General features: G+C 38.9%; 4 protein-coding genes across 10 annotated transcripts; 3 read left to right on the top strand and 1 right to left on the bottom strand.

Annotated features, from left to right (window-relative positions):
- Positions 1–23,951: 23,951 nt before the first annotated feature.
- NNT (nicotinamide nucleotide transhydrogenase) lies at positions 23,952–77,238 on the bottom strand. 4 transcript variants are annotated; one of them, XM_072858863.1, is made up of 22 exons: positions 77,044–77,238; positions 75,461–75,658; positions 66,559–66,788; positions 65,150–65,367; positions 63,789–63,876; positions 62,913–63,001; positions 61,036–61,223; positions 60,119–60,252; positions 58,110–58,301; positions 56,797–56,950; positions 55,728–55,889; positions 54,824–54,934; positions 53,856–54,001; positions 52,654–52,849; positions 51,759–51,992; positions 49,733–49,893; positions 48,792–48,971; positions 43,703–43,862; positions 42,221–42,302; positions 28,651–28,769; positions 27,553–27,668; positions 23,952–26,158 (listed from the first exon to the last, which is right to left on the bottom strand). In XM_072858863.1, the coding sequence occupies exons 2-22, from the start codon at positions 75,609–75,611 to the stop codon at positions 26,009–26,011; spliced, it is 3,261 nt and encodes a 1,086-aa protein (XP_072714964.1). In that variant the 5' UTR covers positions 75,612–75,658; positions 77,044–77,238; the 3' UTR covers positions 23,952–26,008. The 4 variants fall into 4 exon arrangements, with proteins under 4 accessions (XP_072714964.1, XP_072714965.1, XP_072714967.1 ...); XM_072858864.1 differs by lacking the exon at positions 77,044–77,238 and adding an exon at positions 76,757–76,892; XM_072858866.1 differs by lacking the exon at positions 77,044–77,238 and adding an exon at positions 76,761–76,874.
- A 2,225-nt stretch (positions 77,239–79,463) lies between these two features.
- On the top strand, positions 79,464–104,089 carry PAIP1 (poly(A) binding protein interacting protein 1). Its single transcript, XM_072858861.1, has 11 exons — positions 79,464–79,840; positions 81,055–81,236; positions 86,645–86,833; positions 90,554–90,666; positions 93,121–93,232; positions 95,191–95,316; positions 98,741–98,847; positions 100,276–100,393; positions 100,528–100,582; positions 101,186–101,279; positions 103,442–104,089. The coding sequence occupies exons 1-11, from the start codon at positions 79,609–79,611 to the stop codon at positions 103,533–103,535; spliced, it is 1,422 nt and encodes a 473-aa protein (XP_072714962.1). The 5' UTR covers positions 79,464–79,608; the 3' UTR covers positions 103,536–104,089.
- A 4,339-nt stretch (positions 104,090–108,428) lies between these two features.
- Positions 108,429–123,953, top strand: C4H5orf34 (chromosome 4 C5orf34 homolog). The gene is given in 13 exon segments (XM_072860279.1): positions 108,429–108,736; positions 109,188–109,277; positions 113,063–113,257; positions 113,259–113,710; positions 114,313–114,414; positions 115,741–115,864; positions 117,553–117,644; positions 117,865–117,934; positions 118,239–118,409; positions 120,680–120,768; positions 121,528–121,620; positions 122,436–122,476; positions 123,262–123,953. Coding segments are annotated over 13 exon segments (1,908 nt in total). The 5' UTR covers positions 108,429–108,541; the 3' UTR covers positions 123,456–123,953.
- A 274-nt stretch (positions 123,954–124,227) lies between these two features.
- On the top strand, positions 124,228–142,411 carry TMEM267 (transmembrane protein 267). 4 transcript variants are annotated; one of them, XM_072860147.1, is made up of 4 exons: positions 124,228–124,327; positions 127,283–127,430; positions 129,442–129,829; positions 141,003–142,411. In XM_072860147.1, exons 3-4 carry the CDS (start codon positions 129,506–129,508, stop codon positions 141,336–141,338), a joined length of 660 nt encoding a protein of 219 aa, XP_072716248.1. In that variant the 5' UTR covers positions 124,228–124,327; positions 127,283–127,430; positions 129,442–129,505; the 3' UTR covers positions 141,339–142,411. The 4 variants fall into 4 exon arrangements, with proteins under 4 accessions (XP_072716248.1, XP_072716250.1, XP_072716251.1 ...); XM_072860149.1 differs by having other exon boundaries at positions 127,283–127,467; XM_072860148.1 differs by having other exon boundaries at positions 124,240–124,327; positions 127,223–127,430.
- The last annotated feature ends 1,768 nt before the right edge of the window (positions 142,412–144,179 follow it).

Below are 144,179 nucleotides of genomic sequence, written 5' to 3'. Positions count from 1 at the left end.
AGCTTCACAACCAGCTTACACAATGTCTACCATATGATGCTGTGGTAAGGACGAGGGTAGCGTGGACCCAAAGCATTCTGCCACACCACTGTGTCTCCCAAAAACCTGGCAGCTGAACTTGGGCATGTGACCAGACACTCCCTCGCTCATACTGAGAAACAAGAAGTCGCATGAAAAACTGAGCACGAGGCCAGGAAAGCTATGACAAAAATTGGCTTGCGGATTGCCAGTAGGTTTGACTACAACCTCTCCTCGGAAGTTTCCTAACGTGCCCTACCCTACTTAGCCTGTCAGATTTGGCAAGATCCCAAAAGAAGGTGGTATGGCCATAGATAGTCTCCATTTTAAGGTCTAGTCAAGTGATACTAGTTTCTTCACAAGCAGATTTGGACTAGAGACGTAATCCAGTCTTGCAAACACTTTGAACTAATGTTTGCAAGAAGACAAACATCTCCATGTTAATCCCAGAAACAATAACAACAAGAAAATGCCTTTGTCAGTTGTTTCCAAATGTTTTTTTGACCTCTTAGTCCTGGAGATGATGAATTTCAGATGGATGTACTGGATGCCAAATATATTAACTCAAATAATCGGTGCCCTGGGGGACTCGCCTCTCTGGGAGACTGAATTCATCAGTAGAATGTGCTGCAGGACCTGATTTTGGCACACATTGAAATCATTGGCACACACATGAAATCAAGCCCAGGGGAAAGAATATTAGAATTCACCTTAAATATTTTATGGACTACGTTCATGGTTATATGTTATTTTTCTGGCTACAGTACTGCTGTCATAGGATTTAAGGAATGCTTTGTGCCCTCTTTCTTCTGAAAGGAATGAAAAGTGGGTGAGAAACCATGTTTCTCACTAGGACAAGCTACTGAAGAGACAGTACCTCTGCTGGAGAGATAAATGGATCTGTCTGTCCACCTGCATTTATGGGGAAACTCTGCAGTGTAATATGCTGGGGTATGTTAAGTCTCCACCATCTGCAAAGAAGCAGCTCCAGCTCATGTCAGTGGTGAAATAAGGCCCAGAAGAGCAAGGAAAAGATATATCGTAGTTTCTCAGAGAGGAGGATTTGGGCAGAGCAGGGAGAAGACAGGCCACTAAGGAACAGATCTCCATTTAACACACTTCTCTGCTAAAGCATTGTGCACGTTATTTTCTGGGGCATAACAAAACTTCCCATTTGGTGTTTTTCCAGACAGTACTGATAAATTGTTCTTGCCCACAGAAGATTTCCCTGATTAGGAAGAGTCCTCAGTTCAGCCTTGCTAGATGCTTTGGTTATATTCACAACAGGCCCAGGACTGTTTGCTGGCCCTGAGGCCAACCGGCCATGCACAGAGCACACTGCTTGCATCCCCTTCCCTGTCCACCCATGAAACCAGGGTAGCAGCATCCAAACCAACTCCTGGGAATGGCCCCTGGATGATCTGAGTCACAGCCAGGTCTTGTCAGTGAAAGTACCAGTTGGTTTGGGCCACAGCCAGGAACTACGTGAGCAGTTTTACTAATATAGCTATATATCTTACTAATATAGCTATAGTCACTTAGACCAAACTTGGATCAAATGAATGCAAACAAGATCTACTTAAGACCTCAATGCTTATGAGAACAGTACTGCCCCCCTTAGAGTGAGATTAAAAAAATCCCCCTAACCATCCTATAAGGTAGGACCACAGGAATGGACTGTCTTTTAAACTTTTTTCTGAGTTTGAAGCAAAATTCCTTCCAGATTATTTTGTTTCTAACAGCAAGAGAAATATACAATTTTAAGACTCAAGTTTTTACATTCACAGAAATGAAAGGTTATGGGCATCATAAATTTTATGACATTAAAACTTATAAACCTGTTCTCATATTGAGTGCAGATTGTGCCCAAGTGCCAAGTATACATTCTAATGAATATTTGTATAAAATCAGTTATTTCAGCAGATATGAATTATCAACATTTGAGAGTTGTGAGTTAATTTTTATTTGTAAGGGTATGTTCAGTAAAATTCACAGAAATAAGATGTGATTTACTGGAGACTGCAGATTGACAGCTTTAAACAACTGCTTTCATTGCAGAGATTCTGTAAAGAAACTAATCAACAATTGTCTGAAACTTGAAAACCACACATTATTAATTTTAAACTTTATACAGAAAAGTTAAATGGTACATAGAGCAAGTAATATATTTAAATTAAACCCCTGACGTTACAACTTCTCAGAACACACCTCCATTACTAATTTTTATATGAAGTTATCAGAATATTTAAATTAGTATTTGTTATTATTTGTCAAGTGTCAACAACCCATTTTGCATTATGCAAAATAAAACTTGAAGACAATCCACTCCCCAAGGAGACGTCAGTCAAAATGTTGGATATTCTCATGCTACATAGATTCTTACAGAGAACCAGATCATGTAAGCAGATGCAGCAAATATCAGTGTTTTACTGAAAGAACATGCACACAGAAAGTTGATTTACCTCCAGAGAACAGACTTCATTTAGGGGTTATAACCACAGAGAAGAAATGGTATGAATTTAAAGCTTTCTAACTTGAGTTTTCCAATTTTTAGCAGACTTTTCATTGGCAGCATGAGCACATGTTTCAGTTCTACATCCATCCTAAACCTGGATGGCTCATCAGCCTGGGACAGCTAAGGCAATCTATAGGTAAGAGTACAAATGGGAGCATTGTATTCACTTACCTTTGCTTCCAGCAGCTTGTTGGCCACTTGCATGCTGATGCCATTCATTCCTGCCTCTCACAGAAAAACTGTCTTTGACCCTCCAACCCTTGACATCCTACCTAGAGAATAAATTAAATGGTGTTCAAAAGAGATTCAATTAAATACTCTTAACTTTAGTGTGAGTTCTCCTCTAGCCTGCTGGAGGAATATGCCAGTTGGCTACTGGAAAGAGATGAGTATCCAGACTGCATGTGCTAGCTGTCTCAACCAGTGCCATGGCTTTAGAGAAAACTATTCTCAAAGACTGTCCCTAGAAAATGGTTTCTTTTCATTAAAAAGTTATTACAGCTCAAACCATATGACCAAATTTATGTAAACAATTGGTTCCTATGTCTCGGTATAAATTTAAGATTATACTGTCCTTCATTCATGACAATAGTTCTACTGAGGAATACATCAATTTTGTACAGAAATCTAACATCAATTCTTGCCTCAGTTTAGAAAATACACAATTTAGTTGTTATTGTGACCTGCTCAGTTCCCAAATACTATGGACAATACAAGAAAAATCCTCATCTTTTCAGAACCCACAGTTATTTGCATTCTTACATATTGCATATGTTTACATATTTATAATTTTTGTCTTTTTTCCTTTCAACATTCTTTACCATCCTCTTCTCATTATCTGTTCCCATACCTTCTCTGTTCTCCTCAGCTGAGTAAGTGCTAAGCTTTCTTTTTTTTTTTGTGCTGTGCTCCTTTCTAGTAACAGTATAAACAGGCTCCCAGTTTTACTTTAATTGAATGAGGTTAACCACATTTGAAATAGCCAATATCCCAAAACATGAATGAGTTCACTGCCAGCAATCTTAATTTAATACCTGTGAGCTAAAGACTTTAGTTTCAACCTCTTGATGTTGGACCACATTCAACTTCAACACAGGTTTAATCTTTTGCTTTAGTTGCAAGATGACTCTTGCCAATTGTTGCATTTCAGTACAAAATAAACCCATTTTATTGCATTCTTTCCAACTGCCCTTGAAGGGAGAAATCCTGCAAAGACCATTCTGTCCTGTGATGCATTCTGGTAGTACTTTCTTTACAGAAGTTACATCCAAACCTTCTATGTCAATACTTCAGATTTCAACAACAGTCATCATCCATGATGATGATAAAATACACAGGGTTCTTGGCAGACTGCAAAATGTTCCATAAGAGAAGATACAGCTCCACAGCTTCCTTACTCTAGCCAGTTCTGGTTTATATCTACCTGACATTCTTTATTTGCATGCGCGCTCTTTTATACATTGTTTAAATATACAGGAAGGTTGCTGCTTTTGTAGCAGTATAAATATACAACCTAGAGTAGGTAATCTCAGCCTCAGTTCATTATTCAGTTGCATACACTGGATTAGCATAGGATTTCAGTTCAGCAACTGAGGAGTCAAGCAGCATTTTACAAAGAACTTTTTATCCTGCTTTTATGATGATTCATAAATGAAAGAAGGAAAGTAAAATGAAGCCTTAAGAAAGACATTAAGTAGTGTTTCAAGACTTTGATTGAATACATAGTTCATTCAAAATGGTAAAATTTTACTCAAAGGGTACTTTTATTTCTAATGCTCCAGTTAGGTTTTAAGGGGTTTTTGGCTTTCTTCCATTGTCAGGAAGTATTTTTTCCAAAATCATCATTTATTAGAGCAGTAAGTCTTTAAAAAGTACAAAGACAGGCAAAGAGGTGAACACCATATTATTTTTAAAAAGTCTTCTAAGGAATAAAGGAAAGGTAATTCAGCCTCTATCATCATGCCTGGATCTGCATTCCTTCCTCACAAACAGCATTATTGATCTCTGTGTCATTCCTCCCAAAAGAACTACTTAGGTGCCTTGGAAGCCCTCTCATTATGTAACATGCCATAACATTGAAAACATGTAGGGGAATAGCTGCATCATTATGCAATATACAGTATAGTCCATGAATCAGGGCTCCCTTGCGATGGCCAGTGCTTCACAACAGTTTGTTTTAGTGTCTCCTGTAGTATCTCTCTGCTGGTAACTAAATATTTTAGAAGAGTTTATACTGACTCCAGGGACAGCTGTTGAGGAGAAAATTCCTTATTTCAAGCCAAATATGGAGTTCATGGCTTAGCTCAGGAATTGGACAGTATCCAAGAATTTGTTAGGTTTTCTTCCCCTTTGCTCTGAATTGTCCAACATCCCCCTGCCTCTCCCTCCTCCAAAACCCCCTCTACAATAATAAAATTTAAAGCGTATCCAGAGTGCTTACTATATGCTGACATTTTCTTAAAGGGATGGTGTCAGGATAGCTTAGGCCTAAATTCTGGATTTAATAAAAACTTTTTAAACAAAAATGTAAAGTTAATACAAAATTTAAGATTATTTTTAACTGTCTCAGCAAAAAGAGCAGTTCGTATTTTAAGAGACCCCTAATGTTGTTGCATTTCTAAGAAATGTCTCACTATATAGAAGCTAGTAAGTGAAACCGAATAGATTTTTAAAAAGTCCAATGCACTAGCCTGCTCTCACTGTCTAAGCAGAGAAAAATGCAAGGAAAAAAAACCCTAAAATATTTTTGGAATTTTCATTTTTAATGCTTTATCTTTATATTAATCACACACCATACAGTTATTAGTTTTTATTACAGCACTTACAACCTGGTAACCAATATTCCTTTAAAGGAAAATATATGCCTTTGTTCTAACACTTAAGTTGCAATTGGTAATGAAAACAATAATATATCTTCCATTTCCACTAGCCAAAGGTCTATCTGTTATGATTGGTCATAGGAAAAGTAAATACATCAAGAGTATTAAAATACAGGAAGTACTGACCAAATTCTTCTCCAGTAAAAAAGGAAATATGTTTATAAAATGACACATATTTTTGTTACAGGAAAGATTTCCATTTGAGCTTACTGTATAAAACCTGTTGTCATGGTTTAACCCCAGCCAGCAACTAATCCCCACCCAGCCGCTTGCTCACTCCCCCCCCAGCAGGATGGGGGAGAGAATCAGAAGGGTATAAGTGAGAAAACTTGTGGGCTGAGATAAAAACAGTTTAATGATTGAAATAAAATATAATAATAATAATAATAAATTGTAATGAAAAGGAAAATAACAAAGAGAGAGAAATAAAACCCAAGAAAGACAAGTGATGCAAATGAAAACAATTGCTCACCACCAACCGACCGATGCCCAGGCAGTCCCCGAGCAGCAGCCCCCCCCCAACCTCCCCCCTAGTTTTATTGCTGAGCATGACGCCATATGGTATGGAATAGCCCTTTGGTCAGTTGGGGTCAGCTGTCCCAGCTGTGTCCCCTCCCAGCTTCTTGTGCACCCCCAGCCTCCTCGCTGGTGGGGTGGGGTGAGGAGCAGAAAAGGCCTTGACTCTGTGTAAGCACTGCTCAGCAGTAACTAAAGCATCCCTGTGTTATCAACACTGTTTTCAGCACAAATCCAAAACATAGCCCCATACCAGCTACTGTGAAGAAAATCAACTCTGTCCCAGCCAAAACCAGCATGCCTGTGTTGCACATTTAATTTCTGTCTATTTTTAGCTTGCTTTTAAGATGTAGGACAGCATAAGAAAGTTACAAATTCCACGAGGTGTTTAGAAAATGCAGCTTATCAAGATAATATTACTCTCCACAGCTAACATCTATGTTTTCTGTGAATGACATCTGTCACATAAATAATGTCACAAGTCTTTTGTGAATGACATAATACATCAGTTCCAATAGAAGAAGAACTTGCTAGCAAGAAAAAATAGTTTTTCAATAAAATAAGATACTATCAAGAGTAAAAGCAAATCAGTAACTGCTAACCTCCAAGGCATGGGTGCCTCAAAGCAAATAATGCTTAATCCTAGTGATATGCAAAGTATTTTAAGGATTTGCAATTGGGAATATCTGAGCAGTTATGAGTTTTAAAAAAATGTTTATTGGGTTTTATTGAGAATTCTTGGTGGAGACGATGCACCTGTGGTATATGTTAGTCCAACAATAACAGCTTTATTGCAACCACTCATCATGGCCAGAGAGCTCTGCCCCTGAAAGGACAGGTAGCAGGGGAGGCCCGAGGTGCTTTCCTCGGTCATGTGCTGCAGCCTCAGAAACTGCCTTCAGCCACCTACTGCAACCATCCAAATTGGCAGGGGGGCTCTGTTCCTCCATGAGGAAATGAACATAGGCCCTTTAGGCAACCAGCAGTGATAAACAAACCTGCTGCCCAGAGCTCTGCACAGTGAGGTATTAAAGAAGAATCGTTGCAGAGCTATAGGGTCCTAGTGCAAGGCACCCATGGAGGACATAGTGTAAGGAAGCCCTCTCCACTGCTGCACCACACACTGAGTTACCTTGGGCAAATGGCTACAGCTTAGATCTTCAAGGAAGATTTTTATGGCACTAAATCCAGCCTACCTCTGGATAGATTTATACTTACAGGCACCTGTATGTATACTTAAAAGTACTTAAAAAGTTAAAGTCTGACTTCCAGACTGATGTTTCTCTAGCCAGGTCCCTTGAGAAACTTTCCCCTTTCTCGGGGCTTGCCTTATAGATACTTATCTGTGCAGAATCAGTTTGGGATATCTCCAGACACAGCCAGCAGAAGCAATAAATGGGATTACAGCACTACACTTACCAAAGAAGAGGATCCAATTCCCTCCTCCCTACTCAAACTTGTCCACCACTTTTAGAAAAGTCTGTGCCTGTTACTGTTAAAGAATCAAGATTAATTAAAAATAGAAAAAAATGATAAGACTTTAAGTCCATGGTTTAGGGAATTCCTTGGAGACAAGTTTTAGTCCTCTGAGGAAGCAGATGTCTCCTCATGGCTTACAGCCTCTGCTTCCAGAGCCTGTGCTCTAAGGAGTAGGTTATTTTATACAGGCTATTTGGGGGCACTGTGTGTGCCAATCCTGTTTAAAAAAAAGCATCTGTATAACTGTATTTCTGGAGGAATCCAGTGCTTTCATTGGGCCCCAGGGGTTAAGCATTCTGGAAGAATTCCCAGTGGACTTGCATCCCAGGGCAACCAGGCATCACGCAGCCCAGGCTCAACACCCTCATAAGGAGATAGGTGTTGATTTTCACATTGATTTAAAAAAATAGATAAGCTCAGATTTTTATATCAAAAAGTCAGTCTCTCATGAAATTAGGCACTTTAGTATTAGGTAGCAGCTAAATGGGGTTACTTAGGTTTTGGCTTGGACTGCTTTTGAATTTGGTTTGCTGTTGCTAGTTCTTCATCTCTAAATGAGGGACAACAGAAGAAAAAGTCCAGACCAGGTGTTGAGAGAATTAGCAACACCTTCAGCTGTTAGGGTAGAGGATGCTCCATAACTCTGCATCCATCCCTTCCTCCACATCTTCCTGGCAATCCTTGGATATGCCACCAAGCTAAAGGGATCTACAGAAGAGGCATTATAATCTCTGTTTAGAAGGAGCTGGTGGGGTTTTTTTCAACTGGGGGGTGGACAGGCTTTAAAAAAGATTTTATTTAAATCATTAATTGGTACGCAGTAACAGAATTCTTGGTACAACAAATGTCAGGAGACTTGCTTTAAGCATAATAGGCATCTCAACATTGTTAGATGGGGACCCAAAAGAAGGAAAATATAGTCAAGGCTGAACGTGTTTCACAGATCAGATAGTTCCACATTTGCATCAAGCCCGAGCTCCTAATTCCTGTTCTGGTCTGCCCTTCTAACACTGATGTGGTAAAACTTTCTTTTTTCTGACAAAACTTGCAGCACTCCTGTTTAGCAGAGTACTTTTCATAACACCTACAGGTTATCACCTACTAGTGCTTTGGCTTGTATAAGCATGGGGCTATGATAAAAAGGTCACAGCTTACACATGAGGGAAAGGAAAAACATGTAAGTGTTACTGCAGTTTTTCTAAAGTGGAGTCCTGGAAAAATTCATGTAAACTGTGCATAGCTGTAATGTTTCTTCAGAAGGAATTATTATGGTGCAAGAATTGTCTTGGCAGATAAACAGAACATATTTGCCCAGTGTGTAAATAACTTTTTCTTCTGCAAAACCTCAAGTGAATAAATAACTTTTTGAAAGGCAAAAAGACTCCATCTCTTTACCTTTTGTACAGAGGCACATACCTGTTCCTTTAAAAAAAAAAAAAAAGGCAAATTTTTAATTCTATCTTTTTACCTCAGTGGTTTCAGCACAAGTTTCAAATGTCAAACCAAAGACTATTGCTCATGAAAAGAAACCTGTTGGCATAAGTGACTCTCCTATTGAGGTCACATTCTAGAGTTCAAAGTGTGGTAAAATTGATAGGTTTTTTCCCCCTATTTTCCTAAGAGATTAGTCATATAAATATTTTCTAATTACAAAAAACACTACACATGACTTCGCCTATTGAAATGCATTCGTTTGAGTGTCTATTATGCAGTTTCACTAGATGGAATGCCTCCTTTCCAAAACTGTGTGCAAATGGGTCCTTCCCTATTGGCTGACCTGGGGAGGAATGAAACCTCTCCAAACCATTGCAGCTATCCTGAAAGAAATTCCTCTTGAGCTCAAACCACAGGAGGTCTGTGCTTCTGGAGATGCAGCATGCAAATCTAGTGTTACATGCTGTTCAGCCATGGACTATCTGTACGCAGTAGCACGTTGGCCATGTTAACATTGTATATGAATGCCAGGCTGAAGCTCTCAGCTGTACCTGCTCTGTTGAGTCCAGAGTCATAAAGGTTTTCTGTTGGAAAGGGGTCGTTCATACAAACAACACAGAGTTGATGCCAAAACCTGCCTCACTGGAGGGAGAAGAGTGGGGAGAAGAGAACTCTGCTCAGCTGGGGCAAGAAGATACTCTTACACTAAGCCATGGTCATCTCACCAACTTGGATCATTTTAGGACTCAGACAGCAGATGCTCCAATTCCAGACACAGATTCCACACACCACACCCCCCCAATTTAATGATGAGTGTATCAGGACATGGAACTCAGGGCCCTCCTGGGTTTTAGCATGGAACAAAAATGTACCCACTGTTACACCATGAGTCATTTTGCTGCTTGCCAGAACTCAGTGAAAGAGAGTGATGTTTTCTTGCCTATTTTTCTTTGGACAAAATTACTTCTATCTACACTATTTCACCTGGATTTTTTCTCTCTACTTATTTTGTGAGTTGTCAGTGGCAGGACTGTTTCATTATTTGCTGTATAAGAAAGGAAAAAACGGTTTGTATTTATAGCCTACCAGGAGCTTAAAGTATACCGGCACACAAATTTTCAAAAGAATGAACAAAACAAAGCCTAAATGAGTTTTTCTACCATTTTTAGATAATTTTGACACTCAGCAGGTTGGAACTACTTAGTCTTTTCTCATGATTCACAAGTAGATCCACCATACACTTTAAAGGAATTAATTACTATATCGCCCTGCAGAACCCTAATGCATGCATTATTCATTCCGCCTCAGCTTGTTTGAAATGTTTGCATGAAGAGGAACTCTAGTAGGTACTGTTTCATTTAATCACTTACAGTGCCTGCAACCTGACTGCAGTAAAATTTACAGCACTGGGCTCTTGTATGATTAATATACTACTGCCCTAAGAATCTGCTATATTTTTGGTACTATTACACACGTGGGTTTCTGTTAGATACCACTCTTCATTACTTCACATATCATGAATTTAAAGGTAGCAAATGTTTCCTTAAAGTATGCTTTTAATCTTATATATCAGACATAGGAGACATTCTATGAAATTTGTAGAAGAGCTCCTTTGGAAGAAGTTGATACAATTTGAGCTAAGCAAGAAACCTAAGATTAATCTGCTCATGTCTACTCATCTGTAATTTAGATCTAGATAAGCCCCCAAAACAAAAAGACCCATAGGACTCCTAGACAAGTAAATGAATAAAAACACCCAGCAAGGTCTCCCTCAGTTATCAGGCAAAGCAAGGGAGAGGTGGAAACTCCACAACACACTAACCCTGACACCTTCTCTTTGCTCTTCCTCTTGGAATTCCTCATCATGGGAAGTAGAAAGTGGCACAAAAAACACAAAACAAAACTACTTGAAATGGCTTGCTTGTGGTAGAATCTGCACTGCTCAGACAACAGAAGGCAAATGGGGAAACAGGACGTGAAGCCATAATACATGCCACTGTCTACCTAGAGCAGCCCTCTAACCTCCTCCTCAAATGTGAAACAAAACACCAGTCAAATACTAGTGGAGGCACAATAGAAAGCGATGAACTGTGAGTACAGCTTCTTCTGAAAACTGGGATGGAGACCTAGCACATGAAAGCTTACCTCCATGAACAGACATGGTGGAAACAGCTGTCTCCTTCCTTATCTGAATGCTGTTGGGAACATTTGAAATTTCATGGTATAGCTGTTACTAGAAAAAAATGTTGTAAAAGTGCACAACAATAAGTTAAAGGTGAATTTTTTATTTCTTTGCATTTTTCCTTTCCTCACATGTGTGTGATTACAAAAGCTCCACTCAAATTTTTAATTAAAATATTCAGCACCAGAAAGGAGCTATATTTCACAAGACAAACTGCTTCAGCTCTTGTAATCTGTAGCACAGTCCTTTAGGGCATCATTTACCAAATTTGACCAATATGTTTAACTGTTAAAACAAAATCAGCAAAGGTTTGTATTATACACTGCTTGAATTGTATGTAATTAAGAGTAAACAAGCTCAGTCGTCTCCATTGGTATCTAATATGGTTTTATAATAAGCAGACAGAGGCAGCCTTTGCTGTTGGGAAATTAATACTATATAGAGTAATGAAAAACTGGGACTGAAAACTTCACTGTAGAGTTTTAAGATACAACAGAACTGAACAGACAAAGCTTTTTTATAAAAGATGTGATCAAAAGCCAGACATGAAAACATTCGGATTGACTAAAAGACCCTTGGAAAGAGACCATTATTTAATGAAAAAGCCTGTAGAGCTGCTAACCAGCAACCACCTGAGACCCTACCATGCAGTGACCCTTACTTGAGTTTTAATAGCAGATGACATCAGATGACGAAAACTAGAAGGGAAAAAAAGACTATTTCAGTTTTAAACACACTAATGAGATATTACTGTAAACACTAAAAACTTTTCCAGAGCACTAAATAAACCTTTAAGATAGCAATTTACCATAAATAGGTGAAACTTAATAAAAATGTACAAATACAAATATATTAAAAATGTATCAATGTACCCTGCAAAGACACTATCACTTAACTGTTTATGTCATAAGTTTCAGGGGAATGACAAGTAGGAGCAAAATTGTTAACAATAATTGCTGGTTTTTAGATTGGATCCACACTTGAACTTCTATTCTTCAAAGTCAAATGCACAGAATTTTGTAAGATATAACAACATGTATCTTCATTTAGAACAAAAAGTTTTGGTTAGAAATAAAAATCAGAGCTGATTTTTTACTGGATTATTTTTATACTTTTTTTGTTCCCCCAGATGATGGGGGGGCAGTTCTGTTGGGGGGGGGGGGGGTGTTGCAAGAATGCTGTAGCACTTCAGAACAACTCAATACACATGGGAAAAACCTGCTCAACCTGAAGTCATTAGAAGTAGACCTCACTTCATTAAGGACAAGATGTCATTCGACATCCTAAATACCAGTAAAATTTTGAGAGCTGACAACTAGACAGGAAGCATTTCAGCAGAAAAGGACATTCTGACACTACAGGAAGTCTGTGTTATTAATATTGTAAAGATGACAAGAATATTAAGCTCACGAATTAGGGGATATATGGGTTTTTTATATAGCTTATATTATGCATTTTATATATTTTTTATTTATTTTACATATTTTCTTATATTTTGTTAATATATTTAGAACATATATTAATATATTTAGAACATTATTTACATTTTATTATTTTACATACTTGCTAGAAAGATTAAAATTTAGCCAGGAACAGAAAAGTGATGGGACAGTGTGCTCTGGCTGAGGGTTACCTGTATATGCATTGACTCATAAGTGAAAAAGACTTACCACAGTTCTTTGTGGCTTAGTCAAGAGGAGAGACTTCTTCCTTTTATTCCAGCCTTTTGATAATGTTGTCAGATGCTGCAATTGGGACTGACATGACAGGCTGTACACTAGGCACAATTCTGTTTGCACAACACATGACCAGATCAAGTCTAACTACATATGTCGATCCACCGGACAATTAGAATTTGACTGGCGTTGATGTTGCCCATACTTTTTTTCAAGCTGTTCCTTAGCTAGATATTCTGCAGTGACTGGTCACCAACTCAAGAAGAGAATACTTCCTCTTGGGTTTTGTTCCTTTCTATCTTTTCTCTTTTTTTTTTTTTTTGGCTGCATCCTACCTTTTTCTGTCTTTGATGTATCTTTCTCTATACCCACATTTTTGTCTTTAAGACAAGCCTACAAATGCACAGAAGATCAAAAGCACTGTTGTGAAAATCACATTTCTGTTGACTCAAATTCATGGTGCAAGTCAATGCTAATGCTACAGAAGGGATGGAGATCAGCACGGTAGTGGCAGAAGTAGGACCCTCCTGATGGCTGTCTCATGGTTACACATTATAGGAAAAGCCAACATCTAAACCCCGCTTAAGAAGCATTGTAGGGTAACATAGGCAAAAATCAGTACAAGCATCTTGCACTCCAAGGTAACAAGATGTCACTTCAAATTAACCTCTCTTTGATTTTCAGATTAAAAAGTGCAAGACAGAGAAAGAAAAATTCTGCTGCCTGTACTCACCTAGGCACCATTTCCATGTTCACAACAGACACCCGAACTATTTTCTCTGATGCCAGACTATTAACTTCTTACATATATTTATGTGAAAAAAGTGACATCCAGTGGCTGGTACAGTCAATTACTATTCAACTCTCAAGCCAGGTGCTCCAGCATCTGTATCTTTCTCCCTCCCTTCTGCTCCCTGCTTACTCCAAGCGCCCATAGCAAGTCAACCAGCTTTTCTGTCTGAAGGGAACTGCTTCAGGACCCTCACTGAAAAAAATCACAAGGGAGAATTGACACAAGAATTAGGGAAGTAGACAGGAAGCCCAGATCACATTTAAATGAGGATTTTGACGTTCAGGTTTGTAGTGACATTTGATCACAAAGCCATTTATGTTGAAGTTAGTTTTAATCCTCAAAAAAGCAAAACAAAACTTTATTTCCTAAAGGTACTCCAACGAAATTTGCTACCTATCTTCAATATACATCAAATAAAATGCTGCATAGAATACTCTCAAAAAGCACACATTAACAGCTGAATTGAGTAGGCACATTTAGAAATTGTTTCTGAAAAATCCCAGCAAGACTCTGCTAGGACTGGGAAAGGGAACACAGAAGGAGCGTTAGACATTTTGCCTAGGTAATATTGTTACAAATATCTGATATCCAAAGGTACTTTCATACTTATAAACTACATTCAACCTCATTTTTATGAGCTCAAAAATCACACATTTCCATACTAACTGGCTTGGCATAGATGTTACATAAAGACCTAGGAAATCATCTCCTTAATCTGTTTTTACTGAACACTTCTCACAATAACATCACATAGGCAGAATTTATACACCACAGAAGATGGGGCTGGGCAGATCTCCAACCTGGGCATGCTGGAATGATTCCAAGAAAGTGAGAGATCTCCTATAACAGTCTCAAGCGTAAGGCCCAGTCGCAGCATCTGGGACTTACCAGACCTTACTGTTGTTCTTACAATTGATATCGGTACTAACTGAAAAAGAACACAAGCACAGAAAAGAAGCTAGGGTCCCATCAAAAGGTAGGACTGACCATTTGTGTCATAGGAAAAGCTGCTAGAATTAATATATTACATGATTATCAAATAAGCTTTAGGATAGCAGGCATTTATTTTATTTCATTACCAATGAGCAAGACAGACTGGAATCCAGTTAAGTAATAAGAGAATGCAATAAACTATGTGATTCTGTAACAGACTGAAGTATTTTTGTTAATTTTAAAGAAATATTTGATTAAAATATTCAAATCAAGTACCCTGGTCTCAAATACATCAAACAGTAGAAAAAAACAATACAGTATTTTAAAAACTTTGCCTTTTTTTTCTACCTTGAAATATCCTCTATACCTGTTCACCATGCATGAACAACTTCCTATATTTGCTGTAGCTTACTTACAGTAAGAGGTTTCATTTTTTTGCTCTGTTAATAGTAACATGCATTCTATTTTAAATTCTTACCTAAGAATTTTCAAGATTTTAGGATTTAAGATTAGAAGGTTAACAACCATTGCTGCCAAAGAAAAATAGGCAAAGTCATATAAGAATAAATGCCAGAAAAACACACCAGATAGCTTTAATACCACATTAATATTTAATAATTTTAGATCCCATAGCAATAAGAAATGTTAGAAGGTACAGGTTTGCCTGACATACCACAGAAAACAAGCTTTGTAAGAAATAATGTAAGACCAAATGATATAGCTGGGAAAAGAACCAGACAAGCTTTCAGGCTGACACACCCTTTGAGGCTGAGTACAAGGCCATTTCCGACTAGAAGAAGAAAATGAGGTCTGAAAAATGTGTCTATTCTTTTCCCAACTACATCAGTTGCCTAATAAAAGATGTCAACTCTCCCTTTCATTTTTAGTCTGTTATGACAACAACAGGCCACCACACAATAGCAACAACCAACTCGCAAAAAAGGTCCTTTTCAGAAGACGATGTCATAGCTGCTCCATTACACATTCTGCACAAGGATTATTGCTCAGTGGTAATGGAAACACATGCTAAGCCATAGAGAGCTAACTTTGACATTTCTGGAACAGGAAATCTCTAAATGCGTAACCAGGCAGCAGTGTAGATAAAAATCATAGATGTTCGAGCAAAAACGTGTTCATAGGGATAAATATTAGCTGAAACCTACATTTTGGCAACTCACATTTACATACACCAATACACATACAAACAGCCTTACCTCCACTGTTTGGACCTCAACAGCATTTATTCCTACATGATTTTAATAAATTATGGCAACACATTAGCATTAGAAGATATGCTTTTTTTGTGGCAACTCATATTCCACATCCTGAACCCTTATGTAGTGCTTGAGGTTACAAAGATCTTAACTCCTCTTGTAAAGCAGAGGTATTGCCTTCACAGGGCAGTCATGAGGCAAACTAGGACTCTCCTCTTCAGAGTACCAAACCTTCCCTGGGACACAAAGGTCTGAATCATACTGTTCTTTAAGGGGCTTCCTTTTCAACCATCCCCTATTTTGGACTCAAAAAAATCTTTACTACACAAGAAATACAATCCAGTAAGGGGATAATGGTTTGTTTTATCTATACTTGAATCAGAAAACATGAATTTCATATTTCATAGATAAAAATCTCAACATTTACATGTCTTAAATTCCTCTATTTTGACAGCTTGTGAATACTGACATAAATTACAAATAATTCCTATTAGGAGCACTCAAATTTGTGGATACAGCATCAGATGCAGGCTAGATAAAGTATCTTCTTGCATTTTCATTTTGATGAAAATTTAATATACAAAACCTAAAATTTTCACACACACACACAGAAAAAAGCTGCTTTAGATGCCCAGCTCCTACTTGTCTCTGTTCCCTTCCTATTATCTTTGCATTCAACATAATTTAATACTTGCAAACCATGGTAATTTTTTTTCGTGTTTCCATTCCTATTAATCATGGCCACCCCCTCCAACATAAAATGCAGACAATTAAGAAAATAACCAAAACTAATTTTTATTCACAAAATGAACCCGATAAGTTATACTGCAAGTTCATCAGAGTAATTCCCAAACCAATTACAAGTATTCTTAAAAGTAAAAGCCATGAGGGAAGCAATTTTTTGAGCTAAATAGACAAAAGGGAGTTGATATTAACTCTGCTTGGAAATGGAAAAATATTAATGAATTTAAACTCTGGCAAAATGCTTCAGTATTCCCTGCAAAGAACATAAGTCTTCAGGCATGGTAAATAATGTCAGACTGATCAAAACCTGAGCTACTTCCCTGTCCTAACCTAATATATTATTAGGTAAGTCTGGCCGAGAGTCAAATCAGTATATTTTGAAGATAAAATAAAAAAGATACTGGTTGAAAACTAAGGCTCAAATACTGACTTTTGCACCTCACCAACATGCTTTTTTTGAGGGGGGGGAAAAGCATTGCCTGTAGGAACAATTCTAACAAAACATCTTCTCAAAGACATATCTTCCAAATACTAGAACTTATTTCTGAATTAAAGAGACAAGTAGGCTAAAATGCTTTTACAGCTATTTGCAGTGAGAAGTTATCTTATTCATGGAAGGAATTGGTATGGGTTTATTGAAAACTAATGGGAGAATATTGCCTAACAAAACACAAAATCAACATGGGAGAAGTCTGGAGACTATATGTGTTCCAGGTTCTGGTTGGTAAAAGATCCAGCTTTCTTCTTTTTTCTTTTTAAGAGCTGATAACTTTAAAGACAATTATTTTGAGAAGAGTGTATGCACAGAAACAATGTGTTGCTAAGGCTACTACTTATTTTATTTTAAATATGGTTGTTGTTTGTAAGCCATTGTACATTTTCTGAGATGGAAGGATATCACATCCGTTCAAACACTGAGATTTAACTGTTCAGCCCAAAGCCACAGAGCTGGTCCCTGAATAGAGTGAAACAGAATCGATCATTACAGAAACCAAACTCACCCCCTCTTGAAAATTTCCTCATTGCTCATATAATCAACAGAGGACATAAAGCTTCAGATGCCTCCTTCTTGTCCAGAGGGGTACACTGCAATTCATCAGGGAGACCAACCTGCAGGACAACCAATGCAAGTCTTTTTACCTCAAACATTACACCATTTGTTAAACTGAGTTCTGAACTGTATTTTGGTCTTCGCTGTCACCTCAGCTTTACCCCAGCATTGTTTTGCTCAACCTTTTATTAAAATCCATTTTAATAATTCCGGTTTAATCTAAGGAATTGCAACATGTGTCTAACATGAGGAATACGGTAATCTCAAGGTAATACACTAGGGTATGTTTCCAAACTAAAACTGAAGTTTCTCATTCATATCATCTCCCATTCAGGCCATATTCACTCAGATTTTTAATGAACATAAGGAATTTACAGCTACTTTAAAGTAGCTTATGAGCAGGTTTATGTTTGAAAAGAAGTGTTAGAAAGGGCAGTAGAATAACATTTTAGGACCAACCACAATGATCAGTCTACAGTAGAGATGGGAAGCTGCCTCTCTTTTCTAGCTTTCTCTCTTTTCTAGTTATAGATACAGGACAATAAGGTGGAGCTACTGTATGGTTTCCTGTAAGATCAACTCCACAAAAAAAAATGCAAAGGTGACCATCTCCTTCAGAGGACAACAGAAATTAGATCCCTCAGCAGGAGTTTGCATTTAAATACCAAATACCATAACAACTTCACACAAACCAAAAAAGGAACAAGTAGGTAAAAAGGCAACAGATACCTACTCTTGCTCCATCACCCTGCAGAAAAAAATGATTCTGAGGTCTATAGACAAAATTCAGCAGCTTCATGGATAACTTTAACACTGTTCACAGATCTAATTGACCAGGTAGGAAGAGTGGTTTATGACATCTCTGGAAGTTTAAGAAAAAGATGTCAATGTTACACCAGGAATATAACATGAAAATTATAGCAATACTTAGCACATTGCACTACGCTGATTACACTTCTCTGGTTTTAAAATTCAAATATAATTAGATCATCTCATATTATATGGTTCACTAAACTAACATTCAGTGGATATGTTTGGGGACAGAATGCTGATGAAAAATAAGGACTGTTGATGTGCCTATAAATTAAAGGAGAGCCAACTTCCTGTGTTGTATCCGCACATTAACAAATCCACCATAAAACACTTGAAAACTTAAGTCCATTATAGCATGACCTATGATAACAATGAATGAGCTTCTGAGAATGTAAAATCAGAAAACCAAATGGTTTTTCCTATCCACATCTGTAATATTTTAATAGGGAGAATGGGCAACTGCTAGTTATTACTGCATGAGACAGCTTTAACATCTGCTTGATCTTTTTATGTTCACTAGCTGTTAGCTTCCATTCTGCTAGGGATTTTTTAAATTAGGGGTTAGACTGACCATGTAATAGAATAACTTAATTTCATGCTGTGCTAGAGTTCAACCACGCTCTTCTTTCAGAAGACACTTCTTACTGAGTGTGAAAGCTCCTCAGCCCTTTTGTCCTCCAGTTCTTTTGTTGCTCCCTTGCTTTAATAGGAAAAGGTTTGGATAATAAGCAGTTTTATGGGTTTTGTCAACAAGGGACAGGAAAAGAAGGTCAAGAGACACATAGGAACTTTTCCTGGTCTTTCACCTAATTGCAAAACATCACACTGTTAGTAAATGTCATATTCAGCACATATAACAGAAGTGCATCATGTATAATCTTATTTTCAAAGCTATATTTACACGTGAAGTAAAGGTCTGATCTTTGCAGCATGACTACTGTACTTCTGACGTACAATTTCTTCCACATCTTGTCTGGCCCATTTCAATCCTATTTTCAAAACTTGTAACAGACATATTTTATACCTCTTGTTCACATAATGTCCAAGACAGCTCTAGTTGGTAAATAAGGTTTAATAGTTATTTTCTATACCCTTGTCTAACTAGAACTGCTTTGCAGAAGTACAATCTACAGCGTTGAAAAAAAGTGTCAAGAGGTATGAATTTAAAAATTAGCAATGTAGAATTCAGAGAGCCATTTCTCTATCAGACAAGTAAAACTGGGTATTAATTTATACTTTATATGTGCTGTGCAGAAAATTGGACTGCAGAGTGCCAGGTTTCAGAGTGATGTACAGGGCTACATGCAGTCTTAGAGTATATAGGGAAAAACAAGATTGATCAACTGTCATTAAGGGAAGAACACAAACTATCTATGCATATGTTCAGTTGAAGAGTATGATCCCCCTCATTCTCAGGGAAAATCTGTCTCCAGGCAAAAGTGAAATAGAGAAAGCAGAATAGTTAAGTCATGTTTCCTCTAACATTTTTTTTCCTTCACTCTCTTCTCATTAGCTAACGTTTCTCATTATCTTCGCAACTGGAGAAAAAGTTCTTACCTTAGAAGTCATTATGATGATTGCCCTGGAATAAGGGCTATAAATTAGTATCTTAATTTCTCAAGTAATACCTTAAATTAATGTTTTAGGACTGTTTTTGCTACTTCAAAACATCACCTTTTGGGAACTTGGAGCTTCAAGTATTACTAAGCCCATTTATGAAAATGTGCAAGTACATATCTTCCTCTCAGAAAGAACTATGTATCACATTAGACTAACACAGTTAACGTAATATATCCTCTGGGCAGCTACGGAGCAGTTGGATTATGTAAATCATTACCATTTTTTATTTATTTATTTATTTTAAACCACCCCACACTAGTGATATTGCAGGTCTCATGAAATGAGTATTTGAACTGCACTGCTTAGGTACAGAAGAGAGCGCCCAGATCTCTCAGTATTCAAATTCCTTCCTGTAAAGTTTTCCTGCAGAATTTGAAAGCTTACACAAAAGCATACATGTGTCAGTGGAGCAAAAAGCTCTTTTGTTTTGGGGTGTTTTTTGTAAATTTAAAGTTAACTTATTACAAATAATTAAGCCCTAGAATGGAACAAAGTGAATTACACCCTCTAATCTCTCTCTCATGCTCTGGACATCTGGCAACCTACCTTAACAGTTGTGCTGGTTTTGGCTGGGATAGAGTTAATTTTTGTCATAGTAGCTAGTATGGGGCTATGTTTTGGATTTGTGCTGAAAACAGTGTTGATAACACAGGGATGTTTTAGTTGTTGCTAAGTGGTGTTTACACTGGTCAAGGACTTTTCAGCTTCCCATGCTCTGCCAGGTGCACAAGAAGTTGGGAGGGGGCACAGCTGGGACAGCTGAGCCAAACTGCCCAAAGGGCTATTCCATACCACATGACGTCATGCTCAGCATATAAAGCTGGGGAAAGAAGAAGGAAGGGGGGGGGATGTTCGGAGTGATGGCGTTTGTCTTCCCAAGTAACCGTTATGCGTGATAGAGCCCTGCTTTCCTGGAGACAGCTGAACACCTGCCTGCCCATGGGAAGGAGTGAATGAATTCCTTGTTTTGCTTTGCTTGCACGCACAGCTTTTGCTTTACCTGTTGAACTGTCTTTATCTCAACCCACGAGTTTTCTCACTTTTACTCTTCTGATTCTCTCCCCCATCCCACTGGGTGGGGAGTGAGCGAGCGGCTGTGTGGGGCTTAGTTGCCAGCTGGGGTTAAACCACAACAGCAGTTATTTTGGCACAATAGAGAAAAACCTGCTGAGGATATGAAATCCACCCCTATATGTTTGAGGGTGTTTACTGTGGACTACCTCTAACCTGGTCCTGCAGACTGAATGTTCATTCACAGCTCTAATGCATCTTCTAGCTTAGTTTCAAAAGAATACAAATTTGTGTGCTCCAAGACTGTTCCGCAATAGAAACCAATACATCGCAAGTGGGGGAGAACGACAACAGCCACCCCATCCAAAAAACCACACCCCTGTGATTCACTCCAAAAGCCAACTTCTTATTCAAACTAAAATGCAAAAGTAGGTTCAGTCCCCAATTTCCCCTACGTGAATGGACCAGAATTACATGCTTGCTACAAGGAACTGACATAACAGGATGTATGACTCACTAGATTATGATATGGTTTCTAAAACTCCAGGCTAAAGCAAGAGTTTGAGAAACTGACTGACAGATTAATAGATCACATAACTGCAAACTCGTTATTTTGTAATCAGTTAAATTCCCCTACTTATAAAAAGCTACAAAACCAATTTACCAGCACAAAACAAAACTTCATACTTTTCAGGACAGAAAGTAAACAGTATATTTGCTAGAAACAGCAGCTTTTACAAAGTTAGAATTTAATTTCTGATCTGAGTAATAAGTCACTGGCTCAAGAAGGGCAAGGGGGAAGACAAGGAAACAATAGGCCACATAGCCTAACCTTGACCCTGGGAAAGTTACATAGCCAACTCTCTTGGGGACTTCATGAAAGACAAGGCGACTAGGAACAGGCAGCATGATTTTACACAGGTAAATCATGCCTGACCAACCTGACTGCCTTCTACAGTGAGCCAGCTGACCCTGTGGACACAGGAAGAGCAATAGATGTTGCATACCTTGATTTTAGCAAGGCCTTTGACAAGGTTTCCCACAGTTTCCAGTCACGTTTAGTGACATATAGTTTGCACAGGTGGAATATTGACTAGATGGAAAACTAGCTGGTCCACCAGACTCAAATGGTTGTGACTGCAGTATAAAGTCCAGCTAATGGTGAGGTACCAGTAGCATTCGTGAGGGGATCAGTACTGAAATCAACACTGTCTTTATTACTGACCTGGACAACGGGAAGGAAAGCACTCTCACCAAGTTCACAGATTTTAGCAAATTGGAGGAACAAATGATATACTGGAGGGCATGACTGTCAGAGGGACCTCAGCAGACTAAAGAAACAGGTTGACAGGAATCTCATTAAGTTCTAAGGCAAATGCAAAGCCCATTACTCAGGACAGAATAACCCCATACAACAGTACAAAGTGGGGGCTGACTAGCTAGAAAACAGCTCTGCAGAACAGGTCAAGATGGTCCCACTGGACAAGTTGAACACAAATCAGCAGCACAACCTTGCAGCAAAGGCCAACTGCGTATTGGGCTGCATCAGTAAGCACACAGACAGCAGGTAAGGGAAATTATGACTCCCCTACACTTTTTACTTGTGAGACTGTGTCTGGATTAGCGTGTCCAGTACAACAAAACATTGACATAGTGAAGTGAGTCAAACTGGGAGCCATCATTGACACATGACATACAAGGAGAAATGGAAAGAACTGGGTTTGTCAGCCTTAGAAGGATAAGGAAGCATCTTCTTGTTGCTTTCCATGAGACAGTGGAGAAAACAGACTCTTTTCTGAGGGGCACAGTAACAGGATTAGGCTAGGTAATACACACAAGTTGCAGCAAAGGAAATTCCAATTAGATATCAAAAAAATTTTGTTCACAATGGGAAGAATCAAACACTGGAACAGGGGGAACAGAGAGGCTGTGGAATCTCCAACCAGGAGACATTCAAATCAAAGCCTGGAGCAATCTGATCAAACTGGATCTGTTTTGAGCAGGGGGTTGGACCAAATTATCTCTAGAGGATCCTTCCAACCTAAATTCCTCTGTAACTTTAATAATGCAACAACTATTAAAAACAAATTTTTTTTTTTTTAATCATGTCTCGAGGCCATGGACACACACTGCAAACTGGAAGAGTTCCACCAGCTGAACAGAAATTAGCATCTTCCATCCTCTCCTTTTGTTCCTGCTGCACTGCTTTGCCATGATCTGATCAGAACAGATTTTCATAGCCTGCTTGAGGCAGGCTAGAGTAAATACCTCTTGGGTGATAAGCAGCTGGAGACAGGAGAGAGAGAGTAAAATCTTCAAACTAGCAGTCAGATCCACAAAAGGCTATGGCTTTACCATTTGTCAGACTACAAATCCATATACTGTGGGTATATGCTCCCCAGGTGGGCTACTCAACCAAGAGGAAAGAGAGGTTACCTCATGAATCAACACCAGGCTACAGCCTCTAAGAGAAGCCTCAAGTCTCAGCTTGACCAAAGCTTGAAGAAAACATGAGTTGCATGTCAGACTTGTGCAACTATACAATTGAACAGACTATCAGATGGCTAACATTATTCATTTATCATTCACTTTGAAGGTAGAAACTGAAATCATCATAACAATCAACTTGACCACCTCGTAGAACAAAATAACTAAGAACTGAAGCAAACTTATATGGTATCAGGCTCAATGGGATAGGATTCATCTCATACCTCAGCCAATGGAAAATAAAGCATTCAGCCAAGTTAAAAAAGAAAGCCTGAAGAACTACGTCAAAAAGGAAACATATTGGGATTAACTGCTCTCAGCAGTTGTCTAATCCTCTTCATTTACTAGAGGAGCTCATATAAAAGTTGCTAAGGTCAGGTGATATCAGTCATACCTAGAATGAATGTTTTAGAGAACCATTCAAATTAAAGAAGAAAAGAAATATGCATATTTCACTATGATTCCTTTTCACTACATTCTTCAATCTCAACACCCCTTGGTGGCATTTTGATCTTCTAACTCCCAAAAAGAATGTCAGACTACTTATCTACTCAGGAAATACAACAGGAGAGAAAAGAGACAGTGATCAATAAGGAAAAATAATCGACTTTTTATTAGCACTTCAACAATTACCTGGTGTTCCATGGTAAAGCACAGTTTTAAAGATAACACTGGTACCTCTGATCTAACATAACTATATGATTTTTTCCAAATACAAAGAAAAAAATTCCCCCCCTTTTATTTTTTTTAAAGAAAAGCTAAGTCTTATATTAGCTACTTATAAGCAGAGACATGTTGCATACCGCAGTTAGATACTTCACGTTTGACAAGACAAAAAAGAACATTTTAGGATGTTAAATCCTTTCAAATCTCTTTTTTGCTTAGTTGGGAGGGAGAGATAGAGGATTATTTCCCTGTCTTTCCTCTTCTCCCATTTACCTCCTATTTTTTGCAGACCTAAAAGAAAAGTTGAATACAATGAAATCAAGAGGCCATACATGCTACATTCAAATATAGCTGCCGCGATGTTTTAAATTAAAGTTTAATTACAAGTCTTTTCCTGCAGTGTACAACATATTCATGCTTATGTGATAATTTTTATTTCAAATTATATAAACAAGATTTGCAATAAGGGTAGCTTCTTTCACATATTGTTACATTTCTTAATGCATTACCTGTTCCAAGTCTGTGTTTTAAGTGATCTTCACATAAAAACAGAGGTAGCTAAGTGGAAATACTATATTTTATATGAGGTCTCAATACATGGTGTAATAAAAAAAGTTTGTTCTATCAATCAAGACAGATTAATTTCAAGACTTACTTCATAGTAGTTTGGACTTTGTACTTCCTAACACAAGTACAGCTATTTCTATTTAGCCTTTGTCACCATGGACAGTTGCTACATCATTATGGAAACACGATAAATTCATTTTATTAGGCAAATATTTGAGTTCCACTCAAGTACACTTAACATAAAAACAAAACAGCAATCTATGTCATAATTTAATTATTTGCTGAACTTATTATGGGAATTTAACAGTGCTTTTAATTAGATTAGGGAGAAGTCAAATAATCAAAACACTGGATTTTAAGTTTGGTATGTTTCTGTGCTGTCCAAACAATAGCTTATTTAATTAAAAAAATTCTAATAAACTCCAGCATCTTAAATATGTTCAAAAGTACCTTTTCCAGCATCACAAAAATGTTAATTCAGAAAGCATCACTACATTTTAAAGTGGCAAATACAGTTAAAAGTCTAAGTGAACAAAAACTGAAACACTGTGGTCCAAATCCTGTGAAGAGATCAGGTATGCAAGATGTTCTGCCTGTGCAGAACTGGACCATATTTTTCCTCAGACAGTTAAAAAGGCAACTACTGGAAAAGATGGAGAATTTAGCAGCTGCTTCAAAAAGTTAAGCAGTGCAAGTAAGTGTACATTTCCTTGTCAGGCTTGAAGATCACTTGGTAGGTCCCTGAAATCCTGTGTTTTGTTTTACACAAAGTGGACACTACAAAAAAGTGGAATTGTATTTTAAAGAAAAATAACTTTCCTAAAGTGTTCCTGATTCACAACATCCATACAATCTACAAAAGAAACAGTTTATTTTATTTTAGTAGAGATTTAACAGAATATTATGTTTAGAATCTCAAATCATGTAAGCATCTATTTGCATCTACTTGCATCAGTTTGTGATTTTGCTTTAAGTTTTGATGAAATATAGTTGTTTTGTCCATACTGGCCAAAGAACAGCTTTGATGATAAGATAGAATACAATTTTGGCACAGTATTTTTTAGTGAATTTCCATGACAGAAGTACAGACAGTTAGGAGGAAGAAGTCAATAACTACTTAAAGATGACAAAGAGTAATTACTTCCTGCTTCTAACAGCTCAACCTTAACCTTAAAAAGCACATTTTCATTCTTTAATGCATTGCCTCATGGGAGATTTAGTTTGAAGGGCTAATATGCCCATCCTTTCATAAAAGCCTACATCCCTGACTGAACTACATCTCCTAGGAGTCAATGCAGTCTTCCTCCAAATGCCGGCTACATTACAACAGTAAGAGATTCTTCTAACTCCTGTTTTCCATTACCTCTGTGACAAAACTGTAGTCACAATGAGTGGAATATAAATCGGTATTTAGCTTTGATATGATTCCCTGACTTTGGCCTGTAGGGCATCACAAGTCTTCTTAGCATCTCCCAACAACATGGCAGTATTGGGTTTGTAGAAGATTGGATTGTCCACAGCTGCATAACCAACTCCCAAAGATCTCTTCATTACAATGACCTGCATATAAAGAGTTCACATTTGACACAGTGAAAATCAACCATCATTCCCCCTCAAATGAAGACAACACAAAATCAACCTCCACAAATGAAGGGAGAGAAAGAGAGATCCCTGGCCAAAACAGGGTGCTCACTGCTACAAAACTGTATTTCAAATTTTAATAGAGCAGACAAATCGATATTCGGACCAGTTTCAGAAACATTTTATTGTTAAACACAATATTACATGTCAGATGAAGAGACTGTGGACACTACATCTATTCATATGCTTTTACTTTATTCCATGTAATAAAGTCAAAGCAAGAGGGGCACTGATGATTATGACAGTTATATATATATATTTTTATATATATATTATTATAATTATAAACCTATAATTAGGTTTTTGAGGCTCTCATTTTTAAACTATTTTAACCCCATTCCCTGTCAACACCACAATTCAGATGAGCATTCACATCAATACTTGCTGCAACAACGCTCTCCAGTACTTCTCCAGACTATTACTCTGTATTACTTCATACATGGGATTTAAAAAAAAAAAAAAAAACCAAGAAAACCACCCCACAAAAAAAACCCCCACAAAAAACCCCACACAAAAAAACCCCACCCTAAAATAAATTTCAGCCAGTTTTAGCCATTAAATGTCAAAGTAGTTAACCACGGCACCTTCAGCAGAGAAACTGTGAAGCTGTACCAACTTTAAACATGTAAATGTTTACTTCTCAAATTGCAACACGTAGCTACTCACAAAACACTGATACATATATGTGCCTATGACTGAGTGCTTGAATGGCTAACCCACAGAACTGAGGTTACAACTGGGTTCCGAACAAGAGCTCAAAGATCACATCAAGGAAACTCAAGTATATGTACTTTAGATCAGACGATGTTGCTTTCAAAGAGCAAAACTGGCGAGGTAACTAAACTGTCAATTCAATCTGGACAGACTAAGCTCCCTACTCAACCTGGCCACTCATTGTTTGGGGTTTTTTATTTAAGCATATTATTCATTTTTGTATTTCCACCTCAATATTAAAGTTGTCAATCAAATTTCCTATAAACTTTAAAAAAGCAGATATTTGTACAGAAATGTTTCAGGGCCGCAGATGTGAGCAGAACATCATTTATTCTAACCACATTTTTTAGTAAAAGCACTTTCATTGGTCTTTTCTACTGAAGTAATCATTAGTCTCACTAAAGCACCTGCTGACGATTATAAAATCATGAACACTGTATCACACTTGCAAAGTACTGACTGTTTTGTTGGACACCTTGCAGAGAAGCTTCTCATGGAAACCAGAAGAGTAGGAGAATCTTGTTAGCTTATCCTATAAACCATGTTTTTAAAAGCATGCTATCTATAGGTAGGTGCTAACACAAATCTGTTATTCTCACCTGTTTGGACTTCCAGACCTCAAGAACTGGCATTCCAGCTATGATAGAGTTTGGATCTTCCTGAGCTGCTGAATTAACTGTATCATTTGCACCAATTACAAGGACCAAGTCAGTTTCTGCAGCAAGACAAAGAAAAAAAAACTGATGAAAAATTATCTGAAACCCGAACACTGAGGCTGATATACATTTTTGTGTTAAATCCGATCATTAGAAGCAGAAGAACCACTTATGGTAAGTGCTCTACAAATATTTATGGGGACTTCATTCACAAATATTTTACAAACTTATCAAAGCAAGTTATACATGAGAGTCCAAGTGTGCTACCAACTACCCCCAACAAACTGCAAGCATCTAGAACCCCAATTCAAGGGGCTCATTAGGCCCCTCTGCCACACAAAGTTAAATCCTTTTATATTTAAATGTGGTTTCACACACATATAGTATCATCATCTTCAAATTTCTTTGTGCCTGGCTTTTTCTTTGAATATTCTTTTGAAAAACCTTTTACTAGAAACTTTCTTATTTTTAAATAAAGATGTGGGAAAACAAGATATACGTACATTGCTATATTGGTTTACAAGATATAACAGGGTCAAATCATCCACAGTGCCTGACCTAAAGAAATAACAGTAGTTTTCTTGTATGGAGCAGTAACAGTGATAAAAAGAGACACAGCATTTGTCATTTATTTCACAGCTACAAGCAATTAAAAAAGTTCTCTCGGTTCTGGAGAAAACAAGTTTCACAGGCCTATTTATCCCTCTCCCTTCAATACCTACTCTTTTCTGTACTCCTACATCCAATATTTCCCTTTGCTTTAACCTGTCTGTACTCTCTGCTTCTTGGTTTTCTGCTTTTAAGTCAGGCCATTTCTTATATTCCTCTGCGCTCAGTTACCATCAGCTAGGAGAGCACTCGGACAGCAAGAAAGAGACCTCTACTCCTCTACAGCGGTATCACAACAGGCACAAAAGAAAAACAGAACGGCCTAAGATTTTCTATTTTTAAAGTCCTTGTGTGATGTAAAAACAGAAGAATCAAATAAAAATTGACAAGATCAAATCCAATCTACTGGAAACTTATAGCTCGCATGCTAACCTGGGAAGTCTTCGTTAATCTCATCCATTTCCAGTACAATGTCATAGGGAACACCAGCTTCTGCTAGGAGTACGTTCAGCTGACCGGGCATACGGCCAGCCACAGGGTGAATACCAAACCTAACGGGAAAAATTCCAAGCCCGTTAATAAGTACTGACCACTCTGGTTTATATAACAAAATTGTCACCTGTGACCTACAAGGCTGAGAAGTTCTTTAAATATAAGCACACATATGAATTAATAAAAAGAAATGGTTAAACCTTAACAATTGTAAAGACTTTTCCGGTGTTTCAGGGAATTCAGAGGGTGGGAAAGGGAACAAAGCCTGTAGATTTGACTCTTCACCTGAAAAGCAGCTGTTCCTTTTCTGGAAAGTTAAAAGTATGACTGACAAAACAGGTATGCAAAAGAATATGCTCAATTCCCATTAAAACTAAAAAAGCTAGGAGTACATTTTCAGTCCTTCCATTATAAGAAGACTCTTTCAGAAAGTTGTTGCACCTGCAAAGCGGCTTTGGAGAGCCTACTGCAACAAAAATGCCAGGGACACTTCTAGTGACAACACGGAAGGAACTAGTAGCCAGAAGTGCCCAGAAACACATCACTGCAGGATGGACCAACAGAGTAAATTTCCCCCCCAGCAATAGCTTATACCAACAAGCTTGGTGGGTTTTCTTCAATTAACTCTTTAAAGTAATAGGACTATTTTACCATTTTTTCTGGCTACAGTCATCAGCCTGAGCCATATCACACACAGCAAGCATTCGCGTCCCCTTCCAAGAAGTACCATATTTAAAACCTTGTGACAGATACCTTTGTTTTTTTATGAATAAGCCTCTTTGCTGCAAAACCACCATGCACATTAATACGCTTTGCAGGTCCCTTACATCATTGAAAAGTGAAAGCACCATGGGGTAAATGAACTGGCCACCATAAAACACTCTTCATGAAAAGGCCAAAGGACTGTGCAGCCTTCCTGAAGCAAAACCACTCCTAGACCTAGAAATACCCTTGGCAAATGATCTTATTGACTCAGGAATCTCTAGACTATGCATGGTTATCAGAGTCTAACACTCTAATAGAAAACCTAGCAGGAGCTCTACTTCAAGCACAAGACAATGCCTTGCTGAATTAGGTTAACATGCCACTTTCTTCTCATGATTGATCTTAGGAGGAAAAAAAAAAAAAGGGAGGGGGAGTGAGAAGGTGGAGAGCTAAGAAGCTATACCAGTTTAAGCATAACAATTTAAGAAATGTTTTTAGAAGAGCTCAAAAACAACTTAGAGAAAATACACTGCTTATGAGTTACTAAAAATTTAGACAGATACACAGGGTGTCAGCAGGGGGGTGTTAAGGCATGAGTGCAGGTCTGTAAGAGTAAAAACATGACAAAATTCAGAACAGAGATGTTAAACTGGTTTAAAGATGTATTTTGGTAAAAAGCAAATCTATTTCTTGTGGGCAGATTGTACTCTTCTGCTCATCTACTGGCCCTGAATAAGCCAGGCAGATCATGCTTGCTGTCCTGTGCATTTTCTGTCTTTCCAGCTCTGGAGCTATCACCAAATGTAATGCTGACTCAAGCACACCAGAAATGCCTCAGATCAATGTTGTGTAGGGCTGAATCTAAATGTTTAATAAGGAAGTCTACATGTATTTTGGAATAGACAGAACATACCCAAGAGAAAACTGTAAATTCTTGGATCTCTGAACAGAAATCCAAGTGAGTCAGGAACGCAATAAAAGGACTTCAGACAGACTTCTTCACAGAGGAGGGAAAGACTGATAAATCAACTTGCCATGACAAAGGGATCATCACGTATTTTTATTTTTAACTCCACAGTGACAGAAGTGGACCATCAGCGATGTGTTCTCCACAAGTCACAGTCCAATCAATACAGATCATTTGTAAATCACTTGGTCAGTCGCTGAGGCAAGCTGCTCCGGAGATGGCCCGATCCGCAGCAGAGCAGAAGATCTTGGCATACAGGAGGGTTTCCTGAGGCAGGGAAACGTCATGGCAGCGGAGAGACCTGCCAGGAGCTGGCAGCTCTCGCAAGAGACACTGAGAAGGCCTGGGCATTGCCAGAGCAACCGTGACCACCCCAACGCCTATAAAAAAAGCAGCCTAGGGAGCACTGTGAACAGAGCGGGCAAACAGAGCATGGCGCGATAGCCAGAGCGTGGCGCAGCAGTTTGCACAGAAGGGCGTGCAGGAAGGGCATCATCACCCTACCAGCTCAAGAGGTGAGTTCAATTGGTGGTCGTCACCCTCTCAGAATGAGCTTAGCTATGGCATCCACCCGGCAGAAAGCTACGTCCTTTGCACTGACAGAACAGATGTGGCTACCCAGACAGAGCTCCCACAAAAACATGCAGCCACCCAGGTCTCAGGCTGCAGGGAGTGCCAGGGCCTCCACTGTTCACGCATGGCAGCCGTGAGGACAGCTGTGTGAGGTGCGACCAGGTGGATGATTTGCTCTGCATGGTGGCAGAACTACAGGAGGAGGTAGAAAGGTGAAGGAGCATCAGGGAGGCTGAGAAAGAGATAGACTGGTGGTGCCATGCTCTGCCCCCTTGAGACAGGAACAGGAGCAGCAGCAGCCACCAGTAAGAACCCACGATCAAGGGGATCCTGTATCCCCCCCACCACCGGGCTGAAGGCAGCAGCTCAAAGGAAAAGAGTGAACAGAGGCAAGTCCACACTCGTGGCGGCAGGTGAACCCCCTCCTTGCCCACCTCGCCTTCCCAGGTGCCTCTCGTCTCTCTACAACAGGTATGAGGCTCTGGATGTGAAAGGTGAGTCAATTGATGATGTGGATGACAGTCCATCTACACCAGAGATGTTGCCAAGGTCAGAAAGGCCTACCCCCACCCCCCCCAAAATCACAACCACCTCCACAAGTAAAAACAGACGGGTTATAGTTGCAGGTGACTCCCTTCTGAGAGGAACAGAAGGTCCAATATGCTGGACAGACCCTCCTCTTAGGGAAGCCTGCTGCCTCCCTGCGGCCTGGGTTAAGGATATCACTAGGAAACTTCCTAGCCTGGTACAGCCCTTGGACTATTACCCATTATTGCTCTTCCATGTGGGTGGCGATGAAGCCGCAATGCGTAGTCCAAGGGCTATCAAAAGAGACTTCAGGGCCTTGGGACAGTTGGTAAGGGAATCTGGAGCACAGGTAATTTTTTCAGTGACATTGGAAGAAACAGACAGACCCATTCTATTAATACATGGCTCCATGGCTGGTATCACTGCCAGAGTTTTGGGTTTTTCAATAACAGGATGGTCTACACAGCACCAGGCCTGCTTGCATCAGATGGGATAGCATCAGATAGTGACAAAGGGTGAGGAAAAGGCTGAGGTACTTAATGCCTTCTTCGCCTCAGTCCTTAATAGTAGGGCCAATTGTTCTCTGGGTACCCAGCCCCCTGAGTCAGAAGATAGGGACAGGGACCAGAATGGAGCCCCCATAATCCAGAGGGAAGTGGTTAGTGACCTGCTGCACCACTTAGACACTCACAAGTCCATGGGGCCTGATGAGATCCACCCAAGAGTACTGAAGGAACTGGCAGAAGTGCTCACCAAGCCCCTTTCCATCATTTACCAGCAGTCCTGGCTAACTGGGGAGGTCCCAGTTGACTGGAGAGTAGCAAATGTGACACCCATCTACAAGAAAGGCCAGAAGGAGGATCCGGGGAACTACAGGCCTGTCAGCCTGACCTCGGTACCGGGGAAGGTTATGGAGCAGATCATCCTGAGTGCCATCACATGGCATGTAGAGGATAACCAAGGGATCAAGCCCAGCCAGCATGGGTTTAGGAAAGGCAGGTCCTGCTTGACCAACCTGATCTCCTTCTACGACAAGGTGACCCACCTAGTGGATGAGGGAAAAGCTGTGGATGTTGTCTACCTAGACTTCAGTAAGGCCTTTGACAGCATTTGCCACAGCATTCTCCTGGAGAAACTGGCTGCTCATGGCTTGGATGGGTATACTCTTTGCTGGGTAAAGAACTGGCTGGATGGCCAGGCCCAAAGAGTGGTGGTGAATGGAGTTTACTCCAGTTGGCAGCCAGTCACAAGTGGTGTCCCCCAGGGCTCTGTGTTGGGGCCAGTCCTGTTTAATATCTTTATCAATGATCTGGACGAGGGGATCGAGTGCACCCTCAGTAAGTTTGCAGACGACACCAAGTTGGGCAGGACTGCTGATCTGCTTGAGGGGAGGGAGGCTCTGCAGAGGGACCTGGACAGGCTGGATTGATGGGCTGGGGCCAATTGTATGAGGTTCAACAAGGTCAAGTGCAAGGTCCTGCACTTGGGCCACAACAACCCCATGCAACGCTACAGGCTTGGGGAAGAGTGGCTGGAAAGCTGCCTGGCAGAGAAGGACCTGGGGGTGTTGGTTGACAGCCGCCTGAATATGAGCCAGCAGTGTGCCCAGGTGGCCAAGAAAGCCAATGGCATCCTGGCTTGTATCAAAAATAGTGTGGCCAGCAGGACTAGGGAAGTGATTGTGCCCCTGTACTCGGCACTAGTGAGGCCACACCTCGAATATTGTGTTCGGTTTTGGGCCCCTCACTACAAGAGAGATATTGAGGTGCTGGAGCGTGTCCAAAGAAGAGCAACGAAGCTGGTGAAGGGTCTAGAGCAGAAGTCTTATGAGGAGCGTCTGAGGGAACTGGGGTTGTTTAGCCTGGAGGAAAGGAGGCTGAGGGGAGACCTTATTGCTCTCTACAACTACCTGAAAGGAGGTTGTAGAGAGGTGGGGGTCGGTCTCTTCTCCCAAGTAACAAGTGATAGGACGAGAGGAGATGGCCTCAAGTTGTGCCAGGGGAGGTTTAGACTGGATATTAGGAAATGTTACTTCACTGAAAGGGTGGTCAAGCATTGGAACAGGCTGCCCAGGGAAGTGGTTGAGTCACCATCCCTGGAGGTATTTAAAAGTCGTTTGGATGAGGTGCTTAGGGACATGGTGTAGTGGTAGACATGGTAGTGTTAGGTTTACGGTTAGACTTGATGACCTTAAAGGTCTTTTCCAACCTAAATGATTCTGTGATTCTCAGATTCACCTTTCTCAAAGGGGGAAGAGGGTCATTGCTCACGAGACAGCGGGGCTGATAGAGCTTTAAACTAGATGTGAAGGGGGAGGGGGATAATATCAGGCTTGCCCTTGACAAGCTGTGGGACAACACACCAAGGTTAGAGGGATGGGGTGCTAGTGAGGGCCCTCAGCCTGTTGCTCTGAGACTTGCTGGATACACTGGAGCACACTTGAAGTCTTACAGAGATGAGCCAGGGACTCCTGAGGTAATAGGAGCCAACAGGATGTGACAGGTGCGCTCGACCCCTTGACCAGACTGGCGGTGGTTTGGTGCAGGCTCCAGAAGAGGTAAAGGCCTGAGCCATAGCCAGGCTGTGAACTCCTCTAGTTTCAGTCTGTTCTCTGAAAACCCACAAAGGAGCAGAGTGACACAGTGAGCATCAATGCATATGAGCTTGGAACACTGATCACGTGATTAACACATGAATAGCAGGTAGCTTTTCCAAGACTCATTTATCAAGGAACAAAGAAAGTTGGGGGTACAAGGAATCTCACGCATACCTTTTCTGTCGCATGTAATTTGACTACAAGCCAACCACTTTATCCCATAAATATGACAGCCCAAGTGAGCCTTCTTTGAGCTCTCCCTGCTAGGCAGCGTGGCTGCATGGCAGTGATCTCCCCTATGATTCTACGAATCATAGAATCATTCTAAACCATTCTATGATTCTATGAATTTTACACTGTACAAATACATCCTTAAAAGGTCAACCAAGTGCTCCATCAGCAAGACAACATTAAGACAATGCAAAGATGAGACAACTGGAACTCCAGAAACAAAATTAAGGACATATGATTAATACACATAATACTAGATATACCACAATTTTAAGCTCTAGGTCAAACAGCAGGATAAAAGCTAGCTTTAAAAGGAATGCTTTTAAAAAACAAACCTAAGATAACGGACTGTATTCAGCTAGTAAACATTTGGGATCCTGTTGCAAAGAATAATACCTAGAATCAGTAAAAGTAGAGCAAATATATAGGACAAAACATTAACAGCTTATGTTTCATACCACTCTAATATAAGCAGTGTGTAGTACTGCAGCTAGTCCTAAAGCATATCAAATTCAATCACTTACAGTACAGTAGGAAAACTCTTATTCTGAAGTACACTTGAGAAAACCCATCACTCCTCTGGCAGCACAAAGAGATTTTTCCAACAAAATTCTCTTTTGTTTCTAATAAAATTATTTGAGCGTCTTTGTTACCAAAGCTGCTTTGGCAACACACAGAACAAAATACTTGTGAGGTTTCTATTAAATACTATATACCATCTTATTTCAAGGGCTGGAAAGCCAAAATTTAAGCTGTCAAGAGAATGAATTTCACCTTTAACTTTACCATTCCTGGCAAGATGCAAAGAAAGAAAAGAAAGGGACAAGTGATCTTAATTCAGGAAGAGTTATGGCAACCATCAGTAGTTAGATACTTCTGACAGACTCTGCTTGAAACCACATACTGCGTATTCACAAAGTTTGAGAAAGCCTTTTAGACAAATATTGAAGTGACTCCCAGAGGTCTGCTTCTAAAAGTCTGTTAACCAAATATGACAGTAGCCTGCCAGTACCTATTGAAACTGGATGTGCAAGTGTGTCAAAAACATTTTTGTCAAAGATATTTTTAATTATCATTAAAAATATGTGCCTCTCTAAGGCTTTCATTATTTCACAAGACCTACATATACCTGGAGTGAAATTAGCCTGTCAAATTGAAAGCAGAATTCAGGTAAGCATGGAAGAGAGATAGCTAAAATCCTTGAGGGCTCACAACATGTCTAATAAAAGCTGTGTATCTTGCTCCTGACTTGCAACAGCAGCAGTGCTTCAAAGCTATCTCCGTTATGGCAGAAACATTTTGTCACATATGCTCTCCTAGATGTTCAAAATATGAACCTAATTCATATGTAAAAATTCAAAACATGAATGATTGAGAAGCATGTTTTATGGTAAAAATGTAAAGAAAAATTGCTAAGTTTCTTTGATATGCTTTTAATATCAGTCATGCAAGAACTCCCTTAGGTTGGTTGGTTGGTTTTTAAATCATGCAGAAATCTCACACACTTTTTGACTTCCTGTTTACATGACATTAAGTTTTCAGTCTACATATACTTTACCCAAAACGAAAAGATTCACAATCATGCTGTGTCTGACTTGAAACATTATTCTGGTAGTTCACTGAAACACAGAATTCTCTCTCTCGACCCTGACTGTATAACGTCGGGCTTGCTTACCACCTCCAAGTGTCAGATATACTGAAGTAAGCATACATCTCCTTGCTAGTAACAGACTTCACACCTAAACAGTATGAGTACCAGGCAAGAATATTCAGCCTTTTTAATCAGCCTCTTTCAGATACTTTTTAGATTTAGGAAGACAACACAGCACACTGAAAAATGAGTTCATATTTTGAACCTTTTCTTGTAAAACAAAGACTGCAACATTTTGTTTTAAATTTAGACTAAAAATCTAAAACTCCCAACATACACATCATATCTAGGATAGTACTTTCAGCACAGAAAGCATTTAAATTCGGGGGTGGGGGGGTGATGTACCTAAAGTAGTATGTAGTTAATTATAATAGTATGAAAAAGACAACTATTGCATTAAAAATTACTGAAAAATTTCAGGATGGAAATTACTTTTTCTATAGTTCATAAAGTCAGCATCTATATTACAACTGGCTAGATAATATTCTTGTAATAAATACTGAAAGAACTAGCACCTACCTAACCCAATGCAGAAGTGTTTCAAGATAGCTTCATCCATGTGAAGATAGGATTCCTGTCATTATGCCAAAACTGGACAGTGATGCAAGTAACATCTGGCTGGTGCCTAATTTAGCTTACTCAACACTTTAGAAGTTGTATATACAGAGAATGATTTGTCCAAGGGTTTTGCCTCACCTCCTCTTCCCCTCCCCACCATTCACTTTGTGTTTTGACACCTCTCCACCTCTGTTTTCAGTACAGATAATAATCTGTTATTCAAGGTAACGGGGGGGGAAGACGACGGGGACGGACACACACCCACCCAAAAAAACCCCCAAGAAACCCCAAAACAAAACAAAGAACCACCAACACACACAAAAAAAATCTCGAATTGAGAAATACATCATTCAGATATTCCACAGCCTGAATCCTGCCATTTAACAACAGTTGCAGTATAGCACAACTTTTAAGTATCACAGTATAATGCTCTCATCACACATTATAGATGATTATGTAGATTACTAGCATCAAAGCACAAAACTAGCTAAGCTAGCTCAGGCCTGCTAACATGCCTGAGCCAACAAGATGCCCCCAGAAACAGTACTTCAGTGTGGACTAAGCTCAGTGGCTCTGCTGGGGTCAGGTCAGTTCAATTTAAACTGAATTTAATTAGTTAAATTAAGCATACTTAAGTGAGGGTTGGTACTGGCTCCCTATTTCCGACCACTATGGTTTATCAAAGCAAGGGCAAGATCCAAGTACATGGCATGAACCTTAACTCAATGCAGTAACCCTCCCAAGAACCCAACTGCAGGGAAGAAAGAAGAGCCTGCCTCCACAAAGCATCACAAACTGACCTAGTAAGGTCACCCAGAGCTCAGCTGACCATATGGAACCAATAACATACCTACAGTACACCCCCTGAGCATACAGCTATACCTGCATCCTTGCAGAAGCTGATCAGGTACAGCTGATCAGGTTTGCTAGTTCTCTCTAGCTACACCAATACAGCACTTGAGCTAACAGATCTGCTGGACTCCATTTGTCCCTCCATCTGCAGCATTAATAATTCAGAACTCACCCAGTTAATTTGACTATAACAAACTGAGAACTGACATACATGTACACACTTAGTATCTTCCTAGTAAACATACTTCAGCTTCCTAGAAACTTGCATCAGCACACATTGTTCTTAAGCTGCCATTCAGCACTGTGACAGTGATTTCCATCTTATGCACACCTGAGCTATGCAGTATGTTAAGATTGATTGGGACAGCATCTTAACTGCTCATCCTTTAAAATTCTTCCAGATTTTCTTGGAGAGCAAAGAATGACTGTAAACTGAAATAATTAAACAATTAATCAGTTTTATTAAGTTAGAGAAATGTGCAAGTAGTACCCACCCACATGTTCTGTTGCTCACAAGCAATTAGAACCATGGAGAAAAAACAAACAGAACCCTATACACATTTGATTAGAGCTCAGGTGTAGAGGTAATAAATTCAAAAATGTATATATAACACTAAATCCCTTCTGTCACATTTTCAAATATGTAAAAGAAAGCTGTGTTTCCATGTGCTCAAAAGTAATTAGATTCTCTAGCATCAGAAGACAGAAATGCAAGTCCTGCAAGATACCCACCTATAAAAGTTAGGTTTAAAAAGAAAAACACCACACACAAAACATACTAACATATTAGTGACTAATTTGAAAGGCTGTTAAAGAGATAATCTGCATTTCCCTCAACTATGAGAGTTACCAGAAAACCACCATAATTTAATTAAGAGTCATATTTAGAAAGTCCATACAAAGCACAATTTTAAGAGTCCTTGCACCCTGGAATTCAATTTTTCTTAAGAGTACTATGCGGGGGAAGGGACACATGGACGACACGGGACACCACACAAAACACACTGATAGAAAAAGTCTTAGGAAAGTTATGCTGTGGCAAAAGCTAAGATAATTAACTTGATGTGGACATGGGACAGCATCAATTACCCATATTGCACATATGAGAATGCATACAGTTTTAAACTGTATTATAATACTATAAAAGAATTATATATTCTATATATAGAATTATTATAGAATATAATTTAATTATATAGAAGAATTCAGAATTTCACAACTAGGGGCCTACAAACAACACAGCATATGGTTGAAGAACTTTGTTGGAAGTTCTCACCTTACCAATTTACTTAGTTGTAACTTTGCAGAAATACAACGCTAGTTGTAGAACAAGTATTTCCTCTCCAAGGCCAATGGATTCTGGGGACTACAGGATTTAGCCTATGAAAAGTTTTGTTGTTTTACCCATCCATAACAAAGGAAAGCTATAATGAGGGGTCAGCAATATTCAGCTTTCTATGTGATCCTACTAATACATTAAAGATATGATCTGCTGCAAGACCATCTCAAGTCAGTAGTGATGTTAGCTATGCAATTTGATAACTAACACAGTCTGAAGTTTCCAGACTCTCCCATATTTCTAAATTTAAACCCTAGTCATAAAAGGTTATATGCATCATGTTATATAACCTATGCTCTTCACTGATAATGTTATGGCTATAGGCAAAGTAAATGAAAACAACAGTGTCTCTGGATCAATCATAAGCCATGAAGCAAAAAAAGACCATGACAGATACAATTTTTCTTGGCACGGTACGGGCATTACAAATTGATGACTATCGTATGTCCATGCTGGCACCTCTCCACAGCGGATGTGTGAGAGTGTCACTACATCTGGATGGTGAGCATACTAGAGTCCCAAGGCACTCCAGGCCTACTGAAACCAGAGTGACAGCAGCTGCAATCAATGAACACCGTGGGAGCTCTGCAAAGTGATGAAAGGCCTAAATGATCACAAAACTGTAAATACAGATTTATTTCATTAAAATACTAGGTAACCACTGCAGTGATCCCTTCCTGAAATTGACTCATTTCAAGTATAAGCCAGTTATTTCAAGGATTCATTCACATTTCTCCTCTGCAAAGCCAACATAAAAGGCAAAACCAATAATCTTTTATATCACCAAGGTTGATAAAAAATAAAGCTTGCCCACACAGAAGCACTGAAAGGAAACCCAAAAGCATGCGACTGTCATCACATTAGCCAAGAAAGGTTCTTCTGTTGCACAACTAATGGGTCTTCAAAATTTTTAATGCAATTTGGACACACATACAGCTTTTACTAAACATGGAGAAATAAGGTGTTAAGAGAACTGCTCCAGGAAGCAGATACACCAGCACGCACCCTCATTTCTCATTTCATGTATGCATGCACAAATACATCTAAAAAGCAATTTTACATGCAAAATTGTGACATTCTGGGTAAACACTAATAAGTAATTGCTGCTAAACACTACAACCACCCTGCTGTTATCCATCACAATACATACTATAAAACACTGCGAAGGCTTATATGCAACTTTTCCATGAACTTGGAAAAACAGTGGAAGAACAGCAAAACAACAAAAAAAACCCCCACTAACTGCTGAAGTATTGATTCCAAAGCAAAGTCACCATCTGATTGAATAAACACATGGAAATCAGAGAATGAGTCTGGCTAGCCAGCATCTGTCCAAATATCTTGTTTCAAACAAAAACTGAACCTTGACTAATTTTAAAATATTAAATTACCATAATTAGAAAATAGTTTCCCAAACAATCAGCAATGGAGGCATGATGTTAGCTTTCCAGTACTTTCAATACCTATAAAGGTCTATGAAAAACTGAAGGAGGAAAGGACTTGGGCCAATACTGACACTCAAGAATTATCTCTGCTTTTTGGAGTAGCACTCCAGCAGAATAAGTCCATGGGACTGGCCACGTGCACTCCAATAATCCTTCCACGCAATACTCAAAGAACTCCAACAGTATTTCTTGCGATAGCAAAAATTTATGGGAACCTGATAAGAGTAGGTCTAAAATGCTTAAGGGATTAGAGTATTTGTCATGAGAAGAGAGGCTGAGAGAGCTGGGATTCTTCAGTCTGGAGAAGAGAAGGCTCAGGGGAATCTTATCACTGTGTATAAATACTGATGGAGGGGAGTAAAGAAGACAGAGCCAAATTCTTCTCAGTAGTATCCAATGAGCAGACAAGAGGCAATGGTCACAAATTTAAATGTAAGAAAAACCCATTTTACTCTAAGGGTGATTGAACATTGGAACAGATTGCCCAGAGAGGCTGTCAAGACTCCATCCCTGGAGATTGGATATTCAAAACCCAACTGGACAAGATCCTAAGCAATGTGCTCTAGTTGACTCTGCTTTGAGCAAGGGGGCTAGCTGAACTAGACAATCTCCAGAGATCTCTAACTTCAACCGTTCTGTGATTCTGTGAAGATTCAGGTTGCATTAAAATAATGACAGAAGTTTACATCTTCAGACCTTCCTGTGTTCACTGGCTGCTTTCTAAACAAATCAGACTTTAGAAAGCTTAAAAGCATGGCATGAGAAAAGATACCACAGCCCTAATACTCAGAAGAGGCAAAGGGAAATCAGGCAGTATATCCTGTGGAAGCTGAAATCCTGCTGCTAACATAAGATCACATGGATTGACTTATGAGGATTGAGGAATGTAACAGACAGGAGATCTACTTTTAACAGAGACACTGTGTGCAGCACAGTCCAAACACAGGAACTCTTGAGCATCTGGGTTTTTTTGGTTGGTTTTTTTTCTCTCTCCCTTTTTTTTCTTTTTTTTTGGGGGGGGGGGGGGGGGGGGGGGGTGCACATGCGCTATTAATGCAAGTCAGTTATCCCAGGAAAGAAGTCCTGTGTTCTTTGTGCAGAGGCTGCTACCTGATCTACTCTTCCACTTCATACCAGACTGACCCCAGCAAACACTTCTCCATACTGCAGGAGGCTCTCATCTCCTGCCTAGGAGCCTCAACTATTCCCACTGCACCCCTTTAACTATTCCCCAACAATTTCACAAGCAGAGGGGTCAGTTTCCTTAGGAAATTAGGACTTAAAAAAATAAAGCTACTTTAGCCTAGTAAACAATCCCCCTTAATGGAGGTTTCTCTAGGAGGCAATTCAAAGCACTTAAGTTCGGCCTGTTCTCTCTCCCCATTGACTACAAGCATAGAGGAAGAACTATTCTCCCTGTGCTGAAGTCAGCTGTTGCGATTACTCCGCACAGTAACAATTTTCAGAGTGACTGCTTTCAGAGTTCTCCAAACTCCACCTTTAGAAAAGGCTGCTAACTGTTCTCTTGAACAGAACACAAAAAGCTACACTGAAATTTTATTTTTCAAAAAACTTCACTGCTTTTTTTTGTAGAAAAGTACTACTATATCTAAAGGCAGAGCATATGCATCTAAAGGAGCTAGCTAACTTACCTTACAAAAAAAGTAAGATTTTGTTGCTACAATAAAGTAGTATTACATTTTAAAAGCCATTCTTTTTAACTAAACTTCAGCATGACACCAAACAAACAAGAAATAAAATTATTCTCCAACTGCTGAGGCTACTTCCAAAACCCAAATTTAAGAACAGTCTAAGGTATCTTAATTCCCCGAAATAGTAAAAGGTAGAAATACCTTTTACACTAAAGCATGAAATTTCTAGATATTCAGCTATAAGTTAATAAGACTAGAGCATTCCTCCAGCTAGTATTTCTGAGAGAGAGATCAGCATAAGAATGACTGCTGAAAGAAAAATTAAACCAACACACAGACTTGTAGGAGATTTTTTTTTTTTGGGGGGGGGGGGGGGGGAGCCTGTAACACTTTTCATCAAGGAAAGTACTTACCTGACATTTTTCCCTTGTTCTCTCAAAATCTTCACTAGATCAGCTATGGGGTACTGAGCTTTTGCTGCACACAAACCATAACCTGAAAGAATTTCCAAATTTTAAGCTTTTTTTCTGTTTCAGTGCAGACAGAATAGTTATGGGGAATAAGTGTACCTTCTGCACAAACAGAAGCTCTCATAATTAAAGATAAACAAAATAAAAAAATATACATCAGATACTCATATATTCCCAGGGGAGTTTCAGCCTGACCACTGGAATTCATCTCATCTTTTTGGTCTCCTGACCACTAACAGTGTAGCGGTTTGAGCAGTCAAACTACACAAGTAACTTATTTCAGCTTCACAAAAACACGTGTTCGTTTCTCTATCAGAAAAGGATGTTTCAGACAGGTACACTGAAAAATTGATAAAGAGGCTACTATCAGGTTATTTCACCACCATATCCTCAACAAAATTTTGGATTTGCATAATGCAAATCCAGTAGTTGAATATGGCTTTTAGCAGCAAATAATCTTTTCAGTCTTTCTGTCTGAATTAATTCATCAGAGCAATAACGCCCAGGAAGAAAATGCAGAGTATAAAATTATTAATGGTGTCCTCAAGGTTTGACCACAGGAGCAAGAGACAAACTCCTTGAAGACGTTTGCAAGCTTTGTTTGAAACAAAGCTAACTTCCCAAATTAGAACCCTATCTCACTGATGTTTTCATTTAAGCTGAAGCAAAATGAAAGACTACTTTGGTTTTTAGCATTCTTCTCATTCCAATGCTAAAACATAATCTAAACACAATAGTTGTGCTATTCAGTTGAAGGAAAACAAGTCTTGAACTACTCCTCACCTGACTTGTCCTAACAGGAAATGCACTATTGAACTATATAAGCCTAAGGCCAACAGAAGAGTTTCAGAGAACTCAGGATTTGGGTTTTCAGGTGTTTCTTCTACTTTAATTCCAGTATTTATTGGATACTAATTAAGTTAGAGATTTTTTTTCTCCAGGCTTTTTAACAAAACAATGCAGAATTGAGCGAGTAGACAAGAAACAAACAAAATCCTCTCTTTCAGTTTTTTGTTATTGGTACCATTGGTACTGTGGTAGTGCTTGGAAACTTGCACCACAACAGCTGTACATAAAATTAACTGTAAACAAAATTTACAAAAGACAGTCTTTGTCCTGAAGAATTTAAAACCTAAATAAATAGGACAAAGTTTGAAGAGCCACACACCAGGAAAAATAAAGTGGCATACACATGTCTACACAGAGGAATGATGACTGACCTGGGGAACAAAAACAGATCCCACAACCCCAGTCAACATTTGACATGCTGCTGCTATGTTGCAACTGTAAGATAGGCTACAGGGTTTTTTTGTTTTGTTTTGGGTTTTGTTTGTTGCATTGGTTTGTTTTTGTTGTTTGGTTTTTTTTTTTTTTTAAATAATACATCCTCTGAACATCTTGCTGTATGAGTCAAGAGTCTCTTACCTGGAGTAATAATAATGTTATTGGCTTCCTTTATCATTTCAATTGCATTGTCCACATTGATTTCCGTGTGGATTCCAGTAATTTCCATGGGCTTCCCACCAGCTGTTGACGTCGTGCCATAGCCCCCTAGAATCACATTTGCAAGGGAACGGTTCATAGCCTGAAAGACAAGAGGGTTTTGATCAGCTAAAGATGAAATCCAAAAACAAAGGACAGGAGATGACTACAAATAAAACTTCTGAAGATACTAAAGCCTTCCCGACAATAGCCTTTGTCTGCTGGTTTTGCCAGTTTTCAACTCAAAACTTCTTAAAAGAGGCTCCTGAAAATAGACACACAGATTAACACAACAATAGCCAAACAGTAGCTTCTAATGCTTTGCATTACACATGTAATGAGAGAGCATCAGCATTTCCCCAAGACAAAGAACAAAACACCACAAATTTAAAAAAAAAAAGCACCTCAGCAAATATCGGTCTCTTTCTGTTCTTGAAAGGGAGGGCCATAAAAGAATGCATATTTGATGACAGATTTATATTGTTTTTTTATATATATAAATACATCTAAATAAAATATACACACAATTTTTGCAAGATATTTTCTTAAGTTCTTGAGCAATTCAATATGTAAGCACAAAACTGCTATATGACAGCACGGAAACCACATAGCTCTTACAGGTAGTACAGAAGCAAAGCTCCTACAGCACCAAGACGGGAAAGAACACAATAAAGCTAAGTAGCCACACAAAATTAACCAAATGCTAACTCAAAACAAATTGTAATGAACTGAAGAGGACCATTAACTTACTGGCTGAGCACCAAAGGGGAACAAGAGATCTTAAACTAGGAGCTTTAAGAGGGGAACACATCCTGAAAATTTGGCTCCATATTTACATAGCCAGAAAAAGCCACTGGCTAAATGCTTTCACTGGCATGTCTCCTTGTGAGCGTGGTCCCAAAGTAGTATCTGGCAATATCTGGAAGTAGGCAAAACTCATAATTGCAGTAAACAAAACTTTAGAAGCATGAAAGGAACAGGATAAATTGCTTCTTTAATTAAACACATGTGTCATACATCTGCTGTGTTAGCTCAGAAATCACAGCAAAATTTAAGAATGGATGTGTAAAGGCACACATACAAGCGAGAGGAAACACCCACATGAAAGTATGCTTCCAAGTGTCCATTTTCCACTGACACTTCAAATCATGCAACTCCACAGGTTTCTTGCTATAGCCTGAGAAGATATGCCATTCTGTGAAATTCATCATCTAGCAAATAAGCACAACAAAGATGTTAGAAGAACTTTTGTTTATCCTGGTAAACCATCACTATTTCCATTACTGTATGGAAGGCGCACAAATGCAGTGAAATCAGCACCTTTCTACTGTCTGCAGTAGTGTCCTAGTTTCAGCTGAGATAGAGTTAGTTTTCTCTATAGTGGCTGGTGTGGGGCTATGTTTTGGATTTGTACTGAAAACAGTGTTGATAATACAGAGATGTTTTAATTGTTGCTGCACTAGTCAAGGACTTTTCAGCTTCCCATGCTCTGCCAGGTGCAGAAGAAGCTCGGAGGGGACACAGCCAGGACAGCTGACCCCAACTGACCAAAGGGCTATTCCATACCATATGGCGTCATGGTCAGTATATAAAGCTGGGGAAGAAGAAGGAAGGGGGGACATTTGGAGCGATGGCGTTTGTCTTCCCAAGTAACCGTTACGCATGATGGAGCCCTGCTTTCCTGGAGATGGCTGAACACCTGCCTGCCCATGGGAAGGAGTGAATGAATTCCTTGCTTTGCTTGCGTGCGCGGCTTTTCCTTTACCTATTAAACTGTTTTTATCTCAGCCCTCAAGTTTTCTTACTTTTGCTCTTCCAATTCTCTCCCCCATCCCACCAGGGGGGAGTGAGCGAGCAGCTGTGCGGGGCTTAGTTGCCAGCTGGGGCTAAACCATGCCAAGTACATAGTAGTTCATATCCTCTAAGAACACACTGCCTTTGACATGTATCACTATTAAACCTTCAAAGAGAAAAACAGACTACTTAATATATTGCATCAGTTAAGTGTCAGGTAAGACAGTCTAGACAAAAGAATACCCTCTTTGGATGTTACACATGTTAAGATTACAAGCAGCAAAGCACTTTCTACTCATATCTAAACCAAAAGACAACAGTAAGACCAGATCAAAGGAAAAAAGTTCAAATATTAGAAATCAAAGAATCCACACAAAGCAAGCATGAGATTGAAGCACCCTTGCCTGGCTATGCACCACAGAGCTGAGGAAAGAGGAGGGAAGTCTGGCAAAAAAGGTGGTGGTACAGAAGGCTTCAAAATGAGCCAAGACCTCATCAAGCAACCATTAACCAACACGGCTAAGACCTACCCAGCACAGGGGCACTGTGGTAAGTCTTCTATAGCCTCTTTCACCTTCTTTACCACCACAGACCACAAACATACCAACAAAGTGCAGGCTTCACCATTCACAGATAATCCAACTACCAGCAAAAAGCCCCCTCTGCTGTGCATACACAGGTGATACTGGCCAGGAGCTTACAGCCCAGGGAAAACCAAACCCTTGATCCCTGAGTACTCCAAGTCCTTCCCACTGTGCCCACATAAACCACACAGCTAGTACAGGTGATGGGCCAGCATACAATTTAAGATTAACACAATTTTCCCTTCTCTTGCTCTCTTTCATCACCCCAATTAATGGTTCCTCTTCTACCTGAAGCATTTTCCCCATCCCTAAGCATACTGATTCTAATACTACAGTTGCAATCATCAAGTATTTGCTCTGGGGAGAGAGAAGAAAAAAAGAAAAAAAAAAGAGAGAGAAGGACATGCTAATACAATCAAATGTTCTGAAAGTCAAGTTGTGTTAGTGTTTTTAAAGAAGTCACAATTCACAGGATGAGTGAACAGTACAGGCCTTTGCTTTTTTGTTTTGAAGTTAAATTTTTTTGTCCTTAACTCACCTCAATAGGCACAAAGGAGAGATGGGTGAAAAAAAAAAATCAAACTGATATGAGTGCAAAAATTAAGATATTATCTGAATAGATGTTGGCCAATTTTATCAACTCATGTAAAAGCTTTAAGAGATTAACTGGATAGGCTTTGGATGATTAAGCTACAGTTTTATCACAAAAAGTAATTGGAAGTGTTGTGAAAAGAAGTTTTCAACCATTAAGGTGTTTCCACAAACACCTTTTAATCTGTACTAGATAAGCTTCAATAAATATACTGCTTTAGATGAAAGTCATATGGGGGGGGGAAAACTGTGTTGCTTCATTAGCACAGGTTGCAACAGCCTAAAGCAGAGTTTATTGAAACACTTGAACATTTTTTCCTCCTGAAACACAGCTCGAAGACATTGATACTGAATCCCTTGATTATAAGAACACTTTTAAAAGTAATGATTTCCATTAAAGGAAGTAAAGCACAAAAGAAAAATGCTGGGCTAGAAAAAACAACTTATTCTGCTTATTGTGCAGAAATTATACAAAATTTTAATTTTACTAGCTGATCAACTTTAATTGTCTAAGCTTATGTGAAGCAGCACAAGATTTCTATAATATTACCTCAAAAACTAAACTCCCTGAAGTCTGAGAAATACATAGAGGAAAGCCACTCTGTCACTGCATAACTATTTTGCTAATTATTTCCCCAGGCTTCCTATTTACCTAGATCCTCCCAAACAACAGATGCAAGTATCTCAAAATTCTGTGAGTTCTGAGAGAAGCTAGCAATAAAAAGGGAACAGTAAAAGAAAAATTAAGCTATAGAGTGACTATGCCTACTGGTAAATACGTATCCAACAGATCATATTTTCACTAAGACTTACAAGAATTTGATCTTTAAAGAACATACTTTTCATACCTGTGTTACCCCAATAAGCATCATCTTTCTACTGATATTGACTAAATCACTGACTGTATACAAAAAATATCTATATTTTTTTAATATATAGATATATCCTATAAGCCACATAATCTGATTTCCTTTTGATAAGGAGATACAAAATGTTCAGGAAAGAACAAGATTCTTTAAAATTCATACCTGGGATTGTTCAAATGAACTCACCTCCATGAAGCTGCACAAAAATACTTTAAGCTTTTCTGAAATTGTTCATTAAGAGAGATGAAAATGAATGATACTGAACATTCTTAACATGGTAACACCACTATTTATCAGCAGAGAGGAAGTAAAAAGACGACAGCCAGGGCTGACTGCAGAAAAACATCAGGACAAGAGAATAACGACACTGATCATACAAGAACACAAGAGCAGAAGTGAAACAGAATTACACAACAGAATCAGGAGGTTGGCAGCTGTTGCACTGTGAACAGTTTTCTTTAAGTTGTTACCTCTCCATCTTCAAAAACAAAAAGGAGACACACACGGGAAGGCAAGAGACACTTCTGTACAAATGTTCCAGGAAAAAAGGAGAGTATTACTAATAATGCAATACGATTACACAGAGAGTTGAAGCTCAAGTTTGCTCTGACACAGACATTAGTAACACCAATACGTTAATGCAAGCCTGCTGCCACCCCGTGGTACTTCAAAGTAGCTGCTCTGAAGAAAGTAGCATACTTTCCTATACTTCAAAAACCAAACTTTAAATTACTCTCTAGTCAAACCAAATGTGTTGGTTTGTTGTTGGTTTTTGTTTTGGTTGGGTTTTTTAATTTGTTTGTGGTTTTGTTTTTTTTTTTTTTTTTTTTTTTTTAAAGGAACTCACTACTTACAATATCTCCTGCTGATAAATTTTAAATTTAGTTTAAATTTAAACAACACTGCAGAGTGACATGACTAAAAAGACAGCTGAGCACAAGTAATCATATCTATTTGAGCCCAGTTTCAAACCCTGAATGCTCAAGTCAACGGAAAGGCTTTCCTCAGTTTTGAAGTGGGTATCTCTCCAAACCAGAGAGAGATGACTGACATCTAGTCCAACAGTTTCAATCAAGAATTTTCTAGTATCTAAACACCTAGCAGTCTGGTCTTCCGATTGCTTATCTTCCTAGCAAACATGCTGAATAAGGTTTCTCATTACTTGGAAAACAAGCACAATTTCTGCTCACTTCTTACCACACACATGATGTAAGAGAGGATGGCGCCAGAGGAGCCAATGAGCGCACCAACAATGGTCAGCAAGTTGTTGTTCAGTAGGAAGCCCTCAGCACACAAGGCCCATCCAGAATAACTGTTCAGGACAGTAATAACTACAGGCATGTCAGCACCTCCAATAGCTGCTGTTAAAGTGACACCCTGGAAAAGGCAAGAAAATACTTCAGTATAAGCTATGACTAAGGAGAACATGCAAAGAGGACAGCCTGCCTGCAGCATTAAAAAAATAAATATGAAGTTACTTAATAACTCAATCCAAGTATTTTCAACATAGGAGACATCAAGCTGTGGCCTGAGGATTTGACTTACCGATTCTAACTTTTAAGAGACAAGAAGGTACTCCACTGTCCTCATCCTGTGCTTAGTCACATATTTGTACTCACAAAAATATCCCACCAGTTCCATGGAATTCCATGAGCTCCATGGAGTTCATACCATTAAAGGATTCGTACTGAGCAGTCTTTGCAAGACTCAGTTTACAGAATGGTAATATTCAGGTTAAATTTTGCAACAGCTGGTGTGAGTGAGTGGAGGAAGTTACACATGGGGATAATCTTAGTAAGTTATCATGACAACCTGTACATCCAGTGCCTTTATAAGTATTTTAAGGATGAACTTTCCAAAAAGTCTTTTAAAAAAATCAGTTTATCATATAAAAGCCTCCATTAAGTCATAGCTGCAAAAAGTAATTATATACATACATGCCTGTTCTTTGGAACAGTTCTGTTTTACAGCTAGATTTAGGAAAGTCAGTTGCTACTTGCTACTGCAAGTTAACATACAGACACTATGATGACAGTGACTCAGGATGGTAGAAATACAGCTTTGCAAGTTTCCTCTTGATGATTGAAGAATGAACTGCTTGTTTAATTTGTTTCACCTCCTATAATTCCCCAACTTACCATTATGGCTGAGAGCACCGAGACAGAACCTAAACAAGTAATTCCCATAGTGTAACTAGGATCAATCATGTATGGAACCATTCCACCAACGCTGGCAGCCAGCAACCCTGTGTTCAATGCATGTCGACCAGGCAAGAGCAGTGGTACAGAATTCAGGATACCTGCAATCAAATGCATATTCAGAGATTGACACATACATGCAGGAGAGCCTGTCCCTTGCCTTCAGAGAAGACTAAATACCTCAGCAAAAGAAAAATTAAAAAAGAAGAAAACAAAAAGGGAGGAGCAGAAAATAAAACAAGTTAGTTGAAGCTGAGACCTTGTGCTGACTCAGTATTGCAACACATTCAGACTTATTCTAGATTCTCAAATACTCCTGTTTAAACTCATTTTACTTCCTAATCTCCCAAGTGTTTCAGAATAATCACAAAGACCTCTTTTCCTCTTGAAAAGCACCTTTTTTTTCCTTCATTAAACTTAGTTAAATTCTGGCCCCAAGTCTTTGCATGCTGTGCATGAAGCTCTGTAATAGGAAGCTCTTAGCTGGAACTTCTTAGTACAGGTATTATCTCAGTCTCTCAAAAGCTGTATGTTTAGAAAAAATATGACTACATAGATAACCCCAAATATAAAATACTCCTGCTTTCAAATGCTTTAGTTTCACCAGTACCCTCAGTCACACAGACTTCCCACAGCTTCCCACACTGGTAGAGACTTGAGGGGAAGAGAGGTTTGGGGATTTGTGTTATTTGGTTTAAAAAGACAAACAAGTATTTATTTTCACCCTAGGCTTTAAAACAACACATCAAAGAGTAAAAATAATTATCCATTACTTTTGGTGTAAGTACTTACCGAATGTCTCATTTAAATTTAGCTGAATTCAAGGGAAAGAATGAACTTGATGGTCTCAGGACCAGGAGTCAAAGTGTGTGACCTGCTACCTCTAGTTCAATAGTATAGACAAGCTTATTATTACAGTGCTGATATGACAATGGAAGGGGGGAGGGGAACCACCCAGGAGAGTGGGCTGAAACAGGCAGTGAAGTTCACCAGGGACATGCACACAAATCACTAGGAGGGGTGGAGAGGGGAAGATGGAGAACAGAAGGAAAATAATTGAGAAGAAATAAATGAGTAACTACTTAGCAGAAATACATACTACTGACAATGCCTCCAAAAGATTATTAGAGAAGACAGCTTTCCATCCATATCATGCTTTCTCCTTCAACAGCTGGTCTCATAAACACTGAAGAAAACAAACAGATGTTTCCCAAAGGAAGTATTGTAAGGCCAATAACAAGATTAGCAATAGGAAGCTCTTAATACCTGTACTAAGAAGTTCCAGCTATCTCAGTCTCTCAAAAGCTGTGTGCTTACAAAACCAAAAATAAATGCAATAAAGAAACCTTCAGGTGCATAAGAACCAGGAATTCGTGAGTGTTTAATTTAGAAGGCATATTTACTGAAACAGTAAGAGGCATAGAGTTTGCATAGTAGGTAAACAGATAGTGGATTGGATAGTGTAAAGTGAGTCAGTTAACTGATACTGCAAAACTACCTACCTAAATGAAGCCTGCAATGCTAAGAACAAAATCCCATAAATATTAGCAATGTTTACCGAGTCCAGCAACACCAGGGTTTCAATTAAAATGTCTGCTCAGGAAGACGAAGTTGTGATCATAAAGGTTCAATAAAATAGAGTCAGGTACAGCGTCTTAACAACACTAAAGCAACACTCATTTCTAGACAAGATGAATTGAGGGAAGCTTATATGATTTGGTAATTAATAGCAGTAATATGTCCAAGCACTGAAGACAAACCATTCATAACTAAAGCTGTACACAAGCAAGAACAGAATTTTAAAAAAAGTACACTCATAAGAATTAAACATAAACTTTTACCTGATGCAAAATACAATGTTTCTTTCCAATTACACAGCAGTCTAAAGGCAGAGCTAAATCTTGGGGGGGGGGGGGAACGGACACGGGACTTTAACAAATACTTAGTTCTGAATTGAAGGTCTCACCTTGCAGTTTTCCATAAGCAACAAGAGAGCCACTGAAAGTCACCCCGCCAATGTATGTGCCAAGGTATGCCACAACCTTGGTGAGGTTTGCAGCTGGATCAGTAGCAAAGTGAGGATATTCGATCATGTATTCTGCTACACAGGTGAGCACAGCAGCCAAACCAACCAAACTATGGAAAGCAGCCACTAGCTGAGGCAGATCTGTAATCTGGATGCGTTTAGCAATCGTCAAACCTATTGAGAGTTGAAGACAGAAGAGAAGTCTTACACTTCCAACACTAAAACACAACCAATCTGTGCAGCTAGAAATTAACGTATCATGGTTCAGTGTGCAATTAATACATGCACACACATGCCTGTTCCAATGGAAAAATTTGTTCTACACTACAAATTACTATGGCATTTAACTGAAAGCTGCATATGTGTATTTTGTGCAATGAGGATAGCATGGAAATTAAAGAGAAGATTAAAGCATATCGTGTTCTTTGAAGCTTCACTAGATACTGAGAAATTCAACATTTTCTGTGGCAAAAGCACAATGTGAAAAAGGGAATTTGGCAGCATTCAGTCAGGAACTCATGTTCAGGAACTGAACAGAAGTATGAAGTTGGGCAAGTTAATTCACCTCTGCAAACCCAGTTTCCCTAACAAAGATGATGTGCTCCTGCTTCTCCACCAGTCTCCCCATTCTTTACCACATCCTGATGGATTAGTATGGGATCATAAGCCCTGGGACTTATGATTCTTTGTTCACATACTTGCAAAATAACATAAGCAAGCCATAAATGTAAGTTGTTCAATTTGCCCGTGACCTATACAATATTTTGCATATATACAGCTTGCATAAATGCACGTATAGAACATATATTGTTAGTTTATAGTATCATACACATACCTATGGTACCACCGAGTGCCACTGCACCTGACATCTGCGCCAACAATTCAGGTGAGGGTTTAAGGCCTCCAAGAGTTGCTGCTAAGCCTCCTGCAACACCAATCATACCCAAAGCATTTCCAAGACGAGCCGTTCCTTGGGTGGACAGACCAGCCAGAGCACCAACGCAGCATAAGCCTGAGCCCAGATACATCATCTTTAAAATAAGAAAAAAATCAATATGCATACATGAAGTAGAGGCACAAAGTGCATAATTATTATAAAAGTCTTTCCGATTATTACACAAAAGGACAAATTTTTCCAGAATGCGTATAAGTCACCAGATGGCTTGTTCTTAACTGAAGAAGTCGTCAAACTCTTGACTGTGAGAAATTGTTGTATGGGATGTGATTTTGGCCAATTAATATGTAATTTCTATTAAAACTTTTTCCCCACTTTATAAGCTTGGTTTATCTGCACTGTGAATACTAAACTTGCATCAAGCCAACTTTCCTCATCAGTTCAGAAGCAAGTTTTTCTTTAGTACAATCCCAAAGCTAAACTGTCCTGTTTATAAGCAAATTCCTAAATTATTCCTATAATGGTGCATCTAAACTCCTGTTTTCAAAAAGTATAAAACAAGCTTAAATGAACTGAGCTATACATGTCTAGATACTAAAAAAGCCTCAATGTATTGCAAGCCCCCAGGATAAAGCTATGCTTGGATTCACTTTTTCCAAACACAGAAGGCAATACACATTGATTTTTCTTACTATTAAAACAAATGCAAACAAGAGTTTACCATAAAAGGTGCTGTAGGTACAATACCTGTACATCCCTCTGTGCTGAAATCTCATCCTACCCAGATGTCATACCTACTTTAACTGTCACTCCAAGTTAAACTTCCAGACAGAAACATTTAAACCAAAGACTGGTTTCTATAGTCACTCTAATATTTAGGCTGTAATTTAGGAAAACTGTCCAATAAATAACAAAGTACTTGCTGCTTTACAGGAAAAAAAACACCAAAGCTTTTAAAATTTGCAGATTCAGCATTTGAGGTATGATTACAAGCTTAAAGTTAATCAAATTGGCTTCATTGGAATACATAGCTGATGAAAAGACCATGGCTAACTTGCTATTTACTCCTTAACAGAGTAAGCAGTGAAGAAGCATATCTTGCTGCAAACAGCAGGCTGAGAGCCACAAAGATATCTTCTTACCTGTTCAATATTATAGCCGCTGTTAAGAGCAACTGCATAGCCTCCTACAAATACACCGCCAGGAAGTAGGTACAAGTAGTTGTACTCAGGAGGATCTGTGGGACGTTTGAACATATCCAGCATTCTCTGTGTAACTAGAAACCCACCTGGCCAAAAGAAAGCAACGATTTTTAAAAAATAAAATCTAAAACTAAGCATATGCCAAGCTATAAGAGAAATATTTGTTTACACCATATTACCACACAAAGTTAGCAACTGACACCAATAAAGTCTCTGAAAAGCTAGTAAGCTGGAAAACCACCAGGAAACAAAGGTGTAATCAGGGTGAGATCCCGTTGTCTTTTTTAATCTTTGGAGGAAATTCCTAAAAGGAGGAGTTGGAAAGCCTGGAGGACTTGCCCTGGCTCCATACTCTACACCGACTATAGGGTACAGCTTAGTTTACAATTATGCTCTTTTCCCTGTCTACTCTAGCAAAAAATAGTACTTACAAGTCACATTTCTCACTTTCGCATCTTTTTTTATTCATGAAGTTGGGACTTTTGAAGATCGAGCAAGTAGAATTTTGTTCTATGCCACTAGCATATTTTTCAAGTGGGAAAAGGAATACAAGGACAAATGCAGTACCATCTTGGGATATACAGGAAAAGATGTTTCATAAAATCATCACCCAAAGGATACTGTAAGAGAAAAATGCACATTTAAATGCTTCCCTAAAAAACGGTTACACCACAGGGTGTGCAAACCAGATAAAATAACTACCATGAAATTTGGGGGGGGGGGGGGGCACGTGTTCTTGATTGATGGATACTCTCAGATCCTATTCCCAGAATATTTCTGGAATCTACACACTGTAAGAGCTAGAAGAATTAAAAGAATTACACAAGTGCTTTAAGTTAGCCTCAGGAAATAAAAAAAAAAAACACCACACCCACACAAAACAACACACACACCACTAACATTCATACCTGCAATATTGACTGAAGAGATAAAGGTTGAAAGCACTGCTAGACTTTGAGGAGTGTTTTCAGGGAGATAGTTTCCTCCCATCAGTACCAGTCCACCAACTGCAGTTAGTCCTATTTAGAAGAGAAAGAAGTATTACTGAACCTTAAAAGGCTCTACACCTACAGCAAGTTTGCTTTCACCTGTCAAACACCTACGAGTCAACTCAAATTTTGACCCCTATTCTACACCTTACTATTTAAACAAAGACTACCGTGGTCTTTTTCAGCAATATAAACATTTCAAAAGAAAAAAAAAAATGAATGTAGTTTTGAAGTAAAGTGCCTCAAGCACAGAGTCAGCCTCTGAGTACTTGTTCGATAAAAGAAACTTTGCTTTTAACAGTCAAAATAGATCAGACTCATGACCTGTCACATATACACACACAGATATATAAAATCCTACATATTTATAAGGTTATGAATCTTACGGGTCACTTAGGAATATTTTTTTCTTCCCCCTCAAAACACATCATTTGAGGAGAGGAAAAAAAGAATGCAGAAGACATGAAAGACAAGTTATTTTCAGGGCAACATTTTGGGAGGAAAGATGTGTTATATGAAAGGAGAGACTGCAGCACTCCAAGTAAAACAAACTTTAAATCAAACAGTTTAAGAGTTGAAAATTACTTACAAAAATAAAAAATACACAGCACCACATTTGCCTTTCTTTTGAAAAAACATACTATTGGAAAGAGTATATTCCAGGTTACTTTCATAAATAGCAAGGACAACTCAGAGATGCAAAGTAGTACTAAGCTCTTCGGCATTTTAAAAGGCATATCAGCAGACTTTTGTCTAAAGTTCAAGTAAAAGGAGCTGTGCCTAGTTCAAATAGAAAATAAGTAGTTGCGTGACAGCTACTTACCTGAGATAGCATTAGTCACTGACATGAGTGGAGAGTGAAGAGCAGGAGTCACACCCCATACTGTATGGTACCCCACTATTCCAGCTAGGCCAAATGTCGTCACCATTTGCGTGAAAGCAGTATTAGGAGCTACAATGCCCAGTCCTAACATGCCCGCTAAACCTAGAAGAAAAGCACAGCAAAACTTTTCTATAGTTTTTCAATGGTTTCTTACATTTAAACTCTGTACAACAGGAGTCCAGTATTAAGCTAAAAGTAAAAATGAGTTTTATGCATGGACTTGTTTCAAGATCAGCTGGATCATCTTTGTCAACTAAAAGGTTCTTTCAGTTGTGTTTCTAGTGGTTCTTTTACAATAGAAAATAAATCCATAAATATAATACTGACATCTTTGTTATGCATGCAGACAAAGCAGCAAGGATAGGTTTCTACCCCAACACCGGCTCCTGTCACACTCCTGTTCTACAGCAAAAATGTAGAAGAGTCACAATTACGTGGAGGTACTATTTGGAAGACTCAAAGCATGCATATGAAGAGCAGAAGTTAAAATTAAGAATACTCAATTCAGTAATTACCTCGTACAGAAGTTCTGACGCACACAGAGTACCAAATAACAGGAAGATCCAATATTTATTTGGCAAGACAATGTCCTGTTCCCAATACTTCAGTAGATTGTGGGCATTTAAGTCTCATACAATACATCAAAGACTGAAGAAAGCAATGGCATTAAATAGATTCTGCTGCAAAGTATGGGCACAGTCCCTAGCAGGAGTCCTTCAGAATTTTAAGTATTTTACTGATATTTAAATAAAGCCAAAGACACATACATGCACACAGCATGAGTCAGCACTGTTTGAAGTGTTAATACTTTTGGTTAAACTTCTAAAATTTTATTTTCCCTCTCAAAAGCAATTATTACATTACACTGATTTTGCACTAGGATACACCAGCCAATCAACTGCTCTCCCAACTAGTTATTAAATTGAATGAGTAAATGAGGAGTCACTGAAAAGCATTAGCCAAATTACGAACACTCTACACAAATTCTCCAACTCTGGAAGTTGCCTACCTGCTGTGTATACAGATGCACTAGTCATAGTTTTTCTAAAAGGTGTAATAGTAGCTGCTTTTTCCGCTTCCAGCTCTGCCACAGTCTTCTGCTTCACAGGGGCTCCTTGAGGAATGTTATTTGGTGGAGGTGCTGGGAAAATCACCTTGCCATCCTGACAAGAGATATTTACAGTTATCCCTAACATGGCAAATGCTTTATAGTTCAAGGAGTCTGCTCCTCTCTAATCCTGCAACTCAGATAAGTCTTAACATCCTACAGCCATGCCACAGGAACATCTCCTTTTCTGCATCAGCAGAAGTTTGCAAGGCTGGATGATCAGTACAGCCTGACCAAGTTAACCATATTGGTTTACACATTTTTCAGACAAGATTTAACATCAGTGTCCAAAGGCACCTGGCGGAAACACAGCACAATGCCTGAAAGCAGAAACCAAAACAAAGGGGTAAAGTTCCATAAATGGAAAACACTTATGCAAAATAAAAGAGGGTCTTGGAAAAAGCAAGTTCTGCTATAGATCTGAACTGTAATCAGAGCCTGCCCAGACCTCAGCAAGGTTCCAGACATGATGTCTCACATTTCTTGTTGTTCTCCAGGCCTCTAGAGGAACAACTGCTGGAGCTGTCAGACCTAAAAGTTGTACACACCACTGTGAGACACACACTGGTCTGAGAAAGCTGAAGTCAATGCAAGCCTCATCCAGAGCAGATATTAATAAGCATTACAAAATCTTGGCAATATTATCCAGCAAAACTCAACAGAAATGAATACCTCTTACCTGAACTGCAGATTATTATTTCCTAATAGCTGCACAAGGAGAGTCCATACTGGCCCATGACCTAAGTTTGTATTTTATTATTTCCTAATAGACCTTAAAGTATCCTGCATATTCTAGTTCCACCTGTTTTTTCTGAAGTTACTCTTATAAGAACAGAAACATGTATTTCTTTTAAAAAAAATAAAGGAAGAAAGTTTTTCTGGTCCTGTAGTAATGTTTCAAACATGTTTTAAATAATTATGCTTTCACCACATTAATACAAGATGCAAATTTAATCTTTTTCCTATTTTTCAATAGTAGACACATTAGGTATTTGTTTAACCTTGACAAGAAGACAAAAGCAAAGAAGTTTCCCTTCACAAAAAGGGACATAGGAATATTCAGCTGAATACAAACTCTACTGCCCACAGTCTCCATCAAGCCACATCTGAAGTCCATTGGCATGCAGTATCTTTGAATGCATTTTCAAGAGGCAACACTGATAACTGTAAAAGTATGTACTTGCAAATTAAGAAGAGAATATTTACTTACTTACCTTCATGACTACAGTTCCTCTAATAACATGATCCAGAGTCCCATAATCAAATTCATCTTTTGGATCAAAGTAGAAGTTCTCTTTGTCAGGACTAATAGCCTTTAGGAGTTTGATAATATTATTGGAATACAGAGTACTAGCCTGAGTAGCCATTCTGCTAGGCAGGTCTGTGTAGCCAATGTGTGTAACACCCTAAAAGAGACAGACAGACTGTAAAGTAAATCAAGTAAAATATTAAGGATTAGTTCAATCTCTGAAGCAGCAGCATCTCTTCTAATACATCCTTCTGGAAATATATATCCAAACTGTTTAATTTATTTCTGTTTTTAACCCCAACTAAAAGTGTTACCTGCAGCTCTAACATTATTAAGTCGGGGGAGGATTACTCACAACAGTTACAGAACTCCACATGATCAAACCCAACACCTTAATACTATTAGCAACAAGCCTACACAGAGAGAAGATGTATTGGTGCAAGAACTTGTCCTCTCCAAATCCTACCATTCTCTCAGAACTTAGCTTCTTAAAGCAACCAGGTAACAGATTATACTGCCCAATGCTTGGCATCTTCTCAGTCCTTCTGGAGGCCATGCACTGGAGGCAACTTTCTATACGACAGAGGAGCAAAGGGAACTTCCTCAGAGCTAGCTAGGGAGCTCTGAGGAAGCAATATGCCCAGGCTCACATTTATGTACAGATGTAACATAATATATCCACACTGTTTAAAGAATAGATGTGTTTAAAGAATAGATGTGAGTATACCTGGCTATCAAGCTCTTGAGCTTTTAGAAAGTGTGGGAAGCTGAGGCTGGCATACACTCTTCATTTTCAAGCAGGCTTGTGTTAAAACACTGCTCCTGCAACTTACAGCTAAGATCCATGCATGCTTCCAGGAACTCTGGCTTCTTAATGCAATGCTCCAGCACATTACTAGTAGTTCTGCACTGCTGCTCTTTTCCACAGCTCAGTGCCAGTACACTATATCCAGGGGTAATATTCCTCTGGCTAAAAGCGCTCCATATAAATTCTTCATGCAATTATCTGCTTATTTGTGTTCTACATACTCTAATTTCAGTTTTTAAGCAATGTCATCAAAAGCCCTAGAAAACCACAAAGCCAAATACAACGCGTGACTACTGATACACACACAGCCCTGTTTATATTAAGGACAACCATGGCAGCAATATGTTCTACAGGCTTCCCTAGAGCAGAATAACAGCAGCATTATGTCCTTACACTACAACCTTACACTACAACCAACAATCTTGGAAGTCTTCTACTTTAAATCTCATCACCCAAATTTCTATAACTGCTAGTAGATTTCTCACAATTACCAAAAATAAAACCCAAAAAGTAGAAAAACAAGCTCTCAGCTGAGCCAATGAACATTGGAGCAAAACCAAAGTAGTTAGCTCAGTCCAGGGCAAAATTGCTTAGTTTAATGAAACAATTCATACTACTCCTAGTTTGGGTTACAAGTGGTTTGGATACTCTAGGGCAGACACACTCATGTTGGTGAAGCTAAAGACATATGAAGACAGCACCCTCCTGAAGCTGAAATTATATTGAGCTAAGCTAGAGACTTTGCACTGAAGTAAACACTGACATAGTCTGAACCTGTTTAGCTGTACCTGTGACAGGGATTGTCACCTCCAGTTGCGGGAGGTGATGAGCAAGTCAAAGAAGCTATTGCTACTGCTGACTCTTTAGGAAGACCAAGAAACAGACATCAAACCACACCTTCAACTCAGCAGACACAGATCACTGGACTTGGAAGTCTAAGTAGTAACACTTCCATATTAACAAGCAAGTTAACACTATACAAAGGTATTTGTTTCTTTAAAAATCTTCAAATTATCATACATAGAGATGACTACTGACCAAATGCAAATCTAAAGTATTATTTAAGCCCACATAGCAAAATCAGCTACTCATTTTCAGCATACAGTTTATAAAACACAATGTGAATTCATGCAAACTGAGAATTATCTGCAGATTAAAATGCTCACCTTATGAACATACATTTCTCCAGGCTTTGTAGTCTCAATGTTTCCCCCTGCTTCTGCAGCTAAATCCACAACAACTGAACCTTCCTTCATTGATTCAATCATATCTTTCTTAAACAAGATGGGAGCTTTTTTGCCTGACAAGAGAAGGCATAGTAAGTTAAACACAAAATACAGCTTTTGTCTGTAGAGCTCAGGAGAGTTCTCCCCTTCTCTCTCTAAACCTTATTTTTGTAAGCAAAATTTTCAACTAATTGGTACCTAGGATGAAATGTCACAGAGGGTTTGTTTATATAGGCAGAGAGAAGAGATGCTAAAAACATCTTGCGCCCAAGCATATATAAAAAAAAGTATGCATGGGCAGTCTACCAAAGATGCTAGCAAGTCCAATTTTGTCCTCAGTAAACTGACAACACCAAATCTTACAATTCAAGTCATAACAAACAAACCAAAAAAACAAAACAACCACACCCACCCACCCCCCCAAAAAAAAAAAAAGAAACGCTACATCATAAGTTATTAAAAAGATAGATGTTGTAAAACCTAAGTTCTACCTTACTATGTTTCAATTACAAAAGACAGTACTGTTTCAACTGCACTTGTTTCAGTGCACAAGCTGCATAGCAGAAGTAGTAGTGATGCAATAAATATGCAAGAGAATTATATATTCTTACTTTATTACTATCTACTCCTTGTTTAATAAGAAAACATGATGATACTGAGTCAAAGACTGCTAGTTCATGAAAATAAAAGTTGTAAAAAGACACACACTTTAAAAACAGGCATTTATCAGGGAAGGGAAAAGGTAGAGGCTCACATGGAGTAAATTCATTTAACACCTCTGTTTTCACTGCAGGCACAGCTCCAAAACATGCCAACTTACACAAGATGAAAATTATCATCTTGCACATAAAACATACCTGGAATAAGTGCTGTAGTGATGATAATATCAACATCTTGGCACTGCTTGGCAAAGAGTTTCATTTCAGCTTCAATAAATTCTTTGGACATTTCTTTAGCATAACCACCTTGTCCCTCTCCAGATTCCTTTAAGTCTACTTCCAAAGGCTCAGCACCAAGAGACTTGAACTGTTCCAGAGCTGCAGCTCTAGGAAAAGAAAATTGGGGGTGTGTGTACAGGGGACACAAGACAGGACCCACAACCACTACTTTAAAAAGGAGATCCATGTTTAGAGGCAGCTCAATCCACCATGACTTTTCTGGTCTTTTTAGTAGTATTCTTCAGACAAGAGATCTAAAGCTTATTCTAGGTCTAAGGAGACCATAACTGAAGTCCCTCAACTTTCTGTGTTTAGTGAAAAAAGTAATTGCATTACTAATTTTAGGTCCCTAATGAAGATACTTGGATAAGGAATGAAGGCAGCCTACAGTTTCCTGTATAGTCAACAATCGCTCCAAGAAGAGACTCAAAGCTGGGAGCTTAACTGTTGACTAATGCTGCTCACCCATTTCTCTTGTCATGACTAAGTAAGTCTACAGCCCAAACTTAGATGCCTAAGATAGGTGATAAATACACAACCTGTGGCCCTGTCTTTAATCTGTGAAAATAGGAAATAACAGCAAGTACGTTTTTCCACAGGGAAAATTGGTTTTGCGGGGGGCTTGGGGGTGGTGGGGGTATTTTGTTTTGGTTTTTTTTTTCCCCACAGTTATCCCGTAAATATGTCCTTTATTTTGCATCACATGATATCACAGTAAATAAAGACAGACTAAATTCCAGTGAGGTGAACATTTACAACATGCAGAGGATTTAACACAAACATTCTTGCACACCAAGATAAAAGTATAGAGGATGCTTAAGAAGGGAATTTTAAAAATCTGGAAAGTTTTAGACAGATTTTGATCATGACTTTTAAGAAAAATAAACTTTCCAGTTTGTTTTAAGGCATATGCAGATTTTCAAACAAACCAGAGTGAAGGTTTTTTCATATCGCACATCATAAACCTGGAGATATATTCATTTATATTCATTTTTATTATTTCATATTAGATATAGCTAAGTAACACTAGATGCCACTCCTGCATAAAAACAAACATGTATAAGTAATTTTAATGCAGATATAATATTGAATTTGTATGTGCTTAATACAAGAAGGCCATTTAATAGAAAAAAATTAACCAAGTTCGCAGTTCCTGTAGCAATAAGAAAAATGTTTATGCTCTGTAATTTTCCCAGTCTATTGCTCTAAAAAACGGCTATGGGACAAAATAATCCTTCCAAACATAAAGAAGAGACCCAAGGAAAGCAGCATTTAAAGTCACTTCAGCTGCAGTTTCTGTTCTTTCATCTTGAGTCTCATAAATAAAATAACTTGATCTCTTTCTTTCCTTCAGCAGATTGAAGAAGTGTGTCTCCAAAGAGTTCCTAGCTGGTGTCTCTGGGATCAGAAGAGTAGAGGTGAATGAGAGTATGCAGCTATGAACCTGGATCAAAGCAAGCTCTAAATGATGGCATACAGATTCTTTCTTTACTATTCTTCCCTGTGTCCCCAAGAATTGGGGAGACATGAAATTCTGGACAAGAGCCTTAACTTTCTCATTGTCATAAAGCAATAATTTTTTTATTCATATAGCTCTGAATGATTTAATGAGATGGACTCTTTGGAAGGTTCAGTTGTTTTGGGGAACAAAAAAATGGAGGAATAATGCAGGAATAAAAATGGTATCAAGGGAATTATGATTCAGTGCAGCACAAGTGCTTTTCACCTGTAATACAGCTACAAACTACTTAATCTTAAAATAATTTTAGATTGCTATTAGCATTTCACATACCTACCTAGTATCAAATCCACGAACAACTGCACCCATTGATTTAGCTACTCCTGCAGAAGCCAGGCCAGCAACTCCTCCTCCAATGATCAAGACCTAGAATGATACCATCATCATGCTTGGAGCATAAACTAAAACTAGAGCTGGTTAGAAAAGCAGCAGCATTATACCGCTTTCGTGACAGCAGATACAGCTCATTAACCAGCAATTTAAACAAGTTACCTTTGTAATATAGAACCAAAAATGACTTTGGTAAAGCTGCCCTGTAAGCATAATGGTTTAAAAGCTGTAACTGCTAACTTCACTTATCTGAGAACAGACTCATCTGTAGCTAACAGTTAATGTAAGTAAATACAGGTTTTTCTACTTAATTTATCTTCCTTTTTTTCCTTCCTCAATTCTACTTTCATTTCTCTTTAACCCAATCCACCTGCAATTCCAATCAAGCAATCCTTTCCATTGCACCCTTCAACATGCCAGAAATCCCAACATCTCTGACTTATCTGAACTGCTTCCTTGCCTTTCCTCATCTGGGGAAAAAAAAAATAAAAATCCATCCATATATAGCTAGTCTGAAGTTTAAAACTAAGCAAGCTTACATAAAACTCAAATTATTCTATTATTTAAAAAAAAAAAAACCACACACACAAAAAAACCCACAAACAACAACAAGCTACACTACAGGTAGTGAACAAAAATTGGTATGGGAATAACTATACAGGTTTCCAAAGTCTCTAGAATTAGCCCCAAGGCAGGAAAACACAGTTTCAGCAGTGGTTAGCTGTTTTAACCCTTTAGCCCTTTTAACACAGTTTCAGCAGTGGTTAGCTGTGCTCAGGAACTCACATATTCTTCTGCCACAGTATTTGTTTAACTCACGTACCTTTGCTGGAGGAACTTTACCAGCAGCTGTGATCTGACCCGTGAAAAATCGACCAAAGTGATTTGCTGCCAGTACCACAGCCTTGTAACTGTCAAATAAGGACAAACATGTATCAGTATTTTCCCAGGCTCAGCACGATTCCATTCATGACAGCAATCAAAAGGATGTACGTTTGACCATAACACAAGTAGGATAAAGCAAGTTTAATATTTTACTATTGAGCACAAGTTTAATAGTCTTTCTGTCTTTGTTCATATTTCTTGCCTTTTTTTTTAAATCATGGAATGCATTTTCAGAGAGAATTTTTGGACTGCAGTATAGTGGATGTCCACAACTATTCACTCTCTCAAATAAAATTTTACATTAATAAACAAACATTAACTTGCCAAAAGTTAACTTTTTCATCTTTGAAGCTACCTTCAAAGGCTGTAACCTGAGGCTTGTTAGGGAAGGAAACACAAACAAGCAATTGCAAAACCCAGAGTAATTTTGCAGTAAGCTCACTTAGACAAGCAAGCACACATCCAAAAAAGATACTCTGACCCTAACTCTACAGAGCTATATGGCTTAGGGCAAATAGCTTAACCTTGCTGCTTCTTTTGCCCCATCTGCTTTTTAGCCATCCTAGAATGAGCAGCTGGACACCAAGTTAACATCAGTAGAGATATCTGAAAATGCAGATTAATGTGCAATTACATATTTTTCTTAAGAACAGCACATATTTTCTTGAACCACAACAGTGCTAGTAAAAATGCAACAGTCCTGTTCCGCTCTCTTTCTCATCCCTAACAGGGACATATGGAGGTCTGTATGCCATAAAATCAGTTTTAATTTGGAATATAGCTTGTAGATTTTATACCTTTAAATACATTATGAATTCTTATGATATTTTAGTAAAATTACACAGAAGGAAAACACAGAGAAGCAAAAACATATACATTGATAAATACTGCTGGTTTCCACAAAATAATCTGGCAGCCTTCTCCCAACAACATCAGATCCCAATGACAGACAATCTGTGTTCAACCTGTCTTAAGGATATCTTTGAGCCTGCTCTGATCTAGTTCAGAGCAAAGAGGCACTAGACAAAGCAGTCCAGGAATTACAAGAACTGCCTTCAATTTTGTTTATTTATTTATTTTGTTTAAAGCCTTGCTCTGATCTGCTGCAAAGCTGGCCATAAGAAACTTAAGTTTTTTGGCACTGCCAACAGCTTCCTCCTGCTTGAAACAGCTGTATGAAAATAGAGACACAGAATTGGTTTAGATATACCTAATATCAAAGTACATAGCTTTTAATCCAGCTATACTTACTCAAGCTGGGGGGGAGGGGTGGAGGGGGAGAAGAAGTAAGATTCATACCCAGAAATGTTGGCCATGGAGCTAAGTGCATCATATCCCTGAGCAATGGTGACCCGTGGAACCTGATCCATAGCCAAGACAGTAGTTTTTTTTTCTGCAAGTTTTTTCAGGAGGTCTGGATTTTGTGCTGGGTAAATAAAACTAATCAGAGTAGCCGCCGTCTTAAAAAGATCTGCCTCATGTACACCTAGAGCCGAGTTATATATAGGAGCCCTCACCTGAAGGAAGAGAGAAGTTTCCAAATTAATCAGAGGAAATAAATCAGAACACACTGCACTTCCTTTCTCCCAGCTTGCAGTCTGTCTATTCCCATCCACAAAGCACATAAGGAGCATGTTAGTTTACACAACTAAACTGAGTAACTGCACTTCTTAGCTGCAGTCCACATATTAGAATTAACTCTAGGCAGATGGGTGACAGAGCAGTAATAGTCAGCACACACTTTCAGAAAGTTCTGATGGGTTCTAACCAGCAGTCACTGGCTTTTATGACAGACAGCTGCCCCAAAACCAGCCATTTTTAAGCAAAATGATTACCGAACAGATGTGCCAATTAAGCTCTACAGGCTAAGAATCACTAATTAGTTTGCAATGCACCATCACATACAGGGAATTTCAAGCATGAAGTCCAGTAGAAACGCATCTTGATCTGTATTCATTTCTTTGGAATTTCTCACTTTTCTTAAAATAAAAAAAACAAACAAAAAACCACAAAAAAACCCCAACCACCACACACACCACCTACTTAAAAGGGTTGTTCACAAACTAGTGCACAGAAATTCTATGTTCAATCCTGACAGGATAACTTCAAATACAGCAGTTAAAGGAAGCCTCAACATCAAGTTTAAGGTCTTTTTTTCCTTCAGGACTCTGCACAACCTAATACCTCTCAAGCAACTTTATTTTTAGCAGTCTTCCCAGACTAGCTACAACTCCTCTAGTTACAAGTACTTTTGAAACACACTGTTGCTGTGAAGTTGTTGGATGTCTTATTGAAAAAAGTTAGAAACTTGCATCTTCAAAATTCCAAGCAACTTTCTCTGAAGAGTAACTTGAAGTTGTATGTTACTACTCTGAGTGAAAGTTTCTTAAAGCAGGGATCTTGTCTGATTAGAGTCCAGAACTAGTCTACCTCGCTCTAGAAAACACAACTCCTTTAAGGTAGTTAAAAACTTGATAAGAAATTATCCTCAATTTTTTCAATGCTGCCATTTACTAGTTTACTACTGTAGGTGCACATCTGAGCTATTAAAAAAAAAAGACAGACTAAAATTAAATCAGAACTTAGAATGGAAAATACAAATTTAAAGGAGCTTATTTATTGAACTTTCAGCAGATCATTCGAAAAAATTTGACCTATATGTTTCTCCAAAAAGAATGTGGTAGGAAATATATTAATAAAGCAATTACTTTGACAATCAAATCAGAAGCCAGGACTTCCTTGGTCCCCTGGATCTTTGCTCCAACTTCTCTGTAATGGTCATCAGAAAATTTGGAAGCTTCTCCAGCACCAGCCTCCACCACAACACTGAAGCCTTGTTTAACCAAGGCTTGAACTCCAGCCGGTGATAGAGCCACTCTCTTCTCATTCTCAAATATCTCCTTGGGGACACCTACAGTCAGCTGTTTATAAGGAATTCCTGTAAGAGTGGCAGATAAGACAGCATTAGTTGCACTAAAGATTATTGAATTTATATTAACAGAACTCTTCAGTGTTGTATAGCGTTGTAGAAAAAGTTAGTCGAAACTTAGCACTAGCAGCTTAAACATCAATAGCTGGAGTAGACAAAGCCCATAGATTGTGATACATGAACTGCAACAACCGTATTACGACATGCCAAAAAGCTAACTACAGAACCGGCCGAAACCAACCTAAGAGGACGTGAAACAGGATACAGAACCACTGTATGTTGTATAAGATGATGACCACTTAGCAACCACTTAGTAACAAAACAGCAAACAAATCAAACCAATAAAAAACAAGACGACCCCAGACCTTAATATTACTATTGGTCTGAACTGTCACATGAGGGATGGGGAACTTAGATTGTAAGGGTATATATCCCTGCCCAGGGATTTCTTTGTTCCGGGTCCCTCTTCGGAGGCACCCAGCTCAAGCTGTAGTGCTATTAATAAAAAGGACTTCACAGAAAAATCTTTTCAGCCTATTGATTCAGCGGAAACCTAGAGTAGAACCCTGTTATGGTGGCTGGCACGCATAATTTCCATAACAATAGACACATGCAGACATGTCACACTAGCGATTCTCCCTCCTCAGGGATGAGGAAGCAGAATGATATTTTTTAGCAGTGTAGTTTACATTTCCTTAAATTACACCATCTTGCTAGAGATCCCTGTTCTCTCAGGCATCAGCAGGTCAGCACGATCAGCCACATAAGCAATAACAAGTGTTTGGTGCAGTTCATACCCATCCGAAATTATACAGTTCTGACTGGATAAATCAGAATGCTAATTACACAACACACGGTGTTCTGGTGATAACACGTTCTACCTGGGGTAAGAAGAATTTAAATCCCTCTCTAGTCACTTCAACTTTATTGTGAAGAAATAAGCAAAGGAGCTTGAACAGCTGAACTGCATTTTAACTGAACATGTTTTAAATGTCTATCAAAACCAAATTACAGTTATCTCAGATCACTATTAATGAGTGTACCACAAAAGTACACTGAAAGGCACAATTACATTGATAAGGTACTCTAAGAGTTGCAACAGAAATTAAAAATGTGAATTCAATAGTAACTGAAGAATAATGGAATATCCGTCTACTAGTTTGTTCATTTATACTTCTCTTCAATGTTATCTCCTTGTCTTAACTTGTTCCAAGCTTTACTAAACACCAGAAAACTGCAGAAGATGCAATTTGTCAGTTTTAGCTTAAGGTTTCAAATTACAAACATCTAACTTGTTCATGTACAATTTGCAGGCTTCCAATCTAATATCTGACAGTTAAACTTCTCTGATCCAATCAAGTGTTTAAGTACATTATTTATAAATACACAGACTCAGGCAGAATAATAGTATATCAAACTACCACACTGATTCAATTACACTAGACAGCATGCAGTCCAGCACACGGGCCCAGTTCTGCACCAGCTTTCACTGACATCTATCCACAACAGCTTTCACTAACATCTATCCAGAATTTAAACCTGGATTGTGACATTTATACATGAGACACCTACACCACATATATATTAATTAAATGCCTAAGCAGTCACTCATATTAAAGGTCAAGCAAACAAACAAGAAAAAAAAACCAAAACAACCCCCCAAAAAACCCACAACACACCACCAAAAAGCACAACCAAACACACACACACACAAAATATTAAAGGCTTGTTTTAAATTACAAATCTGCTTTTAATTTGGCCACCAATACTATGCATTTTGCTACAAAAATTATACCAGACTAGTAACGTGTTGCATGTTTTAGGAAGGCCTCCTTTCACTTTTTCTTTCCTATTTGTTTTTTAAGATAGAAACAAGCAAAACAAAGCCAAAAACATACCATGCTATAAAAGCTTTGAGGAACTGAATTATTTTGATATTTTTAAATCCAAATCTATCTATGAAATAAAACTGGGACTGTAAGGTGCTTAAACTTGAACATCTGAAAAAGTTTTAGATTAACAACTGTCAAGATACTACCAACTTATAATGTTCTGCAAATACAATACAGAGTTGCTAAGGACTGGTACTTAAATATCTACCTGTACTCGTCAGTCTTCTCACTCATTAAAAAAACCACCAAAACACTAATGATTGAACACATCTAACAAGACAACAAAATGAAAGATCAAAGTGCATTACTTCAAATTATTTTTACTTTTTTATTTTAGCTTTCTCTTTGAAATTAAAATAAAGTGATAAGAAATAATTTGAAGACACAAGTGTTTTGATATTTAATATGTTGGAGAACATTTAAAATTCTTTAAATTACAAGACAAAAATCAAATTCAGAAAAACATGCTTTAAAGGAACATGAAGTCATAACAGGAGCGAGAATGTACATCTTAAAACAGACCCACAAAGGTAACAACGCTTTGCAAAAATTTGCTTCATCAGCATACACCACATGTAAGCATCACTGTGCAACTCAGGGCATCCCTATCACAGCAGCACTAGCCACTTGAAAGCTATGGTAACTGTTGCTGTCACTCATACAAATTACCCTTGTCATTTGAAGGGAACTTTCCCTTCACCTCTTCTCCTAATTACTACACAATAAAGTCCTACTTCTGATTTTCATTAAATAAACTCAGTAGAAATGAGCTCTCTTGGCTTTTAAAAGCAGAAATGAAACCTAGAAGATTGAAATTTGTTAGAATAACAGAGATGAATCATAACTTCAGAAAGGAAGGAGCTCCAGGACAGAAGGCAAAAAGCTTCAAGAAGCACTGAGAAAATAAAAACTGGAGTACTACCTTCCCTTTCTCCTTTTGGAAGTGTTTGCAGCGCACAAATGCAGAGGAAGGAAGGAATAAATTAAAGCATACAGGGAATAGAAGGATGACTGCACCCATTTTTAAAAAGGGTAGAAAGGATGACCCTGGGAACTACCGACCTGTCAGCCTCACCTCTGTACCTGGGAAGATCATGGAACAGAGCCTCCTAGAAGCTATGCTAGAGCACATGGAGGACAGGGAGGTGATTCGAAACAGCCAGCATGGCTTCACCAAGGGCAAGTCCTGCCTGACCAACCTAGTGGCCTTCTATGATGGAGTGACTACATTAGTGGACAAGGGAAGAGCTACAGATGTCATCTATCTGGACTTCTGTAAGGCCTTTGACACAGTCCCCCACAACATCCTTCTCTCTAAATTGGAGAGATATGGATTTGATGGATGGACTGTTTGGTGGATAAGGAATTGGCTGGATGGTCACCTCCAGAGAGTAGTGGTCAACGGCTCAATGTCTGGATGGAGATCAGTGATGAGTGGTGTCCCTCAGGGGTCCATATTGGGACCAGTACTGTTTAATATCTTCATCAATGACAAAGACAGTGGGATCGAGTGCACCCTCAGCAAATTTGCAGATGACACCAAGCTGAGTGGTGCAGTTGACACGCCTGAGGGATGGGATGCCATCCAGAGGGACCTGGACAAGCTGGAGAAGTGGGCCCATGTGAACCTCATGAGGTTCAACAAGGCCAAGTGCAAGGTCCTGCACCTGGGTCAGGGCAACCCCTGGTATCAATACAGCCTGGGCAATAAAGGGATTGAGAGCAGGCCTGCAGAGAAGGACTTGGGGGTACTGGTGGATGAAAAGCTGGACATGAGCCAACAATGTGTGCCCACAGCCCAGAAAGCCAACCGTATCCTAGGCTGCATCAAAAGAAGCGTGGCCAGCAGGTCAAGGGAGGTGATTCTTCCCCTCTACTCCACTCTTGTGAGACCCCACCTGGAGTACTGCATCCAGCTCTGGAGTCCTCAGTACAAGACAGACATGGACCTGTTGGAGGGGGTCCAGAGGAGGGCCACAAAAATGATCAGAGGGCTGGAACACCTCTCATAGGAGAGTTGGGGTTGTTCAGCCTGGAGAAGAGAAGCCTCCAGGGAGACCTTATTGCGGCCTTTCAGTACTTAAAGGGGGCTTATAAGAAAGATGGGGACAGACTTTTTAGTAGGGCCTGTAGCAATAGGACAAGGGGTAATGGTTTTAAACTAAAAGAGGGGAGATTCAGACTAGATATAAGGAAGAAATTTTTTACGATGAGGTGAAACAGTGGAACAGGTTGCCCAGAGAGGCGGTAGATGCCCCATCCCTGGAAACATTCAAGGTCAGGTTGGACGGGGCTCTGAACAACCTGATCTAGTTGAAGATGTCCCTGCTCATTGCAGGGGGGTTGGACTAGATGACCTTTAAAGGTCCCTTCCAACCCAAACCATTCTATGATTCTATGACTGCAAATTTAAAGGTACACAGACACTTGAATAAAGCTTATACACTTCTCAAGCAAAAAAAAAAACCCACCTAGATTTTTTGTTAGCTCCTAAGGCCCAAGTTCAAATGACAACTGATGCTTCTGATTTCTTTTTTGTTCACTTGATTTTGTGTGAGGTACCAGAGTAGAAGAGTAAATGGCTAGGAGGGATGGGACAGGAACACACACTCGCTATATGCCAAATGTGTTTCCTCATTTATTTCTTTCTTTCACATTATTACATCTTGCATGCAATAAAAATAGGTAAAATAGGTAAAACTTTTTCAGATTTGCACCTTCTTTAGTAAGCAGAATGATCAGAGACCAATACTGAAGACTATGTCCTCCTACAATGCTTTGGGAGATCAAATCCAAGATAAACATTCAACAAGTCTCATTTGCCTCTCACCTTCTTTTCTCCTCTATCCCACTACCAAATTTCTAGCAACCAGTGAACATAGAAGCAAGTGAATATAGAAGCAAACACGTCAGTTTGCCAGCCTTCAACTAGAACAGGTATATGACATTTTTCAAGCAGACTACCCTGAGATATCACATCATTCAACACCAAAAGGAGCAGATGTCTACAACTGCAAAGCAAAGATCTATGTTAAAACTTCAGAATAGAATATGATAAATAATATGTTTGAAGGAAGCTACACTATTAACACAGATCTGGTTTGTTGAACTCAGCAATTTCATTGAAGTCATTAGTTTTGAAAGGTTGAAATCTAGAATTATAAACTTAGGATCTTGATTTATGGTTTTTTTGAGATAATACATCTGCTATCCTTGCCACGGCTTTAAAACTGCATGAGAGAGTGAAGCTTCGAAGTTGCCTTTCTAAGCCTCCATGTCAGATAATCTCTTTAAGAACTGCCTTGAGTATGTTTTAGTAACTTACTGCTTTATGACATCAAAAACCAGACCAATATACACATTCCTTGAGCACCTTTTTGAGTCACATGAAGATTTTGAATGTATTGTTCACCTAGTAGGAGATACACAGTATTTTTTTTGATACAAAGAATCAACACCAAAAGGATTCTGCCACTATCAAAAGTAGAATTGTTAAATTTCACAGGCCTTAGAATCTTAGTATGCAACGTACGTAAATTAGAATTTACAAAAACTAATAATACTGTATTTTTAAGTAAGCCACTTTTATTACTATGCTTTCTCACCCCCTTAACAATCTCCACTGAGTAATGAGGACATGTGCAAAGCACAGTCTCAAACTTCAAGTAAACAAAATAAGTAGGCAATCTACATCTCCAAGCTTCAGAAATCAAATAATTAAAAATAACTAGAAAAGTTATTTTCTCCATTTAACTTCCATCTACAAACTGAGTGTTTAAAGAAGATCCTAAGTTAAAACTATCAAGAAAACTCAGAACATTGTATGTAGAGAAATAAAGAAAAATGCAGGTTTTTATCTCCTTAACATGATTTCAGGAAGTAGTTTATAGCAAAATAGCATCAACAAATATTAGAGACTGATTTAGAGAAAAGAGAAAGGAGAAGTTTTGACTACATGCCACATGTTCTGGGATGGGAAAACAGGATACAAAACCTGCCTAACTTCTAAGTTACTCTAATATCAGTTTTAAACAAACCATCTCACCTGTTCTGAAGATGAGGACATATTCCAAAGAACAGCAATATGATGTTGGCAAAAGAAAAAAAAAAGAATGGTACAGAAGATTAAACAAACACCTAATCCCTCTTCTTACACAAGCAAGGAGATACAAAAAACCCAAGGAAATTAAAGGAGAATGTCTATGGTTTATAAATAATGTACAGCTTATCTAGAGAATTAATCGATAATAAACTGTTATAGGTTTAAAAGCTGTGCAAGATTTAGAAAAAAAACAGGAAATTTTAAGAAAAAGGCATAAAAATAAAAAGGACATTAAGAACCCTAAGATAGAGGGGGGTAAAAGTCACAGAGCTGTAGGACAAACCAATCTGGAAGTATATTGGAAACCTCAGAATTGGTCACTCCGTAAGCACCTTTCCCAGGGCTTGGGAAAGTTTTGCATCTGTTTCTGAAGCATCTGGTGCTAGCAACTAATTGAGACAGGTTACAGGAATACTTGTTTACTCCTGTATGAAAATTCCTGTGTTTCTAAGAAACAAAGAAAATAGCAGCAAAATAAGTAGCAATAAGAAAAGTATCCATCCTCCAAGTTTACTTTTGAACCGACTCCAAATCTCTTCACTCCCTAGGCAGCTGTTTTTCTTGTACATAACATATCCTGGACTAAATGAAATCTAATCTGAGAAAACAGAAGTAATAACTACGGGCTTAAGAATTACTGTGACACTAGTCTTTTCAGAAAACTTACTTTTCTTGGTATTACAGTGATTTTACCAAGTATCACTATAATCAAAGATAATTTCTAAAAGTAAGAGTAAAATGTAGTTATTTTATATACTGTTAAATTTTGATTCAAGAGCACTTTAAAAGTATTTTTAATGTTGTATATTAATATTTTTATATTTAATAATAAGTATCTTAATATTTATAGTATTTTCAATACTGTTTATCCTTGTTTTATCCTTGATTTGTCCTCTACTGAATAACAAATTTCATGTTACCAAAGTGAACTATAAGGACAGCTTAATTATCAACCAAAAGACTTATCAAACTTACAATTCTCAGCATCAAATAACTGCACTGCATGAATACTACTTGTCCCTAAATAAGGGCTTCCACACGACAGATCTGAAAGGACAGCACTGAATGCTTAAACACATGATGCTAATCAGAATTCTCCGTCCTTGTGGAAAAATTTCCAAAAACTGATTCGTAAAAAACAAGAAAATATACATACACACACACACGCATACTGATTTCAGTAAAACTGAAGAGATCTTTCAGTTTCATGATCAAATTTGTGGTCAAAGTCAAATACAAAGACTGATTCCAAACTCAAACAACAAGGGCACTTACCCGGGACATCCGAGAAAGGAAACTAGGTTCAAAGTCCTACGTCCCAGGTTAACACTCCCAATCAAGAGACAATTTGCCATATCAAGACAGACAGATATCTCTCTCATTCAGATACTGAATATGGAAAAATAAATTTGGAGCACCACAAATTCATGGGATGGCAAAACCATTACCTGATCAGTTCTGACAGACCCCAGATCCCTGGGCTGTCAGTCAGAGCAAAGAAATTCAGGTTTCACCATGCAACTGTGGTAAAAAGTCATATGATACAGATTACCAGGAGCCCTCAGAGTAAAGAAACTCTTCTTCTCATCACATTTCTTCAGAAGCCCCAAACATTGGGTCATTGATTTGAAAGGACCCCAAAACGCACCAGCCACTGTTAATATTGCCAGAAATTCCATGCAACAAAGGCTTCTCCGAGTTATATGGTCTAATCTTACGTCCTGTGCTTTTACAACCAGACACTTCTGTTCACTAACAGCACTACTTTCCTAAGCCTCCAAAATATCTAATGCAGTACCTACTGTGCATGTGTAGAAGAACCGAACATCATGTGTACAATCAGTCTAACTCTCCACATTAATCTGTCCCAGACTAAGAACCCTAGATCAGCACTGAAGCAGGGTCTCTAAATTCCTTCAGGGAGACGTGACCCATGCAGGATAACGGGCAAAAACATCATTAAACCAGTTTTACACATTCTCCAATCTTCTAGCTGTCAGGCTATGCACAGTGTAGGACAGAAAACGTCAGTTCTGATTTTCATGCATCCAGCTCACATCATAAACTGGAACCAAGGATGCCCCCATTCCCCTCTTTTTTTTTCCCGAAAATACCTGAACCTGTCCATTATCTGCACTAAAATGTAATCAGTACAAATATACCAACAAACCCTACATGTAAAGATGCAAATCAAAAGTTCTTCAACATGGTACAATGTAAGAGTTTCCTGAACAAAGTTAACAGATTTTTTTAGATGGGATAATTACATCTACATATAGTCATGCTTGCAGATGCTCTCTTTGTGAGGGCTGTATTTTCCCCTGCATGCACACAGAGAGTTGTACTGCCAAAACTCATGGGGAACTCAGGCTTTTAACTAAGAAAAACATTTGTTGAAATACTTCCCTCAAGCAAGGTAAGTGTCAGAAGGGGCTCTGACCGCCAACCCTTAAAAACTATTTGGATCCAAAGTATTCATAATAAACACAAACACCTTCTGCATAAGCCCTTTAAAACCAGCGTAAAATTGTACTGTAACCAACTGACTCAAGTAAGCTGCTGACATCATTTAAGAGTGTTCTTTTTATTTTAAGTCTTTTTTGTACTAACACATATCTGAAAGAAAAATTCAAGCTATCGTCATGTTTCAAAATAAAAGATTATTTAAAATAGTTTAATCAATTTACCTGGCTTCGGAGCTGCCTGAGACCTGAGCCTCTGGTGGGTTCTAAACATACGCAAACACGGCATCTTTGCAGAATGCACCTTAGGTGGTAACACATTGCCAAAAACAGGAGTTGAGCACCCACTAACAGCAATACGCAGAAGGCTCGCCATTTCACCCAGACCTCACAGCAGACTCCTTGCCACGTATGGAATCCCTGCTGCACATGTAAAAACAAAGCAAGAATTATTAATGATACTAAACAGAAGGTATGTAAACTCAACAGCTTAAGTCCAGTCAACTGACACTAGCCACGAGATGATCATTTCTTCTCACCTTTTCTTTCTAGCTAGAAAACAAAATCCACTGTTATTCCAAACTGAGTAAGGCAAACATCAAACTGAAGCAGTAAGCCCATAAGAGAACTGACATTACAAGTTGACCTACAGATTGATATTTCTGTGACTCAAGACCGTATTCTCTTTACGCTGTTGCTCTAAACAAGCAACTCTGACAAGTTAAAATCTCCTGCGCCCCAAGGAAACAGACAAACAATTCAAACCCCAGCCAGAGCTCCCAAAGGAGTAACCCTGAGCAGGACAGCAGCTTACAGGCGTCAGAAGACATACCAAAGCAGGTACTCGGAGGGGGAAAAGCACCACCGGGAAAAGTGGGGCAACGGGGTGCAGATAGGGGAGCCGGTCCGCGCTCCCCACGGACTGCCAGGCCACCCTCACTAGCAGGTGGCTACTGACTGCCAACAGAGGGAAGGGCTCTTCGCCCGGAATCCCGCCGTCCGCGTTTATGGAGGCACTAACATGCCGTGCCATGCCATGCCATGCCGTGCCATCCCTCCCCACCACTCCCCGCCGGCCCGGCCCACAAGGCAGCAGCCCCGTTTCGCTCCCGCCGCTATTTATAGCCCGCGGCCACTGACTGACCTTGGGCAGGCGGCTCGCCCTCCGCCGCCCGGGCCCGCCGCTCCCCACAGCTACAGCGGCCGGCAGCCATCGCGCCTGCCCGGGGGAAGCCCGGAACCGCCACCTCTTCGCCCCCCAACTGGAAGCGCTCCCGAGGGCCCCTTTCTGCGTCACCTACCTTCTCCGCACGTCCGCCTAACCTTCGTTCCCGCCGCTCCCTGGGCGCTGCAAAAGCGGGACACCGCAGCCTTCTCCTCAGCAACGGCCGCCCCCCGCCCGCGCCGGGAGAAAGCGGAGGTGGTGCCGCCGCCCCTAAGCCCCGCGCACCGGCCCGCCACACCGCAGAGCGCCTCACCCACCAGCCGTGCCGCCGGCGCCGGCCCCGCCGCGGTACTGACCGACCTTGGGACCAGGAGGCGGGGCGGACAGGGCCGGGCCAGCCTGCCTACCTACCCACCCACCAACCCGGAAGGAGTGAGGGTAACGCGGAGGTCAGAGCAGGCAGGTCACGCAGCGTCCCTCTCCCCGCTCTAGAAGGGGGCGGGGGGGTGCCCGTCACGTGGCGCCTGCGTGCCGCCGGCGGCTCGCGCTCGCGCTCGCGCCCGCGCCCGTGCCCGTGCCCGCGCCTCGGGCGCCCGCGCGCGGCTGAGGGGCGGCCGGGCGGCTCCCGCAAGGGCGGCTTTACCCGCCGGTTCTGCGCTCTGCCCGGTGCCGCGGCTCTGGCGAGGGGTTTCCCGAGGGAAGCTGAGGTATCGCTGTGAGGGCTGAAGTCGTCGCAGCCGTTGGGGGAGCCGTCAGGTGCTGGGCGCCGGCAGCAGGCGGTCAGGAGCAGCCGCTGGCGCCCTCGTCCCTCAGCCGTGGCGGGCCGCCAGTGACTGGGGCGAGGAGGCGAAGGTCGCGGCAGCCGACTTGCGAAGAGACTTCCTGAAACGTGGTTGTTTCACGTGGACAGACGCCACAGCATATAGGTGGTATCTTCTTTATTATTGTCGTTATTTCTTGAAATGTGTCATAAAGCAGTGATGTGGTGTAAGTGTTGGAGTGGTAGATACAATGCGGGAGGATAAGAGAAAAAGAGGAACTCTTGCAACTGTATAGATACTAATATACGAGTCGATAAAGAGACTGTGCTATTAAAGAGACAGTTTACAGAGAACAGCTTGTCAGGTTGCCTACACTACTGCCTGTATATGTTATCCTATTTCACACAATCTGTAATTTCTAGGTATAAATTAGCCTTTTTTTATTTACATCCGTGCAGCTGTTTATGCAAAATATACTTTGCCTGAGGCATTTTACGGTGCCATACAGCATCCAGTCTCACAACTGGTGAATTATGACTAGAAGTGAAGTTAAGCACTGAAAACGTCTCTGAGAGTGATTAATAGGATACCCTACTACTAGATGTTCAGGAGACTACTGTAATTTTAAATAAATTTGTGAGAAAGATTCCGTTTAGAGTTACAGCTTATGTGCTAATATGTGCTTTGTGTTTTGGGCTCAGTAACAATTGACTAGTGCAACAGCATGCCTCATCAGTATGATAGGGATCAGCATAATTCCAATTATTAATAATATATTCTGTTTTAAAAGGTAGAACCAGCCCTCTCTGTCTTTTTATTAGAAATATGTTGTCAGCATAAAAAACCCAAACGTGTAAAAGTGCTTGTGTTCTGAATAGTGACAAAGTTGCAGTTTGTGGTTTCTCAGCACCAGGCACTGCAGGTCTGTAGCAAATTAAACATAGTCAATTAAAATTCAGTATTATACAGCTATGTGGGAAGATTCAGATGTGAGAGGTACACTAGAGCTGGTGGAAGGCCGAGGCACACATAAAGCTGATAAGGGGGATTCATACTGGAACGTGGAACGTCTAATCAAGAATTACTGTCCTTGGGAGTGAAACACATCCGGAAGAAATATGTGAGCTGAATGAGACATGGTTACAACAATCTGACCTCATTAGTAGAGGTGTGATAAGAAGCACCCTTGTATGAACTGTCATTATAATACTAGAAGTCACACCCCTTGAGCCGGAGACCCTGGCCCAAGCAGAGACCCCTCACCTCTGAGCATGCGTAGAACATTAAAGTAGCACTGTGGCTTTAAGAGTAAGGTACGGAAATGTAGACCAATAAGAAACCGTTTTATGTAGTTGCTTATGCATATGTATAACTAAACTGTATAAATATTGTTTCTGTTCGAACAATCGGTGTGCTAGCTTTGCGGAGTTACCACCTAGCACCCGGTCTTGCACAAAACTTGGAATAAACTGACCTCTCAGCTCTGTGTGTGATATTGGATGCTGCACACCGGGTAACGAACTCCGTTTGTGAGACAACAACATCATGTATAAATTCTACATAAAATACATTATTCTAAACAGTTAGAATAATTCTAAATTCTAAACAGTAGACCTAACAGTACAATAATATTGTCACATTGGAGGCTTAACTTTGTTGGCTTAAATTTACAATTTAGCCTGCAGCTTTTCCACACAAACCCCTTTCTTGTGGAAAACAGCTGTATATGCACAGTGTGGCATGATGCTTTTAAAAGCAGACACCTATAGCTACAGGTTTCCTACCACGCGTAGCTGCAATCTTGGTCCTGTTACGGTCACAGCATGCTATTTGTTCCTGTAGGGAAGCAATTACAAGAGAATATTGTCTTTTTGAAAATGCCGTTTCCGAGCTTTCGTAGTTTTTGAGGAAGGTGTGACTCAAATACATCCCGAGGCCCCAGAACCGGCTGCTAACACAAATAAACCTCACACTTGTTTGTTGTTGGAAGTCGATCCCGTGTTGGGGGGGGGGCGGGGGGGCTGACTCATCAGTTCTGAACACGTGGGGTTGGCAACGCGGCCCGAAATCCGGGCGACAGCCTTTAACCCGTGGCAGCCGAGCTGGCCTCCTCGACGGTAGCAGCTCTCGCGGACCCCCCGCTTAGCCCATACCTGCAGGCGGTAGCAGGGCGGCCCGGGCACCCAGCGCGGCGGAGCCGCGGCCGCCTGGCGGGCCGCGCTCCTCCCCCTCCTGGTGGCGGGCGGCGCTAGGCCCCGGCGGCACCGAGGTTGCTATGGTGACGGGCGGTGCGAGGCCGCGAGGGGGTGCTGTGAACCGCTCTGGGTAGCGACCATCGTGGCGGTGCGTGTGGGGGTGAAACTGAAAGTGAAGGGCTCGGGCCGCGGTGAAGTGGGACTGAGTCGCTGGCTCCTTCCCGTGAGCGCCTGAGCCACCCCGGCCCGAGCATGTCGGATAGTTTCGGCCGAGCTCCAGGTGCTGACCGGGGCCGGGGCCGAGGAGGTGCCGCTCCCCTCAGCGGTGCGGGCGTGTCGAAGAGCGGCGGCGGGGCCTGCCTCGAGGGTAGCAGTTCCTACAGCTCGGGCTCGGCCGAGCAGAAGCACAAAACGGGCAGCTTCTTCCTGCAGCAAGAACCGTTGCGGCCTCCGAAGACGGCGCTGCTGGGCACCGGAAACGCAGGTACTGGCCGCTGTGCAGCAGCCCCCTCCCCGCCCTTCCGGAAGGCCCCCGGTGCCGAAAGTGTCGGGGAGCGGCCCCCTAAAGCCCGCTGCGCTCCCTTCCTTTGCGTGCACCGCCCTGCTCCTGCTTCGCTTGCTGCTCCGACACCTCCCCCCATTCCCTTCGCCGTCCTACTGAGAGTGGAGCCCCACCTCCCTCTGGCCTGGCCGCGAGGACGTGTCCTTTCTCCCACCCCCCACATTTAGGGGCTGAGAGGCCACCGTGGCCTGAGGGCCAGCGCTCCGCGCATCCCAGGCGCCCGCCTGGCTCCTCTCAGCACCGCATGGAGATGAGCCGCGTAGAGGGCCTGGCAACTGCACTTTTCCTTAGATGAGCGGTTATGTTTCAGGGCTATGGGCCTGTGCCCAAGTAAAGGTGTGATGTTGTGTTGCAGCCTGCTTGCAGCACCTCTCTGGCCGTCCCTCCCTTTCTCTGCCCACACATCTGTGTGTTTTATCCATTTGTTAATCTGACTGCAGATGGTCTCAGTCTTCCCCTTATTGAAGAACTCTTTAACTCTGGTCTAAAGGTTTGCCAAAAAATAAACCCAACCCAACAGTAACATAAAGCATTGTTTGTTGGTTAGCTTTTTCAGGTAGATATCAGATTCTGTTTTCAATAAATTTGGGAGCTAATCTGTAAAGACAGATTTGGAAAATGTGGTTTAAAAAACACTGTTTCATTGGATTTTTTTGCAAATGGTGTACGAGAACAATGATAGTTAAGTGTCTTTCAGGATTATGTTAAAAATTAGTGATGTCTTCCATTTATTGACCTTTAAAGTCTTGCCTTTGCATCTGAAATCTATGAAAAACCCACAAAAACAACAAGCATAACATAAGATTTACTAGTTTCTCAGGTTAGCTCTTTTAGAAAACATGTTTTCATGGGGGAGGAGAGGGCTCTCTCCACCTTTTATTTTTTTGGTTGCCTTCACGTGAACATTGTGTTTACTTTCTGCCATGTAGAAAGGCATCTAGAGTTTGCTAAAGTGAAAACTTTATCCATATTTAAGAAAAACAATAAACCAAATATATTTTATACTTTCAAGTATACTTCTATTATAAGTAAAAGTATATTTAAAGTCCAAGAAGTGATGTATTCTGTGTGTACTCTGTGTGAATACATGCTAATTTAGCAATTTCTAAGAAAAACTGTTAACAAAAACTTTGCAGAACACCTGCAACCGGCAAGGATTCCATCTGGATCACAAGATAAAGTTCCGGTCCAAAATCAGGAACTGAAAATGGCTGAAACTCAGGTGGCTGTGGCTCCTGTGGTAATGTCGAAGTTGTCTGTTAAAGCACCTGAGTTTTATCCACCAGGATACAACCAGAACTTCAATCCGAACTTCACAGTGAGTGATTATCTTCTCTCCTTAGTATATGCCAATTTACTTATATTCAAATTAACAATGTTTTCTCGAGATCTTGTGTATCAGATAACTCGCATGCTGTATTTGCCAAAGAGATTCCAAAAATTTGGATGATAACTTCCAGAGACACAGTCAGAATGTTAAGTGATGAGTGAATATTATGCTGTGTGTGAGAGCCTTTAGTGTGGGATATTTTGCTAAAGCTCACTGCAGATAACCACATTCCGTGTTGATTACACCCAACATCACAGTAAGCTGTCTTTTTGGTGACTGCCTCTGTTGTAGTTACATCTGCACTGCATTTTAAGTAAAAGCTTAGCTGCACTTTTATTCAGATTTCACAGGTTTTTGAAGCAAGCGTGGGTGAAAGCTTGAACTTTAGCTTTTCTGAGCACAGGCTTTTCCTTTCCTAAATTTACTGTGCCATGGGTATGATTGGCCATGACTGCCTAACTTTATGTACCATCACGTGTCTTTTAATTCCTTCAGTGATATTGTATCACCAAAGGGCAAAAAAGTAGGGTTGGGCTCATTCCTACCAGTTACCTACCCACATACCTAATAAGAAGTATATTTGCAGCCAGACTAAGGGTGATCTCGTGTCAATATTGTAGATGCATCATGTAATAAAAGTTGGTACTTCTTATTTTCTACTCCATTGTCTTCCATGTTACTGCTTCAGTAATTCTACTCCAGGGAAGATCTATGTGAATTCTTGTAATATCCTTTTGTTATGCAAGCAAACTCTGGTACTATATATAAATAGGTGAAAACTATTACTTCTACAGATACAGTCAAGTGATAATAAACAATTATACTGAAACAAATAGATTTTGAATAACTTACAGAAAAATACTTGATTTGAATGCTAAACTTGGTGGTTTGGTGTTTTGAAGTTTTTTCCTCACCAGTAAAATCAATGTTATCTGGATGTTACCAGCTTTGCCAGCTTACTAAATAAAATCACTGTCCTGGATAATACAAGCCCATAGCCAATATACAACTGTTGACAAATGCCAATACGAACATGCTTCAGTGAATGGATAATCTAGGGGAAAAATAACTACTTTTCCCCAGTACATTACATGTTTTCTATAAAAAAAGAAAAAATGCCATTTGGAATGGCATGTGTGTGCATACGTATAATTACAAAGTTTTGAGGCCAGCAATGTTGCTTTTCAGCTGTTTTGCAAAAACACACAAGCGCATGGGAATTCCTGGTTGCTATGTTGTAGGAATATGCTATGAATATAAATGACTCATCTGTTAATGAAATAACTCTTAAAATGTTAAAACCTAGAACATTTATTTGGAAGTATGTTGCAGGGACCCTAATCTAATCAGAGTATACTAAGCATAGAATACTGATGTTTCAGACTTGTTAGTCCTTCACTATTACAAAATTTGGTTGTTTTGTGTTTTTTTTTTTTTACTTTAATGTCTGAATTAATTTCATAAATTGGGCTCAATTGCAATAAAAATAAGAAATTTAGCACACTTTACTATTACATAGATTTTCACCATGAGTTTTAAAATTTGAATCAAAACAAAGTTTTGAGAAACTTCTGTTTTTCTGACTTATAAATGAAAGATAAATATTAATTCTAATGTTCCCTTGAATTTTTAGATCTGAAAACTCACATTGTTTTTGCTGTTTATTAAGCATTTATTGTTTTAGAAATAATGTGTTGATTCCTTGTTTGATTGTACATTACTGTAATTACTATGTGTGTCTATAGAACACTTGATTATTAGATTAGTTAATCTCCAGTTAGTTCCGATACTCAAAACTATCAGTTACCTGTGAAGATACTTTAAGGGGTACAGCATACAAGGCATACTAGAATTTTCAGAAAAACTTTATCAGGACTTTGGGGAGGAAAGACTTCTGTGGGATTCTGTTTGCATACAGCTGTCCATCCCATATGAAGTTGTGGATGTCTGCAGTAGAATTGGTGACTAGATTTAGGTTTGGATTGCCAGTAGGAAATGTCAGACTTGTTCTCTGGCATGGGTATATGAGAAGAATATGGCTGTCACTCCATTAGAAAGGCATAATGTTCTCACTTCATAGTTTTAGGAGTGAGATTTGTATTATCTTAGGTGGAATCTCCCCCCCATGCCTTTTTTTTTTTTCTCTCCTCTCCTCTTCAACTAATTTCCAAAAGGAGGCTAAGCAGCCTCAGCAGTGGGTGTTATACTTTTAGCCAAGCATGAGGGTGCCACTTAACCTCGTACAACATGAAAACATGAATAGGTGATTTTGTATGTGCAACAGTCTTTGTACTTAATTTTGCAATAACTTTATTGTAAACTTGTTGAGTACGTATAATCTGAAGGAAAAAAAAACCCAACTTGTTCCTAAGAAGTCTGAAGAAATCAAATCAATGATAAATTATTGGTGACTAAGTTCCGAAGTGGAAATGTTGTGAATACTTCTCAGGTATAAGAAAGTGGTAATTAGTGCACATACTGAAACAGAGCCTGAGAGCAGATTTGGCTCATGGATCTTTTCTGTAGACTTTCTGGTTTTTATCTTTATGTAAATTAGAGGGATTTTAGTACCTACTTAGCCTTTTCATTGTTATGTCTTTAAACTCGTGAACTGACTCTTAGTAGGAGAGGCAAATCTGTTACCTTTAAGTTAGTGACTCTTGCGTTTTTGTTGTGAATAATCCAGGACCCAGTCCTATAGCTATCAAACATAAAGGAGAAGGATTAGGCAGTGTTGGCTTGACTTAGAAATCATTGAAATTAATGGAAAATTTCTAGTTGACTTTCATGGCTTTGAATCATAAATTTGTAATGAATGTGTAAACTTATAGCCTCCTGTTAGCCAACTACTGTTTAAAAATAACCAAGAGGAATTTGCTTTACTTTCCCTTAGTTGATACAGTATGTGGTGCTGTCTTCTCTGTTAAATCTTGAAATCTGTCAATGAGAAATGCAAGTAGTTTTTGTCTAGAAGTTACTGGGCTAAATTTAATTAGTTTTTAAAGCATCGAGTGTTACTAATTTAGTAATATATAACATATAATGTTTGAATTATTAATTTTTCTCTCCTATTTGTTCTGTTCCCTGGCATAGTTACTAAAACCTACACTGCCTTTGGAGTAGCATATTTAGTATAGGTAGATGAATGTGGTGCTGAGTTCAGCCTCTTAATTACAAAATGGGAAGAGGAGTATGAATACAGGGACACCGATATACCAAATGGGATTGGAGACCTTTCCAAAACAAGGACATTTTCCTCCAAGATTGAATTTTTATCAGGTGAGGATGAGAGGAAGATACCTTCCTCTCTGCTGAATGAGGATCTCATAACAACCTGATGGCTGTCAGAAAGAGCAGCTTCTTTTGCTAGCTACAACAATTGCATCCCCTGTAACCTGGCTGGAGAATTTTCAAACAACCTGTTTGAAGAGATGCGAGTTCTGCTGTATGTGACTAAGCTGCAGTTGTTGCACAATAATGTGGAATAAAATAGTTTAGGTTTATCGTACAGAACTCTTACTGGGCTATTTGAAATTGCCTAGTAAAAGTTGATTTCCTTTAGAGAAATAGAATATTTAGCAAGTTAGAGAGGCCTGTTAGCTTTTATTCTTTGGCTTTATAAGCTCCAAACTGTTAGAATCGTAGAATACTTTAGGTTGGAAAGGACCTCTGAAGTTCCTTTGGTCCAATCCCCAACTCAAAGCAAAACCAACTTGGATCAGGTTGTTGAAGGCTTTATCCTTATGACTAGTAACAATTTGCCACCATTTCCTTAAACCCATATTTTTTTTCCTATTTCCGGTGGGCCACGCTAAGTAACTTTGTCTTCAGTATTATTCACTGGGTAAATATTCTACTTAATTAAACATCATAAGAAATCTTTCTAGTTTTGCTATATTGATGTGCCCCCCATTAGCTTAAGTTGTGTACACTTATGACATGGGTCTTAGTTTTGGAAAATCTGCTTTTTTCCCCACACATTCTTCACAGGTCATGAAATTAATGTCAATACTTGATTTTCAGCAATGTGTATCTGCCTTTCTCCACAGTTCATATCCAGGGCTTTTATCTTTCACAGATCCATGTTGTTTCACAGTAGAGGAGAGAGTGAGGCATTTTGAAGACGGAAAGTAAAGGATATCCCCCTCATTAAGGGAGGGATGGTGGGGAGAGGGAGAATATAATTATAAACCATATCAATGTATTTATGTCCACTCAGTAAAGAAAAAGTGTTTTATAATTTTTAGTTTAATTTTTCATTACAGTACATATATTTTAAACCTTTTTCTTGTTAAACAGTAGATCAGTTGAGAATTCTGATATCCTGTATGTTACCCTTATGTCTTGAATCACTAATTATAAGTCAGTTCTTTAGCAATCCCTCTTCGGGCTCCTGCTTACACTTCTGAGATCTCATGAGAGATACTTTTCACAATCTTTTGTATAGTGTGACAAAGTGAATTATTTGTACTGTGTTATTACTAGTTACATCACAAAGTATGTTGCTTCCTATGCTATTCCTCTCATATACTAGCATTGTAATCATCCAGAACAGCATTGACTTTAGAGACTGTTACATACATTCATTTTTGAATGGACAAAATTAGCAGCCTTCTGTTCCATCAGCAGGAGCATAAACATTGATGAAGTGGTATTGTTCTAGCTCCTCCTTTCTTTAGGGAGCAGGTGTGTTTACTGTCTGGTTTTTAACCTCAGTAACTGCAAATTAATGCAATACCTTTTGAATAGTTTCATTTCATGCCTTGTAGTCTTTCTTTCATTGCCAAGAGATGCAAATTTGCTGACTTCAGAAGATTGGTTTTCCTGGCTATACTTTCTACATGGGAACACTACACTCTATTTATTGTATTTCTGTAATTTCTCCCCCTCCTGCATATTTTGGAGCACTTTCGCGCTCTATGTAAGCTCAAAATATTTTGTTTCCAATTTTCAATTATTTTTCCTTCTACAGTTCATATCTGCAGCACAGTTTGTGTTTGCATTAGGAATGGGTGTTGGGCCTCAGTTTGGTAGTTTTATTTTTAACAGGTATACTTACTTGTTCCTTTTGTTAGTTAATCTTACACCCAACTTGGCAAACTGATTTCTTTTTAATCTGTTTTTTTCAATGTGTTTTGCTGGGAGACCCTAATCTCTATAAAAACATGTTACCTAGTTCTTAAGATGATAGGACTACTGGAGCTTTCTGATGCATTGAGGTCTATGCTCTCTAAAAATGTTGAAGTGAACTGTGTAATAAAGATCACTATCAAGTATGCAGAGCATCAGGAGTTACTCAAGATTAAGGTCTATATGGTTACTTCTGGAGATAGTAAGTGTAACAACTTTATTTTAGGTTCCTTTTAAATAGCTGGTATATTCTTTCACTGCTATAGGATTCTTCCTTTGAAGATGGATATGATGGCTATCTGACTTTGTCAGAATATGTACAAGACTTCCTAAATCACCTCACCGAGCAACCAGGTTGTTTTGAAACTGAAATAGAGCAGTTTGCTGAAACACTGAATGCCTGGGTCACTGCAGATGAAGCTTTACAAGAACTCGTTGAACTCATCTATCAGCAGGTAGCCTGGGTATTCTGTCTTATAACATGGATGTTATGCCTCTGTTACCTAATGTCCAAGATATGCACACTAGTATTATTTGTTATATTGTTGTACCTACATAGTATTTTAATGGTTTGATTTTTTTTCTTTTTAGACTGAAACATATAGGGAAAGATTTTTCTCAATAAACTGAAATGATAGCTCAAGTGTGGGATACTTGGCTGGTTGATAAATTTCCTCGATTTACTCTGTTTCCTTTGCTGTGTATTTGAATCTCCCAGATAACATACTAGAGTTGAAATTATAGCAGTTAATTAAAGGAGTTATATTTGAATTGCTGGATTTATATAGTAGACTGAAGAAACTCTTAAGCAATGTCAGTTGTACATTTTTATTCTATCCTACAAAAAATTCTTCATAATACTTAGATATTTTTCATTCCTTGGTATTTAAAAAAAAAGTTTATACCTACTGTACACATCACCCTTTGGGAAATGCTCTTTTACTGACAGGCTTTGTTCTTCATTTGGAATATAGCTATTTCAGAACAGCATAATTGGAGGAAAGGAAAGCTCATCTGATGGTAACTAGGTCCAGTCCCATTGATGGCCATGGAAATGAGGACAGAGACCTTGAGCTGAACTCTGTACTAATTGGGGGAGCCATTGGAAAGAACAGCTTAATATGTGTTGCTTAGCAAATGAGCTGCTGTTACTGTCTTCTGGGCTTGCTGCAGAGCATGAAGTCACACTTGTGCTTGCTATTTATTATATTAGGTGTCGCTCACTTTCCTGTGTTGGTTGCTTTCAAATTCTACCTTGAAGAATGCAAACTCTTATTCACCTTTTAAGTGTAGATACTTGCTGAATATTTTAATCTGGGGTATGTAGAACCTGTGTGACTGGTTGGTCATTTTACAGAACTGTAGAGTCTCAAGTTTCTTATTATGATACAGAATTGATGCACATTTAATTCAGAACAGTGTAGTTAGATGTTAAGATTACCTGTGCTGTGTTTGGCAGTATAATTTTCCCATCCTTTATTTGAATACATGGAGGATAGTTAAAAAAAGATGAAAATATTCCATATAACTTTATTGGAAGAAAAAAAGAGAAATTTATATTTGAAGAGATATATGAAGAGATATATATATATATATATATATATGAAGAGATATATTTGAACATATATGAAGAGAAACTTCATATATGTTAAATTGACTCATTTAATGTAAGTCTTTAATATTGCCTCTTCCTCTCTCCCGCTATTTAAAAACAAGTCCAGTGTTAGGGTTGGCTGTGCCTTCCTTAACTGAGAAGCATTGAGTGTTATCAGTCTGAAATATAACAGTTTTATGTGAAAAAGAAAACTTAGCTCAGTGCAAAATGCTGTCCTAGTATCCAAAAGCATATGATCTTAGCTTTGTTGTATGTTAGGATATGATAGTGTTTGAGTGTAAGTTAACTATGCTTATTATTCTTCTGTCTTGAGCTTCTGCTCGAGTATTTGTTTACTCATCCTGGTTTATCACAAAACTTCAATTAAAATTGCTGAAGTGTATTTATAAGCATCTGCTTCAGTGATGTTAATTTAACCCAACTGAGCAGATTTACAGATGCTAGGTTTGTGAAGGAGACTAAAATGAAGGAAACCCAAGTCCTGTACAGTCTTCCCTTCATCTGTGTATCAGGTATCTTAGCCTGTCTATAAGAATTAATTATCTATTTCCCTCTGTTTTTCCTAATCCATTTATGTCTCGACAGAGTGAAGTGCCAGTTCTCTTGTTTTCCAAAAGCTGAACACTCTGACTTCATGGCTTAAGAATCTTGACTGTTGTCTAGTAAATACAGTGGATTATTGCTGTTACAGCAACTAAAATTTCTCAAGATACATATTGGTAGACTAGCCTTCGTGCTTAGATTGTGACTTTTTTTTGAGTCGGAGATAAACTGGGATTACCATCAACAATAATTCAGGGAAGACATTATTGCACTATAATGGTTGGTTAATAAGATTATGTGGTTTTCTTTGGTCTCTGTGTGCTATGCCAGGTCATAATACCCGAAATTGAATTGTTTCAGTATTTGATGCAACCACAAATACAGACCAACTAATTGGGAAGATAATGGTTTAAAAGAATACAGATGAGGTCTGAAGAAGTTGTGGGTTTTGGTTGTGTGGTGTTTTGGTGGTGTCTTTTTGTTTTTGTTTGTTTGTTTTGTGGTATTTTTGGTTGGTGGGTTTTTTTGTTTGTTTGGTTGTTGTGGTTTTGGGGGTTTTTTGTTTGTTTGGGGTTGTTTTTTTTTTTGAAAGAGAAGTGTAATTAAAGTGATGTATTTTGCCTTATAAAAAGGGGGGCACCTCTTCTAGTTCAAGCAACTTGATAGAACCAAAGCACCAAAAAGCTCGTTAGCTATTTCACATGCCTCTTACTGGAAACTAAAGTCAATTTGACTATCTTAAGTAATTAAATTTGTTGTATCTTCCAAAGATACCTCAGTTCTTTCCAGCAACGTAGTACACATAGTACAGTTACATTGAGTGCATATTTTCCTCTGCCTGTAGAAGGTAATTAGCTATAATGCATTGACATGCTAATGGAAAGATGCTTTTTTCAAACACGTTAGAAGCAGAAGCATGCAAGCACGTCTATAGTGCTGATAGATGATCAAGATGTAAAAGGAATGTTCAAAGATGATAAAGCCATATGAGAAGTTTAATGAATTCTTAGTATCCCTAGGTTTTTTTTGGCAGAGCTGATTGAGTTACTTAGACCAGAACCTCTTTTCACCAAAGCTGTATCTGAGAAATAATCTCAAATTCAAGTGTTAGAAGAGAGTTCAAAACAAATGAACAGTAATAAATTGTCAAAATAAGGGGATGTTCTGCTTTAAGTTCTAAGAGAGGTTGTGTAGACATTAATGAATTCCCGATTACTTTTTTTTCTACCTCTTAAAATGTTCAAGTATCAGATTTAAAGCAAAATATTTTTCAGACAGTGTATAACTTATGTTGTGGAATTTTGTTGCCACCACCTGTTTTTAGATGATAAAAGTATAAATGTTCAACAGTAACAGGATTTGGTTTTTTTTAAAAAAAAAAAAAAAAAAAAAAAAAAACCAAAAAACAAGACCCATCAAGAGCTATTAACTGTAATGATACAGTTTTAACATCTGATTCAGGAGTTTGCTATTCTGTAGCTTTCTGGAGCATGTACAGGAAAAAGTATTTATCTTTACTTGCCATGTTCTTGTACTCTTTCCCTGGGCATTCACTATTGCCAAAAATAGATTCTGGGATAAATAGCTCTTAGGCTGAATGAAGGTGACTTATTTATTTTGTTTTAATGCATTCATCACTCCTTGAGAGAGTGCGTGTCCTTGAAAAAGTGTCTTAATGTCCACTGTTAATTTTTTTGTATAAACAGTTTGTAAGTGACTTTCAGACACTCTTTGGTTGTAGGTCACAATGGTGAAGTAGAGTTGAGGACACACATAATGGTGGTTGTTTTCTTAAAGCCACAGAATCACATAATGAACTTTCACGTGCTGAAACGCATATAGCAAAGTGATGAGATACAAAAATTGCATGACAAATAGCAATTATTAATCTTCTGCTCTTCAGTTGTCTAATCAACTGTTGTTAAACACAGTTTTTCAAAAAGTTTTTAAAGATATTTCCTGATAGACTAATCATGAGTTTTATGAATAATTTATTTTTCCACTTTTATTTTCGAAGGCCACATCTGTTCCAAATTTTTCCTACATGGGAGCACGGCTGTGTAACTATCTATCTCACCATCTAACCATTAGCCCACAAAGTGGGAACTTCCGACAGTTGTTACTTCAAAGGTCAGTATCAGCATGTCATTTTAAGCCAGTTACTTTCTCGGGTTAAGTGTCTTCCTCTTTTGTATGTAACTCTTAACATAGCATGTAAAGAGGCACGTATTTAAAATATAAGTTTAGATTGAGGATTATTAAAGCACAGGTACATACTGGATATCAAATATAAAAATATTTTAAAATATTTTTATATTTTTAATATCAAAATAGGACTCCATTCAGGGTTCTGTAGGCTCTTTTGAACTGAGTATATTAGACTGATCCCAAATTACAGGGTAAATTTGAAAGCTAGTCAACTTTAAAAGTATACTAAATGCACATATATGTACTGTCCTTGTCCTTTGACTCTTGCAGGACTTATTTCATTGTGGTTTTTCTTTAATTACTTTTCTGGTTGGAGTTGCTGTGTAAGGTTTCTTCATTGATTGGCTAACTGACTTTACACCTATGAAGTAGATGCATAAAATCCAGAAGGATAATTTTTTTCAGTTACTACAGAATTTGGAGGCTTACAGTTTAATAATGATTAGACTTCATAGTTGACAAAAATGCAACATTTTTAAATGGATGTATTTCCTTTTAAATCTTACTGTATTACATTTGAAGGAGTAGTACGCTTTAATACTTCAGAATTCTTTAGAAATTAGCCTTTTTTTCTTTAAGGAGTTTGGGCTTTCTAAGCTTCAGACTTGCTTCTTATTTTAAAAGTTTCACTTAGTCCACCTATGTTTAGGAGCAAAGGCATGATAAACTTAAAAGATTATCAAAATGCATTGCTGTTAATCGGGAGCAGTACCTTATGGAGAAGCTGACTTTCTTCTCTTCTCCCCCCCCCCCCCCCCCCCCCCATCAGGCAGATGATAGCCTTTTTTGCCTTCAAAATTATCACTTTTACCTTGTGTTTTTTTAACTGTTTGTTACTTGAACAATACCATGAAGGAAATCCCTGTTAATGTTGGATTATCTGATTCCTGATTTTAAAGCCAACCCAATAGATAACAGTCCTTTTAGCATCCTGAAGCCATAAATTTAAAGTTGCTTATGTTTTTATTGCTAATATGGATGGAATGGGGGGGGGGGGGGGGAAGAGATAAACAAGCTAACGATATGAATACAGAGAACTCCTGTTTCTCAGCCCAAGTTTCTACTTCAAATTTTTTATTTCAACTCCTTAGATTTTTTTTTCAGTTTCTCAGGTATTTCTTAATCTATTACATAACCATTTACAATACATTGGAGGTTGTCTTGCTTTCCTTTTTATTTCAAATATTTTTTAATTGTTTTTTAACTGCTATATAAACTTGTATATTTTTGACACAGTTGTTGAATACTAGAAAATTACCTCACTGCCATGTTATCTTAATCCTCAGTATTTGCATTTATATTTAAATTATGCATCGCTGCCACTTTAAATGGTGGGATAAAGACTTTATCGAATAAGTGTAAAGGCATCTAAGACTATGTGGGCAGCACCCTGAAAGGGGGAAAAAGTCTTTCAGAGTATACCTACTTTATTTCTGTTGATGTTTGGCTGCCTGTGTTAAACTCCCAGGACCCATATTCTAATATATAAACTGTGTAACTGTCTTCTAGTGTTTACATGTTGTAATTTGCTCTATTTAATTTTGCTGTCTCTGATATCTCAGTGCTTGAAAACAGTCATGCAATCATATGTATTCATCTAGAAGGACAAAAAACCACATTGTCTTTGTGAAGTCCTCTCATTTCCTTCACAAATCATGCTTCCCAGCATTCAGCATTTAACAGTTTCAATGCAGTTCATAAGTTCTTAGCATTCTGTTAAATAGATAGCATGTTATATATGTTGGGATTGTCGTAGTTTAGCCCCAGCTGGCAGCTAAGCACCACGCAGCCGCTCGCTCACTCCCCCCGGTGGGATAGGGGAGAGAATCGGAAGAGCAAAAGTAAGAAAACTCGTGGGTTGAGATAAGAACAGTTTAATAATTGGAACAAAATAATAGTAATAATGAATTGTAATGAGAAGGAAAACAACAAGAGAGAGAGAGAGAGGAACAATACCCAAGGGAGGGGAAAAAAAAAAATAAAAATGATACAACTGCTCACCACCCACTGACTGACGCCCAGCCAGTCCCCGAGCAGCGATCGCTACCCCCTGGCCAACTCCCCCCAGTTTATATACTGGGCATGACATCATATGGTATGGAATAGCTCTTTGGGCAGTTTGGATCAACTATCCTGGCTGTGCCCCCTCCCAGCTTCTTCTGCACCTGGCAGAGCAGGGGAAGCTGGAAAAGTCCTTGACCAATGTAAACGCCACTTAGCAACAGCCAAAACATCAGCATGTTATCACTATTATTCTCATACTAAATCCAAACCACAGCACTATACCAGCTACTAGGAAGAAAATTAACTCTATCCCAGCCGAAACCAGGACAGGGATGTCTACAGATTATATGATTTTTGTTTTAATGTTTTCAGGTGTCGAACAGAATATGAAAGCAGAGATGAAGCTACCAAAGGAGATGAGACTACTCGAAAACAATTTCATGCCTTTGTGCTGTTTTTAGCTGAACTTTACCTTAACCTAGAGGTAAGAAGGAAGTTGCATGTCAGGTGGTTCTTCGTTAATTTTTTTGTTGTGTTTAGGTAAACACTGAAATGGAATATCATTTGAGGTGTGATTTGTGTTGTGTTGGGGTTTTTTGGGGGGCGGGTTGTTGTTGGTTGGTTGTTTTTAAAGGGAGAGGGGAATAAAGTAAAAGAACTTTAGAACATTTCATTATAATGTGTGTCCAAGAAACAGATAAACAAAAAAGGACAAGATTGTCAGAAGAGAAACATATAAAGATTAAAAAAAAAAAAGTGTAAGAGTTCATAAAAAGAACCAACCATAAACCAACTTTGGAATTAAGCTTTTGGTATTTTCTTTTGATTTGGAAAACCCCCAGATGACTACACTTAATCAACATAGGAAATGTTACAACCTAGCAGAAGATTAGGTTCAATAACCCATGTAATTCAGTATTCGGCCACTAATAGTGTTGTCTGACAAACGGAGTTTGTTACCCGGTGTGCAGCATCCAATATCACACACAGAGCTGAGAGGTCAGTTTATTCCAAGTTTTGCACAAGACCGGGTGCTAGGTGGTAACTCCACAAAACTAGCACACTGATTGTTCGAACAGGTACAATATTTATACAGTTTAGTTATACATATGCATAAGCAACTACATAAAACAGTTTCTTATTGGTCTACATTTCCGTACCTTACTCTTAAAGCCACAGTGCTACTTTAATGTTCTACGCATGCTCAGAGGTGAGGGGTCTCTGCTTGGGCCAGGGTCTCCGGCTCAAGGGGTGTGACTTCTAGTATTATAATGAGGACAGTTTGCGCAAGGGTGCTTCTTATCACACCTCTACTAATGAGGTCAGATTGTTGTAACCATGTCTCATTCAGCTCACATATTTCTTCCGGATGTGTTTCACTCCCAAGGACAGTAATTCTTGATTAGACGTTCCACGTTCCAGTATGAATCCCCCTTATCAGCTTTATGTGTGCCTCGGCCTTCCACCAGCTCTAGTGTACCTCTCACATCTGAATCTTCCTACATAGCTGTATAATACTGAATTTTAATTGACTATGTTTAATTGACTACAATAGGAGCTATTATCAAATGCTTGAGGAAGGCCTGGGAATCTTCAAAATGAGCAATTAAAAATGCAGATCTTTAAAGATATTTCTTCTGAAGGTTGAGTCCTTGGCTTATGCGTGAAGCATGAAATCTTGTATTTAGATAAGTTTTTTGTATCCAATATGTACAAAAAAGTGTATGTACACATAAAAATTCTTTCACTCTTATACCTGTGAGTTCAGTAAGTTCACTAACTGCTGTAGTGTCCTTAAAAATATACTTTTGACTGGATTATTTCAATGGTTTGATTTAAGCAGACACTATAAAAATGTTCTGTTGGCATGAGGAAAGAAAATAATTCTGACTCTTCCATTACTGTTTATAAGTGGGCCTTGAAAACTGCTTTTCACTTGCTAGAAGTAAAAAGGAAGCTTTCCAAAGGGTTTGGGGGAGGGGGAGTTGCCCAGTTTGGTGGAGTATACCATTTATTTTTAAACCATTTTCTATAATTTTTAAATATATAGAGTGCCTTCTAGAAGTAAGCTACTCTACGGCTGTAGAGAATGCAAAACCTAGGATGGAAAAGAACATGGGATTCTGAGAATTTGGGATGATGTGGACCACTTGCCAGGCATTTTGCAGCTTTTCTTAGCAATTTATTAGCAAAGAAACAAAATGCTAGACAAGTATTGTTATGTATATGTCAGAATTGTAAGGATACTACTCAAAGTCTGTGTTCTAGAATAGTTACAGTATTTGGCATATTCTTCCAACTGAAGAGCTCAACTATGTTAATACCAAAACAAATCATACAGCATTAGAGAGAGAAAATGTGACTAAATTAATTTCTAAAACTTAAGTCTTTTAAATGTGGTTTGTTGGTTTTTTTGTTGTTTTTTTTTAATATATTTTGCAGATTAAAGGAACAAAGGGACAGGTAACGCGAGCAGAAATTCTTCAAGAAGGCCTTCGGGAATTACTAAATGCGCTCTTCTCTAATCCTGTGGATAATAATTTGATATGTGCAGTGAAACTGCTGAAGGTGAGACAGTAGTTTTAAAAGAAGGAAAAAAAATAGTTTGTTTTGGTTTTTTTTTAAATATATCATCATAGTCCTGAATGAAAGAGGGAAGCTCATGAGCACTGCTTGTTTATATAATTATATGTAGATCATAATATATTTTAAATACAAATACTAAGATACTTTGGGTTTTTTCTTCTTGAGTTTTTTTTATCTGGGATAAGTAAAAATAGAGTACATGACAGCTGACAGTGGAAAGTGAGGAAAACAAGATATGGTCATATATGGTTCCTGCTGGTGAACTGGGGGGGGGTTGGGGGGGAAGGAAGAAAAGAATCAAGTGAAAGCCTATTTTTTTGTGCCACAGGCTAGAATGGATTCCTGGGCCACAGGTTCAAGATCCAGGCTAACAGAGGTAGCCACATCACACAATTCCTTCTGTAGGTCGGTACTATAGTATGTGGTTAACAGTTCTAATTAAATGAAGTAATATGGAGAGGTTTCTAATTATGGGTAATTAAAAATTCAGAATTTATTAGGTAAAATGAGGGAGGGAGTGTTTCATCTCTTAATCAGCATGAGCATTATTGGAGTTAAGCAACTGTCTGTCATTCTTGGATGTCCAGCTCCTATGCTTCCATGCCCTGAGAATGCTTTAACTGGATGCCTCAAAAAAAAAAACAATGCATAAAGTCAGTGGGTTGTGCTTCTGGAACACATAAAGTGTAGGTGAACAGTGTCTTATGAAAGTATTTCTTGTCAGAAAGATGAGAATTTTTGCATATCTAAATGAAGTGCTTGAAGATTGGGAAGAGAAAGTGGAGAGGCTTTGGATAATGGGAAGAGTGTTTTTTCAAAAAGCCTTACTAGACAAGGAAAGGTATGCAGGGAGCATTATGTTTCTTTTTGAGACGATGGATGTACCTTTGTACCTTTGGGAGCAGTGGAGGAAACAGAACTGCAAATGAGGAAATATTTCTGGGGTTTTATGCATTACATCCTTAGTGGAGCCAGCTTTACGTTGTTTTTTTTTTAGTACTATTATGAAATTGAGCATACAAAAAAGCAACGTACTACTATAAAAGTAAAATGTGAGGCCATTTGTGTACATATAAGAGCAGTAGAACTGAAGCCAAGGTGCGAAGGAGTAAGCAATCCCTTTAGCTCTCCTTTTGCCACTTCTGGTGTGGGAGAAAACTGTAACCAACTTGAATGAATTGTGGGGTTTTGGGTATGTTCTCTGTTCTGAAGGACACTCAGCAGTTAGGGTTTATCACTTGAGGGTTGTTTTTTGTTTTGTTTTGGTTGGTTGTTTGGGGTTTTTTTTGCAGCAAAAGGTTCTTTATATCAGTTATTTCCTACTGTATTGTCTGCATCATTACTACTGTAGAAATCTATGTATTTATCTTTCATGATGAAAACAAACCTCTTTACTCTTAAGTTTTACTTTTTCTTAAAAAAACTGTTAGCCTCTATGCAGGGAGAAACATTTATCTCCACTAGCCATGGTTATAGTTGGGAAAACACAGTTTATTTTAGGAATTAAGGTTAAAAGCTAAACAGTATTTTTGTGGAGTTTTGTTTCTGGTTTTTGTGGTTGGTTGGTTTGTTTTTCCTTTCTTCCCCCTTCCTCTCACTCTATAATTTTTTCAGATTCTTCTATCTTGAATTCCAATTCTGAGAGCTTATTTTAATATTGTAAATAAAGAACAGGCAAGAGAGGTTTTACATCCTCCAATTTAAACCCTTCAAAGTTTGGATGTTTAAGCAGGTTGCTTCATAGCAAGTGTGAGGTTGCTCAAGGAGCATATTCACTCCTGCAGTCAATCCTTATGTTGAAAGTGCTTCCCTGAGGCAAGGCCCACTGAAGGACCTTTCAAAAAGACAGTACACAAAACAGGAAGCTTTCCAGTGCTGCTGTGTTTTCCGATTGTTCTCCAAAGAAGATTGGAGGGCTCGCTATTTCTGTGAATATTCACAGAAATATTTATTCGGCTTCAGTGTCCATTCCAGAATAAAAGACATTTTTTGTGGGGTTTTTTTGTTTTGTTTTTATGTGGTGTGGTTTTGGTGTTTTGTTTTGTTTTTTGTTGTTGTTTTTTAAATGTAAGTATTTTCTGATGTCTCAAAGTATCTACAAATGTTAGAGTGTATCTGTAGATAGATTGGGCTACCTCATGAAACCTTGGTTTTGCTACTGAAGCAATAAATGTCTCCTGTTGTCTTTTCCATTTAATATAGTGATAGATACAGGTTTTTCACCTGTTTGCTTTGCAATATGTTTATTTTTAATTCAGCCTTCTTGGTGCTATTATCTAATTGCCTAGGATCAAGGTAGGACGGCAGTAGAAAACTGGGAATTCCAAACAAGTGCTAAGATGCTTGCTTTTATCTTTGGATTTTATTCCTTTGTATCATCAGGTGCCATTCCAAGCATTTTGGATCCTGTAATAGTTACGCCGAGTAGATGAGGAATTGCTATTAACTTTTATCATAGTGGCAAACTAATTTTTCCTAGTTTAACTCTTATCTCCTACTGTGCAATTATTGGGCAATGAAGTACCTATTCTTAACAGAAAAGGCTTTCATCCACAGCAGTTCTAGACTGTCTGCTGACAAAGTGCTCTCAGCAGCAGCTTCAGTCTCACAGATTTTTATGTATTAAAACTCAGGTTGGCTTGGTCAGATAATTCTTGGCTCCTCTTATACACAGATGAAATTCTCTGGCATGTCTGATGCTAGGTATGTTGACTGAAGTCTTTCTAAAGCTTACTAACCTATTGTCATTCTCAGGTAAGCCTATGGCATCATCTGCAAAAATATGGTCTCTTTTTTTCATAGCATGTACTTAAAGCAATTAAGATCTGACAAATGCTGTCAGTCCTTTCAAACAGAATTCAGAATGTTGCAATATTTCTGTGTCAACGTGACCCAAGTAACAATATGGTCAAATGCAATCTCTGTGTCCCACTGATGTGCAACTTGAGAAAGATGAAGAAGTGTAACAATTTTTCACAAGAAATCACTGCAATATTAAAAAAAATTGTTATATTTATGCATTTTGTTGTAATGTGACTGTTTCACAGTGTAATTAAATCGCTGGAGAGTTGTTTCAAAATCATGTTTCAAGACTGAAAGGAGGGAAGTGGCTGTGAACTTGTAGGCAACATAAACATTGGACATGAGTTACCATACTGTCTGTAGTCTAAAATAAACTATTTACAAGGTGTATTAATCTATTTAGCAAAAAGATGTAGGCAATTGGGAGCTTCAGCCCTCAGGTAGTTGCACAATGCATCTAAATGTTATGGATTGTTACAGAATCTCTTCTGTTGACAGTTTATTAAAGTTTTGTAGTTTTCTTTAAAAAAAAAAAAACCACACAACAAAAAAACCCAAAACAAAAAAACCCCAAACAAAAAAAACACTAATCCCTTGTCTCTAGTTGACAGGTTCAGTTTTAGAAGATGCCTGGAAAGAAAAAGGAAAGAATGATATGGAGGAAATGATTCAGAGAATTGAGAATGTTGTGTTGGATGCAAACTGTAGCAGGTGAGAAGATAAATTTATGTGCGCTGTTCTGTTTTTATATTAAACAGAACACCCTAAAAATCTTCAAGAATAATGAACATGTCCAAAACATTACCTTAAAAACTTTTATTTATGAAAAATAAGGTGATTGGGTCACTTCCTATGTAAAAAAAAAAAAAAGTATTTTTCAATTGGGGGGGGTGGGGGGGTGGTGGTGTTTGTTTCATTTTTTTGTTTTGGCTTTGTTTTTTATATTTTACTAGAGATGCATGTTCCACTTAATGAGATGGGGGTGGTTTTTTGGGTTTGTTTGTTTTGTTTTGTTTTTGTTTTTTAAAACCTTTAGGTGTTGAAATCTCCCTTAAGTGCTTTAGGCTCTAAAAGCATGTATAAATACAATAGTGGCGATATCTCATAGTTTATACTTTTAAATCTGAATTTAACAGTATTAAATATATACAAATCACTGTAAATGTAAAGGCAAAATGGAATATGCTTTGTGTGTGTGTGTCTTTTCTGGAGAGCATACCTTTTTGTCAGGGTCTTAGAGCAGTCTGGAAGAAAATGAGTGGTTGGCTAATGTATTCTGCTTCTCAATTTGCAATCAGCTGCATGCATGAGGTTATCTGATTCTGCTGTACTTCATCCTCAGCTTCTTCCAAACTTAGTAAAAACCTACGGAGGGTTCAGACCCTGTGACCTGACCTCTTGCCATGTGGAGGGAGGACAGCAGGTAGCTGGCAGCATCTGTTGGTTGTAATTTAGCTGCCTCCCAGGGAAGATGAGGAAAATCTTGCTTCAGGAACCAGAGAAAATTGATAGCGGAAGCCGAGGCTTCAAAGACACAGAAGCCACAGACTTATTTTAATAGAGAAAACAACTGAAGATTTTATTTATTTATTTAGTCCTTAATGAGACTCTTCACCATGGACTTGCTTAAAAGAAGAAAGCAATTTCTCTTATTTTCAGGATTAAATGGGTGGTGGTATCTAGTGTATTGGAGACATTACTTCTCGCTGTTGACTGCAAAATTTCAGTGTGATAAAGTGAGCTAAAGTTAGGAGCATAAATTACATGCTTAAAATACAATTTGAAGATCATCCCCGTTTTTCCCAGTACTATCCTTTTATCAGAAAAGGGTTTGTACCTCAACTTGTGCTGCACGTTTGGTACCTTGATAAAAACTATAGCAATTTCTGCTTCATATGGGCTCCTTACCACAGAGGAAGTGGAGAGAGTGAGTGTCTCATAATTGACACATAAAGCATCTAGACTTGCAGGGGAAAAAAAGTAACTCAAAATTATCTGGAGACTGGAACAAACTTTGTCCTTTTTAGAGCTTGGGGAGGGGGGTGGATTTAACTATCTAGTATTTGCAAGATGAGAGAAGCCAAATTTCTTGCTTAGCACAAAACATTCTAACTTTTGTGGTGCTTCTCTTTATTTCAGAGATGTGAAACATATGCTTCTGAAACTAGTAGAATTACGATCAAGTAACTGGGGTAGAGTTCATGGAACTTCTCCGCATACAGAAGCTACCCCTGAAAATGACCCAAACTATTTTATGGTAAGAATGTACAGACACTTCAGTTCCTTAATTTAATGTGAATTTAACTTGATTCATAGACAATCACATTGCTGAAAGCTACAAACAGCTGTCTCTCTGAACGCATATAACTTACTGTATAACTTTATTCTTAGAATGAGCCAACATTTTACACTTCTGATGGTGTTCCTTTCACTGCAGCAGATCCAGGTATGTCACAAGCTTAGTATACCTGTCTTCTCAATCTTTAAAAAGTTGTAATTAAGTGTATGTGCTGTTGAAGTACATAAAGTTGTTCTTCAAACGTCTGAAACTCGTACAACTTAAAATAAAATTATGCCTGAATTCCTGACTTTAACACATGCCTTATTCTGCATTAAAAGAAGGTAAATATTTGAAATGGAGAATATATTTGAGTTCATATAGTTCAGAAGAATTTGTGCCATAGTCCTCAGCACTTGGTCTCTCTAGAAAGCCAGAAATCTTCAAGGAGTTTTTTGTTTGTCCATTGTTAGTAGCAAAAGGGTTTGTTTCTTCCTTGGTTTCTTTGTTTTCTATAATCTGAGTGTAATATGACATGACATCATTTGAGGTAAAGACATCTGTGACTACCTTTACAGTTCTCTGGGAAGATAGGTATCATTCTTAAAGGTTGATTGATGTCCTGAGAAAACACTGTAGGAGGAGATTTTCTATAATGTGTTTCATGCCATTTATGGTTTAATTAAATAGGCTACTTTCAAACTGTATAGATGTATGTTAATTTAGAGGACTAGTCTTATATATTACTTGGTCTCATTTTTACTATGCCAGATTACCAAGAAAAATACCAAGAGCTGCTTGAAAGAGAGGATTTGTTTCCAGATTATGAAGAAAATGGAACAGATTTATCAGGACCTGGCGATCAGTATGTTTTCTTTTTGAGTGATAGTGTGGTTTGTTTGGGTTTTTTTTAACACTAGTTATTTTTACTGCAGACTTAGGAATCCAATCTTGACAAAAATGAAACTAAATAATATTATGTAGCTCTGCAATGGAAGTTATGTATTTGTTCAGGTGTAAGTTGGTTTGTAATCACACAAGTTTGAAACAAATTTTATATTTATCCAACTGAGTAGGGCAATTAAATTTCAGATATTTTTGCACACGTACAAACATACTCTCTTCTGCATTTAAAAAAAAAAAATTTGCAAGCAAAATGAAGCACCAGACCTTCAGGTGTTGGTGGTGAGGCAACCTGAATTCATTTGACTGATGCATATACGCATCCCAGCTAGAGACGATTACAAAATTTTCAGAGTCTTTCAAAGGGAGAAGGTTGTTAAGTTTCTCTCCTCAGGATAGGTAGTATTCCCTTAATTAAATGGCTATTCAGTATTCCTGTAGAACAAGAAAAGCAACCTAATGGCAAAAAGGGAAGCAATAGATGGAAATATGGTCTGACTTTCTGACACTGGTTTATAAGAATTTGATAGGAAACCAGTAAAAGAAATATAGTCTAAAATAAATTGCTCTGAGCTTTGTACTCATCTGGTTGAAGGAGGACTTTCAGATCGTGATTTGATACCCAAGAACACTTTCGGTGGTGTGTTTGTATGATAAGAGTGCTGGTCTGGATTGATATTTTTGTTAGTAAATTAGAAAACTTTTAGATGGCACCTGGCTGAGAGGAGTTGCAGGAACTTTGCAAGATAAATTGGAGATGTCATCAGAAATCAACAAGCTCATACTGTGGAAAAAACTACCCTCGTGAACTGCTCTGCTTAGAACAAATTAAATGCAAAATGGAGACAGACAGCAGTTAAACACAGCAAATCTGAAGAGTGACATGTGGAAGACTGAGGGAACCTTCTTTGTTGAAGGCTTAAGAAAAGCTTAGACAAATCTATCCTGATCCTCTGTCAGCTATTTCTCATGACTGACATCAGGGAGAAGGGTTCTATGTTGAGTTCCTTCTTAAGTCTATGCTCCTACAGGAAAGGAGGAACAAATAAAATAAATATGTAGACCGCTTCTTTAATGCGCAATGCTCAAGAAAAAATACTTTCCTTATTACACGTTTCTGTGGCACTTACTGTGGTTTTGTGCAAAACACACCATTTATGGCCTCTGTGCAGATGAGATGTGCGGATTCCCTTGTTTGGAACTAAGGCACAGAAGGTGATAAACTGGGCACCTGAAACTAATGCACACTTTTTGAGTCAATAGCTGCTGACTTTCTTTAAGGCTGTTTAGAATTATATACACTGTCGTGTTCAAGCTACAATTACCTTGTCCTAGTTTACAGTGATGAACACTCCAGTTGGACCTAGAGAAGCCAAGGAACACTCAAGTTACTTCCTAATAACTGTGGGGAGAGAGAAAAAGCTGGAATGATGCCCATCACTTCCCAGCTTTATTTTGAAACTCTATCATAGTCTCCACTCCATGCAATACTTACTGTCATTAATGGGATCCAGTCTCTTCTGTGACCTAAATAAGACAGATCTTTTCCGAGAGACCGGTTACCATATAATAAAAGGTAATATAGTGCAGATGCAATAGGGAGGTGAATTAAGGTTGCCTTCTTTTATATATCAACAAATAGGAGTGCAGGTTTTCTATATAAATGCATTCTTTGACTAGTGTGCAACCAAGACAGTTGATGCAGTATTTGAACTAGGATGCTAACCAACCAAAATTATGCTAATATGATGCTAATTATGTTTTTTCTAAATACATCAGTGCAAATGCATTATTAAATTTTGGGAAGCTTGGATTGCATTATTGCATTTTCTATCATCTCAGGAACTATTTCTGTCCGTGGACAGCATAAGATGATCTAAAATGGTGACAAATGCTGTAGCAATTTGTACATATCTATGCTGCTTTGAGGTTTCTGTTTGTTTTCCTAGTACCCATAATTTTTTTTCTTCTTCGTCCCCTTTTAGTAAATGTCATAGTTAACCACTATTTATAAAGCTCTGTTTTATTCTTGACATCTACATAAATATTTCACCTACTTACTGTTTCTGAAAATCTGTAGATAAACTTAATATTTTTGGTGACTTTTTAAATTTTTTTTTTTAGGTATTTTGATGACCTTGATGACAAGATGGATCCAGAAATTGAAGAAGCATATGAAAAATTCTGTCTAGAATCAGAACATAAGAGAAAACAGTGAGATGTTACACATTAATGTTAGTTTATTAAGCCAGTTTAGGGATGGTTAGAATACAGGGGGACACAAAATATTTGTACCAAAATAAGGAACTTGAGTTTCTCCAAGTACTAAAGTTATACAATTTCCATTTTGTTTAACAGAATTTGCCAAAAATTGTAAACTTATGCCCTGTAACTTAAAATGTTGTGTATATATCATAGTTTATTTTATGTACAGGTGTATGAACAATGTTTTGGCTGCAATAAAAATGATTTTGAAATTATCATAATTGAAATTAAAATTTAACGGGGAACTGTCCCATAAAACTTCCCTTGAGGGAGAAAGGGGAAGAATAACTTGATCTAAATTTAATTGCTTGCTTGCTTGTTTTGGTATATATTGGGATTTACTCATCATCTTTGCCATATACAAGATATCTGGGTTTTGTTTTGTTTGGTTTTTTGCTAAGGAGAGTATGATCCAAATACGGTTATTTTTTTGATCCAAATACGGATTCTTTTTTCTGTAGATCACAATCGTGAGAAGTGGTTTGTGAAGGGGTTTTTTGTGGGGAGTTTTTTGTTTTGTTTTGGTTGGGGGGTTTTTTGTTGGTTTGTTTTTTGGTGTTTTTGGGTTTTTTTCCTTCCTCTTCCAAAACACATATGAGTGAGGTCTGGACTCTTTTTCCTGGAATAAACATGTTATATGTTGATATGTGAAAAAGCAAGCAGTATTTTGGAATTCAGGTGCTTTAAGATCTTTGGTTCACATAAGCTTATTCTCAACTTTTACAAGCAAAAACTATCCTTTAATTTGTTGTGTTCTTTGAGACTGTATGAATATAGTTATGTTTTAACCCCTTGCTTCTCCAAGAGTATGTGCAGTGCTTGATATATTTTTTTTTTAATGTATCCAACGTTTGACCCAGTTACAAGCAACCCTTGTAACTTTCTCCATTCTTCTAATTTTATGTAGGTTGATTTTAATTTTGTAGTTGGAGCAAATTCATATATTTCATGTGTGTTAACATTCGGAACCCAACTGCTCTTTTTTGACCCCTTATAATCATGTTAGTTTTCCTAGGATGCTCCACTGTTGCTGTTGCCAAACTCAGTTGTACTTCTTCCTGTTACCTGTTATTGGTTAGACTGAGTAGAACCCCTTACCAAAAACAAATGGGAAATATTTCCCAAAAGGTAGCTACTATAAAGAACACATGTTGTAAATATGCATGTAAATAATTCTGTTAATATTTCACTGTTATTTGTTTGGTTAAATAACTTGTGCATCTGCTAACAGAGTGAGCACTCAAATGTTTTCTGGATGTTTATTTAACATACTCATTTAGGTTAGAGTTCTGGAAAATAAAAGTTAACTAGCTTTGTTTCCTTTGGTATAACTTCACTACCTTGTCTTTTTGCCTTTTTTTTGTCCTCCTTCTATTTCCCCTTCACCTAACACTCCTTTTTTTTTCTTTAAAGTACAGAGTTGGAGAGAGGAATATCTTTTAATACTCACTGGAAAAATAAAATTTATCAAAGGCAATATGGTCATAAGAACTATATTAGCATTTCAAAGTCTAGACTAAAATCCAGAAACTGGAAAAGTTAAAATTAAATCAGATTATTTTCACACACACACATTCTCTAACGTTGAGCATATTTTTCATGCAAAACTTCTAATCCAAATACTGGTCAGACTTCCTGATGACTTTACAAGCAGATGTCTTGTGGAAAACATATTTACTCAAAACTTAAAGCCTCAAGGAACAAGCATTCATGTATGCATTATAGTAAAGTAATACTGTCTTCAAGGGCTCCGCTTTACATGGTTTAGTTTTGCATCTTTTGTAGTGTGTCCTTTTTCCTGTAAAGTAGCTGTCAGACTCAGATGTATATACCTTCTCAGCTTGTGGAGACAGCATGCCTTACATGCAGGTAGGAAATATGCCAAGTCATCCTGTACAAAAATGTTGGGACCTAGGAGTTGTATATATGAAGCAATTTAGATCAAGGTTTGCAAAATAAGCTTTGTCCTTCACCAGAAATACTGGAAAATCATCAAGTGAGACTTTTGTTCAAAGTAGTGGAGAAGTTTGTGGTCTCTCTACGTATGAAGCTTCATAAGAGCTTTAAGTCTGTACTGCAGTAGGGAAAAATTGATTTTTAACTCTGTCCTACTGAGTAAGGAAGACAGGATAATCTTTGCCTTAAATGTTTAACAATCTGTCCTACTTGTCTTAAATCTCACAGGAGTCTAATACAAATTAGTGATGGTGGAATGAGATGTGACAACAAAAGAAAGCTGCAGGTTTCACACTACCATAATAGCTCTTTGCTGCTTGTCTGGCCTTTTTTAACTGCTGCTAGTTCTCCGTATGATAGAGATGAGTCTGGAGAGTTTTAAAGATCATTTCACCTGAATTTTAGCATTTAAAAATGTCAAGTGCACTGTGTAAAAGTGTCTTTCATCTACAAGTTTCTGAATAATACCTTGCAGATAAACAACCCTTTAAAAAATTTATTTTCTTTGTGGCATAATGTAAGCCAGTGAAGGCACAGAAGCATGGAAAGTAAACTTTAGGGGAGAAGCGAAGCAAACTTCTTTAGCATTGGTTCTGAAAAGAAACATCCTCTGCATTCAAATTCTGGCACATGACCAAGCATCACACATCAGAAAAAGTAGGCACAAGATTTGGCACTCTTGACAAATCAATTGTGATTTAACAAAAATGTTTAGTATTTGAAAATCACACTTCACTTAAAATAATTTCAAACCAGGCTACAAGAGGTGCTGCTTTGCATGTGCTGTGCTTTTGAATGAGAGTTACATATTCAGAAATGAAGTCAGGTTTTTTTTCTGAGTAATTTCTTTTCAAATCTGTTAAGATCTTCTTGCTATTGGCCTACTTTTTTTTTTTGGGGGGGGGGGGGAAGACGGTCACTGGGTTTTTGAATGTTGGTTTTAGGTGTAATTGTAGCACTACAGAAGGAAGCAAGACTGGCTCAGCTATGTCAAGTATCACAAATCATACATAGCTGGGGAAGACGGTCACTGGGTTTTTGAATGTTGGTTTTAGGTGTAATTGTAGCACTACAGAAGGAAGCAAGACTGGCTCAGCTATGTCAAGTATCACAAATCATACATAGCTGGGTGTTTTGTTTTTTTTTACAATAGAATAATCTGTTACGGCACTGGGTATTAGTGGTGCTCAGTCTGATTTGTAATAGTCATTTTTATTTCTCGCTGGGACAGTACTTCGTTATCATGTTCTGCCTTTCCTTCCTACTGCACAAAACTCATTCAATTAGTGATGGTTCAAGTTTGCAACTTCTCTCTGACTCAATTATAGTTCTAATCATCCAGTTTATGCCTGTGGATCATAGTAGTTGATACAGGAACAGAAAATGACATTCTGGCTAAAAGTCAGGGAAGATACTGCACTGTTTGCACTCTGTGAATTGCTGATTTGCCACCTCTACTGCAGCCTATGTGACCTACTTCCACAGCTCCTATGCTGAGGGTTCCAACCATAGCAGTGACGTTGCCAGCAACATACAATGCATCTTCCATAAATAATAAAAAGTAATAAAGCAGAGAAGTACCATTATTTGTATTTTTTGATGATAAAATACAAATACTTCAAAACTCAGCCAGGACTAGAATGTGTATTTCTGAAACCTAGTCCAGCCCTATAAATGTTATACTTGCTTGCTTTAAAATCAAGTATCTCTACTGCTAGATTTACATACAATAAAAGTTATAAAAGGAGGATTCATAATCCAAATATATACTTTGAAACTTGCTTCAGGCAAGTACTATGCAGAATAATAGTCATTAAAAAGGGTATTACAAATAGAACCAGATTTCTTTTGATGCATGGCTGTGTCTGCAGCCACTTGACTGGATGTTGATCTACCCTCTACTTTGCTGAGAAAGCAGTTGTAGAGAATGGAAATTTGTACTGAATGCACTTCTTCCATGATTACATACTGATCTAAGAAACCTGTACTTCTGTAGGTAAGGAATGATTGTTACAGCTAGATGAGACCATATGATCTAGTGTGGCCTGTATAGCAAAGGATCTTGAATTACATTTGCTTAGTGCTTTAAGCAGGAATTGATAATAAATTGTCACTTAACTATAAACTGTCAATCCATTTAAAACAGCTTTGATTAAACTGTAAATATTAGGGGGGAGAGTGTATATATCTTCCAAAAAGGCAACTAGGTTTAATTTTTAAATTGGCCTTTGGAAAATTAATCTTTCCGTCTATTCAGCTAGGGCTTCTGAGACCCTGTTCTAAGTATATGGATATTTGTTAGATTTCCCTGCTCTATTAATGCATATGTAAAGCAGCAGTCACAAGAGAATTATGTATCTGTAATTTGTTTTAGGGATATGTTGTAGATCAGCAATCTGTCTTCTCAGTTCTGTCTCCTAAAGCTGCCTCCTCATTTTCCAGAGATGCCAATGCGAGGAGGCATTGAATGAATGCTCTTACACAGCTGCTTGCATGCTGCAGAGGGGAGGGCAGGAGGAATGTGCTTATGCTTCTGCAGAAGTTCTCTAGATAGCTGTGCTCTGCGCCGGGCACCTGCTGAACGAGGTGTACCTTAAAGAAGCACAGTTACAGGTAAGTAGTTCTTTTCTATAGTCTAGGCCTTTATACTGATAACTCTCATTTCTGGAGCAGCAAAAAGAGACATCCCTGTTTACAGCAGACAGTGATAAAAGCTAAAAAAAGTTAAAGTAAAATGACACAGTGTGTATTTTAATCTAGCTTGTTTTACAGATGTGTATATAAATCAGGTCACATTTTCGACCTGTTCTCTGCTAGCAGGAAGATAAGGTTAATTCACCAAACAAACGTATGCGCGGGAGGGAGGGAGCTCGGCGGCCGCTCTGCCCCGCCCCGGGCTTCCCGCCTGGCGGAGGCGGCGGCCGTGCGGGCCCGGGCCGCCTCGCCCCGAGCGCGGGTGCCAGCTGTCGATTCCCTGCTGTCCCGCCTAGGCCTTCCGGGGAGATGGAGGCGGAAAGCCTGATGGTGCTGTACGGGGACGACTCGGTGGAGGTGCACTACGCGGGGGGGTCCCTTTTGCTGCTGTCTCCTTGTTGCTTCGAGTACCTGTATGAAGCGGCGCTTCCCGCCGCTGCCCACCCCCTCCAGCCAGCGGAGAGCACCCGCCAGTGGGTCGCCTTCGTCGTCAGTGCCTACAGGGTACGTGGTGGGTTGGCGTTGTCAGGCCCTTCGCCCCGCGGAAGGGAAGATGGGGTCGGGAGGAGTGTGGCTTGTGTTACTGTCTCCATCGGAGGCAAGCAGGTTTTAGAAAGCAGCCGTGATGGAGAGCGCCCGGGCTGCCGCTCCGGGGGAACGAACGGCCGCTCGGGGGTGGCGCCGCTCGCCTGCCATGTTCTTGTGAAGTGTGTAATGGGCCGGTTACGCATAAATGGGGAGTTGCACAGAAGTCCTGTTACCTGTGCTCCATAGTGGAGGGGGGGAGGAACAAAAACAACAAATTGTTGTTGCTCTGTGTAAAATGGAGGGGATTTCTTAGCCTCCGCTCCAGGAAAGAAGAGGATGAGACCAGCTTAATATTTTATCACTGCATAGGAAAACTCATGCTGTAACAGGGTTGTGTTTTGTTTTGTTTTTCTTCGCACTTCAATAGGAACAGCTTCTACGAGCTCTAGATTTCTGGAACAAGTTTTCTTCTCACCTGTACTTACCTTCACGCATTATACCTCCAGAAAGAAAAAAGGTGAGTTTTACATATGTAATGCTTTTGTAAAATAAACGTCCCTAGTAGTCTGACAAAGTGGACTTACATAATTTAACGTGCATGTGTATGAGTACAGGCCTTGAAGATCTACAGAGTACAGTTTGGCTAATGCGTTTGTCAACTTGATGAGAGTACTGCCATTTTAAATCACAGTTTTAACTGTTACTTAGTCCTCTATTTATGCATATCCTTTGTAGCCAAACTCTAAAGAGTTCGTTTACTCTTAAACTAAAACCTAGGAATTTGTACATATGATAGAATAAGCTGTTTTATCTGTCATCAATTCTCTGCACTTGAAACCTTTCAGGGAAGGCTCTATGAAATAGGACAGTGTTTTCTGAGAGGCTGTCAGGTTGTTGTGGTTTAGCCCCAGTCAGCAACTAAGCACCACACAGTCACTCACTCACCCTCCCCCCACGGTGGGATGGGGGAGAGAATGGGGGGGGAAGTAAAACCCATGGGTTGAGATAAAGACAATTTAATAGGACAGCAGAGGAAGAGAAAATGATGATGATGATGATAAAAGAATGTACAAAACAAGTGATGCACAGTGCAATTGCTCACCACCCACTGACTGATGCCCAGCCAGTCCCTGAGCAGCAATCACTGTCCTCTGGCCAACTCCCCCCAGTTTATATACTGGGCATGACATCCTATGGTATGGAATAGCCCTTTGGCCAGTTTGGATCAACTGTCCTGGCTGTGCCCCCTCCCAGCTTCTTGTGCACCTGGCAGAGCATGGGGAGCTGAAAAGTCCTTGACCAGTGTAAACATTACTTAGCAACAACTAAAACATCAGCATGTTATCAACATTATTCTCATACTAAAATCCAAAACACAGCACTATACCAGCTGCCAGGAAGAAAATTAACTCTATCCCAGCTGAAACCAGGACACAGGTTCAGAATTCCATTGTTTCCCCTTGTTAAGTACTTGTGTGAGTGTTACAGGGGGTTACGGGGGCCTGAGAGAGGACTGGGGCAGAGTGTCGTTCTGTGGGAATGGCTACCCCAAGTCAGACTGAAGGTCCATCTAGCCCCCATTTACTGTTTCTAGGAGCTTTACTGCTCTTCAGCATCCCTCTGGTGTTCCCACTGAACGCATGTGAGTGTGAGCACCCAGGGCTGGGAGTCTTATGACAACTGATAAATCAGGCAAGTTCTAAAACTTTTAGACTGACGCTTCATTAGCAACACACTTCATGCTAATGTTTAGTTGTTAAAAACATTGTCAAACAGTATCACTACGTACTTACAGCAGTTGGTCCTTAAGAGTCATACCATACGTTCACTGCAAGTGTACAGCACCACAGAGCTGATGCACTGTCCTTAGCACTAGTGGGTAACCTGCCGTCCTCCCCCAGGCCAGGCTCTTGTTCTTCTGGAAAATGACTGGGTTTCTAGACAATTTCTAACTTAAAGCCTCCACTGTGACTACCTGCTTCAGGATATTGAGGGATAACTTTCCCAAGCCACAGCAAGTGCCTTATCCTGTTGCTTGACTTTTTTCCTTACCTTCCTTCCCCCCTTTGGTTTATCAGCTGCTGCTTTTCTTAAAGCAAAAGCAGTCTTTTTGTAGCTCTTGAGATTGTACTTCAGTGACCAGTAATTTATGATCAGTTTATTGTTCTGTGGCCTCTATTTTCAACCAGTGCCCCTATTTTCAAGGCCTTTGCTATTTCCCACACTCCCACAGCCATCCATTATAACAAGATGACAGTTATCAAGCTCCAGTTTATTCAGCATGTTCTCGTAACAAGTTGGTAATGAGCCTAATGGGCCAGCGTGGGGTTTTGCACAGTTAGCATAAGGCATAGTTAGCGTAAAACCTGTGGCCTGTTACTAGCTGTGACAATACTACTTTTACTTGGCCACTGAGTACAAAAATGCTTGTACAGTTATACTGCATTACATTGCTTATGCTTGAATTCAAAACAACCTAGTACTACGGTTTGCTTAGGCTCTGCTTTGGCCACACTAAACATCCACATCTCTAGACAGCTTGACGAGGCAGATCTTGGCAGTCGTTTGGCCTGTTCAGAGCTGCAAATGGTACTAAAAATGCAGGGGTTAAGCATGAATATATTCAGCGGTATGGTTATATCTTCTGTTTCTTCTTGTTCCTTTGCTAGAATTTTCAAACATTTGATACACTGCTTAAACTGCTGCTGAACATAGGGTATGTTTTCATGGGACTGTCAATCATAACACCAAAATCTTATTCCTGGGTGGTGGTAGTCAGCTCAGAGCCCATCCTTTCATATGTCAAGTTAGGATTGCTTTTCCCCATTTATATTACATTATGTTTATCTCCACTGAATTTTTATCTGCAGCCTTATTGTCTGGTTGCTTGATTTTTTTTTTAGGGTCCTTTTGCAATTCTTTATGGTAAATTTTAATCTTTAGTACCCCAAATACCTTCAGCAGATTTTCCTGCCTTAGTAATACACTAGTGCTGCCATGTTTCATTTTTATCGGACTCCAGGCTTTTCCAGTACTGGGCCAAAGTATGATCCTGTCTGAAACATATTTGATTAAAGGTCAGTCAAATGAGACAAAGCTGATTAAATTGAGATAAAACAAATGATGAGGAGTGTGAATAATCTTTGGTTAATTTTTTTTTTCCCCACTTTATTTTAGAAGGTTTGCACTTCTGTGTTTATCCAGTGCTATACCTGGAGTCTTCAAATGAAAGCAGACTAAGGATATTTTCTGTGCAGTGATCAGGCATAAGGACAATATAAAGGAAAATTTAGGGCATTTTAGGGCAGAACTTCTGCAGATGGCTAGAAGGCATTCTCTATCTTGACAGGATGTTTCTAGTTTCAGCATGTGATTAGTGCATTTTCTAAACTATAACTATATCTTCTCTTTGGGCAAAGCTTTAATCTGGGGCTTGAGGTAGATGCAGTGCTTGTTTGGAGTAACTTGTTGAGAATCATCTGCTTAATTTTTTGTAGAAGGGGTAGCACAAGGACATATGCCGTGAAAATGGTTTTTGTTTGTTTTGAACAAAAGTGCTAATTGAAGCAGCAATCTGTACTTGAATATCACTGCAGTAAGATGAGGCTATTCTTTTGAGACTTTCCAAATGTTGTATTGTAAAAGTCTAAAATCTTTATTATATTTTAAATTCTTCTTCAGAAATATGTTTTATCCACATCCCAGCAATAGCTGTGCAACTTAATCTTTGGTGCTGGGGATTAATTAAGTTTACCTGCATAGCTACAAAATGTTTTCAATAAATTTCCATTTTGGTAAAAACACATAAATAAATGTTACATGCCATTTTTACAGGCTTATTTTAATTTTATAAATAGAGAAGATTTCAGAGCACGTGGCATTTTAATGTACACAATTTTAATGTGGACTTTCCATGAACTCTACTGATAACTGATATGATCAAGATAATTTAGGCTTTCTCATCAGTGTTTCTTAAGAAGCAGTTGGAAACAGAAATACCTACTGTCTGCGGGCAGTTGTGCCTGGTCAGTTGGCCATGTATCTTACTAGTTTTTGAACGCATATTAAACTAAAACATTATTGCTAGATAGAACTCTGTTAGAACAGGAGGAAGAAGATATGAAGGTTAGATATTTTGCTTCCTCTTGAGTTCATGTATGCAAATAAACACAGAGTCATTTCTTGCCATACATCACCTTGCAGAAGGACCAAATTAATTTAAATGTAAATCCTCCATTGTAATTTCTGGCAAGCATGTTGTTTTTATTTTGCAACACATTCCTATCCTTTTTCTTGTATTAGATTCTTTTCAGTGATGTCTTAGAAATTAGATGGCCTGACCCTGCTACGGCTGAGTTGACAAGATGTATAGACAATGGCAGTGTGAAGATCTCATCAGTAGATGGTTATGCTCACCTTTACCTGTCAGAATTGCAGCAAGAATTTACCGTGGAGTTCTTATGCAAAGTCAACCAGTCATCTTGCAGCATCCTTACGCTCCTCTCAAAAGAACAGCAACTACCAAACTGGAGAGCAGTACGGAAACTCAAGTAAAAATTCTGTTGCAGAAATGTCATTGAAACAAAAGAGAATAGAGAATAAGAAGAATGAACATGGTTGTGCTGAAGGTAAATACAGAGAACCAACCAAACCAAAGGACAAAAAAGGCAGAGATGGAGTCCCTTTGTTCTACACAAATTGTTCTTCTGAATACACATGGGTTACACAGCGTTGGTCTGTTTCCTCATATCCAGAAGAATGGAAATACCCTTTGTCGGTGGCACTAATGTGCTATAACTTACATACTGTTAAGAATGTGGCGAAGACCCATGAAAAAAACAACCATACATCTGTAGAAGCTGATGTTTTAATAGACCCCAAAACACATGAAACAGTTTCTTGTTTGCCTACAGCTTTGCCACTCAGCTGCAGAGCACCATATTTACACAGGTAAACTGTTTACTACTTAATTGTTAACATGTTTTACAATTCTGCAATTCTGAACTTCAACCTCTAGCAAAATAACTGAATTATAGCTATAAGAAATAAAAAATGTACTATCATATTCTTTTTTTATTAGGAACTTCTTGAAACATGAAATTTGTGAAACCAACACTCTGTATCCTACTGTAATGGATAAATAGTAATTAGTCCAGAGAAAAATAAATTTTATCTTCTGACATGCTGTATAAATATGTAAATGAAAAAAGAATACTGAAGAAGAACACAGGGTTTGGTTTTTTTGTTTGTTTTTGAGAAGATAATACTTCTGAGGTGGGCCGGTGATATATATTCTCTTGTCAGCACCCCTAAAAATAATTAAAAAAACCTTTGCAGGTTTGGGAGGGCTAGTTTGGTAAGTAATGTGGATAACTAAGGAATCAGAGGACACTGAAAATATGTGGCCTCTTTTCCTTTGAATACATGTGCATGCATCTGTTCTTGGTATTGAAACATATTTACATTTAGGATACAGAAATTATTATCAGGAAAAAAAAACAAACAACAACACACCTTCGAACTTACTGAAGCTTTTATTGTATTTTATACAGGTGGAGTTTCTGTGACTTCTTTCTACAGAAGAATCAAGATACTGAAAAGTATTCATGCCCTCAGCTAATTCAAATTGTATGGTGCCAGGGTGTTTTTTATAGGTATGTAGAACATCATGGGTTTCATCTTTGGAAGGCTTCATTTGTATGGGAATTCAGCTTTAAGATGAAATGTCTTTGTCCCTTTCTCACTCTGAGAAATGGTACACAATCTTCATGTAAGAGTCTGTTCTGCTGTTTGTTCACTGGACTTAAAATTTTCTCGTACAGTATATTTCCAGGTCTGAAATTGGGTATGCCTGAAACAATCAATCTGAAATCATATTTAAGGCTTTTAAAGAAGTGATCTGATTTCTTAAGGATTTACTGAACAGCTGGAGCTCCAGCAGACTTCACTGACAACTATGGTGCTTGGTTTCTTTGCAAATTGCATTGCTCCTTTTCATATTGCTCCTTTTCATGCTGAAGATTTCACGCTTTAGAAATGTTTGTCTTGGTGACCTACATAATTTGCATGTTGCAGGCAGCTAAACTGTGGATTTTCCTGGCAAATCACCTTGTCCATATGTTGTTTAAAAAAAAAAACAACAAACTTTTTTTTTAAACTGCCCTTTCAAATCTGTTATACAAACTTTGAAAATGCTACAGTTGCTATCAGCATCTAAAAGTCTTTGATAAAAGCATAATCAGTCTTTAAAGCTTTAATCTTTCTGCCTAGTGTTCTTCATTTTTCTCAGTGTAATTCCTAAATTTTAATCTCATCTGAACAAAATGTTTAGCAGCTCTTCAGTACTATACCTCATTTCTTTGAAAGTATGGTGAGTAGCCATACTTAATCTTGTTAAGTCCCATTACCGAAGTCCAGGCATCTAACCACAGAGTTGTAAAATTGGGTCATTTAATGGGTTTTAGGCTCCAAGACACTGTATGATCACAAGTAAAAGACCACTGATCTTAGTGAAAAACACACAGCTGCAGTGGAAATTAAGATTTCAGGTTGTTCAGGAAACATTCAGTCTGACAATTCTCTCTTTGCGTACACTAGGTAGGGCTGGTCCACTAAGAAGAGTGGATTTTTCTCTTTAGCATTGCTATATTTTGTGGTCGGTGGAATGGGGATTGAGCAGCTCTTGTAAGTTGTTTACCTCAACACAAAAAAGCTCTCCTTAGCTTGTTTAAAAATAAACACACTCACACCCCACCTCCACCCCCCACTCCATGCAAGCAAAGAGCCTGGTAATTGTAATCTTCTGTTAAAAGAAATAATTGGTACACTCTGCTGTTTGTGAAACAGTAGAAAGTTTTTCATGTGAGAGTTGTGTTGAAAATGTGTTTCTGCTTAGTGCTTTCTTCAAGTGTACTAACATGTTTTGCTTGTCTAGTGACAACATTTTAAATACTTGTTAAAAATCTTGTTATTTCTCTTAGATTTATCCATGGTAGGGCAAACATCACAGAAATTTATCCTGGTGATGACTCATTTTTCAAGTCAGAGGGAGCATTTTTGGGAAGCTATTTCGTACATTATGCAATCCAAAAAGGAACAAAAAAGGTATAAATCTATAAAACTATTTTAAAATGCATTCCAAATTCCTTCAAGTTATGAGTTTTCTTAGTTTTAAGGCATTTGACTATGTAGGCTATAGTGAAGTCCCTACATTGGTAATTACTATAATGACTGAATCAAGCAGTCAATCATACAAAAAATGAGATTATTCATTCTGTTTCAGAATGTATTTTGTAAATTATAGACACAGTAAGAAAAATGTTATCCATTGTACCATTTATTTCACAAGCTCAAGTAAGTACTGCAGTAAGATTCTATAATATCCATTTATCACAAATTTAGAAGAGTAGTTTACTTTTTAAACTAATATATTGATTAGAGTTTAATCTTTATGTACTTGGAAGTGTTTTCTTTTTTACTATATGGAGACAGAACCTAGAAGATGCAGGTTCTGTTCTGGCTTTGCCACAGACCAGCTGTTCAGTGCTGGAGAAATGGTTTTGCCTCTATGTGTCTGTCTTGTCTGTCTATTGTTAAGTTTCCCAGAGTAGAGATCCTCTCAAGTGCTTATGCAGTGCTTAATGCAATGTATTGCATCTAACTGCAAAGATAAAAAGAAAAGAAGGTAGTAAGCTTCTGTTTCCACATTTGCAGTTCACATGCTGGAGAAAAATGGACTAACGTCTGTGAGACAAAACAAGTAGTTAAACTGAAACTGTTCATTGCAGTGAGATGCTCTGATGCATTTGGGCAAGTGAAGGAGTCTGTACAGTTAGGATGTATGTTTATGAAAGCCCTGTTCTACCACTCTACCACCCTTATGTCTTGTAATCTAGTTGAGTGAGATCTGGTTGGGGGGGGAAGTGTGTTAATTCACATCTGAGCAGCAGAGCAAGGGGATTTCTTGGAAAATAAGGGGAGAAATATGGCACTGTACTGAAGAGGATGTTTGTAAGACAGTATACATAATCACATGTGATTCTCTTTCCTGTTAGGGTCAGAACATATTTGAAAGTCAGGAAGGAGATGCAACAATCCTTTAATCTCTTCTGTCCCATAACATAATGTTCAGTGCTCAGTAGTAGTGGTGCTTGCTGGTATGGAGGGATAGTAATGTCTTCTTACTTAGGTACCTAGAGCAATTCAGGGAAAAAAAAAAAAAACAACCAAGAATTGGTTATTATGTTTGCTGGGGGGGAAGTTTCTAGAAGTATTATAGCAGAAGTGCTTTGTTTTCAAGTGAGAAGTTTCTTTGCAATGGCTTTTACTCTATTTGCATTTCTTAACTTTATCCTTTGCTTTTTGACCACTTATTAAATATATTTGCAAATTTAAAAGTTGTTTTTTTTTCTTCTGTCCTTAGATTTGGATATTTCTATTTTTAAAGCAGAATTAAGGGTCAACTTTGTACCCTTTGAATCTAGCCTTTAACTTGTTAGTCAAACTTAGTTATTCAGTAATGAACTACAGTCTTCTCTCTCTCTGATAAGAGAACTTCTTGGTCCATACTGAGTGCATGGAAGCTATGAATGTTTCCTCCCACAGAAGTAGGCTTAAACACTACAACTTTTTACTTTTCAAGGAGATATTTATCTGTCTTCTGGGACAAATTTAAATGTGATTATAGTTGCTTTCTGGGAGGTCAGAAATTTCATATCTTGCAAGCTCTTAAATACTGTTTTCATGCTACAGTACCTATAAATAACTCGTCTCCTTTCTGCTCTTTACTGCAGAGAGAAGAAAAGATGTGTTCAGTAAACAGTCTACCTCCTGATATACCAGGAAATCTATACTCTATATTCTCCATTATTACTCAGGCAACCAAGTAACTTTACTTTATCTTTGTTACATTAATTCATCTGACTTTTAAAGGAAAGTAGTTAAAATTACACATAATACTTATTATGACATTAAGTATAAAAAATTAAAGGAATTTATATTAGCATTGAGGAAGTCTATAAACTTACAGGACAAAGGTCGCAACTGTTTAGAAGACATTATAGTAAGTATGAAATGCTTAATATTTTGTTTGTTTTTCTCCTCAGAATACTTCAGTACTGCTACAAGACTAAACTGTCATTAACTCATAACTGTTATCTCTGCTGCTGGAAAATGGTATATAGCTGAAGATTTATAAATCTTTCGGTGTTGTAAGGATGATTATACGGGCTATAGGGAACAGGACCTAATCTAGAGGGAAGAACAGTGAGTGTATCCTCAAAGACCAGAAGGTATATATTTGGGAACCAAAACAATGCAGTGTTAAGGTATATTTGTGAAGCAGAAAAAAAATGCATGATAAAGAGAGCTGGTTGTGGTGTGGAAAAAAAAGTGAATTGAAAATTTGGGAGAGATACAAACAGCTGTAATGATGTAAGTAACCTTTCCTCAAGTTTTTAACATATTTGTTTGGTTCTAGGTACCTGAGACAGATGGACGAGAAATGTTGCCAGTTTTGCTGTATGAAAAGGTTATTCCCAGCATAGGAAGACTTGTTGTGTACTCAGATCATAAAGTCCATGCTGCTTTTTGGGATGGGATGACCTTGAATATGGTTTGGGATTTCAGCTCTTCCTGTAGTAAGATCCAGGTAACTCATGAGTTAGAGGAATGACTATTCTTAAAACTCTTCATGAAAAAGTGTTACTAGGAAACTCCTGAGGAAACAAAACAAAAGTTTTGATGCCTATAAAATGCAAACTGAAGTATTTTGAGAGATTCATAATTCATAGCAGTTTTCTACTGTGGCTTACTCTTGAGCTGGTATAGTAGCCTGAATGAAAATAGGAACTATCTGCAGATGCCACCATTAATGTATTGACGGTATTTTCACCAGAAACAAGGAGGAAAAATATTTTAGTGCATAACTTGTGCCTAAAGAGATAAATGAAACTTTATCCTTTTAAGAAGTCACTCATATTGGTAGATAAGGGAAGAGCGACTGACGTCATCTACCTGGACTTGTGCAAAGCATTTGATACTGTCCCGCACAACATCCTTGTCTCTAAAATGGAGACACATGGATTTGATGGGTGGACCACTCGGTGGATAAGGAATTGGCTGGATGGTCGCACTCAGAGTTGCGGTCAACGGCTCAATGGCCAGGTGGAGACCAGTGACGAGTGGTGTCCCTCAGGGGTCCGTATTGGGACCAGTATTATTTAACATCTTTGTCGGGGACATGGACAGTGGGATTGAGTGCACCCTCAGCAAGTTTGCAGATGACACCAAGCTGAGTGGTGTGGTTGATACTCTAGCCGGAAGGGATGCCATCCAGAGGGACCTTGAGAGGCTAGAGAGGTGGGCCCGTGCAAACCTCACGAAGTTCAGCAAGGCCAAGTGCAAGGTCCTGTACCTGGGTCGGGGCAATCCCAAACATGGATACAGGCTGGGCAATGAGTGGATTGAGAGCAGCCCTGCAGAGAAGGACTTGGGGGTACTGATGGATGAAAAACTGAATATGAGCCAGCAACGTGCACTCGCAGCCCAGAAAGCCAACCGTATCCTGGGCTGCATCAAAAGAAGCGTGGCCAGCAGGTCGAGGGAGGTGATTCTCCCCCTCTACTCTGCTCTTGTGAGACCCCACCTGGAGTACTGTGTTCAGCTCTGGGGCCCCCAGCACAAGAAAGACATGGACCTGCTCGAGCGGGTCCAGAGGAGGGCCACGAAGATGATCAGAGGGCTGGAGCACCTCCCCTATGAGGACAGGCTGAGAGAGTTGGGGTTGTTTAGCCTGGAGAAGAGAAGGCTCCGGGGAGACCTTATAGCAGCCTTCCAGTACTTAAAGGGGGCCTACAGGAAAGATGGGGAGGGACTCTTTATCGGGGAGTGTAGTGATAGGACGAGAGGTAACGGTTTTAAACTGAAAGAGGGTAGATTCAGACTAGATATAAGGAAGAAATTCTTTACTGTGAGGGTGGTGAGGCACTGGCACAGGTTGCCCAGAGAAGTTGTGGATGCCCCCTCCCTGGAAGTGTTCAAGGCCAGGTTGGATGGGGCTTTGAGCAACCTGATCTAGTGGAAGGTATCCCTGCCCATGGCAGGGGGGTTGGAACTAGATGATCTTTAAGGTCCCTTCCAACCCAAACCATTCTATGATTCTGTGATATTGATCAAAGAAGGGAGTGTGTGTGTTGTTTTTTATTTTAAATTATCTATAATTGAGCAAATGGATAGTGAAAAATTACTTGGAAAAGTAACCTTGCGCATATGGGATTCCATATACATTTTTAAATCTACTTAATATAGAAGTAAAATGATAGTGTTGATTTTTGCAAAATGGCACTACAGAGAAAATTATGTGAGTGTGGGATTCAAAGCTGACTGCTGAGTCTTTTGGCTTCTGTGTCTTCGCTTATTACCCTAAGGTAACAAGACACAAAAAAGATGTTGAAGTGTCTGAGGAGGTCTCTACTGTAAGTAATATAAATATGATAGTCAGTGTGTCAAAAGATACAGTATAACTTCCTGATTTGAGCTAGCTCAAATCTGTATACTCACTAATGATAAAAGGAGGAAGAACTGAAAATTCTACAAGTTTGGAAACATTTCTACACACTTTTAGAAATAATTTATTCTGGAATAGCACAAAACGAGTATTGGGGCCCTGCCAGGTGTTCTCTTCTTTTTTCCCCCTGCATTTGTCATAGCAGACTATACCAAATTCTATCGTTAGCAAAACACAAACTTTTATGTGTTTAAAGTGGAATGTTCATAGATACTTAATTCTTAAAGTGGCATATTATACTTGCTCTGATTTTCTTCAGACTGCAGCAGAAAATTAATACTTGTAATTTGGGGGGGGGGGTTGGGGGGGGTTTTTTGGTGTTCGGTTTTTTTGTTCTTTTTTTTTTCCCTAAGGTAAACGAAGATGTAGGCTGGTGTAAATTAACTACTCCTGATGGGGTACAGCAGCTAATACAAATAAGTCATCCTGGAATCTATGACAGGTATAAGTAATTTAAACAATTTAAAGTTAAATATAAAAGAACTCTGTACAAATCCTTTTATATGAAGAACTGGTATTTACTGAAAATATATTAGGGGGGAACCAAACACGTAATGATAAAAGCTCCCTCTTGCATCTGGCTAAGATTCAGGACCTGTATGACTCAGGACCACTGCATGCAGTCATTCCATTGTAATTGTTACAGTAATGTCTTTTTAAAAAAATAACTAGAGCTGCAACTTGGCACTTACATCAGTGGATAAGAAAAAAAAATATTTGTCCTATATAGAGCTGGTACATAGAGCTGAATAGCACTTGATCCAGTTTTGGCTTTATTACAGATATTGACCTCTGCCTGCAGATTGCTTCTCTAATTGCTTGCTCTAATTAGAGCCTCATTATGGGAATCATCAGAAGCCTACTGTGCTGCATTTTAGCAAGCAGATATTCACAAACAAAAATTAACATTTGTACACTACTCATGACAAATCATACAGCTTTGTTATAATTTTCTATAACTGCATAGATTTAAATATGAAGGAGATTCTAGACAAAAAGTGGGAATCAAAAAATGGCAAAGAAACCTAGAGAAAAAGCTAGATTTTGAATCATGGCTTTTTCTTTCAGATTCAGGTGGTTGCTTAATGCCTTCAGTTATTTGCTTGAATTACTAGAGTATATTTCTCATAGTATGAGACACATACTCTAGTTATACTAGAGTATAACTACTTTTTTTTCATGAATTTTTATGTTAACATAGGTACATCAGAACAGCAATAGAATGGTGCAGAAGTTTGCATGAATGGAAGGAGATTCCTGAATATACTGCATACTCTGTAGCTGAAGAAAATTGGTATTCATCTTTATCCTAAACAATTGACTACAAATAATGTTGAAAATAAAACTAAAAAAGACTATAAGCTGGGACTTTTATAGACTGCATTTCCTGAGGGATAAAAATGAAAATTGTAAGTCCATTTATTTTGTGTGGTTTCATATTTTTCTTTCAGTTTTTAAAATGTTAGGTAGGTTGAGTTCTAGGTGAAGCTTGTTTCATTGCGCTTCTGCCTGCCTTAACTTAAAAATCAGAATTATGGTGACTTTGCCAAAGGAGGATTAATGTTACAGAGGTAGTATCTTGCAAGGTGAAAAAGAGAAACTAGACTAAGATGGACATCTTTTAACAGAACACCAAGCAGTTTGAAATAGTACTTTGAACTGCTAAATGACAGTTGTATCTCTTCCTAATATATTTGTCATTTTTAATACATGCTACTGACCAAAGGTCTACTGACATCGTATACAAACATATTTGGGTATTAAAAATGTGTTAATTGAAATTGATTACACCTGCACTTGTTATTTAAATTATAGCAGTTTCAGTAGCTGGTGAAACGAAAAATATATCTATATTTATACATACATACAGCAAAGAGACTATTCTTAGAGCAGAGCCCTGAGTTTTGGAAACACAAGTGATTGACAAATGGCAGCCATTGACTAGTGGTATGAAAGACAAAAATAAAGCATTTTTTTCACTTGCGTTTTGCTCATCTGATTTTCAGTATTGCTGGAAACTATTAGAAATTAAAAATCTGAAGTAGAAAATACATTTGAGAACCTTTTTATGATACTAAATCGTTTAATAATCTTTATTTTCTTGGACAGGTCTGCTGATGCCGAGCTCAAAAAAATACAGAGGTTTAACTGTATCCTTTTGAAAGCTGTGAAGATTTTTCACTTTTATGTTCTGGTGTTCATCTGCATATTCAGATCTGCATTTTAGATCATCATAGGCTCTCTATCCTGTTCTCACCTTCTTTTACTTTCTTACCCACTTCTAAAAATTACCTTTTTAAGCCATTTTTTGTTCTCTTATTTATCGTTTTTGTTTTATCATTTATCTTGTCCAGCTTCTGCATCACAGCACTGGAAACAAAAACAGTGGTAGAGTACAAAACTCAAATAAAAAAATTACCAAAAAAGGAAGCCCTTTAATGGGTGTTGCAGTAGTTTTTCTAACACTAATCTGCTGATCTGTTCTTGAAAGCGGGATGATGCATTTGCCTTTGGGCTTGTTTTTGCAGTACAATACCTTTCTGTTTATCAACAGCCTCAGGATTGTACCATTGTGTTCACCCAGCTCAAAAAAGTGTGCTGTGCTGCATGCACTTAAAGCCACTCTATAATTGTCTTTAAGCCAGTGTTCAATTTTATTAGTATGAAAAGAGCATGCTGTTAAACTGTGCAGTGTGACATCAGATAGTTTCCTTTTAAAATTAACTTTTGGATAAATTGAAGTCTTAGTTAAAGACATTTTCTATAAATGTTGTAGACATTTTAAGTAATACACTCTTATCTTTTTAGCTTTGTGTAATTACCATGTTATGAAATGTGAGGCTTTGCAATGCAGAATGATGAATACAAATATGGAGAAGTATTTTTCTCATTAGGAGGAAAAGTTTTATATTTTTTCTTAACAAAATAACACTAGTTTTATTGGATAATAGCAATGTTCTGGAAAGGACATCTGCTGCAAAAAACAATCCATCTGGTATTACTGTCAGAAAAATGGAAAACAGGAGTGAGCCCAAAGAAATCAGTGAAGGGTGTGTCTTGGAGGCTTTGGAAAAAACTTCTAAAGTAATTCGGGATATTGAATCTCTGCTTGCAGCTTCTGGGAGGTGAAGCCTCATAGCATGTGAAGACCTGTGTTCCGTATCTTCATAAGAGGTGTCCCAGCTATGTCTGAGGAGGCTTTGAGGTGCAAGAGGAATGAAGGCTGAAGGCAGAGTGCTAAGTTGCCATTATAGTACCACAGCAGACCAGCAAAGTCTTACCAGTTACCATTATAATACCACTGTTGTGTATAATACCACCGTTGTGTATTGTGGATAGGCAGAAAGAACAGGTGAAATAATAGAGCACAGCTGTATAAGTACATCAGGGCTGACCTGATAGTGCTGCTTTTAAATGTATGAATGTCTGTTTGAATAATTTAATTTTATAGAGGATTGCGCAAGCAACCTGGTTAACTGCTCAAGTGACTACGGTAGGGATAAGCAGTTTTAACTGTAAAAATGTGCTTTTATTCAGCTTACACCAAGTAGTCCATTATTGAATAAAAAGTTTCCCAGACGTTTTCTACTCTACTGTTTTGTAGTGAATAAATATTTATTTAAAGCATCTTCAGCCCTTTCTGGTGTGTGGTCTGTCGCTCGGTGGTGCACCATGACTTTAGTGATAAAATACTAGCCTTTTACAATTGGTTTCTCCTCCAGCGCTTTATTTAATCTTGTTGTGAATACTTAGACCCTGTTTTTAATATTTCTAGAAAAATTTCCCCCCTCGGAACCAAGCCCCGCTCCCCTCACCTCAGCCGGCACCGGGCGAGGAGGGGAGGAGATGGGCGACTCCCTCCGCCGCGGCGGGCGGGCCGCCGTCCCAGCGTGCTCCGCGGCCACGCATGTCTCCTAGCCCCGCGCCGGCGGTGCTCGGGGCGGGCGGCTCCGCTTCACCTCATGGGGCGAAGGGGGCGGCTGGCGGCGGCAGCACTTCAGGTGGGCGCGGAGGGCGGCGGGGCGGGCTGGGCACAGGGAGCGGCGGGAGCGGCGGCGGCGGCGGCACGGCTTCTCGACTCCTCAGCCCGCGGAGGCGGGAAGCCGCCCGCCCCCGCCCGGGCCGGGTAGGCGCGGGCTTCTCCTCATGGCTCCGGGCTGCCTGCCGCGGGGTTGGGGTTTCGTGGGTCCGTTGGTGAGGGGACCCCGGGGTGTTTACACTGCAGTGGGTCTTAGTGAGAAGAAGCTAAAGCGGGGGAAGACTCTCGTAGCAGTCTGACAGAAGCCAGCGTCAAATTCCTGTCTTATTAAGATAGGTACCTATACATCGTGTCAGGTCGTAACACGAGAAACGGTAATGCGGTGCTTTACTTAAAGCCAGGCATGCCACTTACATGTAAGGCTGCCTAACACTCTTGGCTCCGTTTTTGCGGTAAAGATGACAGTACGTTTTTATTTCTTAATGACTGAGGAGATGGCTGATGAGGGGCTTTGGTGCTGGATATTGAGACAAAGCATACACTCAGGACATAAAAATTGTTGCTGATCGCTGTAATTTTACACGTCTGCCGCATCCCTGTCTTTTCTTCGTCCTTCTCTTTAGTTACACGTACTGACTGTACTTTAATCTTAAATTGGATTATCTGTTTATGATCCGAATGCTGTTGTAGTTAATGAGGGTAATACATAAACTGCTCATGCTTTTTTCTTCCCCCTTTTTTTTTTGTCTAGGATGACAAATGATTTTTTCCTCCACTGGATAGTACTGTGGTCTGTTTCTAGTTACTAAATACTTTTAGGATATTTCTTTCAACTCCTTCTTTTAGGTACATCTCAGTTCCAAAGTACTCGTTAAGGAGAAGGTCTGCATTTTGGTGTCTTGGTATCTCTTTTCAAACCCTTTAATTTATGGTCCCTGAAATAAACAATGTAATTAAGTCCTGATTTGGGGTGGTTTTTGTTTGTTTGTTTTTCTTAATTTCCTTGGGGGTTTAATTCAGTTTGTTCCTCAGTATCTTGGTAAAATCCTATTGATTTCTTGCCTGCTTTTGTCCTGTTTCCTCTTCGGCCTCCTTCTGCCCTCCCACCCCAGTAATGCATTAGAATTATCTGACCAAAAAATATTTGCATTATCAGTTCTTCACAGATTGTTTTAGGCTCAGATAGGCTTTTCTGTGAGATAATACATTAAAGGTTTGAGCTTATGTCTTAAATGGTAATTGTATTTACGGAGTTTTTCATATAAATTAACATCCAATATAAAATAATGGTTCTTTTGGAGATTATAGAATTATAAGGGACTACTGCGATCTTTTGACTTCTTGCGTAATTCTACTAATTTTATGCATTAAATTCCTATATCTATTTGTGTGCACAATAACTTCTTGCAAAATTAGGGCAAAAATTTTGGAGAGCAGTATTTCTAAATGGTAATTTTAGCCATTGGATTTTTGTTTTGCTTTTACACCATGAGTTGAGAGGCCTCTTACTGTTGGCTATTTCCCCAAATGCATATTTACAGCTTTGATCTAAATATCCTCTTGTATCAGTTATTTACAATGTTAACTGTGCGTTTGTTAAAATGATTTTTATAATTTCCTTAAATGAAATTAACTATATCAGCAAAATTGCATTTTGTGGGTATAGGCGGAGATTATGCATAACACTTTATCTCATATAAAAATGTCATGAGAAGTCACAACTGTAAGCAGTGTTACTCTATCAGCTGTTGTGTGCATGTGTTTTATGTAAACCCAACCTAAATCTTTCCTTCAATATGTTAACTGGACTGACCACCCATAGGTTTCTAAGCATTCTTGTGTAATACATCTATTTCCCACTGTTCTGTTTTAACAATAATGTAAGCTCCACAACTATGCTTTCTGAGACTTGTAGGATAGAAAAACCTATGACACTTTATTGTGATATTTTGTAAACAGTCTGAAAATCATTATTTTTCAGACAAAAAATACAGTTTCTAGTTTTACATTAATAACTGTCATTTCGGAGGTTATTTTGGTTGAACAGAGTTTTGCTTTTTCTAGTCTGATTTCACTCTTAATCTGCAGAATATTTATACTTATGCCTTTGTACCTGGGAACGTGGCTTGATTTTTACACAGAGAGCAGTCATTTTTGTCTATAAAAGACAGCAGAGACAGACTTTGAAAATAACTGTTATGCCATGGGCATGGCTCTTGACTGAGGGTAGTCTGAAGCCACATTTTTGCTTCCTGTTCCTCATTCTGGCTCAAAGACACCCATTCACATATTGTCCGTGTTTTCCAGTTGGCGCTGTTACCTTTATTTCACTCATGATACAGAATTCTCAAATCATACTCATTTTGGATTTTTTTTAAAGTCTGTAGTGATACTTTTCCTGTATGCTGTATGCAGATGTTAATAATATCCATAGCAAAGCAGTGTAAGCCTACCACAGAACTGACACAAACCTCTGTTGCTATTTGAATTTGTAGGTCTCTGTTTGTCTATTCCAAGGTCACTAATCAATGGGATGAAATTAAAAAGAGATCCCTGAACATGAGTCATAAATGTTTCATTAGGTTTCATCATCTTTCAGGCACACAGTTACAAGGAAAAATCTGTTAAAATAGATCTCTCTATATTTCGAAATGCAGTTACTTAAAACAGAAGGCTGGAAATGCCCTTTTCTGACTTTATGACATTGGGTTTTATTATCTTTTAATTATTATCTTGTTCCATCTTTATTTGTGCCCTTCTCTTGTTTTATGGTCTTTTTTTCCTGCTTTCTTCACAGAGCTTCTAAGCCCTAGCTGAAGTTGCTTTTAGCTCAATTATATTTGTTCAGGAATTCATTACAAAGTTGTTGCTTCTTTCTGTATTTTTGACTATTGTTGTTTTCATGTATATTTTGTAGAGAGTTTGAAGAGGTTTGTGTAGTATCAGTGCTTACTGCTGCCTGGTTCGATTTATTTAGGATGGAACAAATAGTGTTTGGTCTTTCCTGCATTGGACTGGGCAGACTGGATTCAGAAAGCAGAGAGGCTCAATGCTGAGGCATAGACCACGTTTCCTACTGGAATAAGGCAACTGCAATGGAAAAAATACATTCTCCTAGTCTCAGCGTAAGTTTGATTCTGAATACTGGTGTGCTTTTTAAAGGTACGTTGCTACATCAGCTCTTCCCAGATTGGATTCTTATACAGATTTTATGGTAATTTTAAATAAAATCCAATCTGACATGATGGTTATATAGAAGAAACATTTGTGACGAGATCACCATTTGTTCCTTAAAATGGAATTTATTTGGAAATGTACCGTATATTGTAAAGTCTCACCCGCCAGCAAATGGCAGTTCCAGTTTTTGAGGAAATACTTTGTGTCTACATGTTCATTCAGAAGAGGCACAGTCATGGTTAACAGACTCTAAACTTGACCCACTTTTTTTTATCTGTGTGCAAAGTCCATGAGTTATTCATGCTTTCTTCTGGGTTTTTTTGTAACCTTTTCCAAATAAATGCTTCAGTGGGCTTTTTTTCTGTAAAGGTCAATGCCAGTAGTCATGTCTTGTGGATAATTCTACAATAAACAGGCATGTGAATAAGCTAGAATAAACTTATTTTCTGGGGCTTATAATCAATAATGTGTTTAAAATAATAAACTATTATGTGTCAACATTGTTGGAAGTATTTATTTTTAAAGGAAGTCTAATACACACATAAAAAGCCCATTTAGAATAAAAATGTACCTGATCAAACTGTAAGAAGAAGGATTATCAAGATTTAATGTATTGCACAGAAATAGCAACCTCTTGGGAAGAATCCATTTTTAGATAGGATGTAGGCTTTGAAACTGTGGTCTATCTCCATGGCTCCCCAAAAAGACAGAAGGGCGTAACAGTTTGGACAGTTAGAATTGATACTGTCCTTCAGAGACTGCTTTTCAGTGCATTTAACATAACGAAGTTAGGGAATACATCATTTATATGAGGATTTTTACTTCAGAAGTGTTGGTTTTAATGTTACAACAGAAATGAGTACTCTGTCTTTATAATCCAGGTATCCCAGAATTGCTTCTTGGGAGTGGGGTGGGGCTGTCTTTAAGATCTTGAATTATTTTTGGAATTTCCTTTGAGGTGTCAAGCAGTTATTTAAGTACAATAATTATTCCCAAGAAATCAACTTGTACAAGAGGGTTTCATAATAATTACAGAACATAAATAGTTTTTAAGGACTTTTAAGTGATTATTAATGCTAATAACAATGCCTTTATTTTCAAATTACAACAGTCAACTGTTGAAAAGTAAAATAACTGGGATTAGTTATTTTCTTTTTTTCTGCAAAGAGAGCTGTTACGAAGGTAATGTGGCAGGCAATAGGCAAGTCCTAAAAGTAACAGTAGAGTTTGCTGCTGGAGCACATACTGAGGAGAAGCATATGTAGTTTTGCTCTGTAAGGAGTTAGTTTTGGTTACTTCTGCTTGACTGAATGGTTGTTGTCTTTGTGTTTATGATCAATAGTAAAGATATTTTAGTGGTTCTGGTTTTCTTAATGCTTATTCTACATGCCAGTCTCCAAGCTAAGCAAGGAGTTGCTCAGAAAGGGGTACCAGGGTGATAATACATATGTTTACAAAGTATGTAAATGAAAATAGTGTTTTGGATTATAGATTAGAAACTCAGTTTTAACAGTTGTTGCATAGAGGGATTTGGGATTTTTGAGCATCGGTCCTAAGAATCCTCCAAATTTAATCTTTTTTTGTTGTTGCAGTGTAAAGGATTTAATTTGATTAATATCATGTATTTAAGACCAGGAGGAATCTTGAAACATATTCAGTGTATTATCATAGACATGTTTCAAATTATTTTGTAAAATTGAAGATTTCAGAAAGTGAAGTTAGAATTTTCCATGTCACAAAGGTGCTTGTTCTAATTAAAACAGGACAAGTGTTTTAATTCAGAGCTGTAGTGTTCAAGTCAACAAATTAACTTAACTGAAATCAAAGATTCCCTGGGAATATTAAATGCAAACATTGAAATTGGTTTTTTTTTGCTCAGGTGTAGCAGTGATAACAAATGCTTTGTGCTGATGGATTTTTTTCTTTAATAGTTTTCTTTCTGTTCTCTGACGTTTACAGAACAACTGACGATACAAAGGACAATGCACAGTGTATATCCTGATGACATTTTGTGTGCTGTGACATGGTTTTTGCCATGGCATCTGAGACTGAAAAGGCCCATGCTCTTCTCCAAACTTTCAGCACAGCTTCAGTTATTTCTAGTCTAGGTTTGGGAATATTCTGCTTTGTGGCAGACAGACTTCTGCAGTTTTCCTTCATTCAGCAAAATGACTGGCTCCGAGCCTTCTCTGATAATGCTGTGCATGGTATACTAGGAATGTGGTCCTGGGCAATAGTGATTGGACTCAGGAAAAAAAGTGACTTCACTGAGGTCACTCTGGCTGGCTTCCTCGCCTCTGTCATTGATGTGGACCACTTCTTTCTTGCTGGCTCCCTGTCATTAAAGGTAAGCCAACAGATCAGTGATTGTTTATTTTCTTTCTTCATCACTGTTTACTTTATTGTTCTTCTACCATACCTGAAACAAAAAAAAGTTCCAATGATACTTTAATTAGATACATTTTTAATAGACATGTGGGAATTATATTTGTATGCAGTTGTTATGATTTTAAAAGCCCTAAAAATATTTTACATCTACTGTTAAGTTCTGCTCCTTACAAGGCTCTGAAAAAAGAGTTCTGAAAGCCCATGTACATGATATCCTATGTGTATCACATAGTTGCTTTGTTATCCAAGTTAAACAGTTAAGTGCTGTCATGCGTGCTTTGTGTATAAAGTAGATTATTCCATTTCTGTTTACAATAAGGGGTAGAAATATCTGGAAAGTAGATAATCCAGCTGGTGTTTGATTTCATCCAGTCTTACTGAGAAGTAGTATATTTGGTTTTAGGCAGCCCAAAATATTTCTCGCACAAAAAAGCTATATATGAGCTATCACCTTTAAAAAGGGAGTCTGAGTTTGCCCTTAAATATAGTTGGTTGTAAAAAAAAAAGAAATAAAGCAAGCGTCAAACTTTTTAATAACAGTAAAAAGGTGAATTGGCTACTGTTACGGAGTATATGTGATCATCATCCATTTGCAGAACTGCTTGTTAGGACAGAGTTTCTCAATAGGGTTAGTACTGTCAGTTTATGGCATTCTTTTTCAGTGGTTCTCCAGTGGTTTAGGCATGTCCTGTTCCTGCTTCCCCATTCACACACGTACATATATCCCTGTTTTCCTCCCTGCTCCGAACATATATACCCAGCTTTCCCTGACCTCAACAGTCTCTTCTGTACACTCTCCAAAACATTTGTACCTTCTGTAAGTTCCAGCTGTGCCAGCCCTGGCCGCAGTTCTCTCAACACTTCCCTCCAGATCTCGCACCTCAGGCATACACTCCTTGCCCCCAGCTAGCTCCTGGTCCCCATAGCTAGAGCCCTGCCACTCTGCTTCTTATCAGGAATTTGCTCTGCTCAGCAACACAGGTCCTCACAATTTGATTATGCTGGCGTTGCTAGCATAGGTATACATACATGCTGCTTACTCTCCCATCCCGAAAAATGTACATTCCCACCTACAGATGGACCTGCGCAGAAGGGGAAGATACTGACCTTTATCCATTCTACAAGAGCGTAACTTACTTGTTTGACCATCTCACCTTCTTTCTTCTCCAGTTTGCTCATAATAGTGTTACACTCTTCATATGGATGACAGAGGAAATAGTTCTGAGGAAGCAGAGGAAGGAAGGAGGTGGAGGGAGAATTGCTGTTCTTTGTAATCCTTTAATTAAAGAAGAACAATCCAAAATGGTTTACCATTTCTTTAAAAATATGTAGGAGACAGCTAAATGCAAGAAGCATTATTACTTACAGTTGAGGTGTAAAAATCAGACTTCCAATGGGAAAATAGTTTTTGTTTACGTACCATATCACTATTTGTTGTAGAGAAAAGGTGTTTTCCTATGTGCATGTGGTCAGTTTTCCCCTTATATTTGTCTTCAACAAAGAGGGCATTTTCGCAGAATTACAGGGTGGTTGTAGTTGAAAGGGTCTTCTGGAGGTCATCTGGTCCAACCATGCTGCTGAAGCAGGCTCACCTGGAGCTGGTTGCTCAGGTCCATGCCCAGACAATTTTTGAATAACTCTAAGAATGCAAACTCCATAGTCTCTCTGGGCAGCCTGTTCCTGTGCGCAGTCACTGTCACACTGAAAACGTGTTTCCTTACATTCAGGAGGAACCTTCTGTGTTTCAGTCTGCGCCCGTTGTCTCTTGCTCTGTCAGTGGGCACCACTGGAAAGAGCCTGGCTCTGTTCTCTTTACACCCTCCCTTCAGGTGTTTGTACACCTTGATGACATCCCCCCTGAGCCTTCTCTTCTCCACACTGCACAGTCCCAACTGTCATCCTTTCCTCATATGCAAGATGCTCCAGTCCCTTCATGATCTTAGTGGCACTTCTCTGGACTCAATCTCCAGTAGCTCTGTGTGTGTCTCATACTGGGAAGCCCAGAATGGGACTCAGCACTCCAGAGGTGGCCTTACTAGTGCTGAGGAGAAAGGGAAGGATCACCTCCCTCGACCTCGCAGCACTCCTCCTAATGCAGCCCAGGATACCATTGGCCTTCTTCACCACAAGGTCACATTGCTGGCTCATAGTCAATTTGTCCACCAGGACCCCGAGGTCATTTCCTCAAAACTGCTTTTCAGACAGTTGGCTTCCAGCAGGTACTGGTGCCTGGGGTTGTTCCTAGGTAGTCCCTAGTTCTCTCCTTTTCTGTACTTTTTGTGTATATGGAAATACTGTAAAATTATAAAACCACATAAAGAAAAGGAAAGTTAGTTTGGTTGGTTAATGGGTCCTATAATATTAACATTTTGGTATAGCATTTAAATCTATAATTATTCTAATGTATATTTTCTTATTTTAAAATCAGTAAATGCAAGTAACGGATGGGTAGTTCTTAGAAAGTATCGTTAAAATTTTATTGCTACTTTTTCTTGCATTTGAGATTATCACCAGTATTTTTTCTTAATTGTGACCACTAGATGACACTCTTCACCAATGTCTGTTTAGAAAGTTGAGTTTTGTATTGTATCATAGAACTGGGAGGTGATCCATCTCATTACTGCCTTCTGAGGCAAGGTTAAATATGCTTGGACTTTCCATGATGGAGAATGTTTGTGTAGCCTATCCCTAGTATCCCAAACAAAGTAAATTACTGCAGTTTCATGACTTAATTTGTTCCTGTGTTGTTTCAGTTCACAAGCAGCTAGAAATTGTTTTTCTAATATCCAGTCTAAAGTGTTGTTGTTGATGGTTACATCTTGTTTTCTTATTCTTTAAGGCCTCTCTGCAAAAGACAGCTGATTGCTGTGCTGTCTCCAAAAATGTTTTACAAATTAGAAAGACAAGATTTGCAGGTAGAAAAATAGCCCTTTAGTAGCCAAACTTACTTAGCTGAGGTGAGGAAGAAGGCAAGATGCCCAAAGGCTTTTTCATAGTCATTTGCCTACTTAACTCCTCCACCTTCCATATGTTAATTGGGCTAATAAAGGATGTTTACCTGTAAACCATATCCTGTATAGGTTTCTTGACCCTTACAGCAGTAACAGCATTACTCTTACAACTTGCAAAACAATTATGCTTTACAAAAAGTATCTTCATGACAAAATAACTCGCAAAAAAATCTGAAGGGCCTGGATTTATGTTTTTTAAACCTGTTGCTATTTTTCTTGTCTCCTCTGGATTGCTTTTTGCCTGAATGATCTTTAAAGGGTCCTGTGCCAAACTATACATACAGTATTTTAGGTGAGACTGCATTTGAGCCACACAGGGTAGATTAATTCCTTTAAATGTCACATGCATACAACACTACTGTCTTTTTAAAAAGAAAAAAAAATCTGTTACAGGTTTTATGTCTTCTTGCAATGCCATCAGAGTCTTTTTAGTTTGTGGTATAATGTAATCCCCATAAACTTTTCTGCTGTGTTGTTGCCTGGATAGCTAGACCTGATTTTAATATGTGATTTTTCTTTTCTCAGCTTAATATGATGCACCTTTCAGTTTCATGTTGTAATTTCAGGCTGTTGCCTATGTAATTTATTACTTCATGGAATACTTTTTTACTACTTAATTGTTAGTTCCAGTACCATTCTTCCTCTTTAAATTGCAGGATTGAGAGGAACTGATTTAAGAGACTACAATGTTTACTGCTTATGCAACACATTACTAAGTAATAAATTAAGAACCCTAATTAACTAACCACACCACTATTACTAATTTGTAACAATGGTATTTTTCACATTACTATATACAATTATCTATAAAGCTCTTCATCATCACTCTTAAATCTGATGGCAGGTTACTTTTTTGAAGTAACCCTTCTACACAGCACAAAGGCAGTATTGCCCTTTACCTCCAGTTGCTACCTTCATACTCCTCCGGTCATCTACCCCGTTCCTGCTGACACAGCTTGCTGCTTGGATTATTTGGCTATTGGGCTGTTTTTCATGGTGTCATCATTATTTTTGTGGAGTACTCAGGGTAAATAGTCACCTGTGGTATTTATATGTTTACTCTGACAAGTACTTGTGTACCAAGTAGCATGTGATCTGCCCTTTTGCCCACGTGATTTTTGCAACAAGTATAAAGTCTATAAAGACTTCGCTACTTAGATTTTGTAGTTCTTTGTATTCCAGGTAGTTTTTACTGTGTATTACGTGCACACAAGTGTAGAACAATCTAAGAATCAGTGTTTGAAGAATCTGTCTCATTGACTAGCTCTAAAGGTGGAAGTTACTGCAGCCTGCCATCACACTCAGCATTACTGATAAACAAGAGCAGCATGATGGGCTAAATGTGTTAGAGGTATGACTTCAATGAGAAGTGTCCCTGCAGGACTGTAGCCCAAACACTCATGTTGCAGAACAGATGTGCAGAAAGATGTGCTACTTAAGACTCACCAGCTTCTAAAAGTGTAGACAATGCAATTGGTGGCAAACAATATTGTACCAGCAAATGTACATAACAGAGCTGGTTAATATGCCAGTGCTGACCAGCCTGGGCTGCACAGGAGCATTTCTGAAATTGGAGAGTAAGCTTTGCACGCACACAATTAATTTAACATTGAATTTATAGATCAGCCTCAAGACTAAGGACTTCAGGCTTGTGAAGCATCACAGAATATGAGTGAGGGAGCCCATGTTGTTATATAAATTCTGTGGTGTTTCTGAGCATTAAAGCAAAGAGCTTGCTTGGGTTCTCCTGCATGCGATTGTTGTCTCCTGTCTCCGGCTGCTCATTGTAGTGTGTGAGAGAGTCTGGAGGAGCAGGAACTTCAAGAAGATCTTGCACCTGATTGAAGGTTTAGGCAAATGGAAAAGGTCATTTGTGTTGTGAATAAATTCTGTTTGCAACTGCAGCCTGATCTCTCTCATGGTAGATGTCCCCCTATATCTACCCAAACCATGATTATATTTTTCCAGGAGGTTTAAGGCAGAAAAGGATTGTACTATTTCTTTTTTAAAATCTGTTGATTTCTAAAGGCAAACAAATTTGCTTGTTAGGAGAAACAGTATAACAGGTAATATTGCCAAATAGAACTACATATCTGTCTCTTGGGCTTGGCAACTCAAAGATGTAAATGTTCCTCTAGTTACAGAATGTAAAAGAGAAAACAGACTATTCTCTCAGAACTTGGGCAACAGCATTTCAGAAGCCTAATGACTACTGCAATTACAAAATAGGGTTTTCTCTTGCTAATATTGAGTGCTCAGTTTTGCTGTATGAACAACCCTGCCATCTAAAATTCTGTATGAAAAAAATTTAAGCATCACCTCCCCAAAACTGGATAAAGATTGGCACTAATACTGATAAATTGCATATGTAATTAACACTTAAATTTTCCTTACTCACTGTGTTGCTGTTGGCACCTAACCTCCATAGGGCAGAGGGAAAAGACTCATTTAGACTTTGCCACTGATTTTTTCCAAGTGCAGAAATAGTGACCAGTCACTAGGATATCTGCCAAAGTGTATCACCATCCAGGGTGGTTTTTCAAAATTAGGCTAGTATGGACTTCTTAGGCTCTTGCTGACAGTAACAAAAATCTGACTATCTTTGTAGGGTAGGTGATAAACAATTTCACCATCACAAGGTTTTTCTACTTTAATCTGTGAACAATCTGCTTATATAAAACAGAAATGAAGTTGCAGAAAATACACCCTTTGCACCAACTTTAAGGAGCTGGGTCCATACCATTACCGTTAAAAGTTGTTGAGACAGTTTGTGAGGTTTTTAATCCTGTCCCCTGATGGAGAGAGTAATGGACAAGCATGTGGTGGGAAGCTAATAGGTCAAAGCTTTCTGCAAGCCTTTTAACATTGGCTTTGCTTTAAAGCACAGGCTATTGTATTCCAAGGTAGTCCATAACTTCCCATCTCTGTATTTCTTGGCTAAGGCTACATCGAAGTTTCCTTGCAGAGAAGACAGGGTTCTAAGCAGTTGTCTAAATTATCTATGAGAACTTGATGAAGCTATTCCAGAGTCCCACTGTCAGGTACCATAGGTGTTGAATCCTGCAACAATTAACACAACTGAAGCATTAACGGGTTACTGGCTGGTGTCTTGTAGCAATGCTTTGTTTGCTTTCTGCAGTAGATGCAGTAGGGGATATGTTCAACATAACAGTGAGATGCACCACCATGTGCAAAGAGTACATCTCTGGTGCTTGTTACAGTTTTTCCACATCTTCACCAGTATCTGAGTTGAGCCAGTTAATATTACATCAGCACTTGTGTAGAGTCACCGAGGCAAGCAGCTCTGGTTGCAGCATGATTGGCAGTGGAGTGTTCTAGCACATGCACAGGAGTGTTTCCCGAACCCGGGGAACCTCAGGGGGAGAGGCTGATGAGACCTGGGCGGGGCCAGGAGCAACAGTGGTGAAGCCCACCCACACATATAAAAGAAGTCCTCAGGGAATGCTAGTGACCAGGAGTGCTGCCAATGGGGTGGGCAAACAGGACGTGGCACAACAGTTTGCATGGCAGTTCGCACGGAAGGGCATGCAGGAAGGGTGCTGAAGCTCTGCCAGCGTGACCAGGAGCAATGGTATCCACTCGACAGAAAGCCATGGCCTCTCTAAGCTCTGCACCCACCGCGACTGATGCGGCTTCCCAGAGACAGCTCCGAATCTGCCATGCAGGTGTCAGGCTGCAGGGTGCGCCCTGCTCGTATGCCAGTACCGGCCGGCCGGAGGGAGCACAGCTGTGGGAGGTGTGCCCAGGTAGAGGAACTCCTCCGCTTAGTGGCAGAGCTCCGAGGGGAGGTGAGTAGGCTGAGGAGTACCAGGGAGTCTGAGGGGGAGACTGACTACTGGAACCGCACCCTGCCTTCCCTGGGACAGGCCTGTCGGGCAGACAGGACACATGATACACAGAGAGGATTCCCCACCCTCTCTCCCTCCAGCAGAACGTGGTGACTTAAGGGACGGGGCGCAATGGCGACAAGTTCCTGCCCGGCGCAGCAGGCGCATCTCCTCTGTAATTGCGCCACCTTCCCAGGTGCCCTGGTGCAATAGGTACAAGGCTCTGCAAGTGGGACCAAACGATGAGGACAATGGTCCATCTAGGTTGGAGGTGCCACCGAGGTTAAGTCGGCCTACGCCCTGCATCGAAACCACTTCCATGAAGAAAGAAGCACAGGTCATTGTCATAGGAGGTTCTCTTCCGAGGGGAAGAGAAGGCCCAATATGCAGACTGGATCCACCCCTTAGGGATGTCTGCTGCCTCCCTGGGGTCCGGGTTAAAGATGTGACAAGAAAACTTCCTACCCTGGTACTGCCCTTAGATTATTATCCATTATTGCTTTTTCATGTAGGCAGCTTGAAGTCCAAGGGCAATCAAGAGAGGCTTCAGGGCCTTGGGATGACTGGTTAAGGGATGAGGAGCACAAGCAGTGTTTTCCTCTGTCCTTCCAGTTACAGGGAGTGATGAGGGAAGAAACAGGAAGACCCAGCTCATCAATACCTAGCTCTGAGCCTGGTGCCACCAGTAGAATTTTGGGTTTTTTGATCATGGATCGGTCTACACACCAGGCCTGCTGGCAACAGATGGGGTCCACCTGTCTTAAAGGGGGAAAAGGATCTTTGTGTAGGAGTTAGCAGGTCTCATTGAAAGAGCTTTAAACTACATTTGAAGGAGGAAAGGGATAAAACCAGACTCACTAGAGATAAGCCTGAGGACAGCGCACCAATGTTTGAGGGACAGTGTGCTATCAAGGTCCTTGGGCCTGCTATCTCAGTGGAGTTAGGGGATGGAGATCCATGCAGCAGCAAAGACGCAAGGGGTATGGATGTGTTAGAAACCATGGAAGCGCCTGAGAATGGTCAAGTAGGAATTAGGGCTTCTCTCTGAAAAAAGGTGGCGGGATCCATAGCCCAACTGAAGTGCATCTACACCAACGCACACAGCATGGGCAACAAACAGGAGGAGTTGGAAGCCACTATGCAGCTGAAAAACTATGATATAGTTGCCATCACAGAAACATGGTGGGATGACTCACACAACTGGAGCACTGCAATGGTTGTCTATAAACTCTTCAGAAGGGATAGGCAAGGCAGGAGAGGCGGTGGGGTAGCCCTGTATGTTAGGGAGTGTTTTGACTGTCTAGAGCTTGATGGTGGCAATAGGGTTGAGTGTTTACGGGTAAGAATCAGGGGGAAGGCCAACAAGGCAGATATCCTGGTGGGAGTCTGATACAGACCACCCAAGCAGGATGAAGAGGCAGATGAAATATTCTATAAGCAGCTGGGAGAAGTCTCACGATCTCTAGTCCTTGTTCTCATGAGGGACTTCAACTTGCCTGAAGTTTGCTGGAAATACAATACAGTGGAGAAGAAAGTCTTGGAGATTCCTGGAATGCATGGAAGATAAATTCCTGATACAGCTGGTGAGTGAGCCAACTAGGGAAGGTGCCCCGCTGGACCTCTTGTTCACGAACAGAGAAGGACTTGTGAGCCATGTGATGGTTGGAGGCCATCTTGGGCACAGCGATCATGAAATGATAGAGTTTTTGATTCTTGGAGCAGTAAGGAGGGGGGTCAGCAGAACTGGTACCTTGGGCTTCCGGAGGGCAGACTTTGGCCTGTTTAGGAGACTGGTTGACAGAGTCCCTTGGGAGGCAGTCCTGAGGGGCAAAGGAGTCCAGGAAGGCTGGACATTCTTCAGCGAGGAAATGTTGAAGGCGCAGGAGCAGGCTGTCCCCATGTGCCAAAAGACAAGCCGGCGGGGAAGATGACCGTCCTGGCTGGAGAGCTTTGGCTGGACGTCAGGAAAAAAAAGAGAGTGTATGAGCTTTGGAAGAAGGGGCAGGCAACTCAGGAGGACTACAAGGATGTCATGAGGTTATGCAGGGAGGAAATTAGAAGAGCCAAAGCCCAACTAGAACTTAATCTGGCCACTGTCATAAAAAAACAATTACAAATATTTCTATAAATACATTAGCAACAAAAGGAGGGCTAAGGAGAATCTCCATCCTTGATTGGGTGCGGGAGGAAACATAGTGACAAAGGGTGAGGAAAAGGCTGAGGTACTTAATGCCCTCTTTGCCTCAGTCTTTAATAGTAAGACCAATTGTTCTTGGGGTACCCATCCCCCTGAGCTGGAAGACAGGGATGGGGAGCAGAATGAAGCCCCCATAACCCAAGGGGAAATGGTTAGTGACCTGCTACACCACTTAGATACACACAAGTCTATGGGGCTGGATGGGATCCACCCAAGGGCACTGAGGGAGCTGGCAGAAGTGCTCACGAAGCCACTTTCAATCCTTTACCAGCAGTCCTGGCTAACTGGGGAGGTCCCAGTTGACTGGAGGTTAGCAAATGTGACGCCCGTTTACAAGAAGGGCCGAAAGGAGGATCTGGGGAGCTACAGGCCTGTCAGTCTGACCTCTGTGCTGGGGAAGGTTATGGAGCAGATCATCCTGAGTGCCATAACATGGCATGTACAGGACAACCAGGTGATCAGGCCCAGTCAGCATGGGTTTATGAAAGGCAGGTCCTGCTTGACTAACCTGATCTCCTTCTATGACAAGGTGACCTGCTTAGTGGATGAGGGAAAGGCTGTGGATGTTGTCTACCTAGACTTTAGTAAAGCCTTTGACACCATTTCCCACAACATTCCCTTGGAGAAACTGGCTGCTCGTGGCTTGGACGGGCATATGCTTTGCTGGGTAAAAAACTGGCTGTCTGGCCGGGCCCAAAGAGTTGTGGTGAATGGAGTTAAATCCAGGTGGCGGCCGGTCACAAGTGGTGTTCCCTAGGGCTCAGTATTGGGGCCAGTTCTGTTTAATGTCTTTGTCAATGTTCTGGACAAGGGGATCGAGTGCACCCTCAGTAAGTTTGCAGATGACACCAAGTTGTGCGGGAGTGTTGATCTGCTTGAGGGTAGGAAGGCTCCGCAGAGGGACCTGGACAGGCTGGATTGATGGGCTGAGACCAATTGTATGAGATTCAACAAGGCCAAGTGCCAGGTCCTGCACTTGGGTCACAACAACCCCATGCAACGCTACAGGCTTGGGGAAGAGTGGCTGGAAAGCTGCCTGGTGGAAAAGGACCTGGCAGTGTTGGTCAACAGCTGTCTGAATATGAGCCAGCAGTGTGCCCAGGTGGCCAAGGTGCCCAATAGCATCCTGGCTTGTATCAGAAACAGTGTGGCCAGCAGGAGTAGGGAAATGATCGTCCCCCTGTACTCGGCACTGGTGAGGCCACACCTCAAATACTGTGTTCAGTTTTGGGCCCCTCACTCCAAGAGACACATTGAGGTGCTGGAGCGTGTCCAGAGAAGGGCAACGAAGCTGGTGAAGGGTCCAGACCACAAGTCTGATGAGGAGCAACTGATGAGGGGTTGTTTAGCCTGGAGAAAAGGAGGCTGAGGGGAGACCTTATCACGCTCTATGACTACTTGAAGTTGATATAAAAACCCCAGTCACACATGGTTCACATCTTGGCTTCTGAACTTATCTTTTGCCTGTCCATAAAGAATACTCCGTCAAGGCAGTCAAAATACATGTAACTTAGATCATACTTTTGTTGTATTGGAAATTACTGTTCTGTTTTAGATATTCTTGTCCAGCTAAAACAACTTCATGGGTGCTAACTGTAGTATAATACAGGATGTATTTTTGAAAAGAAATGCCATTAAAGCATATGAAATATTTCAAGTAAAGCACATTAAATATTTAAAGTGTATTGTATGGTTGTTTTCCTTTTAATTATCTTGAAATTAAATACATATAATCAGTCCAGCAGACGATACAAGTTCCTGTATACTACATGACTATATGACAAATAGCATACCTCATCCCTCTCCCTCCCTGTTTTGCTTTCAGTAATGATCCATATCATACAATAGAGAGAGAAAAGCCTGTCCCATCACCCTCAGCCCTGCTACTGACAGGGCAGCACACAGCTCTCATACGTCTAAATAGTCATAGTGTTGATTTTGATCAGCTGCAGTGGAAAGGAACAGTATGTTTTTCTTTGTACTTCCACTTTGATAATACACCTGTAAACATCCATGAAATATTTTCTTTCTCATCACGATTGTAGCCATTGCCAATTATATTTTTCTTTTCTGCAGGCTGCTCTGGCTCTTCCACAGAGACCACTCCTTCATTGTTCTACTGTGATTCCTGTTGTGGCTCTGACATTAAAGTTTATTATGCACCTTTTCAGGCTTAAGGACTCATGGTGCTTTCTTCCCTGGATGTTGTTCATATCCTGGACTTCTCATCACATCCATGACGGGATTCGTCATGGCCTCTGGATCTGCCCATTTGGAAAAACTTCTCCTTTGCCATATTGGCTGTATGTGGCAATTACAGCATCTTTACCTCATCTATGTTCATTTATTATGTATTTAACTGGCACTAGAGAATTAATGTCTATAAAACATGGAATCTGCATTGATGTATAAGAATGATGGCTCTTCAAGGTTGTTTGTATTACTACTTGAAATAAGCTCTCTGTTTATCACTGAAGTGGTTTCCTTATGTTCCCTACAACTTACGAGTTAGGCATTTTATGCCTGTGGAGCCAGTTACAGCTCCTGTGTCAATTCCTTGTGGTCATAGAAACCTATTTCATGAATGGTAACAATTTTATATCTATACATTTCCCTTGTAAAATATGTGGTCTTCCATTATAGCTTGTGCATAGCTAACTGATTTATAAAGTACTTAATCTCTCTGTAGTAATTACATTACATTTTACTGTCACGGTGCCATTCATCTGATCACCATTCACTTTGGGTTTGTATTCTGCCTTTAGATAATAGATTTAATCTAGATAGCATTTGTATAGCGCTTCAAAAATGTAAAGTACTATATAAATGCTAAGTATTAGTGGGAATTTAGTAGTGTGTGTCACATCTAAAAAACATCGGTTAGATTTTTTAATTTATTTGTTTTCCTGATGGACTCTCGTATACAACTGTTTAAAAAGAAATGCTGTTTGTATTTCACAATGCGCAACTGTATATCTGCACCTCTTTGAACACTGCTATCATATAGTGTTTCTACTAAATTCTATTCCTCTGTAGTTGCTTGATACTAAATTTGCAGACAATTACTAGCTATTATTTGTGGTTATAAAGGAGAAGACAGTTTGGTTACAGTATTATGTGTGTTGGCCAAATTGTTTAATTTTAAAAATATACTAATTATGAATATTATTTAATTTGGAACTAAGGAATTTTAGGCAAGTTTTGCCAAAAAAGGCAAACTTATTTATTACAGGAAAACGTAAGCTTTAGAGAAGATCCAGGAAGACATAAGAAAATACAAATTGCTCAAAATGTGAGTTTGCTTAAAGGCCTTACTACTGTACTCATAAACAGCATTTTCCATTAAGTGCAATATCATCCTTATCATTGTAAAATAAAATGCATTATTATTACACTGAAATAGAAATTTCCTCATAAAAGTCCCTTAAGGAAAAATATAATTATGTTGCAAGTTCATAACATAGTAATTTGCACTGTGGACTATTCAAAGTTTTCATTTACAGAAATTTCTCAGAAAAAGTCCCAAAGTAAAAATTAAGCTCTTGTCTAGTTTACAGTGTACAAGCTGAGAAATGTCTATTAATAATTGTTTTGTTAATTTTTTATTCATTGAACTCCATTGCCTATTAAGGAGATGGGGCCTTAATCCAGTTTGTGATGAATAGCTGACACAAGGGAGTATTTTTGTGGAAGAACATGTATAGGGTAGCATGTGCTGAACTTAAGTTATCAAAGAGTGCGAAGATTAGGTGATATGTTCATACTACATTTGTGTTATTAAATGTGTAGTAGTGTAAAGTACAAAAAAATTACAGAAAATATTAACTGGGATGGCTGTCTTAATGGGTACCAGAGACTTTATATGGCTGTAAAGTACTAAAGGCTCTCTGCAGCACACTGAGCTAATTAGAGAAAGTGTTCCAACCTTTTAAAATGTGCCTTCCCACAAAAAGAATAGTCTCTGCCCTATTTGTTCTTCATGTTAGAAATCTATGCTTATGGAAACTTGTCTGACAGTACAGTGGGCCTGTTTAGCCCTTATTATAAAATGAATAAAAGGTTTTTTCATGGAAAGAAGATTGGAAATGCAGGATTTCTGCCTTTTATAGTATGTAAAAGTTTCCCAGAAACAACATCAGTAATGTCTTGCTATAGAGCCCTCAGAGCAGTAACTGTCTTTTATCCAAAGGCATGATGGTTTAGTAGAGGAGGAGCGTTGCTCATTCATTTACTTCTAACCTGTATTTTAAACTATAGGCTATGAAATGCCAATAATGAGTATATTTTATGCAAGAAGTGAACACTTAAATTGGTGTAGAAAATTTTCTGTATTCTTGTTTCATGGTATAATATTTGTATAATTTTGTGCTTTATCCAGATTTGTTGCGAAGTGAAATGTATATAGGAACAAAGTGAAGAATTACACTTTCTCATTTTTAGATTGAGATGTAGCATTTTTGGTTAACTATATGTCCACCAACAGTCCTTAAGATTGGTACTGTACTGTTCTAGCTATGTTTAAGGATCAGTTAATGGGTACATCTTCAGTAGTTTACAAACACATTTTCATTCTCTATTTATAGCGGGGTTTGTGGGCTTTTTTACAATAATTTTCAGCTGTATTTCAAAGTACTATTCTTCTGGTCATGTTCTTATACCTGTTTTACCACAGCAATAGATGAACACCACTTAGAAACGTATTAAGGAAAGTAGTAAGCACCTGTGACACGTGACTTCTTTCTCTTCCACTCCAGACAGACACGGCAGTCTCACGCCTCGTCCTGACATTTAAGCAGCTTTAGCTCAGGCCATCGACAACTTTTTAAGGTAAACTGACACGTTGCATGTAATGCTGTAATTTGTGGGTAGCCAGATTAGAGAACAAAGGCGAAGTTAAATATTTGTTTCAGCCCATGTCACTTAGGAGATAAACCTCCCTATTACGAATGAATTTCCTAACAATTCCTTACCAGTATTTAATGTACATTTCAAATTCATTGATATTGCCAACTATACATTGATACCTGCCACATGTAGCAAAACCATGGCAAAAATAAACCAAGATACTAAAAACATAATGAATTTGTGCTTTACTGCATGCATTACAATAAAGAGTAAATGTGAAGTACAAAAAGCATGGGAATTACACAAAAAATTGTTAACAAACTCAAGCTAATAATTTAATGCACAATGTGTGAGACATATCACTAAAATATTACTGTTATTTTAGTGGTTCATTTACTATGCTAATCT

The sequence above is a fragment of the Ciconia boyciana genome, chromosome 4 (assembly GCF_034638445.1).
Source record: "Ciconia boyciana chromosome 4, ASM3463844v1, whole genome shotgun sequence".
Lineage (NCBI taxonomy): Eukaryota > Metazoa > Chordata > Aves > Ciconiiformes > Ciconiidae > Ciconia > Ciconia boyciana.
Note: the sequence above shows the minus strand (reverse complement) of the source record. Positions and strands in the feature narration are given on the sequence as shown.

What these genes read in the sequence shown, in the direction of transcription:
- NNT (XM_072858863.1), bottom strand. Translation starts at nt 75,611, where the DNA reads ATGGCGAGCCTTCTGCGTATTGCTGTTAGTGGGTGCTCAACTCCTGTT. An exon ending in GTAAAGTTCCTCCAGCAAAG is followed by an intron (nt 63,002 to 63,788) that starts GTACGTGAGTTA and finishes GTATCATTCTAG; the next exon opens with GTCTTGATCATTGGAGGAGG. An exon ending in TCTCTTACATCATGTGTGTG is followed by an intron (nt 43,863 to 48,791) that starts GTAAGAAGTGAG and finishes CTTGTCTTTCAG; the next exon opens with GCTATGAACCGTTCCCTTGC.
- PAIP1 (XM_072858861.1), top strand. Translation starts at nt 79,609, where the DNA reads ATGTCGGATAGTTTCGGCCGAGCTCCAGGTGCTGACCGGGGCCGGGGC. An exon ending in GCTGGGCACCGGAAACGCAG is followed by an intron (nt 79,841 to 81,054) that starts GTACTGGCCGCT and finishes AAAACTTTGCAG; the next exon opens with AACACCTGCAACCGGCAAGG. An exon ending in CGACAGTTGTTACTTCAAAG is followed by an intron (nt 90,667 to 93,120) that starts GTCAGTATCAGC and finishes TAATGTTTTCAG; the next exon opens with GTGTCGAACAGAATATGAAA.
- TMEM267 (XM_072860147.1), top strand. Translation starts at nt 129,506, where the DNA reads ATGGTTTTTGCCATGGCATCTGAGACTGAAAAGGCCCATGCTCTTCTC. An exon ending in CTGGCTCCCTGTCATTAAAG is followed by an intron (nt 129,830 to 141,002) that starts GTAAGCCAACAG and finishes TCTTTTCTGCAG; the next exon opens with GCTGCTCTGGCTCTTCCACA.